Below are 106,849 nucleotides of genomic sequence, written 5' to 3'. Positions count from 1 at the left end.
AAAAAAACACTGAATAATGATGTAATTTCTATACCCAGTGGACATTCCGCAGAGTATAAGTTAAAGGCTTCCTGAAAACAACTCAAAGTTTATCTGAGGCAGATTTCCACCAGTATACAGAGAGATAGACCTCGACACGGAATGCAATGCATCGTCCAATAGATTGGGTCAAGAAAATATTCTATACCGTCATTGCTGTCTTTGGTGTTCCTGGTAAATCACACATCCATTGAAATTGTGTGAATCTATGTGTGAGTCTGTGCCTGTTTTTAATCTGTTCAATGTGCCATATGCTGTTTAATGTGTTATACGCTGATCTGATGCTGACCATTGTGCAGATATCTGTGATATTTTCCCAATCGCTTGCATGATTTAATTCTGGTTCCTGCCCGGAAAATCAATCTGTGGCCACAATTCCGATGAATTATAAAGCGATTATTTCTTGAGTCCCACAGTGGGACTGTTGAACTCGATATCAGACCACGGAAAGTTTCTGAGGGAAAGTTATAATACAGGTATCTGTGATTGTGTGTTAGATTGGCACTAACTGGAGGGGACACTGACCATGCAAAATTTGGGCTCTGAGTCACCGGGAAATTGTGCTGATTGTGACTATCAGAGCATGTGAGAATGGAACAGGAGTAGTGCATTCATACCTTCCCCACTATTCAATAAGATCACGAGTGACATGACTTTTTCTCAATTCGAATTTCCTCCCGTCTGGCACTAACACTTTAGTCGTTCATTTATCAAATAAATCTACTGAAATCAGCATTCAATATATTGAATGTCACAACAGCTACGGCTTTCTGAGGACAAGAGTTGACAGACAACTCACTTTCTGTGATTGATAGAAATAATCTCTAAACATCCCAAAACTAAGAGAGAACTCTTCTTTTGACTTGGGACCTCCATTTGTAGTCTCCATTACAAGAGGAGACTCCCACTTGGTATCCATCCTTTCAAGAGCCCTCAAGATCACAAAAACATTAAAGTAAAATACCGCTGATGCTGAAAAACAGGGATTGAAACAGCAAATGTGGAAACATCTCAACCAGTCTGGCAGCGATGGCACATTATCACATTGTTTGTGGGAGTGTAATGAGATGAGTTTGCTCAGCACAACAGGAGACCTACCGGGGAGTAGAGAAAAGCAGATTCAAGAATGTGGTTTTCCACGACTTGTGGAGAGTGAGGAATGGAAGCGGGAATAAGAGCCATGCGAGGATCTATCAGGGACAATATTGATCCAGACCCTGGTTCAGGGCCACTCGCTTACCTGGAAAGAGCAGGAAGAGGAATCCAGGGAAGTTTTGGGGAGTTTGAAATTGAAACAATTCCTGTCATCGCAGGAAAGTTCGAAGTTAAATGGTTGGTGATGGAGTTTACTTATAGATGGGGCCAGAACAGATGGCGAGACTTCCGTGTCATTTAAAGTTTTATTAATCCGACTGAAACTAATTACAATAGGTAAGTCAATTCTTCATCTTTCTAACATTATCAATGCAAGAAGTCAGGCTATTTATTTGGCAATATGTTTCAATGTTGATAAGGTTTATTAATATTTTCAGAGTGTATCAATATTTGTAAGAGTTGTGGTTTATTAATGATGGTATGGTTTGTTGAATCAGTTGCTTTTATTAAAGTAGAAAAAAAAAAAAAACACTCTTTGCATTGAAAATTGTATATTGCGCAATTATGTTTACTATCAGCAGTGTCCAAGTGATCAGCTGCAATGAACAGTGAACAGCAGAAGCAGCATCTCTGGAATGGGCCATCATCATCTCAGAGATAATTCGGCCACAGTCAATGTTTATTCCCAGCAAAGGGAGAGGCAGAGAGAACAATTACAGAGCTCACTGTATACTGAAAAAGACAGGGATTAAGTTCAGTAAGGAAACGTAAAAACAGATCGAGGATGTTAACATGACGAAGGACCAGATTAACTGTAGAAAGGGAAGAGAACTTACAAACAACTCAAATAAGAGAAGCAAAGAGAGAGCAGGATAAAATAATGGCTTCCTGCTGTAAGAGAATATCACAGTTTTAGTTTGAATAACAGATAGTAAGAGGACGATTGGGACGAATGGTGGGGGGGGGGGTTGGATGATTTATGATTGGCGATATACGTCATAGTTACCATCAAATGAAGAGTTAACATTCACTTTTAAGAGGGGAGACTGCAAGTCTCAAGTACCCAATACCAACCAAGCAATCCACCTATGGGACTCATGCATCCTCAGTTTGAATTCTTATCTGTAACTCTTCCCCTCCTCCATCACCCACCTCACTGTCAGTTCAAGAAGGCCGATCACCTTCTCAAAGGCAACATGGGCTTTCACAAGAAGTGTTGGTCTGATCAGAGGCGGGCCTCCGCCATGAAATAATATGTTAATAAGAGTTGCTGTGTCATTTCCATGTTCTGTTCCCTTCTCTGTCTACAGTTAATTTAGTGGCGATTCTGGTCCTGCTCCGGGGGAATTGTGGCCTCTCCAGCTGCACCACTCGCTACCTGCTGGCCATGGCAGCCGGGGATCTGATGGTTATTATCATTGAGATCATACTGCGGCGGTTCCGTTTCTATTATTACCCACGGTGTTTCCTGGACTTGACCCCCGTGTGCAGCGTTGTCAATGTCCTTCGCCGTGCAGCAATAGACTGTTCTGTCTGGTTCACCGTCATGTTCACCTTTGATCGATTTATCGCCATTGGTTCCCAGAAGCTGAAAGCTAAATATTGCACCGAAAAAACTGCGGCTGCGGTTCTTGCAACAACAACCATTCTACTCTGTCTAAAAAATGTGCCTCATTACTTAAGATTTGAACCCAGTAAAGTAATCAACAATGTATCGTGGTACTGTAAAAATAAGAGAATCTATTTCACTGATCCTAGGTGGCAGGGGTTCGCTAACTTTTCAACAGCATTAACTCCAATGATCCCATTCGCAGTAATTCTGATCCTTAACGCTCTGATTTTCCGACGCATTTTAATGGCCAGCCGAGCTCGCAAGTCACTGAAGGGTCAGAGCGCGGGAGACAAACACAGTGACCCAGAGATGGAGAGTAGAAAGAAGTCTATTATTTTACTCTTTGCCATATCCAGCAACTTCATAATTCTGTGGTTATTCTATGTTTTATATATGCTTGATGTGCCAGAACTCTTTTTAGATGGCAGTGGTTATGATATCTTTGAGGCAGTCGCCTATATGCTGCAGATTTTAAGCTGCTGCACAAACACCTTTATTTATGTGGCCGCTCAGCCCAAATTCAGAACAGAGTTAAAGAAAATGCTGAAATATCCGTTTGTATCGATTGCTCAGTACATTGATTGAAACAACAGTTTAAAAAAATCCATAGGGACAGGAACATGGTGGCCTGTGAGCAGAGATATGACAGATATCCAGCTCAAGAAGAGCAAGATGTGACATGGGGGGAGGAGGTGAAGGGAATTGTCTGCAGGAATGAACTGCATTGGAGGGATGTGCGCGGCGCAGGGAGAGAGAGAGAGCAGAAGAACCAGAGCTTGACTTCTACAAGGAGGTCAGACAGGGCGAGGGGAAGGCTGCGAAGGACAAGAGCTGAACTTGACCTAACCCAGCATAAAGATATCAGAAACAAAGTATCGCCTGAATGTATTGATTTAAACAGTTCCTAAACTTGAAAACAGCGGATAGGGAGGTTATTAATTTAACATTTCGGGGTATCTATTGGACCGAGGAGGGTTGTTTGCTGTCAGCATGTTGCCGTTTCTGGGATGTTGCTGTGTGAAGAGGACAAGTGTGTGGCTTTCTACATGACAGCAATATTGCAGAAACAGATGGAGGGAGAGCGGGAAAGACAGAGAAAAATAATCAGGGAGAGAGATAAAAGCGGCTGGATGTAGTGTGTTAGAGGCAGAGGGAGAGATACAAGCTGCTATTGAGGTGCGGGGGGCCTAAATGGGGGACAGGGTCTCCATTTAATTCTGAGGCTAACTGGATGTGGATTTCACTGCCCCAGCCTCACTCTGCCTCACTCTGTACCTCTGTATACAAATTCCCCACATTTCAAACGCACTCCACACTTTTGAGTGCATCTTGTGCGATCTTGCTCAGCAAGATCAGGGGCTTCCTTTTTTAAAAAAACATCATGCTTTTCATGAGGGACGCTTCCCCTTTCAGGGACAGAAGGGATATATTCACACTTCAGAAAATGCCCACTGACACAGGGGTGTGTGTGTGTGTGTGTGCGCGCGCGCATGTGTGTATGTTTGTGTGTGTATGTTTGTGTGTGCGTGTGTATGTTTATGCGTCTGTGTTTGTCTGGCCGCGTGTCTTGGTGTGTTTTTATGTATGTGTGTGTGAGAGTGTTTGTGTGCCTGTGTGTGTGCACATGTCGATGTTTGTGCGTGCTGCACGTTGCTGTGTGTTTGCCCCAGTGTCAGTGTATGCATCTGTGTGCGTTTGTGCTTGTGTGCGTGTGTGCCCGCCTGCGTGTATGTCCCAGTATCTGTGTGTGTTCCTCAGTGTTGTGTGTCCATGTGTGTTTGTGTGTGCCTCAGTGCGTGTGTCTGAGTGTTTGTGTTTGTCTGTGTGCGTGTGTCTGTATGTGTCTGTCTCTATGAGTGTATCTCTGTGCGTGTGCCTGGGTGTGTGTGTTTTTCTCGGTGTGTGTTTGTGTCTGTGTTTATGTGATTGTGTGTGTGCATGCGTGTGTGTCTCTGTCTCAGTTTGTGCTTGTGTGTGCAGCTCTGTGTGTCCCGTGTGTGTTTGTGTCTATGTGTCTTCTTGTGTGTGCCAATATATGTGTTTGTATGTGTGTGAGCGTGAGTGTATGTGTGTTTGTTTGTCTCAGTGCGTTTGTGTGTGCATGCATGTGTGCATGTGGGTGTGACGGGAGACGGAGTGAGGGAAGACTGTGAGGGGCGACTTTGACGAATCGCACAGTGCGGGAATAATGCGAAGGGAAAAAGAGTGAGGGGGGAGAGAGTGAGATGGAGAGAGCAAGGCGGAATAGCGCAAGAGGAGGATAGAGCGACAGATAAAGAGTGTAACGGGAAGAGAGTTGGGGAGAATGTGAGGGAACAGAAAGTGAGGGGGAGAGTGAGTGAGTGGGAGAAGGGTTTTAGGGTGCGAAGGAATAGTGTGATAGGACAGAGTAAGAGGGGGAAGAAATAAAGGAGTTGAGGGAGTGAGATACTGGGTAAGGGACGAGCAGATGGGGTGAGAGAGAGAGATTGATGAGGTGAGAGGGGAGCTAACAGAAAGCAGAATATACTGGCCAGTTTGAATTTAATCTCAATTCATGAATTCTAACTTTCTATCTGAAGGAATTCACATCTGAGGATTCCAGTTAAAAATCCCAGCGACTCTCCCACTGTGATGTTGCTGAAGATGCTGTATTTAGTAAGTGGAAATATTATATCTCACAATGAGAAAATAAAATTTAATGCAGATTTCTAGAGCAAGCAAATCCTAATTGAGTTAAGAAGAACAAAACTGTACACAATGCTCCCGGTCTGGTCTGGCCAAGGTTCTGTGCAATTGCAGCAAGACATCTTTACTGCTTTACACAAATCCCCTTGCGATGAAGGCCAACGGACCATTAACCTTGCTAAATGATTGCAGTCCCTGCATGCTCGCTTTTAGAGTGCCATGAACAAGGACACCCAGAACTTTCTGGACATCATCTATTTCCAATTTTGCACCATTGCATAATTACCTTGTTTCTCTGTATTTTCTACCAAAATTGGAGAACTAGACACTTATTCCCGTTATATTCCATCTGCCCTGTCCTTGCCCATTTCCACAGCCTGTCCAAATCCCGCTGAAGAGCCATCACAAGTGTGTGTGCGCGTGGATGGGTGGGTGTGTGTTTGTGTGGCTTCAAGGTGACTTAAACAAGTTGATTAAGTGGGCAAATACATAGGGAATGCAATGAAACGTAGATAAAATAGTATAATGTAATTAAATGTGAATTTATCCATTTTGCACGGAGAAACGGAATGGTATAGTATTCTTTAAATGGTGACATAATAAATTTTAGAAAATTCAGAAATCAAATTCACAACAAAGTGTTGGATTGGACATGTTCAATTATAAACCCAGGATTAAAGTTCAAACATACAATATGTTCTCACTCCTCATTAGTGTCCTCACAGTTACTTCCCTGCCTTCCTTAATATCATTAGCAAATTTATAAATGATAGATTTCGTTCCTTCATCCAACTTACAGATATAGGAACAGCAGCACAGATCATCGGTACGTATACCGTTAAAAAGTGGACAGAGAAAATCACAAGGAGCACCAATCAGAGCGAGAACAGGATAATAAAAGTACTGAATAACATAAAGTGCGTATTCGATCCGTGTATTCATCCATCTGGCTGTAGTGGCAATGTGAAGCCACACTGATAAACCCCTTTCCAATGTTGTAACATTCGAATCTATTGTTCTGAGATCCTGATCCCTTGCTGTATCATCCCAAACTATTATTCTCAGATTCTCATCCATTGCTGAACCGTTCCTAATTATTGCTGTCAGAACTGGATCAATTGTTGTCATCTTTCAAACTACAGTTCCAATCCCTCCCATAACTCTCACTTGAGCCACCGTTTCCTGTTGCTGCTGTTACCAGTTCATAACTTACCGAGGTGACTCCCTTATTAATGAAACAATGACGCCCTCCCGTGAGGCATAATTGTCACGAATCCATGGAGAATGAAATTAATTTCTGTCACTAAACAAACAGGATACGTTAACCCGTTTTGATTTTTGGATTCTGGGGCTTCCAAAACAACAATGATCAGTTGACTGGCCCGTGACTAGTTTAACAATATTTAATATAGTTATTGATAACAAACAGTTTGGCTGCAGCAAATTATCTGCATTGCCGAGACAAATCGACAGTTGACAGCTGATCACTGATCCGAGAGCAGCACCGAGAGAGTGGCAAGGAATGCACACTTTTTTTCCTGCATTCTCCAGGCACATCATGTGTCACCATTTTGATATTTGACATCAAAACGGTATATTCCCTGAGACAGATTGGACAGGCAACCGCATTCGGGATCAGCATATTTGAATCATCGACTCCACCCACCATCAAGTGCCCCCCACCCCCCAACGTCCCCTCCCACTCCCCCCCCCGTCCCCCCCCCCCTCCCCCCCCCCCCCCCCCCCCGCCACCCACCCCCCTCCCCCCCCCCCAAGAAAAATTACCATTCACTTTCCCCTTGCCCTATCGTATGTCGCCACTCAGGCTGAATCTCTAAGCCTGGTTTGTCGCAAACCTCAATCCAGACATCCATTCACCAAGGTCACCTAAAAATGGGGTGTGGGGTTTCTTTTGGAGGGGGGTCCGAGTGTTAGTGAGTTGAGAGAGTGGAAGTAAGATGACAGAGACTGAAAGTGCATGGGCATTAACACAAACTAGCGGAAATGTTCGACGTGGAGGAATATGAGAGGGGCGATTAATTCTGGGGCCGAATGGCAAAACGTTGGAGCGTCAATTTGAGGTGAATTGAGACCAATTGAGACCAGGATCCTGAAGCAAGATAACTGATGAGAGTTCAAATAATTAACAAAAAAACAGAGTCAATTGCTTCGAGATACATTGAAGTGAAATTCAATGATATTCAATCCCACCAAGGCCCTATCCCTGTAACCCCATATGTTTACCCTGCTAGTCCCTCTGATATTAAGTGGCAATTGAGCATGGCCAATCATCCTAACTCGCACATCTTTGGCATGTGGGAGGAAACCGGAGCACCCGGAGGTAACCCACGCAGACATGGGGAGAATGTACAGACTCCATACAGACAGTCACCCGAAGCCGATATTGAACACGGGTCCCTGGCGCTGTGAGGCCGCAGTGTTATCCACTGTGCCACCGTGCCGCCCCTGTGAGGCTGCAAATCCCAAACTTAACCGGGTGAATGGCTTCCCAAAAGGAAAACCAAATGTGAAACTTCGATTCTGCAAGGACAGAAATAATTTTTTGCAATGTATGATCTGGTACATGTAAGGAACTTAGGGGATCGTTCCGATGAGTCCATGGCATTGTTATGAAAGAAAAAAACATGACCAGATTCTTACAAGGTAAATTTCAGGCAAAAGCGCTAAACAGAGAAATATCGAAACCAAAAGGAGGAGTTCGCCATTCGGCCCCTTGAGCCTGCTCCGCCATTCATTTCGATCATGGCTGATCATCAAATTCAATATCATGATCCCCCCCTCCCCATCTCCCTCCTCCCTACTCCCCCCCTCCCTCCTCCCCCCCTCCCCACCTACCACCCCCCGCCCCATCAACATACCTTGTCCCCTTCAGCCGCAAGAGCTGCATCTCATTTCTTCTTGAAATCAGACAAAGTTTTGGTCTCAATTACAATCGGTTGTACTGAACTCCACATGCTCACCACCTTCTGGGTGAAGAAATGTCTCCTCACCTTAGCTCTGAAAGGTTTAACCCGTACCACAAACTATGACCCTAGTTCTGGACTCCCCCCGCCATTACAGAGATTCTTTCGGAATCAACCCTGTCTAACGCTATTTGAATTTTATAAATTTCTCTGAGATCCCCTCTCACTCTTTTAAATTCAAGGGAATCTAATCCTCACCGGCTTATTCTCTCGTCATATGGCACACCTGTCATAGAGCCATAGAGGTTTACAGAATCGAGACAGGCCCTTGGGCCCAATTTGTCCATGCCGCCATTTCTTAAACCCCGAAGCGAGTCCCAGTTGCCCACATTTGGCCCATATCCCTCTGTACCCATCTTAGCCATGTAACTTCCTAAACGCTTTTTAAAAGACAAAGTTGTACCTGCCTCTACTACTAACTCAGGCAGCTTATTCCAGACACTCACCACCCTCTGTGTCAAAAAAATGTCCATCCGGGCCCTTTTGCATCTCTCTCCTCTCACCTTAAACCAATGCCCTCTAGTTTTAGACTCCCCTACCTTTGGGGAAAGATATCGACTATCCAGCTGATCGATGCCCCTCATTATGTTATAGACTTCTATTAGATCTCCTCTCAGCCTCCTACGCTCCAGAGAGAGAAGTCCCAGTCTATCCAGCCTTTTCTTATAACTGGAAACATCAAGTCCCGTCGCATCCTAGTGAGGCTTTTCTGCACTCTTTCCAGTTTAATAATATACTTTCCAGATTTGGGTGACCAGACCTGTACACAGTGTTCCAAGTGTGGCCTCACCAATGTCTTGTCCAACTTCAACAATTAGCCCCAACTCCTGTATTCAGTGTTCTGACTAATGCATACTCTGTGACTCCGCTGCCACACACACACTCACTCCCTCATTCCCACACAATGTAACACTCACACACGCACTACAGTATAAACATACACTCTCCAACCGCCCGCCCCCACCAAATACAAACTTACCCGTTCACGCACTCTCTCCCTCACTCCCACACACAGCAACACTCACACCCTCACTACAGTATAAATTTACACTCTCCAACTCCCCCTCAAAATGCACACTCATCCGCTCACACATTCGCTCCCTCACTCCCACACACAGCAACACTCACACTCTCACTACAGTATAAATTTACACTCTCCAACTCCCCCATCAAATTCACACTCACCCGCTCACAAACCCAGTCGCTCTCTTACCCCACACGTAATCACTCACTGTCTGACTCAGACAGATGCACACGAACAATCTAGAGACTCACTCTCTCTTCCAGTTACAGTCACACTCAAGCTTTCTCTGCAACACACTCACTCCCTCAATGCAACACAACCACAAACCGAATCTCTCATTCCCACACACAAATATAGACTAACCACCTCACTCACTTACATAGATACACTCAAACAAGCACAGACAAAACACCAAGTCTATATCCCTCTCACACTCATGCATGCACTCCCAATTTCACATGCAAGCCAAGATTCACAAACACACACAAACACTCTCTTTGTCTTTTCCCACGCTCACAGACACACACACATTTCTCTCTTGCACACCTTTCTCTCACACGTACAATCACACTCATTTTCACATCCCCACAATCTCTCACCCACACTCGCACATGTCCTGTCTCTGGTCTTTCTGACACAACACATACACACACACGCACATGCACGCACACGGCAGAGTTTATTTTCTTTTGTTCAGGTGCAATATTCCCAGGCAACAGTGAATGGAGCAGTAACGCTGAACATTAAAATAACTTTTTAAATAAAGTGTTTACTTTGTTCTATGTCCATTGTCTATGTGACTGTGTATTTCACTTTCTTGCAACTAACCTATTTATTGGTTTGATACTAACACGTGGAACATGTGGTCTCTCCAAATGTGTCACCTGCTAGCTAGTGGCCATGGCAACAGCAGAACTATTTGTCATTATTTTTGACGTGAAAATGAAGCAGATTCCGCATGTTTACCTTTTACATTTTTTTATTATTTGCTGCACTCTCTCAAAGTGTGCAATATCCAATGTACAATTGTTCACACAGCCACGGACTGTTCTGTCTGGTTCACTGTGACTGTCACCTTTGATAGATTTGTGGCCAGATGTTGCGGAAAGCTGAGAAGTAAACACTGCACCGTGAAATCCGCAGCGGTGACTCTGGGAACAGTAACTGGGTTGGGCTGTTTAAAAAACATGTTCTGGTGTTTTACGTTCACAGGTTCATATGCATTTATAAAAAGACTATGGCTTTGTAGACTTACAGGCGGCTTGATAAGCTCCCCTATATGGGCATCAATCGAATTGCTGCAATATATTTTAACACCTTGTATTCCATTTATCCTGATTATAATGCTCAATACCTTCACCGTCAGAGACTCCGTGCTCAGAGCATTGAGAAGACTCACCTCGACCCAAAAATGGAGAATAGGAGGAAATCCATCATTTTACTGTTTGCTACATCAGCGAATTGTATTCTGTTATGGGCATTGTTGGTGTTTTCTTCGATGCAGACACGCATGACATTTCACCAGATTACGGATATTGCTGTGGGCTATTTTATCGTAAAATTGGGCACCATGCTTCAACTTCTTAGTTGCTGCACAAACACTTGCATCTATGCAATAACACAGACAAAGTTCAGGCAGCAGGTGAAAACTATGCTAATATATCCCTTCAGTAGAATTGTGAAATCTATCCAATGATTCAAATAGATGAATAATTGAAATTTCCCATGAAGTCAAGATCTGATTTTACTTGTAAATGGACCAATTCTTTTAAGTTATAGACAGCGTGTGGTTGGTTCATGTCACTGTCCATGTGCACCAACTGTCCCTGAACTAATAGAACATGTGGTGCATCTTAATCTATGATAGGAAAGGTTGGGGCGGGGGGGGGGGGGGGAATGGTAGGGGAATTACAGAGTGGGGGGTGGGGGGGGATTGGGGTGCAGAGCCTGTCATTATGGTAACAGAACTGGCTGAAGAATATCTCTATTGCAATAGAGATGGAATGCAGGCAAAATGATGGTAGCAGAGCAGGGCGGAGGATTGCCGTTAATCAAACAAAGCATGGAAGGTGCCAGCACTGTGCTGGCAGAGCATGGGTCAGAGCGCTATGTGTTTTCAGAGAGTAGGGCTGGGACCTGTCACTATGGTAACATCTTGATGAGTATCTATATTGGGGCACGTTTGGACTGATGTTAATCTGGGGATATCTCTTTAGTTGCAGCGATGTGGTGTGGCAGTTTTCAGCTAGAATTGGAGGATCTGTTTATGTTAGGATGCGTTAACAATATTTCAGTGTCTATGTTAGATTTTGTGCCTATTAGATTCAGGGCCCCCATTAGTTTCAGGGTCTTTGTCAGTATAAAGGTATCTTTCAGTTGCAGCAACATTAATTGCAGTCTCACCGAAGCAACCCCATTCCAGACCCCTCCCCCTTCAATCACTGCAAATCACAAACACTTTTAGAACAGTACAATTGCATCTAATGGGAACTCTCTGTTTGGACATTGTCATGTGAGTGTACATTAAAGCAATGTAAATGCCATGCAGCTTACAGCTTGAGCGATGTCATTGGGGGGCTGCAGCTAAGCTGTGGCAGTCAGGTGATAGGGTTTGTTTCCTTTGGGCTTTCAGCTACGTTTTTTGGAAGCACTTTACCTGCAAGCTAAGAAGCAGACTGATTTTCTCGATGTTTTTTTTTTTCTCTTTGTTTGGTTCTGCCTTAAAGGATCTGTGTTTTGGGAAAATAGATCCGACTACAACCTCTTCTGAGTTTCTTCACAAGGAAAACGTGGCAAATAGGAACAGGAGGAGACCATTCAGCCCATCGAGCCTGCACCGACAACAGTCCCATCATATCCCGTAACACCTCACACTTACCCTGCTAATCCCCCCAAAATTAGGGTCAATTTGTCATGGCCAATTCACCTAACCCTCACATCTTTTGACTTTGGGAGGGAACCGGAGCACCCAGAGGAAAGCATGATCAGCCATGATCACAGTGGATGGCACAATGGATCACAATGGATCACAGGATTTGAAATGAGGCCGAGTCACATAGGCCTTCAATTGAGGTCTAGTAACACACAACTTGAATTGAAGCCGAGTCATACAGGCCTTAAACTGAGCCTTGTCTGCACGTTTTGTATTGAGGTCTAGTCACACAGAACTTGAATTGAGGCCGAGTCACACTGACCTTGAATTGAGGCCTCGTCACACAGAACTTGAATTGAAGGCTTGTCACACAGGCCTTGAATTGAGTTCTAGTCACAGAGGCCTTGAATTGAGGCCTAGTCTTACAGGCTTCGAATTGAGGCCTACCTCAGGTACAAAGAACAAGTCCCTCTCCCACCGCATCCCCTCCCCCACCCCTAGTGAAACTGAACAACCCTTTCCATCCACAAATCCCACCACCCTGTCTAAAAACACATGTAGGACTCTAGGATGGAGAACACGCCTTTCCCCAGGCTCAGGAATGTGAATTTCAGCTCCCTCTCCCTCCCGAGTGCTTCGCAGTGAGAGAGGGAGACTGAGAATGTTACAAACAGAAACTCAGTAAAAGTAGATTGAAGCGCTGCCCTGAGCTCTCACACAGCACCGTGACATTACTGAGAGTAAAACACAGGCACTGTCCAACTGGCCAATTAAACCAGGTCCCAATCGCAGCCTTTTTCATTCCAAGAACCTGTGAGAACTCGATCGAACATCCTCTCTGCAGCTCTGCCTTACCCTGTTCCTCTCGATATCACACCCTCCTTTCACTCAATCTTTTATATTTAAAATGTGGACACTGTTGGAGTGTGAGGAATATGGGGCAGGGAGGAGGCACAGAGCATGAGTGAACAGCAAGATCCCACACACACACAGAGTCTGAACATGGCCAGGTACAATGTGATATTTAAGGGAGATTGGGGTAAAGTGAGTGGGCAATGAGGGAACCACAGCTCTCCCTCTCTCCCCCTCCCCGCCTCTTCCTTCCACCCCTCCCCAGTTTAAAAAAAGGGACATCATTCCAGGTTTGGTGCTGTTTGTACATTTGATATGAACAGGGAACCTTCCACTTCCAGCACAGTCACTCCTCTCTGTTTCTCTCTCTCTAATTCCCCCTCTCTCTTACCCCCACCACTTCTGCCCCTATCCACCCCCCTCCACTCTCTCTCTACTGCACTTGATGATCTATCTCTGTTCTCTCTCTCTCTGCCGGTTTATCTCCCCCTATCTCTGTACGTACCCATCGCCCTCCTCTCTCTCTCTCGCCTGCTCTGGATAATCTCTCTCTCTCTGACGATGAATCTGGATTGAAATGCTCTCTGAAAGGTTTCTGTCTGACCATTTTAAATCATGTCACCCTGTGACCACTGTTTGTGTTGATCACTGATTCACATTGAGAAATGAGGCTGGGGGCAGTGGTGGGAGATGGAAGCAATCACAGTCAGTTGTCAGTACACTGAATTTGGGGAGCGGAACCACGGTCTCCCAGCAGGATAGGCTGCAGGGAAAATACACACAGCAAGATCCCACAAGCAAACTGCTCTGTTACCCTCCCGTTCCCCCCATCCCCCCACCCCCTCACTGTTACCCTCCAGTTCCCCCCTCCCTCACTGTTACCCTCCAGTTCCCCCCTCTCTCACTGTTACCCTCCATTTCCCATTTCTCTCACTGATAACTCACAAGCAAAGGAGAACGATGGGAGAGAGAGAGAGAGAGAGAGAGCAGGAACACCCACAATCACATCCTGAATTAAATGAATTATTTTGTTTTTAACCATCGAGTTCTCCCACTTCAGCACTGACACTGTTCGGGAATGAACCAAATACAAAAGGACATTCTGAGGGCCCTCTGAGATTAGGCCTTGAATTGAGGCCTAGTCACAGAGGCTGCATTAAACCTCGGGAAGAAGTCTCACAACACCAGGTTAAAGTCCAACAGGTTTATTTGGTAGCAAATACCATAAGCTTTCGGAGCGCTGCCCCTGAAGGGGCATCTCCACATCATAAACCTCGGGGACAGAGAACAGTCTTCTTCCCCCCTCCCCCAGTGAACCAGAACTCTCCAGCCCCACAACTGTCCCAGACACGACTGGAAGGAGTGAGGGGGTAAAGGGAGCCAGTGATCCCCAGACCCTGCCCCTTCCACCCTCCCCCCACCATCAAAACAACAAATCACATTGGGATTTTCTCTGACATTTATACAAGATGCAACATCGAAGCAAATGGAGCAGCGGGGAAGGACTGCAGGAAAGTGCGTGGAAAAGTGACCCACAGCTTTCCTTCCCCCTCACCCTCTCTTCATCGTGCTCACTCCCCTCCTCTCTTTCTCCCTCTCTCTCCCCCCTCCCTCCTCCTCCACCTCATTGTCTCCCCTTCACTCCCTCTCTCCCCTTCAATCTCTCTCCCTTATCCTCTGTCCCCTTACCCTCTTCCACGCACCCTCTCTCCCCTTCTCACCCCCTCCCACTTCACCCTTTCTCTCTTCTCCCCCTCACTCACTCTCCCCTCACTCACTCTCCCCTCACTCACTCTTCACTTACTTCCCCCTCACTCACTCTCCCCTCTCTCTCCCCGTCACTCTTTCCCTGACAATCTCTCCCCTCACTCCCCCTCACTCATCTTCACCGGCTCCCCCCTCACTCTCTCCCCCTTCACTCTCTCCCCCCTCACTCTCTCTCCCCTTCACTCTCTCCCACCTCATGCTCTCTCCCCCTCACTCACTCTCCTCTCTTCCTCTCACTCTCTCCCCCTTACTCGCTCTGCACCTATTCTCCCCCTCGTACTCTCTCACCCTTCACCCTCCCTAACCTCACTCTCTCCCCTCAGACTCACTCCCCCTCACACTATCTCTCCTTCACAATATCATCCGTTCAATCTCAACTCCTTATTCTATCTCCCCCATCACCTCACACTCTCCCCTTCACCATTCCAATCACTCTATCCCCCTCAATCACTTCCCCACTCTTCCCCTTTCACTCTCCCACTCACTCTCTCTCCCCTCAACCTCTCTCCCTCCCACTTACCCTCTCTCCTCCTCACTCCCTCCCCCTCACTTTCTTCCGCTTCATGCCCCCGCACACAGGCTCTCCCTCAGTCTCCTCCCCACTTAATTCCCCCTCACCCTCTCTCTAACCCTCACTCACTGCCCTTCATTCTCTCCCCCTCAATCCCTTCCCCTTCACTCTTCCCCCTCAGTCTCTGCACTCACACTCCCCCCTTTACTTTCCATCTTAGTCTCTCTCCCCTCACACTTTCCCCTTATTCTCTCCCCCTCACTGTCTTGCCACTCAGTCTTTCCCATCACACTATCCCGCCTCAGACACTCTCCTTTACTTTCCATCCCCTCAGCCTCTCCCACTCACTCCCCTCACTCTCTCGCCATCTCCCTCTCTCTTCTCTTCAATCTATCTCCCTGTCACTGTCTCCCCTCACCCTTTCCCCCTCACTCGCCCTCCGCTGTCCCCTCACTCACTCTGCCCATCTCTCTCCCCTCACTCCATCTCCCTTTGCTCACTACCCTCACTCACTCTCTCCCCTTCACTCGCTCTTCACTTAATCTCCGCCTCTCTCTAGCTCCTCTCACTCTCTCCCTGTCAGTCCCTCTCCCCTTACTCTCTCCCCGTCACTTTCACTCCTCTGACTCTCTCTCCCTCATTCACTCCTCACATTCTCTCCCTGTTAGTCCCTCTCCCCTTACTTCCCTCACTCGAACTCCCATCGTGGTCTCCCCTCACTCTCTCCCCTCCCTATCTCCCCCCTCACTCACTCTTCACCTACTTTCCCCCTCACGACCTCTACCCTCACTCTATCTACCCTCACTTTCTCCCCACTCACAATCACTCCCCCCTCACCCTCTCTACCGGTCAATCTCTTCCACCGCACTCTATTCCCCTAAATCTTTCCCCTCACTCTCTCACTGAACCTGCCTCACTCTGTTCAACCTCACTCTCTCTCCCCCACCCTCTCTCCCCCTCATTCTCTTCTCCCTCAGCCTCTCGTCTCCTCACTCCCTCCCCTTTCTCCCTCACTTTCCTCCCCCTCATTTTTTCCACACTCCCTCCTCCTCACTCTTTCCCCTATCTCCTCCTTACTTTCTTCCTCCTCACTCTCTCCCCTTCAATCTCCCCTCATTCTCTCCCTTCAGCTTCTCTCCACATCACTTTCGTCCCCCTCATTCTCCCCCTTAATTTCTTGCTCCTCATTCTCTCAATCCCTTCTCCTTCACTCTCTCCCCCTCAGTCTCTGCCCTCAAACTCTTCCCATTACTGTTTCTCCCTTAGTCTCTCTCTCTCCCCCCATTATCTCCCCCTCACTTTCTCCCCGTCACTTTCTTCGCCTTCACTCACTCCCCCGATTCTCTCCCCCTCACCGTCTTTCCCCTCAGTCTGCTATCACACTATCCCACCTCACTCTCTTTTACTATCCCCTCAGCCTCTCTCCTGCTCACGCTGTCTCCCTTCACTGTTCCCCTCACTTACTCTCCTCACTCTCTCCCCCTTCCTCTCAATCTCACTCCCTCAATCTCTCTCGTCACTCTCTCGCTTCCCCTCACTCTCTCTCTGCCCGTCACTCTCTCTCCTCTTATTCTCCCCCCTCACTCTATCTCCTGTCACCCTCTCTCCGTCAGACTCTCTCCCCTTACACTCTCCCTGTCACTCTCCCTCCTCTGACGCTCTCTCCCTCATTCATTCCTCACCTTCTCCCCTCACTCCCCCTTCCCCCCTCTCTTCAATCTATCGATTTCCCATCGCGCTGTCCCCTCACTCACTCTTCACCTACTCTAGCTCACTCTATCTGCCCTCACTTTCTCCCCCTCACAATCACGCCTCCTTACCCTCTTTACCCCTCACAATATCTCCCGTTCAATCTCTGCATCTCACTCTATTCCCCAAAATCTCTTCCCTCTCACTGCCTCCCCCTCACTCTTTCTCCCTCACCCTCTCTCCCTCTCAGTCTACCTCTCATTCTCTTCTCCCTCAGCCTCTCATCCCCTCACTCCCTCCCCATCACTTTATTCCGAACTTTCTTCCCCCTCATTCTCTCTCCCCCTCACTCTCACTCCAGCTCACTCTCTCCCCGTCACGCTCTCCCCCTCACATCCTGTTCCCTTACTCTCTCTCCTCTCACTCTCCCCATCACTCTCTCTCCGTCTCTCTCCCTCACTCGGTCTTCACCTATTCCCCTCTCACTCCCTCTCCCGTCACGCTATCTGCCATCATGCTCTGCCCTCACACTCCCCCCCCCCCCCCGCCCCACCACCCCCCCCCCCTCACCCTCACTCTGGCCTCACTCGCTCTTCACCTACCCTCCCCTGCACTCTCTCCCCTGCACCCTCGCGCTGTCTCCCCCCCACTGACTTCACCCTCACCTTTTTCTCCCTCACCCTCTACCTCTCATTCTCTTCTCCCTCAGCCTCTCATCCCCTCACTCACTCCCCATCAGGTGCTCCATCACTTTCTTCCCACTCACTCTCCCCCTCAATTTCTTCCCCGTCACTCCCTCCTCCTCAATTTCCCCCTCACTCCCTACACCTCATTCTCTTCCCCCTCACTCTCACTCCAGGTCGCTCTCGCCCCGTCACACCCTCCCCTTACTTTCTGTCCTCTCACCCTCCACATCATTATCTCTCCTCTCACTATCTCTCTCCCTCACTCGCTCTTCACCTATTCTCCCCTCACACTATCTCCCATCGTGCTCCCCCATTACACACTCTTCCCCCTCTCTCCTCCCTCACTCGCTCTTCACCTACCCTCCCCCTCGCTCTCTCTCTCTCTCATTCAGTGCATTTAAGACAGAGGTAGTCACTTTCTTGATTGGTCAGGGGATCAAATGTTATGGGGGAAAGGCGGGAGAATGGGTTTGGAAACTTATCAGCTGTGATTAAATGGTGGAGTAGACTCGATGAGCAGAATAGCTGAATTCTGCTCCTGTATCTTATGGTCTTTTCCGTTTCACGCTCACTGTTAGCTACAATCTTTGCACTAGTCCCCCGCTCTTTATTAGCTTGTGTACGTATTAGTTTCAGCATTCCAATGATTCACAATTAGCATTTAACTAAATAACCAGTATGTATTTAATTGTAAATAACTACAGCTATACAGATGATAAAATTAGGAATATCCATTACAACTACAGAGCAGCAACATCTGTCATGGTAAAATAAACAGTTTGATAAATAATGGTAATATCTGACATCATGCATCTGTCCTGAGATCTTTGGGGTAATCCAAAATAAATCATACATTCAGAAATTAAATAAAGCTGAGGTGAGTGTGCGGGGACAGAGTGAAATTGTGAATTCTCGCTTTCGATGCTCTCGCTCTGCATCTGCTCAGTGAGATGGAAGGAACAAGGAAAGAGCAAACTGCATTTCCGAGGCTCCGATCCTGTGCAATGCTGCGCCAGTGTTCCTGTGTTGCTTTCATTCTAGGGATGTCGGTTTCAGAGGAAATGTTATCACTGTCGTCCAACTTCAATTTCATTTGGTGATGGGGTGCTGAGAATTCATTAACCGCTGTAATGCATGGGTTTGTGATGTGTTTCTGTGGGTGTATGGCTGCGTGTTGTGTGTATTTAACAGAGATTCTGTGTTTTTCTCTCTAAGTCTCTCTGTGTGTCAGTATGTGGATTTATATGTGAGTGTTCGAGAGGGTGTGTTTTTCTGTTCCTGTGAGCATATGTATAAGTTTGTCAGTGTGTGAATGAGTGCGTGGGTGTCAGTGTGTGCATCTGGAGGGATGTGTGTAGGATGTGCAGATGTGTGTATGTGTATGTCCGTGTGAGACAGTTTCCATGATTGTGTCTCTGTGCGAGTGTCTGTGTGAGATTATGCTTGTGATTGTGTGTTTTTACGTGGGGATGTCAGTGCCTCTGAGAGATTGAGATTATAAAACAGAAACGCATTCCATCTTTGGAACGGAATCACGTTAATCAACCTGTGCATTTGAGATGTGAACAGTTCCAGAAATAATTGAAGCAACATTTACCGTGTGAATGTGTTGTGGGTTAAGGAATGGTCACCCTGCTTCAACACTGAAACTGTCCCAGATAAATATGTGGGAACTTTTGTTGAGGTTGATAATTGGCAGGGTAAACGGGAGGGGGGCGAGAGTGGAATGAGAGCATTTGGATTCCAACTGAGCTGCTCTCTGTCTCACCGAAACCTGTGGAATTGGAAAGCAAGAGCTGCAAAAGGGGAATAGTTTGTTTGGAAATTATTTTCTTTTCGAACACGGACAAAATGTGATTAAAGGTTGTAATTGTGTCTCAAAATGTTTGTATTTCCAATTTTCAAAGAATCAGTCTGTGAGATTGAGAGAATTATCTTGGAAACATTAAAAAAAAACTGATCCACTGTGTAAGATTAAAACTGACAATGTCTGACAGAGGAGTTACAGAGTGCAGCAGAGTTTACCCACTCCCATTCTGAATGGGATTAGTGTCTGATAACTGCACCAAATGTACACATTACAGTCTGAGATCATCCCCAACTACAACCTCCAGACAATATCTCCCATAGGGAATGAGGGAACAGGGTTCATGTACAGTGTCTGGTGATAAAAGGGTTAATTCACCAGCCGGGGTTCCTGCTGCAAACTCCAATCCCTGTCAATATTGTTCAATATTCACGCTGCAGAAACCGGGTCCCAGATGCAGACATGGGACTGACTGAACTTGTCTGAGGCTCACGAAGAACAGCCCCTGCGGTAGCTGGGTGCCACCAGCAGATGGCGGCATTGTGTCACTTTAATCACCAGATAGTGAAAGAGATTTTGAGGAGAGGCTGGTGGAGTCTTTAATTCATTCACAGAGACAGAGAGGAAACTCTGACAAGATTGACCAATCTGCCCTCTGCTGGGTACTGTCAGAATCACACACACACTGTTCTCTCTCTGGAGAATGATCTCTGCTGCTCCATTTTGAAAGGAGGTTGAATACTCTGTTGCTGAGAACACTGACAACACATTGCTGCTTAAACAATGGTTTGCAGCAATCTTTCCTTCAATGTGGAGACTAAAACTACAACAGTTTTCCAGCTGGGAAACCAGGTAAGCAGGGAAATCACTGCCAGGCTGGAGGGGCTGATGGAATAGGGAGGGAGAGGGGCAGGAATGAAGGGTTTGGAAGGAGCTGTCGAAGATCTTCACAATTCAGGATTTCACTGTAACCGGTGGAGCAGCAATGTTTATAGATTGAAATGTCCACACTGTCACTCTCAGTCCCCGTCTGGATTCCCGCAGCGACTCCAGCTGTCTCTCTCCATTTGGACTGAACTGATTACCAAACAGCCTGAAACAGATTAAAGATGAAACAGGAAATAAACAGATTGAACAACAGAGTAAATAACAGGAGACTGGAGTTAATGGGACAAATCTTCTGGTCTCTGGATCGCCAGAGACCAGACACACATCCGAAGATGAGCATCGGGACCCTGTGGATGTCCTGACGCACTGATCTACCTGGGAATTGTCCCAGAGGTATTAACTACTACTGGGGAACTCCCCTGCTGCAGTTAGAGTCAGATACTTGGGACAGATCCACAAAGTTTACCTGGATAGTTACTCAGGTAATGTTAGATAGCTCACCACCTGGGCTAATACCTGAATAGCACGAGCGAGTCCCCCAATCACTTCCACTGATCCCCATACTCCACCTCCCACAATCTGACTAGACCCACTCATAGAGTCACAGAGGTTTACAGCATGGAAACAGGCCCAACTTGTCCATGCCACCCGTTTTTAAAAAAACCCTGAAACTATTCCCAATTACCCGCATTTGGCCCATATCCCTCTGGACCCATAGTGCCCATGTAACTGTCTAAATGCTTTTTGAAAGATAAAATTGTGCCCGCCTCTACTACTGCCTCTGGCAGCTTGTTCCAGACACTCACCACCCTGTGTGTGAAAGAATTGTCCCTCTGGACACTTTTGTATCTCTCCCCTCTCAACTTAAACCTATGCCCTCTAGTTTTAGACTCCCCCACCTTTGGGAAAAGATATCAACCAACTAGCTGATCTAAGCCCCTCATTATTTTATAGACCTGAAAAGGTCACCCCTCAGCCTCCTACGCTCCAAGGAAAAAACTCCCAATCTATTAGCCTCTCCTTGTAACTCAACCCATCAAGTCCCAATAGCATCCTAGTAAATCTTTTCTGCACTCTTTCTAGTTTAATAATATCCTTTCTATAATAGGGTGACCAGAATTGCACACACAGTATTCCAAGTGCACCATTTTGTATCTCTCCCCTCTCATTTCATACATTAACAGTCACAGTCAGAGCATCTAATCAGTGTCCATGGACACATCAACTGCACTGCCCTCATCTACCTTCTTGGTTACCCCTTCAAAAAACTCAATCAGATTTGTGAACATGATTTTCCACTCACAAAGCCACGCTGACAGTCCCGAATCAGTTCTTGCATCTCTAAATGCCTGTAGATCCTGTCCCTCAAAATGCCTTCCAACAATTTACCCACCACAGATGTGAGGCTCACTGGCCTTTAGTTTCGAGGCTTTTCCCTGCAGCCCTTTTTAAACAAAGGCACAACATTTGCCACTCTCCAATCTTCAGGCAGTTCAACCGTGACTATCGATGATTTAAATATCTCGGCTAGGGGACCCGCAATTTCCTCCCTAGCCTCCCACAACGTCCTGGGATACACCTCATCAGGTCTCGGGGATTTATCGACTTTGATGCGCTTTGAAACTTCCAGCACCACCTCCTCTGTAATATGTACACTCCTCAAGACATCAATATTTATTTCCCTAAGTTCCCTAACATCCATGCTTTTCTCAACAGTAAATACTGATGAGAAATATTCATTTAGGATCTCACCCATCTCTTGTGGATCCACACATAGATTGCCTTGTTGATCCTAAAGAGCCCCTACTCTCTCCCTTGTTACTCTTTTGCCCTTTATGTATTTGTAGAAGCTGTTTGGATTCTCCTTTGCCTTATCTGCCAAAACAATCTTGTGTCCCCTTTTTGCCCTCCTGATTTCTCTCTGAACTCTACTCCTACACCCCCTATACTCTTCAAGAGATTCACTTGATCCCAGCTGCCTATGCACGTCATGTGCCTCTTTATTCCTCTTGAGCAGGGCCTCAATATCCCGAGTCATCCAGGGTTCCCGACTTCTGCCAGCCTTGCCCTTCACTCTAAGAGGAATGTGTTTACCCTGAACCCTGGTTAACACACTTTTGAAAGCGTGCCACTTACCAGACGTCCCTCTTCCTTCCCACAGACACCCCCAGTTAGCTTTTGAAAGTTCCTGCCTGATACCATCAAAATTGCCCTTGCCCCAATTTAGAATATTAACTTTTGGGACAGACCTATCATTCTCCATAGCTATCTTAAAACTAATAGAATTATGGTCACTGGTCCCAAAGTGATCCCTCACTCACACTTCTGTCACCTGCCCTTCCTTATTTCCCAAGAGGAGGTCAAGTTTTGCCCCCTCTCTAGTCGGGCCATCCACATATTGAATGAGAAATTCCTCCTGAAGACACTCAACTAATTTCTCTCCATCCAACCCTCTAATACTATGGCTGTCCCAGTCAATGTTGGGAAAATTAAAATCTCCGACTATTACAACCCTATTTTTCTTGGAGCTATCTGCAAACTCCTTACAAATTTGCTCCTCAATTTCCCGCTGACTATTTGGGGGCCTATAGTACAATCCTATCAAAGTGATTTCCCCCTTCTTATTTCTCAGTTCTACCCATATAGACTCAGTGGCCGAACCCTTGGATATTTCCCTTCTCAGTACGGCCGTGATGCTTTCCCTCATCAAAAGTGCAACTCTCTCTCCTCTGTTACCTCCTGTTCTATCTTTCCTATAGCATCTGTACCCTGGAACATTGAGCTGCCAGTCCTGTCCCTCCCTTAGCCATGTTTCAGTAATTGCTATAATATCCCAGTCCCACGTACCCATCAATGCACTGAGTTCATCTGCCTTACCCATCAGGCCTCTTGCATTGAAATAAATGCAGTTTAATCTGGACTTCCCTTGCTGTCTGCTTTGCTTCTGTCTGATGTGTCTGGTACTAGGATTACTGACACTGCCTTTACTAATTTACGTGCTCTCTTTAACTTCCGTGCTGTCCTCAAACTTCTCTTCTGTCTCCCTCCTGCTTTGGATCCCACCCCTCTGCCAAACTAGTTTAAACGCTCCCGAGCTGCTCGAGCAAATCTCCTCGCCAGGATGTTAGTCCCCCTCCAGTTCAAATGTAACCCATCCCTCTTGAACAGATCAGCCCTTCCCCAGAAAAGATCCCAATGATCCAAAAATCTAAATCCCTCCCCCCTGCACCAGCTCTCAAGCCAGTCATTCATCTGCCTAATCCTCCTATTCCTACTCTCACTAGCACATGGTACCGATAGTAGTCCTGAAATTACTACCTTCGAGGTCCTACACGTTAGCCTTCTGCCTAACTCTCTATATTCACATTTCAGGATCTCATCCCTTTTCCTATTTATGTCGCTTGCTCTTTGCCCGACCCTGTCCCACAGCAGAACCAGCTGTGGTGTCACAGGCCTGGCTACTGCTGGTATCTCCCCCTGACAGGCTATCACTCCCGTAAATCATCTCTACCTCCGCTCCAGCACTTGAACAACTCTGACTAAACCTCCCAACTTGGCCTCATCCGTCCCACCCTCCCCTGACCTGACATAGAAACATGGAAGATAGGAGCAGGAGGAGGCCATTTGGCCCTTTAAGCCTACTCCACCATCCATCACAATCATGGCTGATCGTCCAACTCAAAAGCTGAATCCTGCTTTCTCCCCATAATCTCTGATCCTGTTCGCCCCAAGTGCTATATGCAGCCGCCTCTTGAATACATTCTTGACTATATCTCTGACTTAAACTGATTACTCAAGAAGCAACCCCAACCCACTACTCTCCAAAGCTATAAACCAATCCCAACCCCCGACCACGCAACCAAATCTAACTAGGCACCCAACAACATTACCAACTCCCAGCCACCATCCAAACTGCTGATTAACCCTCCAACCCAACACAATACAACTCGACCACCCTCCCGACACCCAGAACTAATCCTTGAACCTCTCCTCAGCTCCCTGATGAACCATTCATCCAGCGACACACCAACCCATTCACTCCCACAATCAACTAACACTTAAGGAGCTCCCCAGGGTCACTGTGCTGTAAATAGGGTGTGCTCGCTCTACCGTGACTCCACTCTGCTCTGATGGAGCTCCCCGGGGTCACTGTGCTGTAAATAAGGTGTGCTCGCTCTACCGTGACTCCACTCTGCTCTGACGGAGATCGCCGGGGTCACTGCTGTAAATAGGGTGTGTGCTCTCTCTTCCCCGACTCTGCTCTGCTGTGATGGAGCTCCCCGGGGTCACTGTGCTGTAAATAGGGTTTGTGCTCTCTCTTCCCTGACTCTGCTCTGATGGAGCTCCCCGGGGTCACTGTGCTGTAAATAGGGTTTGTGCTCTCTCTTCCCTGACTCTGCTCTGATGGAGCTCCCTGGGGTCGCAGTGCTGAAGATTCTGGGAGAAATATGCAGCAGTTTCAGGTTGGGAGGATTTTCACACATAGCGCCAATCTGCTTACCACTGCCGCTGCTTGGAAGATTCAGGCCCATTTATATTTTAAATCCATTTATATTTTAATTGTTACACTAAAAATGAACAAAAACACTCACGAGATCCACTCCAGACTCCTGCAGGTCAGTATGAGGCGGCGGAGAGCAGGGACAGATTGATCTGTGAAGGAGTTTGATTCCAGGTTCAGAATCCTCAGTGTCTGGTTTGTACTGAGAGCGGAGGCGAGATCCTCAGCACAAGAATCTGTGAGAGTGTTCTTATGCAGACTGGAGACCAGAGAGAGGAATAACAGGAATCAGGCTCAATCCCCAGTGTTTTAAATAATACTGTTAATAACAATAATAATGTATTGTATCAGACATTCCAAAAACACAACTTGCATTTCTGTAGAATGAGGAAATACTCAATGCTGAAAATGAAATATAAATAAACTGGAAATGCTCAGCAGGTTAGCTAAGTATTTGTGAAGAGAGAAACAGGGGTAAAGTTTGAGCTTCCATTGGAACTGGGAACGGGCAGTGAATTGACAGGTTTGAAGTGACAGCGGTGGGTGGCTGGGGAAGAAACAAAGAAAGGACAAACTGGAATTACAGGAGTGATTAAATGATAAAAATGATGATGGGACAGGACCATAAATCACAGGATCCCCATGTCCTTACTCGGAGTGGCTCAGGAGGGACATGGGATGGTCAGTGGTTTGGGAATGCAGTTTGTGGTGAGGTTGAAGATAATGGCTGTGATTTTACCAGAAGCTCTGAAGTCCCAGCATGGGGATTGGAAATGGGTGGTGTGTCCGTGTGGGCAGGATAGGCAGAGTTATGAAGGTGATATTGTCAGAGGCGGACAATTAACGGCTGGCAGGCAGGGGGAGCTGCCCACTGAGACAGCCTGGGCAGGGGGCAGTCCCGGTTCAGGCAATGCTGGCACCATCTCCAAAGGCAGCCAACAGGACGTTCAAACACTGCAGCTCTGGAGGGAGCAGCGAGGGAGCTCTGCTTATTGAATGAGGGGCTGAAATGTCAGAAAGCAGAACAAGGCTTGCCCCCCGACCCCTTCCCCTCCCTGGAGGGGCTCCACCCGGCTGCTCAGGCTCAGAGGGAGGTCCTGTTCCCTCAGGATGGGAGGAGATTATCCCATCGGTACAAGCCAGTCTGGATGGAGATTGCTGGGAGGTGAGCAGGTTTCAGACCCGTGGTTAGAGAGTGGAAAAGGATCAATGTCCTGATGTGTTCTGTCACGGTGAGTGCAGCACAGCCTGATATGTGAATAAGGATGAGGGGGAAATTGTGGAAAGAACATCTCCACGCAGACACTGGCAATGCAAAGGACTTGCAGAATCTCACTGGCCGTGCTGTCTGGAGACAATACACATCTCTGTAACCTGTGCTTAATGCTGCCTTCTCTCACATTATCTGTCTCTTGAAGACCTGGTTGGCTGTAGGGATTCGCATTCTAATCAGTATTCTGTAACTTGATTTTGTGTCTCTGTGTCCTGTTTGAGAGCAGATTTCCACTCCATCTGACGAAGGACCAGCGCTCCGAAAGCTAATGGTATTTGCTACCAAATAAACCTGTTGGACTTTAACCTGGTGTTAAAACTCTTACAATGCAAAGGCAGCAGCATTGACTGTCAGAGACATGTCCGTTAGGCTGGCACCAGCATAGGCTAGAGCAGGGCTGACCAACATATTCACTGGGCAAACACATGGCAATGTTTTTCTCACTCAAGCGGCCGGTGAGTAAATTTCAGAATGATACAGTTTGGCACAGCAGAAATTTCAATGAAAAACTGAACTGAGAAATGAAAAGAAAAACTTGCTGAGCACAATAATGAGTAATAATTAAAGATGATTATTAGTGTTTAATCCTCATCAATCACTAATTGTTTCTCTCCCACATTTGCTGCAGATTGGCTCGAAAACCTATCAGCAGCAAACATGGGAAAGAAACGGGATGTGATTGGAGGAGCAGATCCATGCAGATTCTTCCATTCAAACTGAACTGTGTGACTGAGATTCTGGAAACTCGCTCCGGGGGCCGCATTGAGGGGCTTCGAGGGTCACATTCGCCCCTTGGTCCACACGTTGGACAACCCTGGGCTACTGCATGTGTTTGATGAGTAACAATTTCTGTGTTTGGAAAGAGAGCAAACATCATCAGGGAATGAGTGAAGAAGAGTGGAGACATCCAGGTCTTGCCATCCTTACGCCAATGGAAGATGAAGTGCTGGATCAGGAAGGCCTGGGGGGCAGACTGGGTAATTACTGCTGGTGAGATGGGTTGAGTGGGTGGCCTAATGAATGGGCACAGGAGAGCGTCTGGTGAGGACAAAGCATAGAGCTTGTTTATCCTTCACTGGTCACAGAGAGCAGTCTGAAGGACGTATTGGGATAAGAACAAAATACCTCGGAGCAGCAGAAGGTCATTCAGCCCCTCGAGCATACTCCATCACAGCTGATCTAATTATAGTCTCAACTCTTTTCCCCGTAACCCTTGATTCGCTTCTCAATCCAAAATCATTCTTAACTCAGCCTTGAATATATTCAATGATTCTGCCGCCACTAGTCTCCAGGGAAGAGAATTCCACTCACCAGCCACCATCTAAAAAATAAATTTCTCCTCATCTCAGTCTTAAGGGACTGACAATTACATTTTAAAAGCTGTCCCCTTGCTCTGGTCTCTCTTACAAGAAGAAACAGCCTCTCAGCAACCACCCTGTCTCATCCCCTCAATGCGATCACCTTTTAATCTTCTGAACTTTCATAGATATTGCTCCAATCTGCTCAAATTTCCCTCGTAAAATAAACCTCTCCATCCCAGGAATCAGCCGAGTGAACTTTCTCTGAACTGGTTCCAATACAATTCTATCCTTTTTTAAGTAAAGAGCTCAACACTGTACACATTACTCCAGTTGTGGAGCCTCCCTGAGCCTCTCCACATCCCCTTGAAACATCTTTGCATCCTCCTCACAATTCAGATTTTCACCTAGTTTTCCATTATTCGCAAATTTGGAAATATTATATTTGATCCCCACATCCATGTCATTCATGTAGATTCTGAATAGCTGAGACCCAAACACTGATCCCTGCCGTACTCCACTAGTTAGAGGCTGTCAACCCAAAAATAACCCATTTATTCCAACTCCCTGTTTCTGTCCACTAACCCGTTCTGAATCCATGCTGGTATATTCCTCCCAATCTCATGTGCTCCAATTTTCTTTCATAACCTCTTGTTTGTGAATCATGCAACTATAGAATCCCTAGTATAGGAATCGTCATTCGGCCCATCGAGACACACTGACAGAGTAACTTACCAAGGTCCGCTCCCCATAACCTCACAAATTTACTCGGGCTAATCCACCTAAGCTACACATGTTGGGACACTAAGGGCCATTTTACCATGGCCACTCCATCTACTATGCATATCTTTGGGAGTGTGGGAGGAAACCGGAGCACCCAGAGGAAACACACGCAGACACGGGGAGAATGTAGAAACTCCACACAGTCACCCAAGGCTGGAATTGAACCCGGGCCCCTGGCTGGGATGCAACAATGTTAACCACTGTGTCACCGTGCCAGCCTTTCATGAATCCATGTTAGCCCTGTCTAATCCTGCCATTAATTTCTAAGTGTTCTGTTATCTCTTCCTTCATTACAGATTACTATAGGATTTCCATACCATTAATGTCAGACTAATAGATCTGCAGTTGCCCGGTTTCCCGTAACCCACATATTTACGCCGCTAATCCACCTAAACTACACATCTTGGACACTAACGGGCAATTTAGCATGGCCAATCCACCTAACCTACACAGTTTTTTTGGACTATGGGAGGAAACAGGCGCAGCCGAAGGAAACCCACACAGACACTGGGAGAACGTGAAAACTCCACAGTCGCCCAAACCTGGAATGAATCCGGGAATCTGACGCTGTGAGGCAGCAGTGCCAACCCCGGTGCCACGTCTTCGCTTAATCTAATACAGTCCTTGAATTAGCAACGGCTGGAACACTTCTGCTCCTCTTCTCCAAATAAAAGGAATCTATTTTTGTTGGAAACGCCACACATTTGCACATCACCATGTCTAAAACAGCTTGTTGTGTGATTGGCACTGGAACATGCTTCTCCAAGGAATTGCTTGAATAGATTCTGTGAACGAATCTTCTATTCAACTTTTGACAATCTGAGCGATTTATACAGTAAATGGAAGAATCCACAGGAGCACTGACCTCCAGAGGGATCTGTGTGTACAAGTCTACAGATCCCTGAAAGTAGCAACACAGGTGGATGAGGTGGTCAAGAAGGCAGACAGCATGCTTGTCTTCATCGACCGGGGCATCGAGTATAAAAGTTGTCAAGTTATGTTACAGCTGTATGAAACTTCAGTTGGCCACATTTGAATATTGCTTGCAGTTCTGTTCGCGACACTCCCAGAATGATGTGGATGCTTTGGAGAGGGTGCAAGGAAGGTTTACCAGAATGTTGCCTGGTCAAGGACGTTAGGTTATGAGGAGATGTTGTATAAACACAGATTCTTTCACTACAAAAAGGGAGGCTGAGGGGTGACCGGATGGAGGTGTCCACAATTATGAGAAGCATCAATATGGTGGATAGTCAGAGACTTTTCTCCAGGGTGGAATGGTCAACTACAAGAGGGCACAGGTTGAAGGTGAGAGGAGCAAAGTTTCGAGGGTGGTGTGTGGGGTAAGTTTTCACCCAGAGGGTGGTGGGTGCCTGGAAGGCACTGCCAATGGAGGTGGCAGAAGCAGGCACGTTTCCAATGTCCAAGGTGCATCTTGGTAGACACATGAACAAGAGACAAACAGAGGAATAGAAACCGCAAATTGGCAGTAGGTTCTGGGTCTGAATAAGCGTTAGGAGGCGCCACAGGCTTGGTGAGCTGAAGGGCCTGTTACTGTGCTGTGCGGTTCTTTGTTCTTCTTTGTATATGTAGATTAAAGTCACCCGTGGTTATTGCAATATGTTTTTACAAGGCCCCATTATTTTTCCTGTGTATTGTGTTGGAGATTGTGACTGTTGTTCGGAGCCGATAAATGATTCCCAAACTTTGTTAAATCTTATCTCTATCCAAACTGATTCTGCATCTTGAACTAAGTTCACTTCTCGCTGCTGTACTGACATCTGTTACTAACAGTGAGACTCCACCGCCATGTCTTGTCCTCCATTTACTGTCATCCACTCACTCTCCCCCTTTTCACACTTCAATGGATGCTGTGTCCCGGGAGAGCTGTGCACATCTGAGGAGGAGGAGAGAACCTCAGAGGGTGAAACATAACATTATTCCCCCACTCCCTCAACACAAGGGTTTGTGGGACTGACATCCCATTGTTCAGGGATCAGAGAGAGAAGCAACAGGAGTCAGAGGAAAAGCAGTTTTCCTTACTCATAACTGACGCCAATAGTAATGGGCAGTGTTTTTTATACAAATACCAGTGGTGAAATTATATTATTGAATATTCAGTTATTATAAACACAATCTCACAGTCTGCTACTTACCACAGTTCCTGTATTTTACATTCCGAATTCCTCAGAGCCACAGACAGCAGTTTCACTCCTGAATCTCCCAGTTTATTGAAACCCAGATTCAGATCTATCAGTGAGCGGTTTGTACTGAGAGCAGAGGCCAGGTCCTCGGCACAAGAATCTGAGAGATCATTATCATGGAGACTGGAGATCAGAGAGAGAAAAATAACAGGAATCAGGGCAAAAATCCATAGTGTTTTTAAGAATAAGATCATTAACAATAATAATGTACAGCGCGGGACATTCAAGAAACACAACTTCAGTTGATACAGAAGGCAAAATTATATTGATGCTGTAAATCTGAAATATGAATAAAATATGTGGAAAATCTCAGCAGGACAGGCAGCATCTGTGAAGAGAGAAACATATTTAGTTTCAGTTCAATTAGCTAAAATTAAAACTTATGAGTAGCAGTGAATTAAATTGTTTTAAGTGACAGGGAGCTGGGGATGGGCGGGTGACAAGGAAATAACAAAATGGAAGGGCCGGAGTGATTAAATGAGAAAAAGGATGATGGTGAAAGGGAAGAGCACAGGATTCCCATGTCCTTACCCTGAGTCACAGGGAGGGACATGGGATGGTCAGTGGCTCAGGAATGGAGTGTGTGGTGGGGTTGAAGATGAAGAGAGAGAAACCTTTTTCACGATGCCAGTGGTCCGGGTCTGGAATGTACAGTCTGGAAGTGTGGTGGGGGCAGGCTGATTCGAGGCATCACAGAGGGCAGTCGATGAACAATCGAATGAAACAATGTGCAAAGATACGAGGAGAAGGCAGTCGAATGATACAAATTCCTAATCCTAGTTTGGTGAGCCGGTGCAGACACATTTCGCCTCGTGGTGTTCCGCAATAATTCTGTGAAGATAATGGTTGGAAATGTATGGAGATTTTAACTGGAAGCTGGTGATGTTGCAGTGTCAACAGGGTTCGGTAATTTAGCCAGTGTCCACAAAGGGCCATTGGTATCTCTCTCAGGTAGAATCAGAGAATTGTTACAGAGCAGAAGGAGACCATTCGGTCCATGCTGTCCGCACTGAATCTCTGAATGAGCAATTTACTAAGTGTCATTCCCCCAAATATTCCCAGTAACTCTGCACATCCTTCCTTTTCAGATAATAATCCAATTCCCTTTGGAAATGTTCAACTGAACGTGTCTCCACCACACTCCCAGACAGTGAACTCCAGCCCTTAACCACTCGCTGCAGGGGAAGTCCCGGTTCAGGCAATGCTGGCACGGGCAGCACTTTGATAGGCAGCAGCTCTGGAGAGACCAGTGAGGAAGACCTGCTTACTGAAAACAGGGCTGCAATGGGAGGAGAAAGGTTAAACTCAATTCAATGATGCACTTGGCAACACTTGGTACTCTTCCCCAAGGCTACCTGAGTTTGGAGCAAATTTCTGTTCTGTCAGGACTGGACAGTATCTGCCACATCAATCCAAGTATATCGGGATGGAGATTGCTGGAGACCTGAGCAGGCGTGGGTTATATGGTTGCAGTGAGGCAAAAGGATGAATAACTTCCCAAGTTCTGACAAGGTGGTGAAGCATTTGATCGCATATAACCTGAGGCATATGGGGTCGAATGAGAATGAAAGTGAAATGGTCGAAAGGTAATTCCCACACAGACACAGGCAATGCCCAGAGAGCAGCATCAACATGTCAGAGACATGTGAGCCTCTCTCTGCAAGGTTCTGGTTTTAACAACACCAGGCCAATGTCCAACACGTTTATTTGGTAGCAAATGCCATTAGCTTTCGGAGTGCTGCTCCTTTGTCAGATGGAGTGGATATCTGCTCCCAAACAGGTTCTGGTCAGTCAGATAATTCCAGCACTGTGAGAATGGGATGGTCACAGGCAAGAGGCTTTCCCTATGTAGACATGATGGTCAGTCAGGTTCTCACCAGCATAGGCTTGTGTCTTTGATGGGAGAGTAACAATGGAACTTTATGTGCCTGTAGAAGAGAGCACGAAACGTCAGGAAATGAACTAAAAATCGTGATAGCGTCCAGATTTTGTAATCCTCACACCTAGAATTAGCAGCTCTGCAGTTGGGAGAACAGCAGATAGTGTGGGAAATCGCTGATTGTGACATTGGTTGTGGAGCTGAGAGTGTGCGGTTGAATGGATGGACACAGGAGACTCTCTGGCAACACAGAGTTTGGTGCCCATCACCGGTCACATGGAACCGGCTGAAGGACGTGTTGGAATGTACATTTTGTTACAAACTATGCCTTGAAGAAATATACTGAACATTGAAGGATATTGAATTCGATGATCAGCCATGAACAAAATGAATGGTGGATCAGGCTCGAAGGGCCGAATGGCCAACTCCTGCTTCTAGTTTCTATTTTAATCATGTTTCTATGCAGGTTATGTTGTCGGCACTGTGCTATCTGTAGCCGGTTTCCTTTATTGTTACTGAAGCAGTATAATTGACATCATGTTGATTTTAATCTGAACTAATGCAGTGTTCTGTTGTTTCAGTGTTTCCCCCTGGGATGGCAGAGTAGAGCTTGATTGCGGGTGATTGACAGGTTATGTCATGTGACTGAGGGACAGCTATTTTTCACAGAACATTCTAGTTTCAATTCTTCTTTCAGAAGCTGCTTGAACTTAAGACAAACAGCACTGCTGTTTCCCACTCTGAAGTTGGAGTATTTGCTGTTTAAGTGTTGCTGTGTTGAAAGCTGTCAGAGACTGGGGTTACCTCTCTGTGGTTGGGCTGTTCGGAGGCGACATCCTTCTCTGAAAACAATTGTTTGTTGGCTGCCCGGAAGTGTTAAAAAGCTGGAAATCGGCATCACGTGAGCATAATTGTTTTTGTGCTAACTAATGTTGGAGAAGGGTGTATGTCTGTGGGTATTGCTTTGTATTGGAACAACAGAGATAGCTAGCTGTTAAGAGTTATAGTGTGTCATGTCTAAGTCTTGTAATTGGTAAAGGTTATGCTAATTCTTGTTCTTATATTCTAACTGCATTCTTAAATAAACTGTGTTTGATAAAAGCATCCTAGTGGGTCACTTGATTCATACCTGGAGTGAAACACCTCATGCTCATCAATGCCAAAATCAAATGTAAAACCAAGGGTCCAGGCTAACTTCACAAAACACCTTGGAGTTTCTGGTCTGCATCTTAACAATTGTATAGAACATAGAACAGTACAGCACCGAACAGGCCCTTCGGCCCACGATGTTGTGCCGAGCTTTATCTGAAACCAAGATCACGCTATCCCACTCCCTATCATCCTGGTGTACTCCATGTGCCTATCCAATAACCGCTTAAATGTTCCTAAAGTGTCTGACTCCACTATCACTGCAGGCAGTCCATTCCACACCCCAACCACTCTCTGCGTAAAGAACCTACCTCTGATATCCTTCCTGTATCTCCCACCATGAACCCTATAGTTATGCCCCCTTGTAATAGCTCCATCCACCCGAATGCATCCATTCACTCTTTCCTCTTCCTCACAAATCAAGGGCTGTGTGACTGGGTGACGTGTGTCCCCCTGTCAGCATGTGAAAGGGTCCTCAGAGTCACCGTCACATTATTCCCCTACACCCAGGGCACAAAAATCAATGTGATTGACATTCCACTGCATTGGGATCAGAGAGAGAGAAATCACAGGAATCAGTGAAAATTCAGGTTCTGGTTCATAACTTCCAACCCCTGGGCCTTTATAGAGTTTTTCAGCACAGAAAGAGGCCCTTCGGCCCATCGTGTGTGTCAGCCATCAAGCAGCAATCTATTTAATCCATTTCCAGCACTTGCTCCATAGCCTTGTCTGCTGCGGCATTTCAAGTGCTTGTCTGAATGCTTCTTAAATGTTGCGAGTGTTCCTGACTCCACCACCCTTTCAGACAGTGAGATCCAGATTCCCACCACCCTCTGGGTGAAAAAGCGTTTCCATGGAATCCCGACCTGGACATTTACCATGGCAAATCCAACGACACTACACATTTTGGGACACTAAGTGACAATTTAGCATTATCGATCCACCTAACCTACACATTTTTGGGCTGTGGGAGGAAACCAGATTACCTGACAGAAACCCGCACACACGGGGGGAACATGCAAACTCCACAGGCAGTCACCCGAGGCTGGAATTGAACAAAGGTCCCGAACGTTGTGAGGCAGCAATGCTAACCACTGTGCCATCATCAATTCTCCTCTGAAACTCCTGCCTATCGCTTTAAATATGCCCCTGGCTATTGACCCCTAAAATGAAGGAGAAAGGTTCCTTTCTATGAACCGATGTATGTCCCTCTTAATTTGATACAACTCCACGAGGTTAGTGGTGAATGTCCAGACAGCAGCATCAATCTTCAGGAACATGTCAGTCTCTCTGTGAAGGGTTCCGGTCAGTCAGAGATGACTGCTGCACTGCCAACACTGAGTGGCCATCCTCGTGGTCATCCGGTATTATGATCCTGCATCAGTGATGGAAAAGCAATATATTCCAAGTCAGAATGGTGAGTGGTTTGGAAAGAAATCTGAAGCTGGTTGGTGTCCCATCCTTCTCATATCCTTGGCCATCTCGGTGATGGATAGTGCCTGTTTGGATGATGCTGGCTCAGGAACCTTGGTGAGCTGCTACATTCCACCTTGTATGTGGTAAAATACTGCCACTGTGCGTCAGTGGTAGAGACAGCCAATGTTTAGTTTGGTGAATGGCCAGCTGATCCAGTGGGCTCCTTTTCCATGGATGAGCTTCTTCGGTGTTTTTGAAGCTGCAGACAATCCAGCAAAATGAGCGGATTCCATCACACTGCTGACTTGTGCCTTGGAGATGGTGGGAAAAATTTGGGAGACAGGAGGCGAGTTCCTCATCTCCGAATTCCCAGACTGTTATCTACCCTTGGAGCCATAGTGTTTACAGTTCAGTGTCTGTTCAATGGTCCCAGTGCGCCCCCACCACTCAGGATGTTGATGGTCGAGGATTCAGCGATGGTGCTGCCATTCAATGTAAAGGGAATATGGTTAGATTCCCGTCTGTTGGAGATGGTCCTTGCCTGGCATTTGTGCAGTGAAACATTACTTGCCATTTATCAGGTTAAGCCTGAACGTTCTTCAGACCTTCAGACGCTAGCTCTGTCGAAGAGTCATCCAGATTCGAAGGGTGAGCTGTTTCTCTCCACAGAAGCTGTCAGACATGCTGAGCTTTTCCAGCATTTTCTGTTTTGTTCAGGTCTTGCTGTTTATGGGCATGGACTGCTTCAGTCTCTGAGGAATTGTGAACAGTACTGAGCATTGTGCAATCATTAGTGAACATCCTCATTTCTGACATTATAATGGAAGGCAGGACATTGATAAAGCAATTGAAGGTGGTTGGGCTTTGGACATCACCCTCAGGAACTCCTGCAGTGATGTTCATGAGGCACTGGAAGGATGACACTTTTCTGACCATCAAGAGCAGACTGATGGAGCAGCAATTCATCAGATTGGATTTGCCCTGTTTTATTCCACATTGTCCGGTAGATCCAGTGTTGTAGCTGTACTGGAACAGCTTGGCTTGGGGAATGGTTAGTTATGGAGCACAATTCTTCAGTACCATTGCTGGGGTACAGCCAGGCTGACAGAGTTTGCAGTACACAGTGCCTTCAGTCATTTCTTTACCTCACATGCAGTGAATCAAATGGTCATCTGTAATGTTGGGGACCTCAGGAGGAGGCCGAGATTAATCATTCTACTCAGCACTTCTGGCTGAAGATGGCACTGATGCTCTGGGTTCCCTCATCAGTAATGATGGAATTCTTGTGGCATGTTTATAGAATCATAGAATTCCCACAGTGTAGAAGGAGGCCCTTTGGCCCATCGAGTCTTCACCAATTCTTTGAAAGAATATCATATCCAGGCCCTATCTCTGTAACTCCACATATATGGCCCACTAATCCCCGTAACCTACACACCCTGAGACACCTAGGGACAACTTCGCATAGCCAATCAACCGAACCTGCACATCTTTGGACTGTGGGAGAAAATTGGAGTACCCAGAGGAAACCCACACAGACACTGGGAGAACGTGCAAACTCTACACATAAAGTCACCCAAGGCCGGAATTGAACCCTGGTCCCTGGCGCTGTGAGGCAGCAGTGCTAACCACTGTGCCACCTTGTCGCCTAATGTAACCGGCATGTCCAACATTTTGTGGCATGTCTAACACTATTTATGACTGGATATGGCAAGACAGCAGATCTCTGATCTGATCCATTGGTTTTGGTGTGATTGAGCTCGGTCTATCATATGCTGCGTCCACTCTGTGGTCTGGTGGTCGTGTGCTGGAGCTTCACATCTCATCTTTAGATAAACCCAAGTCTCATTTGGTCGTACATATAAAGAAAATTAGTCGTAGTAACACAGTACTGGTTGCTGGGGAAAGCCACTGTCAGCTTCCTATAAATGAAAAGGGACAGTTCACCTCTCCTGCCTGTTTCCTGTCACTCAGATAACTTCATAACCAGGCTGCCTTTGCCTCTTTTATTTCATGGTCTTCATCTTTGCCCACAAGCTTATTTTGTGTCTACTAATAGCGGACAGTGTTTTTAATAACAAATACTGACAGCAATGGTATATTTAGTATCATTATTTGTGTTCTTAAAAACAATGTCCATTATTAATAGGGACATCATTCAGACTATTCTGCACTGTGATTATTGCCATTGCCAGCTGAGCTGTGCCTTGAACTGCTGGGCTGCGAGCTCTGGAATTCTCTTCATAACCCTCCCCACCTCCATCTCTGCATTCTCTTTTCAGATGCTCCTTAAGCTCCGTTTAACATAAATTTGAGAGTGGATCCCTCGGGATAAAACTCATCAGAATCCAATGTAGTTTGTAATCTGCCTTACCAATATACAGCAGTTTTCTATGTTTAATCAAACTGAGAAGCCGACAGACATAAACATCTATAATCTGAATGACAAAATAAACTAAATTGAACATGTGACCAGCCATATCTGGGAATTCTATAAACATTTAATTGTTTTGTCCATCTTTTTTATTCTCATGAATGGATTTGAGAATAATCATAAATGATTAGTTAAATCTTTCACTCCTGAATCTCGCAGTTTATTGTAACTCAGGTTCAGACACATCACTGACTGGTTTGTACTGAGAGCAGAGGTGAGAATATCTGAGGCTGTTACTCTCCAAACTGGAGATCATAGAGAGAAAGATTTCAGGAATCAGAGCGAATCCGTGGTGTTTAACACGAAGACTGACAGGAATGATTATTAATGACACTATTACTGACACTGATAATAATTTACAGTGTCAGACATCCACTGATTATTAACACAATCTCACACAGTCTGATACTTACTCCAGTTTCTGTATTTTACATTCTGGATTCCTCAGAGCCGCAGACAATAGTTTCACTCCTGAATCTCCCACTTCATTGTCACCCAGACTAAATGGAGGAAGTGAGAAACACATTAAATTCAGATTAATGTTCAGCAGGAAAAATAGCTGGATCTGTTTTTGTGTCAGAAACTTAGCACCAGTGGTGAACTGATTCAAGTTACGATATTATATCTCATCCAAGTTGATCTTTCTCTACACCCTGTGACTGTAACACTGCATTCTGGACTCTTTCCTTTCCTTCCCTATGTACGGTATGCTTTGGCACTAATAAATGTGACAATATTAAATCAGATATCAAACCCTTTCTGTTGAATGGAAAAGGCAATCGTCAGCATTGGAAAATGATGAACAATTCACTCTCACTGGTTTGCCTACTGGGGGAAATCACTTTTACACCTCTCAAAATGTATATTTTGTTTAATTGTTCTTGGGATATGGGTGTCGCTGGCTCGACCAGCATTTATTTCTCACTGCTAATGGTCCCTAGAGGAGATGATGCCCACATCCTGTGAACAAGCAAGTAATTTTTAAACATGTCCCACATTCTGGTCTCATGTCCTGATCATCAGAATTACCCTCCTAAATCTCACTGACCCTGCTACGTTTCCGGAAATTCAAATCATTTCTGCTGTTACATAAATCCAGGATTTTATGAGAATTGTACATTTTACTGAGGGTTAAATGATAAAGCTGTGAGAGTGGATCCCTCGGAATTCCCTGTGCTTCTTAACTATTGACATTGTATCATCTGTATAGTATCTCAGGGCGAGTTAAAGTGTGAAACTGTGCTAACTGTTGCTTTAAGATCCATCCCCTAGATTTGACACAACCAGGAAAGATTATTCTCCCATTAGAAAGTTGAAATATTTCTGTTTGACTAGTTTATAGGGGAGGGGTGTCTCCCGCTACATTCCACAGTAAACAGGCTCTACATTTTCTGCAGGTATGGCTAGTGTTCTATCTCCGGGAATTGCCGGGAGTTCCCTCTTCCCGGTAGATCCTCACATAGGAAAAGGATTATCCAAAAACCCTGTTTCATATCACTGACGGTTTGACTGGAGATTTTCCAGCAGCAGGTTTCCTCATTCAGGAAATTCTGGTTTCCTCGGCTCAGATGTAAGTTCTGCAGTCCTGCCACATTTAGCTGTGAATGATAGTGGACGATGAAACAACAGAAGGAGGAGGCTCCACAAATATCCCATCCTCATGATGGAGGAGACTAGCACATCAGTGCAAAAGGTATGGCTCAAATATTAGTAACTAACTTCAGTGGCTGAACCATCCAGAGGGCCCCAACATCACAGATATCAGCTCATTCCATTCACTCCACATGATGTCAAGAAATAGTTAAAGATAATGGATACGGCAAAGACCACAGATCTTGACAATATTCCAGTAACTGTACTGAAGATTACTGCTCCAGAAGTTGCTCTGTTCCTCGCCAAGCTGTTCCAGTGAAGCGACAACACTGATGTTTACCCAAAATAGTGGGAAATTGTCCAGATATGACCGTAAACAAAAAGGAGAGAACAAATCCAATCTGTCCATTTCCCACCCCATCAGTCTACTCTCGATCATCAGCAGAGTAATGGAAGGCTAACGAGACTAACAAGTGACACTTAATTAGCAATGACCTGCTATCTGACTTGAAGCTTGTGTTTACTCAGGGACACTCAGCCCCCTACCTCATTACAGCCTTGATGCAAACACGGACAGCAGAGCTGAACTCAGGATGAGAGGGGAGAGTGTCTGCCCTTGACATCAAGGCAGCATATGGCTACATGTAGCAAAAAGGAGCCAGAGAAAAACTGAAGTCAATGGAAATGAGAAATGGGCAGCACGGTAGCACAGTGGTTAGCACCGCTGCTTAACAGCTCCAAGGACCTGGGTTCGATTCCCGGCTCGGGTCACTGTCTCTGTGTAATTTGCACATTCTCCTCGTGTCTGCGTGGGTTTCCTCCGGGTACTCCGGTTTCCTCCCACAGTCCAAAGATGTGCGGGTTCGTTTGATTGGCTATGCTAAAAAAATTGCCCCTTAGTGTCTCAAGATGCGTAGATTAGAGGGATTAGTGGGTAAAATATGTAGGGATATGGAGGTAGGGTCTGGGTGGGATTGTGGTCAGTGCAGACTCGATGGGCCGAGTGGCCTCTTTCTGCACTGTAGGGTTCCTATGATTTCTTTCCATGAAAACTATCTGCCGATTGGAGTAATACCAGCACAAACAAAGTTAGTTATGGTTGTTGGACCATCTACAAGATGCAGTGCAACAACTCACCATGGCTCGTTACACAGCACTGTCCAGTCTTGTGATTTCTATCCCTGGAAGGACAAGGGCAGCAGATGAATGGAAACATCACCACCTGGAAGTTCCCTTCCAAGATACACACCATCCTGACTTGGAAATATATCATCGTTCCTTCACAGTGACTGGGTCAAAATCCTGGAACTCTCTTTCTCACAGCTCTGTGGGTGCACCTACACCACAGGAGTCCCGAAATGTAATGGTAGTGATATAATAGTGAGCATAGTTGCTTTCCAAGCAGTTGATACAGGTTTAATTCCCAGCTATCTCAGTTTGTTGGAGTGGATGAAGAGAGGGCCAGGAGGCAGTAACCACAACCGAAAAGAGTGGGTCAATCCAATTGAGTCAAGTCTGCGGCTCCAGCCTGGAGCAGTAGTGTTAAACTTAGCTGAGGGTTGGAGGGTCAGTTGATCATTCAGCTACTCTGAGCCAGCCCACGCTGAGTTCAAAAGGGAAATGGTGAATCTAATAGTGACACGGAGGAAACTAAATTCATTGGTTGGTAAAAAAATGCCATTTTCGACTGGCTTTATATTGCTGTGATTTGGAGGAAGCAACAGAAAGGGTCAGTGATGGTTCTGCTGTTGATGTGGTGTACATGGATATTCAAAAATCATCTGATGCAGTGACACAACAGACTTGTGGCATAAGCTCATAAAATAAATGGGAAAGTAGCAACGTGGATACAAAATTGGATGAACAAAGAGTAATGGATATTTTTAAGGCTGGAGGATGTCGGTAATGGAGAACCCTAGCAGTTGGTATTGGGATCCTTGCTTTTCCCTGATATATATGAATGATCTAGGTGTTTGGGCGGCACGGTAGCACAGTGGTTAGCACTGCTGCTTCACAGCTCCAGGGGCCTGGGTTCGACTCCCGGCTTGGGTCACTGTGTGGAGTTTGCACATTCTCCTCATGTCTGTGTGGGTTTCCTCCGGGTGCTCCGGTTTCCTCCCAGCCTAAAGATGTGTGGGTTAGGTTGATTGGCCATGCTAAAATTGCTCCTTAGTGTCTTGAGATGTGTAGGTTTGAGGGATTAGAGGGTAAAATATGTAGGGATATGGGGGTAGGGCCTGGGGTGAGGATTGTGGTCGGTGCAGACTCGATGGGCCGAATGGCCTCTTCCTGCACTGTAGGGTTTCTATGGTTTGCTGTCTCGAGGGAAATTTCAAAGTTTGAGGCATTGTAAACTGTGAGAAGAGCTTGGGACTGAAAAACAGACCATGGGGGAGTGTACAGACAGGTGACAGCTTAAGTTAAATGCAGAGGCGGGTGAGGTGATACTTTCAGGAAACATGCACATGAGGAAGCAATATAAAATAATCGGTCGAATTGTTAACGGATTGCAGGATCAGAGGGACTGAACACATATGTGCATCGATCATTGCTGTTAGCAGGACAAGTGTAGGTAGCAATTAATAAAGAAAACAGCATCTTGGGCTTCACTGTTATGTAATAACTTGTGTTTGTGGGCATTACACAGTAATTCATGAGTTTAAATTTAATTTGTGTTTCTGTGCTTGTGAGCTCAGAAAGGGCCAAAACTTTAATTTCACTTCATGTTAAACAAAGCTGCCTGCCTGCGGGTTTTTGGTTTCAATTTAAACTGTCCCTACATTTTAATTTAAGGTTTACGACGTTGTAAGAGTTATGAAGGTTTAAAGAAATGGTTGCTTCTACTCAGAGGCCCACAATGAATGATAGAAGCACTGAGTTTCAGTTACAACCAGTTAATCCAGGAAGCAAGACGGAGTTCACAGAGGCTGCCAGTAGAGGCAGCGCAATGCAGGGATTCAGAAAGCAACCCGAACTGATGATGTCACCAGTGATCACGTGACTTATAAAGGGACATTGTCCCAATATAACACACACCGACTGTAATACATAACACAGGTAGAGCGCAGTAAAATAATCCTGATCATAATTAAACACAAACTGTAAGCTGCACCGAACAAGACAAACTAATTTCTGTATAGCATCGTACAGAATCAGATGGTTTCTGTTGGGAGAGGGAATGATCCTTTTTCAGATTTTGGAGGGAGGCCTTTACAGCAATAATCATTTAAAATTCATCCCAATAATGTTTTTATTCATTCAAGGAACGTGGGCATCGCTGGTTATGCCAACATTTATTATCCACGCCTATTCCACGAGAATCTGCCTTCTTGAAATGATGTAGTTTTATCAGAGAATCTAGATTTATTACAGGTTCAGAAGGAGGCCAATCGGCCCATCATATCTGCATCTGCTCTCAAATGAGCATTATTACTTTGTGCCATTCTCCCACACTTTGTGACCATTGGACATTGTTTCTCTCTTGACGTCCTCGAATGAACATGCCTCTGTTTTATTAGAACAAAAGAAATGGCTTCTCAACAATGAAAATATCCACTATGAGACCAAACAGTTACCTCAACTCCAGACATTTGTGCAGAACGGGTCCCAGCCGCCGGAACCCTTCACACTGAATGTAGCATTCCTCTAGATCGAGGTGTTTTATTGTATCACAGAGTCCAATGACATGAGACAGGACCGCACAGTCAATCGGGGTCAGTCGCAGTTCACTAAATGAAAGTGTTTCCACAGATCCCACTGTGTTCCGAGCCAGTGTTTTATTCTGAGACTCAAACAGGTAGTGGAATGTGTTCAGGAGCTTCCTCTTCCCAGTTTCAGTCTCTGTGTCTCCAATCTGCCCTTCAACCTTCTCCTTCACCCAGTCAATCACTCGGCAGGTTGTTTGATGAAGAAACGAACCCAGAAACTTCACCAGGGGCCAAGCTGACTGTGGGGAGGACAGACCAGCAACAAAACGGAGAAATATCTCAAATCGCCCATCTTTCTCGCTGTGGGTCTCACTGAGGAGTTTCCCGATCTCCCCGGGATCTGGAGTCAGGAATTGTGTGAGTGCAGCTACAAACTCTTGGATGGTGAGGTGTGGGAATGTGTAAACCACACTCTGGGCAGAATCATTTTTCTCCAAAAGTTCCATCAGGAACCCAGACAGGAACTGGGAAGGTTGTAGATTGTACTTGATCAAATCTTCATTTCTAAAGACAATCTTCTTCTCGAAGACTCCTGTGAAGGCCATCTCACCAAGCTTCAGTAACACATCACGGGGGTTTTCAATCTCTCGGCCATGGTTTTTCAGAATGTTGTAAATATAGTAGGAATATAGTTGGGTGATGGTCTTGGGAACTTGCTGCTGTTTCCTGTCTCTTTGTGTAAAGAAGGGACCCAGTGACAGACCGAGGATCCAGCAGTAGGAAGGGTTGTAACACATGGTGTACAGGATCTCGTTCTCCTCCACGTGTTTGAAAACAGCTGCTGCCACCGTCTGATCTTCAAAAAACTTGTTGAAATATTCCTTCCGTTCATCACCAACAAATCCCAGGATTTCAGCCCAGACACTGATCTCAGCCTTTTCCAATAAATGTAATGCAGTGGGGCGGCTGGTCACTAGCACTGAACATCCTGGGAGCAGCTTGTGCTGTATTAAACTGTACACAATGTCAGACACTTCACACCGGAATTCAGGATCTGTGCACATGGACTGAGGTTCTGTATTTCTCTGATTGTCGGCAAAATCAGTACTGTCCTTGAATTCATCCAAACCATCGAATATAAACAGCAATCCCTCTGGGTTCTTCCAGAGCTCTCCCAGAATATTCCCAAAGTAAGGATAGAAAAACAGTATCAAATTCCTCAGGTTTATTCTACAGTTAATAGTGTTCAAATCCCGGAACTTAAAACTGAAAACAAATTGAAAGTGTGGGTATATTTTCTCAGTGGCCCAGTCATAAACAATCTTTTGTACCATTGTTGTTTTTCCAATTCCCGGCACTCCGCTCACTGCTGCTGAATTCCCAGATTTGGATTTTCTCTGGGAAAAGCTGCTCTGGAACAATTGATCAGTTCGGATTTTTTCCAGTTCTTTCCGGAGATGTTTCTCTCTCCATTCTTCATGGTCTCGGCCTCTTGCCAGCAGTTCATGTTCGACAAGTGTCCGATCTCGAACAGTAGAAATAACCGTTAGCTCAGCGTATCGATCAACCAGCTGGAAAATCTTAACCTTCTCCTTTATGAGGATAGTGTTCACTCTCAGTGTTTCAGTTTGTACCCGGAGTGTCTCCTTGTGTTTCTGTTGAAGATCTTCAATGAGAACAGAGAGAAATGTTAGTTGCATGAAAACACCATCTTTGCTGAATTGTTAGACTTACTTTACAGTGTCCGTCCAGGTTTGTGCAGGAATTAAAATTAAGTTATTGGAAACTTCGTTTGACAATCAACAATTTCCATTTAAAGTCTCAGATCGTGACTTAACTTTAATATTTCCATAACTTGTTGATTTTATAAAGGTGATGTTTTCTCTCTGATGGTTAATGCTTTCCAACCTGCCCTTAATACAGACACCTCACTGGGAGTCTGCAAGGATCATGGTTACATGACAGGCGATTTTCGGGTCCATCAGTCTGTGAACTAGTCGGTGTTCCCAATCTGCTGCAGAAATGGTAAATGGGATATTGGATATGAATGGGAGATGGAGAGATTGTAATTGTTCAGGAGTCTCACTGTGACTGTATCCCACCTTCAACAGGTTCCCTTTCATACTGTGTGAGCATTGGAATACCAACAGTTTTGAACATGGAAAGTTCTCCTATTCTATCAGGCTGTTGCCTGGTCACCCATGTTACTGGGGAGCCGGTTGGCTCAGTTGGTCAGATTGTGGGCCATATTGTGTCAGCAGCATGGGGTCCGATCCCCGTTGTATCTGGGGCAAAATCGGAACCTCACTCCTTGCCTTACCCGTGCCGGAGATCATTCAGCCGTGGTTCAAACCTGCCTTCGGACAGAGAATTCAAAGAATACCCATCCCTTTGTTGTAGTGTATTTCAGTAATCAATAACTATGTTTCAGCAGTTGTACGTGTAGATTCATTAACTGTGTTTTGATAACAGTTCTGCCATGATGGCAACAGGAAACAGAACAAGAATCTACTTTGCTAAGTGTAATATGAAACCAGTAAACATTCACAGTTCATTTGAACTGTTTAACAATAATTATAATGCATGGTTAATTATGTTTGTTGTTTCCTATAACCTAGTTTTGGGAAATTGAAAATATATTTATCTTAGTTCTTACATTGGGTTAAAAGGACACCCCTGATTTAACGGATTATCCTTTCAGTGATAGGGTATGAGATAGCAAATTTAAGACAGAGTTGAGGAGAAACTACTCCCAAAGGGTTGTGAATCTGTGGAATTTGCTGCCCCAAAGTGTGGTGGATGCTGGGACAGGAGTAAATTTGAGGAGTTAGATAGATTTTTAATTGTTCATGCGTTGAAGGGTTATGGGGGAAGGCAGGAAAATGGGGATGAGGAGCATATCAGCCATGACTGAATGGCGGAGCAGACTCAATGAGCCGAATGGCCGATCTCTGCTCCTATATCTTATGAACTTATGCAAAATGTTAACGGGGGTTGTAGATAGACCCACAAACTGTAGTGATGAGGCTGGGGATGGCATTAAACAGGAAATTAGTGACGCATGTGATGAAGGAACATCAGTAATTGTGGGAGATTTTAACCTGCATATAGACTGGCCAAGTGAAATCAGACACACTAACGTAGAGTAGAAATTCCTGGAGTGTATACGGAATAGTTTTCTGGAACATTCTATTGGTCGTGGGGAAAATGCTATAGTTCATTAACAGCAGAGCATTTGAAAACAGTGGCAGGATTGGACAGTCAGCATGGATATATGAAGCGGAATTCTTGCTTGACAAATCTACTTGAATTTTTTCCAGGAAGCAACTAGCAGAGGTGACGAAGGTGACAATGGTTGTGATTTATTTGGACTTTCAGAAGGCTTTTGACACGGTCCCAGGTAAGAGATGAGCATGTAAAATTCAATACATTGATTTGGGAGCAGTGTATTGAGATGGACAGGAAATAAGCTGGCAGGGAGGAAACAGAGTAGCAATAACTGGGTCTTTTTTCCAAATAGCAGACTGTGACTAGTGGGATACTGCACGGTGTTGGGAGACCACTGAAAGGGTTAATGTCACATAAGCTGCTATGAAAAAAAAGTTCTTATCGAAGTTTTCAAAGAGAAGCACTAAGACCAGTAGCTTAAGGTGACTGTGATTGGTTTTAATATCTGAATGATGCAAGTTTAATCAATAACTGAGTGGATTGAGGTAACTCCTAAAATGTGATTGGTATATGCTAATTACCTGTGACTGAATTTGAAACTATAATTGTTTATATATGTAGGAATTCTGTATTCTGATTCATTACAGACTGTGACCTGTGACTTTCCAGAGTCCTCACTATACAGATGATTAAAACAGCTGTTAAGAGAATTCCGTGACTTGGTCCAATTACTTGAAAGATAAAGTTGTGATCAATTAAAAGGCTGATATCAATTACCACAAGACCACTTATTCATGATATATATTAATGATTTAGACGGATGAATTAAATCTAATCTCTCCAAACGTGCAGACTACACAAAAGTAGGTGGGAGGGTGAGCTGTGTGGAGGAAGTGGGCAAATGGCCTACCCCTGCAACCATTTTCTCTGTTACTGTGTTTCTATAAGGTTCATGCTGAGATTTACAGGGTAGTGGGATTCTGCAAGGTGTACACAAGACTTCCAAAATAATAGCAATCAGCAATTTAATTAAGAGAAAAAAATGCAATGATTACAAGAGAAATCCTGTGTACTGGAATGAATCTCTGTATAGTTGAGGAACAGTGACAAACCCCAATCATGTTCAGCCCAGTTACCCCAGCCTTTAACTTTCCAATTCCCAGATTTTCACAACCTCTTAAACAAAGGTTGTAATCAATCATTCAGATTCTCAGAAGTTAAATAGTTTATAATCTCCATTTCATCTCTTACCTTTCAGGCGACTGGGCAATTCAGATAAACCTTGTGCAATGTTCATGTCATCGAATGCATCAGAACCTGTTTAAATAAATTCATGAAATCAAATCAGTGATATCGACAGTGTTTAAATGGGAAATTGAATTCACTGTGATTTTACCATACCACGCTCCTGTATTTCTTTCAGTATTTTATCCAGTTTTGGGACTCCGTGACGCATTTTCACAAAGGATTCCCACATCACCCTTCGAGCCCGAGATCCTTTTTCCATCACCAGATTGAGCAGAAGTTTGGAACTGTCTACCCGGTTTCCCTTATCCACGAGCTCAGTGACTTTCTATGAAGAATAGTAATGAAGAATAATGAGACGCAGAGTGAAAGATAAACACTGAGAATGGGATGGAAAGGACCTGCTCAGTGATGGGATTTCCCAGTTGCTTTCAGCTCAGAAATCAGTCACTGGGCCGGGTCCTGATCCATAACGAACACGGACTGAAAATTATCTTCACATCTCATTGCAGTCATTAACGATAAACAAATGTGAATCAACTGAACTAGAATCAAAAATATATTTGCAGAGAGTGAGGGATCACTGAGAATCTGCAGCATTTTAATGTAATTGTTTGCTTGTCTCTCAGTGTCTGCCATGATATCAGGTTCATGATGAATAATTTGACCCACTTTTCTCTGAAACCTCAATCCTGCTGCCTCACTGTGTGATTTACTCAGAAATCCGGAGGTGATGAGGAAAAGTCTATTTTCTCTGAGATGGTCAAGAGTCTTTGGAACCCTCTTCCTGAAAAAAATGGTGGAAGCAGAGTCTTTGAATGTTTCTAAGAGAGAGGTAGATGGACTTTTGATATCAAGGGGCTGATATGTTATAGGGAATAGGGGGGGGAATGCAGATTTGAGGGTACTATTAAATAAGCCGCAATGTTATTTAACAGCGGGACAGTATCGAGGAACTAAATGGTCTATCCCTGTTCCCCATGTGTATGCAAATAAAACAGCGGCAAATCAGAACTCAGATGGCAGAAAAATGATTATTCTGATCATCAAGTTATTTAAGTAGCAGGAATTTTAAAATGAAATTTGACTGATAAAGTACCATTGAGTAATCCAAATACCGACTGATGCTTTATGTCAGGGAAATGAGCTAATAATAATGGCGAAAAATCTAATCACTTAATCATTTCTGCACAGTAATTCAAATGCCAGAGACAGAACTTTAAAAAAAAATACTAGTACGTATGAAAGCTCAGTAAGGACGATTGAGGAGTTAGATAATTTTTGACAGATAATATTTAGCTACTATTGCGGGGTGTGAAGGAGAGCCTGCCGCAGAATGTCAGAGTCAGAGCAATGGAGAATTTCAGACTGGAGTTTACAAGAAAGGAAAGGTTCAAATTCATTGACTCAGGTCAAATAGAAGAATGGACATTTTAAAGCAAAGGCATCTGAGGACTGGGGGCCATTACAGGTTTATGAGCACACAGTGTTATCTGGAGTCTAGTGGGAGCACAGTAAAGGCAGCAGAATCTGAGTAGCTGAAGATAAGACGCAATGTAGCAGAACATTGGAACAGCTGAATCTGGGGTGAACAAAGACATGGAACAGGATTCAGCAGGCGCTGTGTTGAGGTAGGGGTACAGACTTGCAGTGTTACGTGCAGACAATAAGGATATTTCTGCACTGGCAATTGTGCAGGAAATGGAGTTCTGCTTGATACTGAATGCTGAAATCACAGATAGTCTGGCTAGGTCTCAGTCAGAGGCTGGGAGAGGAATACAATCAAGTGGTTTGGAGATGGAGTCTGTGAGGGAAACAGACAATGATGTGGGCATCGCTGGCTAGACCAGCTTTTGTTACAGCAATACTGAACAGTTCACTCCTTTTCCGCTACATCCTGACTTTTTCCTCTGGTCTCTCCAGTCCCACTCAAACTCTTGCCTTTTTTCTGCCAGTCCACATGAGAGTTAAACCTGAACTGTTCCCCTGTTCTTTGTACAGATACCGACAGATCTATTGTCACCTTTCCATATTGTTTCAGATTCACAATATTCGCAGTGTTATCCACATTGTGTCCTTTTTTCCAGCTTCTATTCTATAAAATTCTGAAATTAAATGATTATTAATGCCATTCTCTGTGTTACTTTGGGAGTAAACTTAATGTTGCGATGTATTAAAAGGGTAACATTGAACCAAGAAACTGAGATACTCCTGTGCCTTCCTAAAAACATTGGTGTGATCACATTCAGAATATTACATTCAGTTGTGTTTCCCTCAGTACAACAAGCTTATTGTAGCTTCAGATGGGAACAACTCGAACCTGTGAGACAATGGTGGGGGTGAGTGGGAGCCAGTGTGTAAAGTGAACATGTCCTCACTGGAAAATAAAAGTTTGAGGGGTGATATGATTGCTGTTTTCCACTGAGTCCAATTTTTCCAAAACTCTTTGATGCTACACAATTTAAAACGCTGTCTTGATGTGAACGATCGGCACTATCACCTCTCCTCTGTAATTCTTTTAGCCATGTCTGAACCAAAGGAGCTCTGGAGCAGAGTGCAAACTCAGTATCTGCGAGCAGGTAATTGCTGAGCAAATACCACTTCAAAACACTGTCGATATACCTTCCATTGTTTTGATAACTGTAAGTAGATGAATAAAATGGTAATAACTCGATTGCATTTGCTCTTTTTACCATGGACTTTCCTGGGATTTTTTTCCATATTGGTGGGTAAATGCCAATGCTTTAGCTGGGGTGAACAGCTTGGCTCACAGTGTGACTAGTCCTGGAGCACGAACCTACAGCATTACAGCCAGGATGCTGTCGGTGTCTCTGCACATCATGCCCTCAGTCATTCCTTTATATCATGTGGAGGGAATTCATTTGGCTGAAGACCAGTTTCTGTGATGATGGGGATCTCAGGAGGAGGCTGAGATGAATTATCAGTGAACACTTATGGCTGTTGGTGGTTGTGGATGCTTCAGTCTTGTCAGCCACGAGCTGGGATCTGCTGTTTCTGATGTTAATGTTTGTAGAATCCCCCCTACACATTTGTTGTCTAATTATCTAACATCATATGACTGACATGGCAGGACTGCAAAGCTTTATGCTGTTAGTTGAGGCTCAAGTTGCTTCTCTCTCTATACCATTGTGGCTAGTTGTAGATTCACCAGGTTGCCACATCATTTTTATATATTCCTGATGCTGTTCCTGCAATGCTCTCCAACGCAACTCATTGAACCAGGACCGAGCCTCTGGTTTGATTGTAATGGTGGTGTGTGAGTGTGCCATGCTATTATCTAATAGATTGTGGGGAAATACAATACTGTGACTGATGGCCAACTGTCAGTTTAGAAACAGTCGATCTATTCAATATCTATTACATTTAGCACGGGGATAACATCGCAAACAACAGAACCACTTGTCAGTTTGAAGACAGTACTTCATCTCCACCAAGGACTGTGCGGTAAGTCTTACTGATACTGTCATGGATTGGTGCATTTGCGACTGTCAGATGGATGAGAACAAAACTAGGATTTTCCACGTTCACTTGCCAAGAGCCACAAGCTCATTCTGGCTGATCTGACTTTCAAAACTTGGGAAGTTCAGTCAGTAATCGTGCTACTGAGACAGGCTTGACTGGAGAAATTAAGCCCCCTCTCCACCGCCGTGCCCTGCCAGCCCCATGAGTAAATTTTGTGCCTGTTCTTTTTTTAATCACATTGACATGGAAAAGTCCATTTTCATCAACTGAAGGAAGGCAGTGATCAGGAGGAGGTTTTCTTGTCTATATTTGACCTCAGTACATAAGATTTTGTGGGGTCCAAAGATAATATTGAGGACTCTCCACGTTTATACAATACCACTGGGCTGTAATTTCTGGCAGATCCATCTGGTGGGAACATACAGATCCAGGAACAGTAGGGGAGGAGTCTGGGACCTTGTTTGATCATCATAGTTACAGGATCATATTGATGGCAGGTTATAGCTTCACATATCTGCGGAATGGGTTCTGCAAAATGTGCTGAAAGTCCATAAATGTTAGTGAGGACTTTGCAGGGTCGACTGGGCCATGTTAGCGAATCCAGTCCAGCGTGGTGCACCCAGTTTAGTTTATTATACCTGACTGTAGTTAGTTTGCCTTGTTTTCTAGACCTTTTCAGAGGTCAGTGAAGAGTCAACTGTGTTACTGTGTGTCTGGAGCCACATACAGGCCAGGCTGAGTAAGGGCAGCATGTCTCCTTCCCTTAGTGAAGCAGATTGGTTTTGTAGACAGTCTAATCTTATTTAATTAGCTTAGTTCATTCTGGAGTAAGGGGAAATATGAAGCCATCAGGCAGGAGATTAGAGGCGTAAATTGGAAGGAGGCATTCTCAAGGAAGTAAGGTGGCAGATTTTCAAGGAATGTTTGTCTGGAGTTCTGCATGACAACGTTCCGATGAGACAGGGAGGTGTTGGTAGGTTACGGGAACCGTGGTGCACAAAAGCTGCGCTGAACCCAGTGAGAAAGAAAAGGTAAGTATACAAAAGGATCAGAGAGCTAGGCGATGATGGGGATCTAGATGAGTAGACGGCTTGTAGGAAGGGACTTAAGAAAGAAATTAGGAGAGCCAGAAGGGGTCAGGAGAAGGATTGGCAGGTAAGATTAAGGAGAACCCTCAGGTGTTCTATAAATATGTGAAGAGTAAAAGGATGAGATGTGAAGGAATAGTACCTATAAAAGGTGAAGGTGAGAAAGTCTGTACAGAACCGGAAGAAATAGCAGAGGTGCTTAATGAATACTTTTCCTCAGCATTCACGGTGGAAAAAGACCTGGGTCGTTGTACCACAGGATTGAGGCAGACTGAAAAGATTGAGTATGTGGACATTAAGAAAGAGGATGTGTTGGAAATTTTGAATAGCATCAAGATAGATAAGTCGCCGGGACCGGATGGGATGTACCCCAGGTTACTGTGGGAGGCGCGGGAAGAGATTGTAGAGCCTCTGGTGATGATCTTTGTGTCGTCGATGGAGACGGGAGAGGTTCCGGAGGATTGGAGGATTGCGGATGTGGTTCCTATATTCAAGAAAGGGAATAGTGATAGCCCAGGAAATTACCGACCGGTGAGTCTAACCTCAGTGGTTGGTAAGTTGTTGGAGACGATCCTGAGGGACAGGATTTATGAACATTTAGAGAAGTTTAGTATGCTCAAAAGTAGCTTGCACGGCTTTGTCAAAGGCAAATCGTGCCTTACGAGCCTGGTGGAGTTCTTTGAAAATGTGACTAAACACTTTGACGAAGGAAAAGCGGTAGATGTGGTCTACATGAACTTCAGCAAGGCGTTCGATAAGGTCCCCCATGCAAGACTTCACGAGAAAGTGAGAGGGCATGGGATCCAAGAGGCTGTTGCCTTGTGGATTCACAACTGGCTTGCCTGCAGAAGGCAGAGAGTGGTTTTAGACGGGTCTTTTTCAGAATGGAGGTGGGTCACCACTAGAGTGCCCCAGGGATCTGTTCTGGGACCCTTGCTGTTTGTCATTTTCATAAATGACCTGGATGAGGAAATGGGGGGGTGGGTTGGTAAGTTTGCCGACGACACGAAGGTTGGTGGTGTTGTGGATAGGTTGGGGGGATGTCAGAAGCTGCAGCGTGACATAGATAGGATGCAAAACTGGGCGGAGAAGTGGCAGATGGAGTTCAACCTGGATAAATCTGTAGTGGTCAATTTTGGCAGGTCAAATGGGATGAAAGTGTATAATATCAAGGGTAAGACTCTTAGCAGTGTAGAGGATCAGAGGAACCTTGGGGTCCGGGTCCATAGGACTCTTAAATCGGCCTCGCAGGTAGAGGAGGTGGTTAAGAAGGCGTATGGTGTGCTGGCCTTCATCAATCGAGGATTTAGTTTCGGAGTCGGGAGATAATGATGCAGCTTTATAAGACGCTCGTCAGACCCCACTTGGAGTACTGTGCTCAGTTCTGGTCGCCTCATGACAGGAGGGATGTGGAAAAGATTGAAAGGGTGCAGAGAAGATTTACAAGGATGTTGCCTGGATTGGTTGGTATGCCTTATGAGGATAGGCTGAGGGAGCTCGGTCTTTTCTCCTTGGAGAGACGAAGGATGAGAGGTGACCTGACAGAGGTGTACAAGATGTTGAGAGGTATAGATCGGGTGGATTCTCGGAGGCTTTTTCCCAGGGCTGAAATGGCTGCTACGAGAGGACACAGATTTAAGGTGCTGGGGAGTAGGTACAGAGGAGATGTCAGGGGTAAGTTTTTCACTCAGAGGGTGGTGGGTGAGTGGAATCGGCTGCCGTCAGTGGTGGTGGAGGCAAACTCGATAGGGTATTTTAAGAGACTTCTGGATGAGTACATGGGACTTAATAGGATTGAGGGTCATAGGTAAGCCTATATATAAGCCTAGGTAGGTAGGGACATGACCGGCGCAACTTGTGGGCCGAAGGGCCTGTTTGTGCTGTATTATTTTTTCTACGTTCTATGTTCTAAATTCTCAAACAATGAGATTGAACTTTGCGTCTCTGGATTAGGAGTTAAGATCTCAGTTTGTTCATCCAGTAACATAGCCACTCTGCTGTTGTACCCGTGTGGGGTAAGTTGTGCATGCTGAGAAGAAACTGGTGGCTTTAGGTTCCCAAAGCTGTCCACCCTTGAGGCCATCCTCATCTCATGCCTGAGTCTGGTGCAGACTAATAACAGGATTTGTACTGGTCAATAACTTCATTATCAGTGCAGCATCTGATTCCTTGTCTGCTAGAAGATGATGTAGACAGAACCAGCTCTTTCGTCATCATTTGTTAATACATCCTGAACTCATCCCTCCCACTTACCCGATGTTCTTGTCCAGTGAAAATCCTCTCGTATGTTAACGATAAGCTGACCCCATCCACTCCTCCTTCAATCGCCTGCTCCAGCCTATCCCGGTAGAATTTTGTCAGCTGGAACAGTTGGTAATCATCACACTTTGTCAGGAACTGAGTGATTGCGGAGTTCGGATCTGTAAACACAAATGGAGAAAAATAAACACATTTCTGTCAATGAAACTTCCCTTGACAGGAAGCAACTGAAGGCTCGTGAGCCACAGTATCAAACACCTGTGGGAATACAGAAACATTCAGCAATAACATATTTGACCTGACTCCCAATAACCACCTTTGCCCCAGACCCATTAGTACCCATGGTTCACAAGAGACTACCAATTTCAAAAATAAATTCAATATTTTAAAAAATCAGTCACTGGATGTGAGGGTTCCTGGCAAGGGCAGTTTGTTGTGAATCCTTAATTGCCATTGGAAAGCTGGTGAGACACTTTCTTGAACCGCTGCAATGTTCCTGGTGTCTGTACACTCAGTGCTGCTCGAAAGGTATTGACAGGCTCTCTATCCAGTGACAGTGAAGGTCTTCTTCGAAGTGAGGGTGTTGTGTGGATTGGAGGGAGTCTGTAATTAGTGAGAGTGATCTTCCCATCTTTCTGCTGTCATTGTCTTTCTGGTTGGGCAGAAATCGCAGGATTGGAAATTGTTGTTAAAGGCGATTTGGTGAGTTGCTGCAGTCCATCCTGTAAATGATGCATATTGCTATCTTTGTGCATTGGTGGCAAAGGCACTTCTGTGGTGGATGGGCTGCTGATCAGGTGGGCTACATTCTCCTAAGTGGTGTAGAACTTCTTGTGTGCTTGTGAAGTCACAGTTATCAGGCAAGTTGCAAGTTTTCCATTACACCTTACTTGGGCAACACAGTGGAGAGCACTCCTGCATCACAGTGCCAGGGACCCAGGTTCGATTCCCAGCTTGGGTGATTGTGCGGAGTCTGCACGTTCGGAGTCTGCACGTTCTCCCCGTGTCTGTGTGCGTTTCTTCTGGGTGCTTCGATTTCCTCCCACAGTCTGAAAGACGTGCTGGTTAGGTGCATTGTCCATGCTACATTGTCCCTCAGTGTACCTGAACAGATGCCAGACTGTGGCGAGCAGGGAATTTTCACAGTAACTTCATTGCAGTGTTAATGTAAGCTGACTTATGACACAAAGAAAAACTTTTTTAAAACATTGTACTTTGTGGATTGTTGACTCGAAGGAGACAGAAGCTGACTAACTTTCCGCAGAATGCGCAGCCTCCAACCTGCTCTTGTTGCTACAGCATTTATATAGCTGATCAGTTTCTGGTCAAGGTGACCAACTATGAGGTAAGGAAATAGCTTTGGTATCAGAATGAGGGTGGAGGAGGTGGGGAGAGGGTGCTTCCAAATCTCTCGTGCTGGGGCAGGTGTAGGGGGATGGGGAGGTCACTCCCAGACGTGTCAGAGCTACCTGCCAGAAGGGCTGCACCTCGGCTAACACACACAATGCATGTGCTGAATTTGAAACACAAGTTACAGGACAACAAGCTTCCGAGCAAGAGACAGCCCAGAGACACAGGGTTCATACATAAGACGGTCCCAAAAATCTGGGATGGTTGGTCACCCTGGTGAAAAACAATCCCCAAAATATCAATAATGGCCAATGATGGTAATGCTGAATTGGCTGCCAAGTGGAGGTGGCATGTAACATTTGTGCCACACAAGTGCCAAGGAATTATGATGTCTAACAAGAGAGAATCGAAGCACATGCATTCCCTCCTCAACCAAAGCAACATGTGGCATCCACAAGATGTGTTGCAGCAACTCACCAATGATCCATCGAACCATAGAACCCCAACAGCACAGAAGGAGCTTATTCAACCCATTGAGTCTGCACTAACTCTTCACAAGAGCATACTCCCTTGGACGACTGCCCTGCCCTATCCCTGTCATCTCACACATCTAATCCATCTAACCTAAATATCTTTGGATACTGAGGTGCAATTTAACATGACAAATCTACCCAACCAGCACATCTTTGGAGTGTGGGATGAAACCAGAACATCCAGAGGAAACCCACACATACACGGGGACAACATGCAACCTCCGCACAGTCACCCAAGGCTGTAATCGAACTTGGGTCTGTGGCGCTGTGTTAGCAATGCTAATCACTGTTCCATATCTTTAGATAGCATTTTCCAAAACCACGACCTTGATCACCTGGTATGGCAGCGGAGGCCTGGGAACACACCACCTGAAGGTCCCCTCCAAGCTATATATCCTGACTTGGAATTATAGCCTGCCTCACTCCCTGTTACTTGGTCAAAATCCTGGAACTCCTGTGGCACAGTGGTACAGCGGCAAGCACTGCTGCCTCACAGCGCCAGGGTCCCGGGTTCAAATCCTGGCTTGGGTCACTGCCTGTGTGGAGTTTGCACATTCCCCCCCTGTCTGCGTGGGTTTTCTCCAGGTGCTCCGATTTCCTCCGACACTCCAGAAATGTGCGGATTCGGTGGATTGGCGATTCCTGACAAACATGTCTGCAGAAAGTGTAAGCAGCTGGAGGAAATCCGGATCAGGATTATTGATCTGGAAGCCGAACTGCAGGCAACGTGCACCATCAGGCAGAGAAATAAATAGCTGGACACTTTGTTCCAGGAGAATATAGCGAGGGGATTGACACATTGTTCCAGGAGATTATAGTGAGGGGGATTGACACTTTGTTCCAGGAGAATATATTCAGGGGGATTGACACTTTGTTCCAGGAGATTATAGTGAGGGGGATTGACACTTTGTTCCAGGAGAATATAGTGAGGGGGATTGACACTTTGTTCCAGGAGAATATAGTCAGGGGGATTGACACTTTGTTCCAGGAGATTATAGTGAGGGGGATTGACACTTTGTTCCAGGAGAATATAGTCAGGGGGATTGACACTTTGTTCCAGGAGATTATAGTGAGGGGGATTGACACTTTGTTCCAGGAGATTATAGTGAGGGGGATTGACACTTTGTTCCAGGAGAATATAGTGAGGGGGATTGACACTTTGTTCCAGGAGATTATAGTGAGGGGGATTGACACATTGTTCCAGGAGAATATAGCGAGGGGGATTGACACTTTGTTCCTGGAGATTATAGTGAGGGCGATTGACACTTTGTTCCAGGAGAATATAGCGAGGGCGATTGACACTTTGTTCCAGGAGAATATAGTGAGGGCGATTGACACTTTGTTCCAGGAGAATATAGTGAGGGGGATTGACACTTTGTTCCAGGAGAATACCGTGAGGGGGATTGACACTTTGTTCCAGGAGAATACAGTGAGGGGGATTGACACTTTGTTCCAGGAGAATACCGTGAGGGGGATTGACACTTTGTTCCAGGAGAATATAGTGAGGGGGATTGACACTGTTCACTGATGCAAAGAGCAAGAGTGCAAAAGAACGTTTCCTGCCCAGTGCCAGTTTCAGGGAAAACAGTGGGTCTGAGACTTTTATTCTAAACTTAAACAGATAGCAGATTAAAGACAGTGAAAACAGTCAGCAAGAGTTTTTATAATTATTTAAGTAAGAAAAGAGCAGGTACTGTGGGTGCTGGTCCTGTGTAAAGTGAGAATTGGGAGATAATAGAAGATAATAATGAAATAGCAGATGAAGTGAACAAATATTTTGCTGTTTTCTTCACTCTGGAGGGTATGAAAACCATTCAGTAACAGCTTTAAATCAAGAGGTTGAACAGAGAGCGGAACTTGATGAAGTTACAGTCACTAGGAGGATTGGTACTGAGCAAACTGCAGGAACTATGGACTGACAACTTTCCAGGTCCTGATGGATTTCATTCCAGGATCTTAAAGAGGAGGCTAATGAGGTAGTAGATGTGCTGCTGTTAATTTCCTACAATTCCCTAGCTTCTGGAAAGTTTCCATCAGGGTGAAGGACCAGTAAATTTAACCTGTGTATTCAATAAAAGATGGAGGCAGAAAACAGGAAACGATAGGCCAGCTAGTTTGACGCCTGTTGTGGGTAAGGTGTACAAATGGATCATTAAGAAGATTGTAGCCGGGTACTTGAAAAATTCAAGGAAATTTTGTGGTTTTGTGCAAAGGAAGTTGTGTTGAGCTGATTCATTGGAATTCTATGAAGGAGTAATGTGCTCTTTAGATAAAGCAGAGCCTGCAGACACGCTGCACTTGGATTTCCAGAGGCCATTTGCGAAGGTGTCATGTCAATGCTTCGCAGAAAATAAAAGCTCACAGTTTAGGGGGTAACATATTAGTATTGACAGAAGATTGGCTGGCAGAAAACATAGAATATTTATGAATGGGTGTTTTTCTGATTGGCAGGATGAGACAAGTGGAGTCCCGCAGGGGTCTGTTCTGGGGCCTCAACTTGATACAATTCAGATCATGCAATAAATGAAGTGAAGGCATCACGGCTAAATTTACAGAAGAGACAAAGATTGGTGGGAAAGTATGTTGTGAAGGATTTTCCTGCCATGCTCGCCCCAATGCCGGAAAATCCCGCCTGAGTTCAATGGACCTTTGCATGATCCATGTCCTGCCTGCTCCGATTCCTGTGGCAGGCAGCACGGGAAAATTCCACCAAAGGAGGTTGCGTATAATTGAGTGAGTGGGGAACATCTGGCAGGTGGAGTATTATGTGGGAAAATGCGGAGTTGTTTGTTTTGGCAGGAAGAATAAGAAAGCAGAGTATTATTAAACAGGAGAACGGTTGCAAAATTCAGAGCTGCAGACATGAGTTACAAGAAGTTAATATGCACGTGCAGCAAATAATGAAGGCTAATGGAATGTTCTCCTTCATTACGAAGGGAATTTAACTCCAAAAGGATATTATGCCTTAGTCATACAGGGCATTGGTAAGACCACATCTCGAAAATTGCATGCGGTTTTTGGGCTCCTTATTTAAGGAAAGGATGTAAATGCATTCGAGGCGATTCAGAAGAGGTGATTCCCAGAATGAGCAGGTTGTGTTATGAAGAAACGTTGCATAAACTGGGATTGTTTCCACCAGAGTTCAGAAAAGTGAGCAGTGACTTAACTGAAGTATTTAAGATGCTGAACAATATTCACAACAAGGACATGAAAAGGATTTTGAATCTTGTGGGGAAGTCCAGAACTCGGGGGCACTGTTTTATCATTAGGATCTGCCTTTTTAGGTCAAAGATTAAGAGATTTTTTCACTCAGAGCTGATGTGGCCCTCTGGAACTCTCTGCCTCAGAAGAGGTTGGAGGTGGCGGGTAATTAAATACTTTAAATCGGAGGTGGATGAATTTTTGTGATGCAAGTGAGCCAAGTGTTATTGAGGATAGATGGGAATGTGGATTTCTAAACACGAATAGCTCAGTGAGTTTATCCACCCGGCCCCGCCGCGCCTGCCCAACACCAGCCTTCAGCACACTGTTCACTGCTCCACCAATCATAGATTGTTTCTCTCCTTCGTTAGCTGCTGATGCTCTCACTAGTCGGCCTATCAGCAGCAAATGGAGTAGAGAAACAAGCTCTGAATTTGAATTGGAACTCAGTTGTTTGACAATAATTTGAAAATGTTCTCTGGGACCATGTAGAGGAGCTTCACGGGTCACACCCGGCCCCCGGGCCAAACCTTGGTTAAACCTGCTCCAGATGGTCACTCACTCCAACTTTCTACTCAGTCCCTGTCCCGTTCCCTCTTCCGGTGTGAGCTGCAGGCAGGATAGGAATGATATTTGTATTTTTTTGTGATCCTACCTGTGTCCATGCCAATTCTTGTTGAAGACATTGGATATTCTCCCTTGTTTGAACCTTCAGCCATGATATTGACAGATGTTTCCGGATTCTGAGACTCTGTAATGAGGATAATATCAATGTCAGGGTCAGATGTTAATACAAAATCAGAAGCAGAGGGCTGAGATCTTTACTGGTGTGTAAGATATATTTCAGAATATTACAATCTCACATGTTACCGCAATATTAGTAGTAGTCTTAGCGGCGCAGTGGTTAGCACTGCTGCCTCACAGCACCAGGGACCCGGGTTCAATTCCTGGCTTGGGTCACTGCACCGTCTGCACTCCAAAGATGCGCAGGATAGATTTATTGAGAACCTGTAAATCGGTACAATTTACGGCTGCCTGGACGGCACGGTGGCACAGTGCTCACAGCGCCAGGGACCCGGGTTCAGTTCCGGCCTCGGGTGACAGTGTGGAGTTTACACATTCTCCCCGTGTCTGTGTGGGTTTCCTCCGGGTGCTCCAGTTTCCTCACACAGTCCGAAAGATGTCCGGGTTAGGCAGATTGCCATGCTAAATTGCCCCATAGTGTCAGGAGGATTAGCAGGGGAAATATGTGAGGCTATGGGGATAGGGCCAGGGTGGGATTATTGTCGATGGGCCGAATGGCCTCCTTTCTACACTATTGGGATTCTATGTTCTCCCAGCATCTGCAAGGGTTTCCTCCAGATGCTCCGGTTTCCTTACACATTCAGAAAGATTTGTGCTGACTAGGGGACTTTCACAGTAACTTCATTACAATGTAACGTAAGCCTACTTGAGACAATAATAAATAAACTTTGAAAACTCTGAGATTTGACAGCAGTTTCACAAAATACCAGTCGTTCTCATCAGATTCCTTGAAAACTCCACCCTTCACCCTGACAAGCCACTGTCCCATCTCCAGTTTCCACTTCCCTCTTCAAACTCATTGAACATGTTGTTACCTCCCAAATCCATGGCCATTTTTGCAATAGCACCACGCAGTCATGTTTATACCCTGTCACAATGCCACCACTCCTCTTAAAATCACAAATACTATCCTATCCGACTCTGACAAAAGTCAATGAAGTATCTTCATTCACCCGTCTGCAGCCCTTAACATGCTTGGCCATGTCAACCTTCTCCAACTCCTGCCTCTTGTCGTCCAGCTGAGTAGAAATGCATCAAAGGCTCTTGGTTCAATTCTTACCTGTTACTTTCCATCCAGTGAATCAGTAACACTGGTCTCTCCCGCACCATTATCTTTATCATTGGCCCTCTTCTATTTCTCATCAACCTGGAAGCAGGTTCCACATGTAAGCTGCTGATATCGAGCTCTACAGTCTCACTGCTCTGAAACTCTGCTTCCTGAATCCTAACTCGCACTAAGTCTCATTCCCTTCACCTTTATACACCACTGACACCGATTGACAGCCTGACAACATTTCAATTTTAAATGCTCAAATCTCTCCATGGCCCATCCATTCCTATTCACGCCATATCAACAGAAAATGCTGGAAAATCTCAGCAGGTCTGACAGCATCTGTGGAGAGAGAATAGAGCCAACGTTTCGAGTTTGGGTAACACTTCAGAGCTTTATTCAGGAATAGTTAACACTATAGGGTGTAATGTTGCACTGCCCAGTTACCTATGCAAACGACAGACAGGATCATCCCAATGACGTCATGCAATCCCTCACTTAAAGTGCCCTTGTTCAGCTGCAAGGCTGCTGATAAGGAACAACTAAAATACTATCAATATACAACAGTAAGCTTCATCAGCCCTGCAAGCCAGCGACATCTCTGCCCTCCAACTTCCCCAATCTGACATGTTGAGGATAATTTGTCAACAACTGAGACCAAATCCTGAGCTCTGGAATTCACTCCCTAAAACTCTCGGCCGCTTTTCCTTTCCCTCCTCCTCCCAGGTTTGCCTTAAAAAGATGAACAAAATGACCAAAATTGGTCACCTGCCCAGCTGCTCCTTTAATTGTCCCGGGGCCGTTGCTTCCCATTGAATTTTCTCTTGGAAACTGACTTGGAACATTTTACTACTCTGATGTCTAAAGAGAGTGGGGATTGTGATCGGCAGAGTGGAGTTCACTCATTTCAACAACTCACACAGTTATCAACATCCAATAATAAATATGAACATTTATTGAAAGGAATTCAGATACTCAGCAAAACAGAAAAGAAAGGAAATAAACACCGAGCTCGTCTTTGACCCGAACTTTACCCACAATGGCCGGAGTTTTACTGCCTCGCCCGCCCCGGAATCGGAATCTCGCCCGAGCCAGGTTGTAAAATACTGCGAAATATACCCTTATTTAAACTTGGACAGCTTATCAATTCCCAGGGAAAGACTCAACACCGTGTAAAAGATGGACAATCAGATTACCAGAGCGGATTCTCATACAGATCAAAGTTTAACCCAAATGAGGGTTTTCACATAGTCCAAGGTCAACAACAAAACACATTCCGCTCACAGCAAATTCTTCACTCTCCCAGGCACCATCCTCACATTCACTCAGTCTCCTGCCTCTTTAGCAAGATAGAAGTTTAACAACACCAGGTTAAAGTCCAACAGGTTTATTTGGGGAATATATAAGCTGGACTATAATAGCCTGGACTATATAAGCAGAGCACTGAGTCTTGCTAAAGACGTGGAGATGCCGGCGTTGGACTGGGGTAAACACAGTAAGAAGTTTAACAACACCAGGTTAAAGTCCAACAGGGGGAATTCAATTCTATGGGGTTTGTTGGAGCACCCAGGCTATTGAGTGGGTGGCAAGAGTTCCATCTGGTGGAAGCGAAGGCCAGGTCGCGCCTGCTCCAACAAACCCCATAGAATTGAATTCCCCCTGTTGGACTTTAACCTGGTGTTGTTAAACTTCTTACTGTGTTTACCCCAGTCCAACGCCGGCATCTCCACATCTTTAGCAAGACTCAGTGCTCTGCATATATAGTCCAGCAAGGCAACACAGCTAATCCTCATTGCACTGATTCCTGATAGGGATGCTCCTTCAGTCTGCCATGTGGTTTCCAGGTTGACTGCAGTGGGCATCTTGGCAGTGGACCCAGTCAATACACTGCAGAATATTATGGGAAAGTACTGCCCTTCTACACACAGCCACTGGTGACATAACATTTACGGTAAAGGTGCTATACAAATGCAAATTGTTGCATTTTCTCTATTTGTGTCACTGTCTTGCCCTATAGTCGTAACCCATTCAAACTCAGTCTCTGTCCTCTCCTTACACTGTTGTGGAAATGTAAAAGTGAGTCAGCTCATCGACCCGGCCCCACACACCAGCCCCGCCCTCCGCCGACCCGGCCTCACACCCTGACTCAGCCTCGCCCCCCGCCGACCTGGTCCCGCCCCCTGCCGACCCAGCCCTGCCCCCTGCCAAAGCGGCCCCGCCCCCTGCAGTCCCAGCCCGGCCCCCTGCAGTCCTAGCCCCGCCCCCTGCCAACACAACCCCGCCCCCTGCCGCCCCCTGCTCACCCAGCCCCGCTCCCTGCTCACCCAGCCCCGCCCCCTGCTGACCCAGCCCCGCTCCCCCGCTGACCCAGCCCCGCCCCCCGCTGACCCAGCCCCGCCCCCCGCTGACCCAGCCCCGCCCCCCGCTGACCCAGCCCCGCCCCCCGCTGACCCAGCCCCGCCCCCTGCTGACCCTGCCCCCCGCTGACCCAGCCCCACCCCCTGCTGACCCAGCCCAGCCCCCTCTGCTGACCCAGGCCCACCCCCTGCTGACCCAGCCCCGCCCCCTCTGCTGACCCAGCCCCGCCCCCTGCTGACCCAGCCCCGCCCCCTGCTGACCCAGCCCCGCCCCCTCTGCTGACCCAGCCCCTCCCCCCCGCTGACCCAGCCCTCCCCCCCGCTGACCCAGCCCTCCCCCCCGCTGACCCAGCCCTCCCCCCCGCTGACCCAGCCCTCCCCCCCGCTGACCCAGCCCTCCCCCCCGCTGACCCAGCCCCGCCCCCTGCTGACCCAGCCCCGCCCCCTGCTGACCCAGTCCCGCCCCCTGCTGACCCAGCCCCGCCCCCCCGCTGACCCAGCCCTCCCCCCCCCCGCTGACCCAGTCCCGCCCCCCCGCTGACCCAGCCCTCCCCCCCCCCCCCGCTGACCCAGCCCTCCCCCCCCCCCCCGCTGACCCAGTCCCGCCCCCTGCTGACCCAGCCCCGCCCCCCCCCGCTGACCCAGCCCCACAATCTCAGGTGGCAGCGTACATGGACAACACAGGAACTTAGGGACATGAGCTCTTTGCGAACCTGGAAAAGATCCAAGGGCAAGTTTTGGAGCTTTTGGAATGCATGAAAAGGGACAAATGTGTCTTCCAAACAACCGTGCTGTCCCACCCAGGCTATTGAGTGGGTGGCAAGAGTGTCCATTTGGTGGAAGCGAAGGCCAGGTCGCGACTGCTCCAGCAAACCCCATAGAATTGAATTCCATCCTGGGGTTAGTAAATTATTACAGGAGGTTTATTCCTAATTGAACTTCCCTGTTGGGCCCTGAATGTCCGACCATATCAAAGGTGGTCTGGGGGCTGGGGTGGGGTGGGGTGGGGGTGGGGGGGTGGGGGGTTGCGGCGATGCAGCTGGAGGTTAAACAGTAACTTTTGTCCTCTAATTCATTTTGACTCCAAATAGGACCTTACTTTGACATGCGATGGTTTCCCTTAACCTCAATGCCTTTGCCGGGACCCAGGACTGGACACAAAAAGACCCAGTCCCCTGAGAATTCAAAGCATAATCCTCTGTGGGCGATTCAGTGGGCAGCCCTGAGACGATATGATACACTACTGGGAGAAGGAAAGACAAACTCAGTGTTGAGGATGGCATCATCCTGTGGGTTCCACATAGTTGTCCCTCACCCAGAATGATATCGGATCCTTATGGAATTACACCACAGCACGCCGAGATTTAGCAGCACGCCGGATATCGCTGCACCCCACGATTTTGCAGGACCCTGAGATTTCGCAGCCCTCCGAGATATCGCAGCCCCCCGAGATTTCAAAGATGGAAACGCTCGCCTGGAGCTACGTATGGTGGCCTGGGCTTGACACGGGTATTATTGACTTGGTTCAACACTGCGAGTTGGACCAGGAGAATCAAAAACTGCCCCTCAGCCTCCCTACATCCATGGGAGTGGTCTGTTAGGCCCTGGGTGCGGTCCAGTTAGACTTCGCTGGGCCTTTTTTGGGCTCTCTGTTTCTGATCCTGGTCGAAGCACATTCCAAATGGTTGGAAATACATCAGATGAACTCCACCACTTCCCAGGCTACCACTGGGAACCTACGACAAAGTTTCAGCACGCACAGGATACCTGAAATCCTGCTCTCTGACAATGGCAATTGCACTGCCTTCACAAGCATCGACTCTCACACCTTCATACTTTCCAATGGCATCAAACACATTAGGACAGTCCCCTATCACCCATTATCAAATGGTGCAGACTTTTAATCTGGGCATTAAGAAGCAACCTGCGGTGTCCATAGAGACCAAACTGGTGCGATTTCTATTCAACTACAGGCCAACCTCTCATACAACAACTGGAATTGCCGCAGTGGAATTATTAATGGGACGGAGGCTTCAAACAAGACAAAGTTTACTTTTCCCAAACCTGGCAGGGAGGGTGGAGTCCCAACTGAAGACCCAGAAGAAGAACCAGGATCCTGTGCAAACAGAAAGAGCATTTAAGACCTGTGGCCCAGTCCATGTGAGGAACTTCAAGGACGACATCCATTGGGTCCTCAAGATTGTAATGGAAAAGACCGGGCCCATGTTGTACAAAGTCCAAGTGCAGGTCAAGATAATCAGGAAACAGATGAACCATCACCGGAATAGGGAACCTGTGTCAGTACAGGCGTCAGTACCAGTCACAGGCATGGCCACTGCCAGCGACGAGCCACAGATGGAGATCAGCGGGCACGGTGGGGGTTTGAAAATCAGTTGGCTCCACTCAGGCCAGCAGTTGTAGACTCAGGGCCTATTTACACTCTACAGCAGTCGAATGGCACTCAACTGCCACTGTAAATAAATGGGTGTTTGGTGATGGAAAACCTGCCTTGGTAAGATTACTACACCTTGATATTATTTATTTTCATGGATATTAAAATAGTTTTAAATTCAATTTTCGGACTGGAGGCAGGTTGCTAGTGGAGTGCCACAGGGATCAGTGCTTGGTCCTCTGCTCTTTGTGATTTTTATTAATGACTTCGAGGAAGGGGCTGAAGGGTGGATCAGTAAATTTGCTGATGACACCAAGATTAGTGGAGTAGTGGATGAGGTGGAGGGCTGTTGTAGGCTGCAAAGAGACATAGATAGGATGCAAAGCTGCGCTGAAAAATGGCAAATGGAGTTTAACCCTGATAAATGTGAGGTGATTCATTTTGGTAGGACTAATTTAAATGTGGATTACAGGGCCAAAGGTAGGGTTCTGAAGACTGTGGAGGAACAGAGAGATCTTGGGGTCCATATCCACAGATCTCTAAAGGTTGCCACTCAAGTGGATAGAGCTGTGAAGAAGGCCTATAGTGTGTTAGCTTTTATTAACAGGGGATTGGAGTTTAAGAGCCCTGGGGTTATGCTGCAACTGTACAGGACCTTGGTGAGACCACATTTGGAATATTGTGTGCAGTTCTGGTCACCTCACTATAAGAAGGATGTGGAAGCGCTGGAAAGAGTGCAGAGGAGATTTACCAGGATGCTGCATGGTTTGGAGGGTAGGTCTTATGAGGAAAGGTTGAGGAAGCTAGGGCTGTTCTCTCTGGAGCGGAGGAGGCTGAGGGGAGACTTAATAGAGGTTTATAAAATGATGAAGGGGATAGATAGAGTGAACGTTCAAAGACTATTTCCTGGGGTGGATGGAGCTATTACAAGGGGGCATAACTATAGGGTTCATGGTGGGAGATATAGGAAGGATATCAGAGGTAGGTTCTTTACGCAGAGAGTGGTTGGGGTGTGGAATGGACTGCCTGCAGTGATAGTGGAGTCAGACACTTTAGGAACATTTAAGCGGTTATTGGATAAGCACATGGAGCACACCAGGATGATAGGGAGTGGGATAGCTTGATCTTGGTTTCAGATAAAGCTCGGCACAACATAGTGGGCTGAAGGGCCTGTTCTGTGCTGTACTGTTCTATGTTCTATGTTAATGAGCAGGCTCCGATGTCTGCACTGGCTTTTTGTGAGAACAAGGTTAAAGTTTTCTTACTCTGCGTATTCTTCCTTCAATCATTTATCTAATTCCATTGAAGGATGTCGGGTTCTGTTCTGAACCGCTCCCCAAACCATCCCCTCCCAGTTTAACGCACTGTTTGATCTCACAATTCAATCCTGATGGTACCACAAGTAACCCGTTGTGTGTTACTGAATGGGTATTTGTTTACTAACCACACAATCCTTCAGAACATGAACAGTGCTTTCTTTCCTTTAACAGGATTTATTATCATTTTAATGAATGGAATTGACAGGATCTTATAGAGAAGGAATTATCAGTTGAGGTAATTCAACAAATGGGGGCAGCATATTAAATTATACCCAATGCTGATTTAGTCTCAGAAATATAACCAGTTGAACTCGTCTATCAGTAGCTCAGTCCCTGTATCTCAGGTATTAACCAAACAATACAGCTCAGCTCCATCTGGAGCCATTGTGGCTGTAATTCAAAGCGGAACACACTGAGCTCCTACTAACCTCATTATAGCGACCTGTAAAAACTTATTCAAACTGAATCCAACATTTACTGATTTCTGTATCAAGAATCAGTCTCAGCATGACCATCTGTCATTAATGTCCGACTCGATTCAAATCTGTCGCTTTTAAATCCAAAGTGTATTATCTCACATTGTGCCCCAAGAAGGTCCTCCCACAATCTCGTCATTCTGTCTGTGGAGATCCTGTGCACCCTGTCCCTGGTTAATCGCATCACCTCTGATTCAAAATGAGAGGGATGGTGGGGAATAGAAAGAAGTTGAGCTGTGAGGGTCCCACTGTTGAATAAACTGTTTCTCAGTTACTGCCTGAGCTCACAGTGAGATAACAGCGACAGCCACAAAGGATGGATTCACTGCGGGAGCTCACAGTTAGATAATAGCTATAACTGCAAAGGATGGATTCACTGCGGGAGCTCACAGTTAGATAATAGCTATTGCCACAAAGGATGGATTCACTGTGGGGAGCTGAGGAGCATAATCTCCCTGGGAGGAAACATATTTAAATGTGAGGAAGAAAGGGATACTTCACAAGCAGTTCAGAAACTACATTGCCACTCTACCTCAATCACACCGGGTTTGCTGTCACTGTGCAGGTCCTGCCTTTGTCAGTTCACTGCAGCCAATTCCTGGTTATCTCAGTAGAAATGACACCGACCATCTGAGCTGAGCCTGTTTATAAAACGTGTGTCTCAGTTTCACCCTCTGGTAAAAGCTGTTATGAGATTATTTAGAGATTCCATTTATAGGAGAGAGAAACCAATTGAACCAGTTTGACAAGTCTGCACTCAATTCAGCTGGAAGCAATGTTTAAGGCTGGTTAGAAAGGTTATCATTTCCAATTCAGTCAGTGCAGTGAATTTCTATCTGTAACATTACAAAATGTCAGTGTTCATCTGATATTTTGACTGTTAGCCAAACACTTGAGCGTGCTGTCATTACAAAAGTAATTGGTTGGAGCAGGGAGATGCAGACTGTGCAGCTAAACTCATGTATGTTGAGGGCACCAGAACTCCTAAAATTAATTACCTGTAAATTCAAAAATGAAACCTTCCCCAAAAGATACAGCAAATGTTCTGGTAAAACCCATATCGAGGAAGGTCCAGGGCCCAGCCCGGTCTGAACTGGGATGTGGGAATGCTCTGATTCACCTCATTCCATCCCTCTTGAAAATGAAAAGTAATGGTGTGGAACAGGAGTGATCTGATTCTGGGAGCCTCACTGTTAAACAGATCATCTTCATCACTGCTCCAGCTCAGTCACTGTACAAAACCACAAGGAAAGGGAATGGCTACAGCAGCCCGTGTGACATAGTCTGACTGAGAAAATGGTTTAAAATAAAGAAATACATAAAGTACAGGAGCAGACAAATCTTACCTTGACCTGCAGATTCTTTCCTTCCGTGTGGAGTCTGCTAGTTTTCTCTTTGTAAACTCATTGCTACCAAACGGGATGTTGTTCCTGGTTTTCTTTCAGCAAATCACAGTTCAGTAATTGGATCTGATGTCTGTAATTTGAGATTTGTATTACATCTCGATGGGTTGAATGGTTCCTGCTGTGCTGAAACGACTCTGATTCTGTCTCCGTCCTCCGACTGGAAGGTGCGATTTAGAAAACACATCATTGAGCCAGTTTAAAAACTCTTTGAACTATGAACAAAATTAGTTACAAACAATTTGTAATTAATTGCTGTCACACAGTCAGTTCAATAGGAATCATGCCTCTGGAATGAATCACTGTGTGTCTCCCTGAAACTGTTTAAAAACTCCATCGATTTTCTCATGGTTGGACTTTGAAACTAAGAGCCGTTGTCAGATCATAGAATCATAGAAACCCTACAGTGCAGAAAGAGGCCATTTGGTCCATCGAGTCTGCATCGACCACAATCCCACCCCCATATCCCTACATATTTACCCGCTAACCCAAGGATCTCAGGATAATAAGGGGCAATTTTAGCATGGCCAATCAACCTAACCGGCACATATTTGGAGTGTGGGAGGAAACTGGAGCACCCGGAAAAAACCTACGCAGACACGAGAAGAATGTGCAAACTCCACACAGACAGTGACCCAATCCAGGAATCGAACCCAGGTCCCTGGAGCTGTGAAGTAGCAGTGCTAACCACTGTGCTACGGTGCCGCTCATAATGTTTCATTGCAGGATCTGATAACTGAAAAGGTGAACACATTAACTGTTTAACTGCTGAATGAAAGTGTGGTTGCACAGAGAGAAATTTATTTCCCCATGCTCACTCATATTATGAAACTGGATCTTATTCACTCCAGGCTGCCTGTCGACCCTGCATCCTGTGCTCACTGACCGACATTGGGATTCAGTCCAGAAATGCCTTGATTTTAAAGTTCTCATTCTCATCTTCAATTTTCTGAATGATCTCACCCCTTCCGATATCTTTAACATTCTCCAACGCTGGAACCATCCAAAGTTTCAGCGTTCTTTCAATTCTGCGTCCCTCATTTCTTTCATCCCTCCATTGTCAGCCGTGTCTTCATCTGCCTGGGTCCAGAGCTCCAGAATTTACTCCCATCTATCCCTTAGAAATCTTTTACAAATCTGCCTCTTTTATCAAGCTTTTACTCTCCTGCCCAGTAAGGACAGTAAGACAATCAAATTGCCTGATTTTGCTCCAGTGAAGGACTTTGGAATATTTTATAGCATTAAAGGAGCTATAAGAATGCAAAGTGCTTTTGTTGAAATAAAAGCAAAATACTGTGGATGCTGGAATCTGAACCAAAGGGTGGGATGGGTGGCCCAGTGGTTAGCACTGGTGACTCTCAGTGCTAGAGACCCGGGTTCGATTTCCAGCTTGGATCACTGTGTGTGGACTTTGCACTTTCAACTCGTGTTTACCTGGGTTTCCTCCGTTGCTCCGGTTTCCTCCCACAGTCCGAAAGACGTGCTGCTTCGGTGCATTGGCCACGCTAAATTCTCCCTCAGTGTAACCCGAACAGGCGCCGGAGTGTGGCGACTTGGGGATTTTCACAGTAACTTCATTGCAGTGTTAATGTAAGCCTACTTGTGACACTAATAAATAAACATAAACAGAAAACACTGGAAAATCTCAGCAGGTCTGACAGCATCTGTGGAGAGTGAATAGAGCCAAACGGCCCTCGGCAGAGCTGACCATGGTCCTTGCGAGCATTCCCCTCAGTGAAATGGAGCTCGTGGCGACAGGCTCTGAACTTTTGCACAAGACAAACACATCGCTGCTCTCTCCTTGATTTGGATATCGAGCCCTAACCACCAAAAATAACTTATTTAATAACTCAGCTTTCCTATGGAAACTTGACTTACGATATTTTATGGTATGTCTGGCTGACTGTGAGAAATGGAATCTCAGTATGAGACCCCAAAATCATTGTTCGTGACCGATTATCCATTAATTCAGTAAATTTCCTTCCACATCGGTGTTGGCCTGATTCTGAAAATGATTCCTGGAGCTTCCTTTTGTTTGTGTGCAGAGTTCATTCCTGCTCTGTTCAAGGTCTTGGTGCAAAAGCTATCGGCTTCTCTTTCCCATCGGGCATTATGTGAGAAACTGCTGCCTCCATCCCATAAGATGATGCGTTACGTGCCATTGCAAAGATAAATTTGGATTAAAGTGTGTCAGGACTTCTGACTTTACTAGTACCTCTTTAGCTCGTACGAAGGCTTTCTCACACACATCCACCCATTTCCATTTCCTGTTATGACACAAAAAGTTGTGTAAATGTTTAAGAATAGTCGCTAGATTAGTGACAAACCTTTCATGAATAATACTTTAATGAGCCCAAAGGAGAACTAAGATGATTGATGTTGAGGTGCAGGTGCCTCAGAAATGGCTTTGACTTTTGAAGGCAATTTGTGCAGTCTCTTTGCATCTATAGAAGATTGGAAATCTTCCGTATTTATCTTTCCGTACTCTTAATCCATGATCTTCTAGTCTCTGGAGTGTGACATCCAGGTTGTGGAGATGTTCTTCCTCATTCTGTCCAGTAACTTAGATATCACCTATGAAACACTGGACTCTTTCTAATCCGCTTAGAATTTGATCCATGGCACATTGGAACCAGTAAGAAGTTTAACAACACCAGGTTAAAGTCCAACAGGTTTATTTGGTAGCAAAAGCCACACAAGCTTTCGAGGCTCTGAGCCCCTTCTTCAGGTGAGTGGGAATTCTGTTCACAAACAGAACTTATAAGACACAGACTCAATTTACATGAATAATGGTTGGAATGCGAATACTTACAACTAATCCAGTCTTTAAGAAACAAAACAATGGGAGTGGAGAGAGCATCAAGACAGGCTAAAAAGATGTGTATTGTCTCCAGACAAGACAGCCAGTGAAACTCTGCAGGTCCACGCAACTGTGGGAGTTACAAATAGTGTGACATAAATTCTGATTCTAGGATCGCATGATAAAGACTCAGGAGGAAAAAAGCAGAAATATTTATGTGAAATAGTGTGACATAAACCCAATATCCCGGTTGAGGCCGTCCTTGTGTGTGCGGAACCTGGCTATCAGTTTCTGCTCCGCGACTCTGCGCTGTCGTGTGTCGCGAAGGCCGCCTTGGAGAACGCTTACCCGAATATCAGAGGCCGAATGCCCGTGACCGCTGAAGTGCTCCCCAACAGGAAGAGAACAGTCTTGCCTGGTGATTGTCGAGCGGTGTTCATTCATCCGTTGTCGCAGCGTCTGCATAGTTTCCCCAATGTACCATGCCTCGGGACATCCTTTCTTGCAGCGTATCAGGTAGACAACGTTGGCCGAGTTGCAAGAGTATGTACCGTGTACCTGGTGGATGGTGTTCTCACGTGAGATGATGGCATCTGTGTCGATGATCCGGCACGTCTTGCAGAGGTTGCTGTGGCAGGGTTGTGTGGTGTCTTGGTCACTGTTCTCCTGAAGGATGTGCACGATGCTCCACCATAACTGGGGGTGGAATTTAGACTATTGCAAATGTGCCAAATTAAACCAAATTAAAGGGGTCGGAATAAATGACAATTTCGTGTTATCAATCGGTTGGTATGCACCTTTTTGGACATGTGGGAGGAAACCGGAGTACCCGGAGAAAACCCACGCAATCACGGGGAGAACGTGCTAACTCCCACAGTTTGTCATCAAACCAGCAGACAAAGGAGGGGCCATCGTCATACTGAACAGAACGGATTACTGCAAAGAAGTGTACCGACAACTCAACAACGAGGAACACTACAGACAGTTACCTGCAGATCCGACCAAAGAACACACCCGTCAACTCAACACTCTGATCAAGACCTTTGATCCGGACCTTCAGAACACCCTCCGTGCTCTCATCCCACGTACTCCCCGCGTTGGAGATCTCTACTGCCTCCCGAAGATACACAAGGCAAACACACCCGGCCGTCCCATCGTATCGGGCAATGGGACCCTGTGCGAGAACCTCTCCGGCTATGTCGAGGGCATCCTGAAACCCATTGTACAAAGAACCCCCAGCTTTTGTCGCGACACGACGGACTTCCTACAGAAACTCGGCACACATGGAGCAGTTGAACCAGGAGCGCTCCTCGTCACAATGGATGTCTCAGCACTCTACACCAGCATCCCCCATGACGATGGCATTGCTGCAACGGCCTCAGTGCTCAGCGCCAACAACTGCCAGTTTCCAGATGCAATTTTACATCTCATCCGCTTCATCCTGGACCACAATATCTTCACCTTCAACAACCAGTTCTTCATCCAGACACACGGAACAGCCATGGGGACCAGATTTGCACCTCAATATGCCAACATCTTCATGCACAGGTTCGAACAAGACTTCTTCACCGCACGGGACCTTCAACCGGTGCTATACACTAGATACATCGATGACATTTTCTTCCTTTGGACTCATGGTGAACAATCACTGAAACAACTCTATGATGACATCAACAAGTTCCATCCCACCATCAGGCTCACCATAGACTACTCTCCGGAATCGGTTGCATTCTTGGACACGCGCATCTCCATTAAGGACGGTCACCTCAGCACCTCACTGTACCGCAAGCCCACGGATAACCTCACGATGCTCCACTTCTCCAGCTTCCACCCTAAACACGTTAAAGAAGCCATCCCCTACGGACAAGCCCTCCGTATACACAGGATCTGCTCGGATGAGGAGGATCGCAACAGACACCTCCAGACGCTGAAAGATGCCCTCATAAGAACAGGATATGGCGCTAGACTCATTGATCAACAGTTCCAACGCGCCACAGCGAAAAACCGCACCGACCTCCTCAGAAGACAAACACGGGACACAGTGGACAGAGTACCCTTCGTTGTCCAGTACTTCCCCGGAGCGGAGAAGCTACGGCATCTCCTCCGGAGCCTTCAACATGTCATTGATGAAGACGAACATCTCGCCAAGGCCATCCCCACACCCCCACTTCTTGCCTTCAAACAACCGCACAACCTCAAACAGACCATTGTCCGCAGCAAACTACCCAGCCTTCAGGAGAACAGTGACCAAGACACCACACAACCCTGCCACAGCAACCTCTGCAAGACGTGCCGGATCATCGACACAGATGCCATCATCTCACGTGAGAACACCATCCACCAGGTACACGGTACATACTCTTGCAACTCGGCCAACGTTGTCTACCTGATACGCTGCAAGAAAGGATGTCCCGAGGCATGGTACATTGGGGAAACTATGCAGACGCTGCGACAACGGATGAATGAACACCGCTCGACAATCACCAGGCAAGACTGTTCTCTTCCTGTTGGGGAGCACTTCAGCGGTCACGGGCATTCGGCCTCTGATATTCGGGTAAGCGTTCTCCAAGGCGGCCTTCGCGACACACGACAGCGCAGAGTCGCGGAGCAGAAACTGATAGCCAGGTTCCGCACACACAAGGACGGCCTCAACCGGGATATTGGGTTTATGTCACACTATTTCACATAAATATTTCTGCTTTTTTCCTCCTGAGTCTTTATCATGCGATCCTAGAATCAGAATTTATGTCACACTATTTGTAACTCCCACAGTTGCGTGGACCTGCAGAGTTTCACTGGCTGTCTTGTCTGGAGACAATACACATCTTTTTAGCCTGTCTTGATGCTCTCTCCACTCCCATTGTTTTGTTTCTTAAAGACTGGATTAGTTGTAAGTATTCGCATTCCAACCATTATTCATGTAAATTGAGTCTGTGTCTTATAAGTTCTGTTTGTGAACAGAATTCCCACTCACCTGAAGAAGGGGCTCAGAGCCTCGAAAGCTTGTGTGGCTTTTGCTACCAAATAAACCTGTTGGACTTTAACCTGGTGTTGTTAAACTTCTTACTGTGTTTACCCCAGTCCAACGCCGGCATCTCCACATCATGACATTGGAACCACACAGGTGCAGACGTGATGCCAAATGGAAGTCGTGTATATCTGAATAGCCCTTGGTATGTCACAATAGTCAAATATTGTTGTGAATCTGGATCCACATTCATCTGGAGATAAGAACGATTAAGATCAATTTGACTGAAGTGTTGCCTTTAGCCGAACCAGTGAATAAATCCACCTCTCCATCATACAACATCTGTTAGCTCTGGGATCAGGCATTTCCCAAGAGTTATCATTAACTCTCCACAGCCGGTATGACACAGACAGCTGCCCAGTGAAATCCAGAGAGTCCCACTGGTCTCCACAACCTGGTTCCAGGTGGGATCCTGTTCACTGAGATTCCACACTGGGTAATCCCATTGGTCAAAGATTTACTCCCAGTGCAGGATGAAACCAGATTAATTGCCATGGCAGAGAATATTATCAAGGGAAATGTGGAGTTTGGTGATCAATGGTGAATTAAATAATCCTTCACTTGGTTTCTAACAGTCTGGCAGGGTTGTACTATGTTAACATTTATGTTTGATGTGTTTGATTTGATGGAGTTTTGATATTAAGCTCTGGTAATGTATGAATTATATATCTCTGCACTTATACATTATAAGTGGATATGATTTCTCTGGACAGTGACACTCTCCATGAGATGAGTGCCTGGTTGAAGCTCTAATTTGAATATAGTTACCAAATTTCTCATTGTGTTAGCAGTTGACCAATGAACACTGTAGGAGGTGAAAGTAGTTACCACTCTTCTACTAATATTAACATCAATGTATAATATTTTCATTCGTAAAGGTATCATCAAATGAGGTCATATGGATTGAACTGAAGAAGAAGAAAGGGACACTGACAGTTCTGGGAGTATAACATCGACCCCAGACAGTCAAAAGGAAGTCAAAGAGCAAATATGTAGTGAAATTGCTGAGAAGAATGTATTCAAGAGGCGGCTGGATATTGCATTTGGGGCAAATGGGATCAAAGGTTATGGGGAGAAAGCAGGATGAGGCGATTGAGTTGGACGATCAGCCATGATCGTAGTGAATGGCGGAGCAGCTCAAAGGGCTAAATGGCCTCCTCCTGCTCCTATCTTCTATGTTTCTATCCATAGAACACAGCACAGGAAACGGCCCTTCAGCCCACGATTTTGTGCTGAACATGACGCCAAATTAAACTAATCCCTTCTGCCTGCCCCTGGTCCGTATAACTCTCTTCTTTGCATATTCATGTGCTTCTCTAAAAGCCTATTAAATTCCCCTATCGTATTACCCCTGGCAACGCGTTACAGACACCAACCACCACCACTCCCGGCAACGTGATCCAGACACCTACCACCACCACCCCTGGCAACGTGATCCAGACACCTACCACCACCACCCCTGGCAACGTGATCCAGACACCTACCACCACCACCCCTGGCAACGTGACCCAGACACCTACCACCACCACCCCTGGCAACGTGACCCAGACACCTACCACCACCACCCCTGGCAACGTGACCCAGACACCTACCACCACCACCCCTGGCAATGCGTTCCAGACACCTACCACCACCACTCCTGGCAACGCATTCCAGACACCTACCACCGCCACTCCTGGCACCGCGGTCCAGACACCTACACTGACACCCCTGCCAACACGTTCCAGACACCTCCCACTCTGAGTAAAAAATATGCCTCTCACATCTCTGTTGAACATTCCCCCTCTCACGTTAAGTGCATGCCTCTTAGTAGTAACTCTCGGTAGAAAATCTTCTTGTAAATGATCATTTTAGAGATTCCTTTCAGGTCTCCCCTCAGCCTCTGCTACTGCAGAGAAAAGAACCCCAGTTTGTCCATCCTCTCCTGATAGCTCATATCCCCGAATCTAGGCAGCATTCTGGTAAACCTCTTCTGCACCCTCCCCAAAGCCTCCACACCCCTCCTGCAACGTGGCAACCAGGATTGAATACAATACCCGAAGTGCAGCCGAACCAAAGTTTTATAAAGCTGCAACATGACATCCTAACTCTTAAACTCAATGCCCCGACCAATAAAGGCAAGCATGCCGTACACTTTCTTTCCCACCATATCTACTTGTGTAGCCACTTTCAGGGAGCTATGGACTTGAACCCCAAGATCCCTCTGTCCATCAATGCTATCCAGGGTCCTGCCATTGACTGTATACTTACCCTTAACATTTGACCTTCCAAAGTGCAACACTTCACACTTGCCCGGATTAAACTCCATCTGCTACCTCTCTGCAAATATCTGCAACTGATTTATATCCCGCTGTATCCTTTGACAACTTTCTATACTGTCCACAACTCCACATATCTAGAGTTGTCTGCAAATTTACTGACCCATCCATGTTATCATCCAAGTCATTTATATATATCCCAAAGCAATAGGTCCCAGTGCGGATCCCTGTGGAACATAACTAGTCACGGACCTCCAGCCTGAAAAACACCCTTCTACCACAACTCTCTGACTTCTTTGGGCAAGTCAATTCGGAATCCAAGTGGCCAAGTCACCGTGGATCCCATGCTTGTAAATCTTTTGGATGAGCCTAACATGAGGGGCCTTGTCGAAAGCCTTACTAAAGTCCATGTAGACTACATCCACTACTCTACCCTCATCGATCACCTTCATCACCCCTCAAAAAAAACAATCAAGTTAGTAAGACATAACCTGCCCCACACAGGCACATGCTGACTTTCCCGAATAGGCCTGGCCTTTCCAAGTGCAGAAACAAAATGGCAGCGATCAAAGTGGATTTCAACTGTCCCAAAATTAACTGACATGAATTGAGGTTAGGGGGCAAAGAACCATCAAAATGCATTTGTCCAACAATATACTCTACACGTGAAGGTTACAAAAGTATATTACAAGACTACTCAAAGCTGACAGCACACAAAGTGCAAAACAAATAAGTTTCTCCCAATTCTGTATGTTATTCACTCCATTCACAATCACAGTTAACATTTAGCGTGAACATATGTCAAACATGTAGCCTGAGGGTTTATTTTGAGTTTTCATTCTCTCGCTGAGGGGTCTCACTTTGTGGGAGCTGCCCCAGATTTTACTGTGGCCCCAGTACGTTATCCTGAACCTGGGAATGTGTCAGTCTGCGATTACAGAGCTGGAATTAAAAAGGAACTTGGAAACGCAAAGAGAGGGCAGGAAACAATAAGGGGGCAGTAAAAAAGGTAAGACAAAATATATTTTATAAAGACAAAAAATGCAAACAGATAATTCAGACAAGAATACCAAGGATTAAAAAACAAAATGGTAACTTGTGGATGGAGAGAGACGAAATGCACATGGTTCTTAATGATCTGTGTGTCTGTTTTCACAAAACAGGGGAGCGAAGCAGACCTCTCAGTTAAAGATGGGGGTTGTGAAATATTGAATGTGTTAAACTTAGTGAGGGATGAAGTGTTGAGATATTTACCATCTTTGAAAGACTTGGATGAAATGTATCCCAGGCTGCCAAGATGAGGAAGGGAATAAAAAGAAGCTTTAACCATCACTTTCCAGTGCTCTTTGGCTACAGCGTGATGTTGTCAGATTGGAGAACTGCTAATGTTGTACAGTTATTTAAAAAGCAGCAAGGGGTAATTACAGGTCAGTCAGTTTGATCTTGGTGGACAAATTATTCAAAGACCTTCCGACAGTTATTATAAATGATCCTTTGGAAAGGCATCAATTGGTAAAAGACAGGTGATGTCTGACTAACCTCACTGAATTTTTTTCAGATGAGAGAGACACTTGTTTGATGCAGTCTACGTGGGTTTTAGTGAGGTTTTTCTGACGACTGGTCAGAAAAGTAAAAGCCATTGGATCCAAGGGAAAGAAAGTGGTCATTTGGATCCAAAACTGGCTCAGTGGCTAGAATCAAACTGGCTCAGTGGCTAGAATCAAATTGATCCACTGGAGCAAGCTGAGAGGGGTGATTGAAAAGCAGCAGTGCTGGTAAGAGATTAATTGGATTAATTGAATTGTTTATTTATTTAATTAGTCAGCTAGTGTGTGTATTTTTTTGGCCTTTACTTTAACAGCAGTTTTTCAAGTTTAAAGTGAAAACTAGAAGTGGGCAGCAAAGGAGTCTGGGAAGGGTTTTTATTTTAACTTTAAAAGTCAGTTACCTGGGTGGTTCCCCCTCATTGATCCACTGGAGCAAGCTGAGAGGGGTGATTGAAAAGCAGCAGTGCTGGTAAGAGATTAATTGGATTAATTGAATTGTTTATTTATTTAATTAGTCAGCTAGTGTGTGTATTTTTTTGGCCTTTACTTTAACAGCAGTTTTTCAAGTTTAAAGTGAAAACTAGAAGTGGGCAGCAAAGGAGTCTGGGAAGGGTTTTTATTTTAACTTTAAAAGTCAGTTACCTGGGTGGTTCCCCCTCATTGATCCACTGGAGCAAGCTGAGAGGGGTGATTGAAAAGCAGCAGTGCTGGTAAGAGATTAATTGGATTAATTGAATTGTTTATTTATTTAATTAGTCAGCTAGTGTGTGTATTTTTTTGGCCTTTACTTTAACAGCAGTTTTTCAAGTTTAAAGTGAAAACTAGAAGTGGGCAGCAAAGGAGTCTGGGAAGGGTTTTTATTTTAACTTTAAAAGTCAGTTACCTGGGTGGTTCCCCCTCATTGATCCACTGGAGCAAGCTGAGAGGGGTGATTGAAAAGCAGCAGTGCTGGTAAGAGATTAATTGGATTAATTGAATTGTTTATTTATTTAATTAGTCAGCTAGTGTGTGTATTTTTTTGGCCTTTACTTTAACAGCAGTTTTTCAAGTTTAAAGTGAAAACTAGAAGTGGGCAGCAAAGGAGTCTGGGAAGGGTTTTTATTTTAACTTTAAAAGTCAGTTACCTGGGTGGTTCCCCCTCATTGATCCACTGGAGCAAGCTGAGAGGGGTGATTGAAAAGCAGCAGTGCTGGTAAGAGATTAATTGGATTAATTGGATTGTTTATTTATTTAATTAGTCAGCTAGTGTGTGTATTTTTTTGGCCTTTACTTTAACAGCAGTTTTTCAAGTTTAAAGTGAAAACTAGAAGTGGGCAGCAAAGGAGTCTGGGAAGGGTTTTTATTTTAACTTTAAAAGTCAGTTACCTGGGTGGTTCCCCCTCATTGATCCACTGGAGCAAGCTGAGAGGGGTGATTGAAAAGCAGCAGTGCTGGTAAGAGATTAATTGGATTAATTGAATTGTTTATTTATTTAATTAGTCAGCTAGTGTGTGTATTTTTTTGGCCTTTACTTTAACAGCAGTTTTTCAAGTTTAAAGTGAAAACTAGAAGTGGGCAGCAAAGGAGTCTGGGAAGGGTTTTTATTTTAACTTTAAAAGTCAGTTACCTGGGTGGTTCCCCCTCATTGATCCACTGGAGCAAGCTGAGAGGGGTGATTGAAAAGCAGCAGTGCTGGTAAGAGATTAATTGGATTAATTGAATTGTTTATTTATTTAATTAGTCAGCTAGTGTGTGTATTTTTTTGGCCTTTACTTTAACAGCAGTTTTTCAAGTTTAAAGTGAAAACTAGAAGTGGGCAGCAAAGGAGTCTGGGAAGGGTTTTTATTTTAACTTTAAAAGTCAGTTACCTGGGTGGTTCCCCCTCATTGATCCACTGGAGCAAGCTGAGAGGGGTGATTGAAAAGCAGCAGTGCTGGTAAGAGATTAATTGGATTAATTGAATTGTTTATTTATTTAATTAGTCAGCTAGTGTGTGTATTTTTTTGGCCTTTACTTTAACAGCAGTTTTTCAAGTTTAAAGTGAAAACTAGAAGTGGGCAGCAAAGGAGTCTGGGAAGGGTTTTTATTTTAACTTTAAAAGTCAGTTACCTGGGTGGTTCCCCCTCATTGATCCACTGGAGCAAGCTGAGAGGGGTGATTGAAAAGCAGCAGTGCTGGTAAGAGATTAATTGGATTAATTGAATTGTTTATTTATTTAATTAGTCAGCTAGTGTGTGTATTTTTTTGGCCTTTACTTTAACAGCAGTTTTTCAAGTTTAAAGTGAAAACTAGAAGTGGGCAGCAAAGGAGTCTGGGAAGGGTTTTTATTTTAACTTTAAAAGTCAGTTACCTGGGTGGTTCCCCCTCATTGATCCACTGGAGCAAGCTGAGAGGGGTGATTGAAAAGCAGCAGTGCTGGTAAGAGATTAATTGGATTAATTGAATTGTTTATTTATTTAATTAGTCAGCTAGTGTGTGTATTTTTTTGGCCTTTACTTTAACAGCAGTTTTTCAAGTTTAAAGTGAAAACTAGAAGTGGGCAGCAAAGGAGTCTGGGAAGGGTTTTTATTTTAACTTTAAAAGTCAGTTACCTGGGTGGTTCCCCCTCATTGATCCACTGGAGCAAGCTGAGAGGGGTGATTGAAAAGCAGCAGTGCTGGTAAGAGATTAATTGGATTAATTGAATTGTTTATTTATTTAATTAGTCAGCTAGTGTGTGTATTTTTTTGGCCTTTACTTTAACAGCAGTTTTTCAAGTTTAAAGTGAAAACTAGAAGTGGGCAGCAAAGGAGTCTGGGAAGGGTTTTTATTTTAACTTTAAAAGTCAGTTACCTGGGTGGTTCCCCCTCATTGATCCACTGGAGCAAGCTGAGAGGGGTGATTGAAAAGCAGCAGTGCTGGTAAGAGATTAATTGGATTAATTGAATTGTTTATTTATTTAATTAGTCAGCTAGTGTGTGTATTTTTTTGGCCTTTACTTTAACAGCAGTTTTTCAAGTTTAAAGTGAAAACTAGAAGTGGGCAGCAAAGGAGTCTGGGAAGGGTTTTTATTTTAACTTTAAAAGTCAGTTACCTGGGTGGTTCCCCCTCATTGATCCACTGGAGCAAGCTGAGAGGGGTGATTGAAAAGCAGCAGTGCTGGTAAGAGATTAATTGGATTAATTGGATTGTTTATTTATTTAATTAGTCAGCTAGTGTGTGTATTTTTTTGGCCTTTACTTTAACAGCAGTTTTTCAAGTTTAAAGTGAAAACTAGAAGTGGGCAGCAAAGGAGTCTGGGAAGGGTTTTTATTTTAACTTTAAAAGTCAGTTACCTGGGTGGTTCCCCCTCATTGATCCACTGGAGCAAGCTGAGAGGGGTGATTGAAAAGCAGCAGTGCTGGTAAGAGATTAATTGGATTAATTGAATTGTTTATTTATTTAATTAGTCAGCTAGTGTGTGTATTTTTTTGGCCTTTACTTTAACAGCAGTTTTTCAAGTTTAAAGTGAAAACTAGAAGTGGGCAGCAAAGGAGTCTGGGAAGGGTTTTTATTTTAACTTTAAAAGTCAGTTACCTGGGTGGTTCCCCCTCATTGATCCACTGGAGCAAGCTGAGAGGGGTGATTGAAAAGCAGCAGTGCTGGTAAGAGATTAATTGGATTAATTGAATTGTTTATTTATTTAATTAGTCAGCTAGTGTGTGTATTTTTTTGGCCTTTACTTTAACAGCAGTTTTTCAAGTTTAAAGTGAAAACTAGAAGTGGGCAGCAAAGGAGTCTGGGAAGGGTTTTTATTTTAACTTTAAAAGTCAGTTACCTGGGTGGTTCCCCCTCATTGATCCACTGGAGCAAGCTGAGAGGGGTGATTGAAAAGCAGCAGTGCTGGTAAGAGATTAATTGGATTAATTGAATTGTTTATTTATTTAATTAGTCAGCTAGTGTGTGTATTTTTTTGGCCTTTACTTTAACAGCAGTTTTTCAAGTTTAAAGTGAAAACTAGAAGTGGGCAGCAAAGGAGTCTGGGAAGGGTTTTTATTTTAACTTTAAAAGTCAGTTACCTGGGTGGTTCCCCCTCAGTAGTAGTTTTTTTTTTTCTCTCGGGCCCCTCGCCCTATAAATTGGTGCAGAGGAGATACCCGATCCTCTACACTGGTAGAGGATCCCACCCTTCCATCCTCCTCTAACCTAATTATAAGTGTGGGGAAGTTTTTTGTTTTCTTTTTTTTTTCTTGCTGGTAATGGCTTCAGGGATGGCAGTTCAGGCAGTATGCTGCATCTCCTGTGGGATGTATGTGGTGAGGAAATCCAGTAGTGTTTCACGAGATTTTAGTTGTAAGAAGTGCATTAGATTGCAGCTTCTGGAGGAGCGTGTAAAGGAGCTGGAGGGGGAGGTAGAGGAACTCCGCATAATTCGGGAGGCGGAGGTGGAAGTTGATAGGAGTTATAGAGAAATAGTAACTCCTAGAAATGAGGCTTGGGTCAATGCCAGGAGGAGGGGTAAGAAGCAATCGGGAAGACAATCCCCTGGGGCGGTTCCCCTCCATAATAGGTTTTCGGTGCTGGAGGCTACAGTTGAGGAGGAATCAACTGAGCATAGAGAGCAGATCTCTGGGGGTGAGCCGAGTGAGAAAGCTCAGGTGGTTAGGGGCTGTAAAAGACTGGGCCTTGTGATTGGGGACTCCACAATTAAGGGGACAGATAGGAGGGTCGGAAATAAAGGTAGGGACTCAGGGTTGGTGTGTTGCCTACCAGGGGCTGGGGTCCGGGATGTGTCTGACAGGGTATTCAGGACTCTTAGGGGGGAGGGAGATAAACCACAAGTTATTGTACATGTGGGGACACACGACATAGGGAGGATAGGGGAAGGGGATATTAGGCAGGGATTTATGGAGTTGGGGTGGAAACTAAAGGCCAAGACTGACAGAGTGGTTATCTCTGGACTCTTGCCTGTACCACGGGATAGTTTAGAGAGGAATAGGGAGAGGGAAGGTTTGAATTCATGGCTGAGGGGATGGTGCAGGAGGGAGGGGTTCAGGTACTTAAGCAATTGGGGCTCGTACTGGGGAAGGTGTGACCTCTATGAGAAGGATGGTCTACACCTTAATCAGAAGGGGACCAATATCCTGGGGGGTAAATTTGCTAAGGCCATGCAGGGAGGTTTAAACTGATTCGGGGGGGGGGGGAGGGATCCTGAGTAGTGGGGCTGAAAGTGAGGGATGCATGGATGGGGACTGCAATGCACGGCATTGCAGAGGTGGGGTGGAGCAGGGTTTGAAATGTGTATACTTCAATGCCAGGAGTATTCGCAATAAAGTGGGTGAACTTGCAGCGTGGATCAGTACCTGGGACTTCGATGTTGTGGCTATTTCAGAGACATGGATAGAGCAGGGGCAGGAATGGATGCTGCAGGTCCCGGGGTTCAAATGTTTTAGTCGAAGTAGGGAAGGAGGTAGAAGAGGGGGAGGGGTAGCATTATTGGTCAGAGATTGTATCACAGTGTCAGAGAGGAGGTTTGATGAGGACTTATCTGTTGAGGTAGTATGGGCGGAGATTAGAAATAGGAGAGGAGAGGTCACCCTGTTGGGAGTCTTTTATAGACCTCCTAAAAGTTCTAGAGAGGTTGAGGAAAGGATTGCGGAGTCAATCCTGCTTAGGAGTGAAAGTAATAGGGCAATTGTTATGGGGGATTTTAACTTGACTAATATTGACTGGAATTGTTATAGCTCTAGCTCGTTAGAGGGGTCAGTTTTTGTTCAAAGCGTGCAGGAAGGTTTTTTGACTCAGTATGTAGACAGGCCAACTAGAGGTGAGGCTATATTGGATCTGGTGCTGGGAAATGAGCCAGACCAGGTGCTAGACTTGGAAGTTGGTGTGCATTTTGGTGATAGTGACCACAATTCGGTTACGTTCACCTTAGTGATGGAAAGGGATAGGCATGAACCTCGGGCCAGTGGTTTTAGCTGGGGGAAGGGTAATTATGAGGCTATTAGGAGAGATTTAGGAAACATAGGTTGGACTAGGAGATTACAGGGACTGGGAACGTCCGACATGTGGAGTTTTTTCAAGGAGCAGCTACTGCGAGTCTGTGATAGGTATGTCCCTGTCAGGCAAGGAGGAATTGGTCGGGCTAGGGAACCGTGGTGCACCAAAAAAGTTTCTTTGTTGGTTAAAAAGAAAAAGGAGGCTTATGTTCGGATGAGACGTGAGCACTCGGGTAGTGCACTAGAAAGCTTTAGATTGGCTAAGAGGGAGTTGAAGAGCGAGCTTAGAAGGGCTAAAAGGGGACATGAGAAGACTTTGGCGGATAGGGTTAAAGAGAATCCTAAGGCGTTCTATAGGTATGTCAAGAACAGAAGGTTGGTTAGGGCAAGTTTAGGGCCAGTTATAGATGGCAGAGGGAAGTTATGTGTGGAACCGGAGGAGATTGGTGAAGCATTGAACCAATATTTCTCTTCGGTGTTCACGCAAGGGGACATGAATATAGCTGAGGAGGACACTGGGTTGCAAGGGAGTAGAATAGACAGTATTACAGTTGATAAGGAGGATGTGCAGGATATTCTGGAGGGTCTGAAAATAGATAAATCCCCTGGTCCGGATGGGATTTATCCAAGGATTCTCTGGGAGGCAAGAGAAGTGATTGCAGAGCCTCTGGCTCTGATCTTCAGGTCGTCGTTGGCCTCTGGTATAGTACCAGAAGATTGGAGGTTAGCGAATGTTGTCCCATTGTTTAAGAAGGGGAACAGAGACTTCCCCGGGAATTATAGACCGGTGAGTCTCACTTCTGTTGTCGGCAAGATGTTGGAAAAAATTATAAGGGATAGGATTTATAGTTATTTGGAGAGTAATGAATTGATAGGTGATAGTCAGCATGGTTTTGTGGCAGGTAGGTCGTGCCTTACTAACCTTATTGAGTTTTTTGAGAAAGTGACCAAGGAGGTGGATGGGGGCAAGGCAGTGGACGTGGTATATATGGATTTTAGTAAGGCGTTTGATAAGGTTCACCATGGTAGGCTTCTGCAGAAAATGCAGATGTATGGGATTGGGGGTGATCTAGGAAATTGGATCAGGAATTGGCTAGCGGATAGGAAACAGAGGGTGGTGGTTGATAGTAAATATTCATCATGGAGTGCGGTTACAAGTGGTGTACCTCAGGGATCTGTTTTGGGGCCACTGCTGTTTGTAATATTTATTAATGATCTGGATGAGGGTATAGTTGGGTGGATTAGCAAATTTGCTGATGACACCAAAGTCGGTGGTGTGGTAGACAGTGAGGAAGGGTGTCGTAGTTTGCAGGAAGACTTAGACAGGTTGCAAAGTTGGGCCGAGAGGTGGCGGATGGAGTTTAATGCGGAGAAGTGTGAGGTAATTCACTTTGGTAGGAATAACAGATGTGTTGAGTATAGGGCTAACGGGAGGACTTTGAATAGTGTGGAGGAGCAGAGGGATCTAGGTGTATGTGTGCATAGATCCCTGAAAGTTGGGAATCAAGTAGATAAGGTTGTTAAGAAGGCATATGGTGTCTTGGCGTTTATTGGTAGGGGGATTGAATTTAGGAGTCGTAGCGTTATGTTGCAACTGTACACAACTCTGGTGCGGCCGCACTTGGAGTACTGTGTGCAGTTCTGGTCCCCACATTACAGGAAGGATGTGGAGGCTTTGGAGAGGGTGCAGAGGAGGTTTACCAGGATGTTGCCTGGTATGGAGGGGAGATCCTATGAGGAGAGGCTGAGGGATTTGGGATTGTTTTCGCTGGAAAGGCGGCGGCTAAGAGGGGATCTTATTGAAACATATAAGATGATTAGAGGTTTAGATAGGGTGGATAGTGATAGCCTTTTTCCTCTGATGGAGAAATCCAGCACGAGGGGGCATGGCTTTAAATTGAGGGGGGGTAGTTATAGAACCGATGTCAGGGGTAGGTTCTTTACCCAGAGGGTGGTGAGGGATTGGAATGCCCTGCCAGCATCAGTAGTAAATGCGCCTAGTTTGGGGGCGTTTAAGAGATCCGTAGATAGGTTCATGGACGAAAAGAAATTGGTTTAGGTTGGAGGGTCACAGTTTTTTTTTTTAACTGGTCGGTGCAACATCGTGGGCCGAAGGGCCTGTTCTGCGCTGTAATGTTCTATGTTCTATGTTCTATGTTCTAATGGTGGATGGATATTTTTTGTAATTGAATGACTATCCAGTGAGGACTCCGTACTCGGCGCCTTGCTGTTTGTGGTAAATATCAATCATTCAGTCTTAAATATAGCAGTGATTGGCACAAGGAAGGTCCTCTGCTTATTTCTCCACTCTTCACAGTTCTGAACATTCCTCTGTAGTTCTTCGTCAGAGCCTCCCATTTCCAAATTCAACGAGCAATAATCCGAGCGAAAGGCGTGGAGAAGTTTCCTGACTTCCTGTAAACTAAACACAAGTCCTCTTCCTGAAGAGTGCTCCACCCATAAGCAGCCATTGTACCTCGGGGTTCCAGCCCTTCCAATATTGCGATCAAACATTTACTGGTTCCATCACCATTGGCCAGGCCTCATAAACCCCACATGGGAGACTTAATTGGGGCTGGAGTGAATTGCAGAAGAAAAACCTTCCTGAGGTTGCAAATGATCCTGCTACAGTGACTTAAATATAAGAGTCATGATTAAGAAGTTTGCAAGTTATATGAAAATTGGTTGAGTCGTTAACAGTGAGACAGAAAGCTTTAGAATGAAGGAAGATGTCTGTGGACTGAACAGCTGGGCAGAAAAGTGTCAAATAAAATTAATCCAGAGTAGTGTGAGGTAACGCATTTAGAAAAGGCGAATAAGCCGATGAAATACACAATAAATGGATGGATTCGGAAAAGAGAGACCAAAGAAACAGAGATATGTTGGAATCCAGGACAAGCTGCATGTACAGAATACTGGTCAAGGCATTAAATGTAAGAAGTTACATTAATCTTATCTTCTGTCTGCACAAAATCCCTGTCTCTTCATTTCTGTGTAGTCTGTGTAATTTCTATCCCTGATCCTCTGCATCAATGAGATAGAAATTTCTTGCAACTTGCTGAAATGAAACAAATTGGAAATGTGATTGTCTCCCTTTTCAGTGAGGCTCACAGCTTTACCCTCTGTGTGAAAGCTGCTGCCCATCCTCAGCATGGAATTCAATTTAAACATTCCCCACTTACTGCAGAGAAGGGAGCGGCCCTATTCCAGGCATCAAATTCAACCAGTTTGACAACCTGCGGCTAATTCAACTGTCAACAAGTTTCATTTGAAATTTTACTTTAACTCTTCTTGTTCCAGAGATGTTCAGTAAATCAGTCAAATGATAAGAAACAAATTCCAACTGGGACTTCGGAATTTTGAGCAAACATTGATTTCCTGATATTTGTGGTTTCACCCCAGAACCCAGGAGCCAGTTCCTGGTCAATGAGCTGAGAGAAGGGCTGTTTCTCTACATGGAGATTAACCATTTAACTTCCAAACTGAATGATCTCTGAGCAACAATGGCTGCAGCTGCTGGGCAGTGAGCACTAACACTCCAGTTACATTTATTATTGTAAACCAGCAACTGAGACACCAAACACGGTGGATTCTGACCCAATGGAGTTATTCAAGAAGATGCTCAGAATTTCATTAACTCAGGATGACAAGTGAAGTGAATCAATGGCAGGTCATCGTCAACTGTCCTTATCGAGGATGACATCTACTCAGGGTAAATGGAGTTAAGATGCAGATTAGGCAACATTTAATTAAATAGAGGAATAGGCTCAAGGGGCAGAATAATTTCATCCTGTTACTGTATTTAAATGTTGGTTGAATAATGAAGTGTGAAACTTCTGGAGGATTTGCACCTCCCTTTTAATCAGTTGAACTCGGATTGTTTATTTCAGATGGTGCAACATTTTTATTCCGAGAATGATTGGATAATCAGTTTCAAAGGGCAACCTTTAGAAACCATAGTTTAGCAAAAACACTTTTTCAATGTTTGCTAAAAGAAGACATGAGGTTGCTTTGGCAGACAGAGTGAAGGAAAATCCAAAGAGCTTCTATAGGTATGTTAGGAGCAAAAGGATAGTGAGGGATAAAATTGGTCCTCTTGAAGACCAGAGTGGTGGACTGGAACCAAAAGAGATGGGGGAGATACTAAATGATTTTTTTGCATCCGTATTTACTGAGGAAACGGGCATGGAGTCTACGGAAATAGGGCAAACTGGTAGGGAGGCCATGGAACCTTTACAGATTAAAGGGGAGGAGGTGCTCGCTGTCTTGAGGCAAATCAGAGTGGATAAATCCCCAGGACCGGACAGGGTATTCCCACGGACCTTGAGGGAAGCTAGTGTTGAACTTGCAGGGGCCCTGGCAAACATATTTAAAATGGGGGAGCTGCCGGATGATTGGAGGGTGGCTCATGTTGTTCCGTTGTTTAAAAAAGGTTCCAAAAGAAATCCGGGAAATTATAGGCCAGTAAGTTTGACGTCGGTGGTGGGCAAGTTATTGGAAGGTGTGATAAGGGATAGGATCTACAAATATTTGGATAGACAGGGACCTATTAGGGAGAGTCAACATGGCTTTGTGCGTGGTAGGTCATGTTTGACCAATCTATTAGAGTTTTTCGAGGAGGTTACCAGGAAAGTGGATGAAGGGAGGGCAGTGGATGTTGTCTACCTGGATTTCAGCAAGGCCTTTGACAAGGTCCCTCATGGGAGGTTAGTTAGGAAGGTTCAGTCGCTAGGTATACATGGGGAGGTAGTAAATTGGATTAGACACTGGCTCAATGGAAGAAGCCAGAGAGTGGTTGTGGAGGATTGCTTCTCTGAGTGGAGGCCTGTGACTAGTGGTGTGCCGCAGGGATCGGTGTTGGGTCCATTGTTGTTTGTCATCTATATCAATGATCTGGATGATAATGTGGTAAATTGGATCAGCAAGTTTGCTGATGATACAAAGATTGGAGGTGTAGTGGACAGTGAGGAAGGTTTTCAAAGCTTGCAGAGGGATTTGGACCAACTAGAAAAATAGGCTGAAAAATGGCAAATGGAATTTAACGCAGACAAGTGTGAGATCTTGCACTTTGGAAGGACAAACCAAAGAAGAACGTACAGGGTAAATGGTAGGGCTCTGAAGAGTGCAGTTGAACAGAGGGATCTGGGAATACAGGTACAGAATTCCCTAAAAGTGATGTCACAGGTGAATAGGGTCGTAAAGAGTGCCTTTGGTACATTGGCCGGAGTATCGAGTATAAAAGTTGGAGTGTTATGGTAAGGTTATATAAGGCATTGGTGAGGCCAAATTTGGAGTATTGTGTACAGTTTTGGTCACCTAGTTACAGGAAGGATGTAAATAAGATTGAAAGAGTGCAGAGAAGGTTCACAAGGATGTTGCCGGGACTTGAGAAGCTGAGTTACAGAGAGAGATTGAATAGGTTGGGACTTTATTCCCTGGAGCGTAGAAGATTGAGGGGAGATTTGATAGAGGTGTATAAGATTTTGATGAATATAGATAGAGTGAATGCAAGCAGGCTTTTTCGGCTGAGGCTAGGGGAGAAAAAAACCAGAGGGCATGGGTTAAGGGTGAAAGGAGAAAAGTTTAAAGGGAATATTAGGGGGGGCTTCTTCACGCAGAGTGGTGGGAGTGTGGAATGAGCTGCCGGATAAAGTGGTTAATGCGGGGTCATTTTTAATATTTAAGAAAAACTTGGACGGTTTCATGGATGAGAGAGGTGTGGAGGGATATGGTCCAAGTGCAGGTCAGTGGGACTAGGCATAAAATGGTTCGGCACAGACAAGAAGGGCCAAAAGGCTTGTTTCTGAGCTGTAATTTTCTATGGTTCTATGGTTCGATGTTCCATCCTGTGCCAGTTATAGAATCAGGCCCCTAAACTTACTGATAGTTTTATTCTGGGTTCAACCAAAATCGCTGAACAAAAGATTTGCTATCGAGTGATTTTAAATACACAGATTTGGAAATTACTGATTTATAACCTGATCCAATATGCTGAGGATTCTGGATCGGATCCACGAGGTTAAATATCAAATTTAATGTCAGATTGATAACAGTAAGACAGGTGAGAGCAGTGTGCACTCTAATATTGCTTCCAACTCTCCATCTCTGTTGGGCGAGTCCCACTGGTTCTCCTGCAGGACAAGACAACAACTCAGGTTGTTGTTTTACTGTGTGTAAATTACAGACAGTGTGGGCCTCCAAATGAAAAGAGAATCGAGCCAAAGTTTTGAGTCAGGATGACCCTTCATCTGAACTTGTATTTTAGCTCATACTTTAAGTTTCCTGACCTACTAGCTGTAATTGAATCAGAATTTGACCCTATTTAATTCCTAGAAATCAGGAACACAGAGACTCAGTGAGTTGGTAAAGCTACAACATTAAAAAAAACTGGAAATCTATGAATAAGCAGTGTGAGGCCATCCACTTCAGTTCTGAGTATTTTCTCTGTGGGACGTTATGAGGGAAGTTGGATGAAAAAGTGATTACCATCTCCAGGTAAAAGAGATAAAAGCAAAGAGTTCAGGGAAGGAATTTCAGAGCTGCAGATCAAAGGGAGTGGAGATACACAGGAGGCCAAACGTGGAGGAATGCTGAGATCTCAGAGGGGAAAAACCATGGACCTATGTGAACAGGAGGTTGAAAATTCTAGGTCTGGAAGAAGACACAGAGCTAAAGAGAAATGAGGCCTCAAAGGGATATGAAATGCTGGATGAGATAGTTCTCCTGGATGACAAACCAAATAATTTTGGCTTATACTCTGAGTTGAGAGGAATAAGCGGTGATTGCACTGAAACATACAAGTATCTGAAAGGGCTGGGCAATGTAGACACTAAGTAATTATTTTCCACTCGTTCGGAAATCGGAAACAGCAGTGCAAAATCTCAGGATAAGCCGTGGATTGTTTAGAATTGGGGTGAGGAGAAATGTTTTCACTCAGAGGGTTGTGAATCTTTGGAATTCTCTGCCCCAGAGAAGGTGGATGATCCAGCACTGAAAATATTCAGGACTGAGATTTCTGATCTCTTATCGAGTGAAGGGACATGAGGAGCAGCTGGGAAAGTGGAGTTGGGGCAGAAGAGCAGCCACGATTATATTCAATGCAGAGCAGGGGCAAGGGGCCATGCAGTCTACAACTGACACTATTTCTGATGTGTTTAAATTAAAAGCCAGACATTTGCCAACTGGGGACCAAGGCAGTAATATACAAATTAACACTTTCAGTTCACTGCCTGGCAGACAGGAAAAGAAGATATTAATGTCCATGGAGAAGTAGTCAGGGTCAAAGCGGCAGTCAAGTTCACACATTTAGCCAATTAAGAATGGCTGGAACAGAAAAGAGAAAGATCTTACAATGGAGCGTGGACAGTCTTAACAACCATCACCTTGTCTGAATCCGCAATCACCAGCTTCCCCTTTCCCAAAATACAAATGAAGAATCTATCCACCCGCTGCTCTCCATTTTTTCAATTGCAGCTCCCAGCTTCACTTCCAACTGAAATCCTTCATGATAATTTGTGCTGCAATTTGAAAGGGAGCCCAAAAACAGAGAGACTTGGGAAAATGGGCAGAGATTTTAAAAGACAACACTGTTTAAAAAGCTGGGAAAAATTCCAAGTGCCGAATTCGCGTAAAAACTGGAGGAATTCCCGCTGGGGTTTATTTTGGTGGGATTTTCAAATCTCCCACACTCTGCGCACAATGCACTCGCGTGAATCTCCTTCAAAACCCAGGGCGGAGCCTATTCCAGCCGGAGAGGCCGGTGGCAGAGCACTGAGCGGGTCACTGTGCAGACGCTGCTTTGTCAGAGCAGAGACTGGGGCTGGCGCAGTAATCCACACTGCCAGCCTCCCGATTGCTGTCCAGCCCCGCGACCCCACACACATTACTGACCGTGCGACCCCCCACCCCTCCCCCACACGCCCTGATCACTGGTCTCGCAGACATGTCTGGGCCAGCCATGACCTCTCTACCCCCCACTGGCCTGGAGGGGGACTGGGGGGAGATGCTTCCGGCCCCAAAGACTTCAGTCCCAGGCCCGCTATGCAAATGGTCATCAGTATAATTTATACAGCTCCACACCGATTTCTGGCACAAAGCTGACTGCGCCAAAAATCTGGCCAGTGACACACGGAGGCCGTGGCACCCAGCGGGAAGCCCGCTACACGGTCTTCGCTTGCGTCTCTCAGCTCACTGCGCTGCTAGTGGACTGGGGGAATCACCCCCATAAACTACAAAAGGCGAGAGAAGGTTATGTTTATCATTCACCAGTTCAGCCTCAGCTACAGCACTGCGTCCAATTTGAAGTCTCTGGAAAGAATGTAAAGCAGCATTTCCGGCTCAGGTCCAAGAATCAGGATCTTTACCAAATGACTGCAAAGGTTCATGAAGGTGGCTCATCGCCACCTTCTTATCGACAATTAGGGATCAGCAACAAATGTCAGTGACGTCCTGATTCCATTGACAGAGAAGAAAAACTTCGGTTTTTTAGACCATGGAGAAACTGACACTATTCTCCGAGAGCAAAGAATAAAGAGCGTCTGAACAGGGGAGTTCAAAATGAGGAGGCTTTGATAATGAGAAGTGTTTCCACTGACAAAAGGGTCAGAAGCAGATAAGGACAAGTATTCCGCTTTGGATACGGTTGAGGGGGATGACATACCAGTGGTGAGCCGCAGTGAGAGGATCTCCAGCACTGTGTCCGTCTCTGTGGCTCGGGAGGGTAAGGGGCAGAGCGGGAGGGCAATAGTTATTGGGGACCCGTTAGTTAGAGGGATAGATAGGAGTTTCTGTGGCAGCAAAAGAGACTCACGGATGGTATGTTGCCTACCGGATGCCAAGGTCCGTGACGTCTCAGACCGTGTTTTCCGGATTCTGAAGGGGGAGGGGAAACAGTCACAAGTCGTGGTACACATTGGAACCAATGACATAGGTAAGAGAAGGGACGGGGATTTAAAGCAGGAATTTCTGGAGCTGGGCTGGAAGCTGAGAGCCAAGACAAAACATGTGGTCATCTCTGGTACGTTGCCGGTGCCACATGATAGCGAGTTGAGGAACAGGGAGAGAGTGCAGTTAAACATGTGGTTGCAGGGATGGTGTAGGAGGGAGGGTTTCAGATACGTGGATAATTGGAACACATTCTGGGGAAGGTGGGACCTGTACAAACAGGACGGGGTACACCTGAACCAGAGGGGCACCAATATCCTAGGAGGGAAATTTGTTACGGCTCTTCAGGGGGTTTAAACTAATTTGTCAGGGGAGTGGGAAAAGGAGTTGTAGTCCAGAAGTCAGTGCGGGTGGTGAGGTATTAGGGAAGGTATCAGGGTCAAGGGTGGGTACCGGTAGACAGGAAGGTGGGTTGAAGTGTGTCTTTTTCAATGCAAGGAGCATCTGGAACAAGGTAGATGAACTTGGGGCGTGGATTGGTACTTGGGACTACGATGTTGTGGCCATTTCGGAGACGTGGGTAGAACAAGGACAGGAATGGTTGTTGGACGTTCCGGGGTATAGATGTTTCACTAAGTGTAGGGAAGCTGGTAAAAGAGGTGGAGGAGTGGCATTGTTAATCAGGGATAGTTTAACGGCTGCGGAAAGGCACTTCGTGGGGGATCTGCACACTGAGGTAATATGGGCTGAAGTTAGAAATAGGAAAGGAGCGGTCACGTTGCTAGGAGTTTACTATAGGCCCCCAAATAGTAATAGAGATGTGGAGGAAGAAATTGCTAAGCAGATTATGGATATGTGTGGGGGTCACAGGGTAGTTGTCATGGGGGACTTTAACTTTCCAAATATTGATTGGAACCTTTGTAGGTCAAATAGTTTGGATGGGGCAGTTTTTGTGCAGTGTGTGCGGGAGGGCTTCCTGACACAATATGTGGATGGGCCGACTAGAGGTGAGGCCACATTGGATTTGGTACTGGGAAATGAACCGGGCCAAGTGTTAGATTTGGTTGTGGGAGAGCAATTTGGAGATAGTGACCACAATTCGGTGTCTTTTGTTATTGCAATGGAGAGGGATAGGGCCGTACGGCAGGGCAAGGTTTACAATTGGGGGAGGGGTAATTATGATGCGATTAGGCAAGAATTAGGGGGCATAAGTTGGGAACAGAAACTGTCAGAGAAAGGAACTAATGAAAAGTGGAACTTTTTCAAGGAACAAATACTGGATGTCCTTGATAAGTATGTTCCTGTCAGGCAGGGAGGAAATGGCCGAGTGAGGGAACCATGGTTCACAAAAGAGGTGGAATGTCTTGTGAAAAGGAAGAGGGAAGCTTATGGAGGGATGAGGAAACAAGGTTCAGATGGCTCGATTGAGGGTTACAAGTTAGCAAGGAATGAGCTGAAAAAGGGGCTTCGGAGAGCTAGGAGGGGACACAAGAAGTCCTTGGCGGGTCGGATCAAGGAAAACCCCAAGGCTTTTTACTCTTATGTGAGGAATAAAAGAATGACCAGGGTGAGGTTAGGGCCGGTCAAGGACAGTAGTGGGAACTTGTGTATGGAGTCAGTAGAGATAGGCGAGGTGATGAATGAATACTTTTCATCAGTGTTCACCAAGGAGAGGGGCCATGTTTTTCAGGAAGAGAAGGTGTTACAGGCTAATAGGCTGGATGAAATAGATGTTCGGAGGGAGGATGTCCTGGCAGTTTTGAATAAACTGAAGGTCGATAAGTCCCCTGGGCCTGATGAAATGTATCCTAGGATTCTTTGGGAGGCAAGGGATGAGATTGTAGAGCCTTTGGCTTTGATCTTTGGGTCCTTGCTGTCCACGGGGATGGTGCCAGAGGACTGGAGAATGGCGAATGTTGTTTCTCTGTTTAAGAAAGGGAATAGAAATGACCCTGGTAATTATAGACCGGTTAGTCTTACTTCGGTGGTTGGTAAATTGATGGAAAAGGTCCTTAGAGATGGAATTTACGACCATTTAGAAAGATGCGGATTAATCCGGGATAGTCAGCACGGATTCATGAAGGGCAAGTCGTGCCTCACAAATTTGATAGAATTTTTTGAGGAGGTAACTAAGTGTGTTGATGAAGGTAGGGCAGTTGATGTCATATACATGGATTTTAGTAAGGCGTTTGATAAGGTCCCCCATGGTCGGCTTATGATGAAAGTGAGGAGGTGTGGGATAGAGGGAAAGTTGGCCGATTGGATAGGTAACTGGCTGTCTGATCAAAGACAGAGGGTGGTGGTGGATGGAAAATTTTCGGATTGGAGGCAGGTTGCTAGCAGAGTGCCGCAGGGATCAGTGCTTGGTCCTCTGCTCTTTGTGATTTTTATTAATGACTTAGAGGAGGGGGCTGAAGGGTGGATCAGTAAATTTGCTGATGACACCAAGATTGGTGGAGTAGTGGATGAGGTGGAGGGCTGTTGTAGGCTGCAAAGAGACATAGATAGGTTGCAATGCTGGGCTGAAAAATGGCAAATGGAGTTTAACCCTGATAAATGTGAGGTGATTCATTTTGGTAGGACTAATTTTAATGTGGATTACAGGGTCAAAGGTAGGGTTCTGAAGACTGTGGAGGAACAGAGAGATCTTGGAGTTCATATCCACAGATCTCTAAAGGTTGCCACTCAAGTGGATAGAGCTGTGAAGAAGGCCTATAGTGTGTTAGCTTTTATTAACAGGGGGTTGGAGTTTAAGAACCGTGGGGTTATGCTGCAACTGTACAGGACCTTGGTGAGACCACATTTGGAATATTGTGTGCAGTTCTGGTTAGCTCACTATAAGAAGGATGTGGAAGCGCTGGAAAGAGTGCAGAGGAGATTTACCAGGATGCTGCCTGGTTTGGAGGGTAGGTCTTATGAGGAAAGGTTGAGGGAGCTAGGGCTGTTCTCTCTGAAGCGGAGGAGGCTGAGGGGAGACTTAATAGAAGTTTATAAAATGATGAAGGGGATAGATAGAGTGAATGTTCAAAGACTATTTCCTCGGGTGGATGGAGCTATTACAAGGGGGCATAACTATAGGGTTCGTGGTCGGAGATACAGGAAGGATATCAGAGGTAGGTTCTTTACGCAGAGAATGGTTGGGGTGTGGAATGGACTGCCTGCAGTGATAGTGGAGTCAGACACTTTAGGAACATTTAAGCGGTTATTGGATAGGCACATGGAGCACACCAGGATGATAGGGAGTGGGACAGCTTGATCTTGGTTTCAGATAAAGCTCGGCGCAACATCGTGGGCCGAAGGGCCTGTTCTGTGCTGTACTGTTCTATTTTCTATGTTCTAGGACAGATTTATGGTGTTCTGTAATTGGTAAAGGAGCCAGAAGGGAGATGAGTTATGTTTTAAACAGCAAGTTCTGATCTGGAAAGAACTATCTGAAAGAGTGAGGCCGCAAATAACCTCCCCCTCCTGTTTCCCCTCCAACGGTCTGCTCTGAGGATTTTAGGGTTTTGAATGGAATTATCAGTTGATAGAAATTTTGCTCACTGATGTGAGACCTCAGGACAAGGGGACAAATATCTTATGATCAGAGCCAGGATATTCAGGGGATAAATTTAGGAAACACTTGCTCACACAAAGGGTGGGGGAAGTGTGGAACTCTCTCCCACATATAGCTGCAGATATTAGCTGTTGAATATTTTCCCAGTGTCTGCGTGGGTTTCCTCCGGGTGCTCTGGTTTCCTTCAACAGTCCAAAGATGTGCGGGTTAGGTGGATTGGCCACGCTAACCTGACCCTCGAGTCAGGGGTTAGCAGGGTAAATATGTGGGTGTTATTGGGATAGGGCCTGGGTGGGATTGTGGTCGGTGCAGACTTGCTGGGTTGAATGTGCTCCTTCTGCACTGTGGGGATTCTGTGAACAATTTTCACTCTGAGATGGGGATATTTCTGCTGCCAGAAGGTGTGGATCTGAAGCCCAGGCGGCTGGATGGAGTTTGTCTCCCTGATCAATGGGCAGCTCAGGCTGCAGGGACTGAATGTCTGGCTCCTCCTCTTGCTGCTGCCGGAGCTCAGAGCTTGTGCAGCTCCTGGAGCTGGGGGAGGCCATTCGGCCGCTTCAATATGGGACAGCCCACCTTTCAGACAGTTTATCCCTTGTCTGATGTCGGTGAGCTTTGTGTTATTTTTATTGAAGGGTCATTAACATTGTGCAGATTCACACAGACTCTCTCCATGTTACTGGGTCACCAATGTTGCTGATCTTTCCTCTGAGCGGGGACACTCACAATAAGGAAACAGCCTCCTCACCCAGGCCCGGCCCGTTGCTAAGGGAACCTGGCTCAGTCACTGCGCAGGCCCGGCCTGTTGCTAAGGGAACGCGGCTCAGTCACTGCGCAGGCCCGGCCCGTTGCTAAGGGAATGCGGCTCAATCACTGCGCAGGCCCGGCCCGTTGCTAAGGGAATGCGGTTCAATCACTGCGCAGGCGCAGCCTGTTGCTAAGGGAATGTGGCTCAGACACTGCGCAGGCTCGAGCCCGCTGAAGTCAGCTCGGCAGGTCACGTGAGGAGCTGTCAATGAATTGCCTATTCAGCATCTTTGTTCAATCATTGACTGAATAAATTCTGTTAACCTGTTGTATCAAACTCACTGTCTGGTGTCTTTTCATCTTGTTCCAGGAACTTAGTTCATCTCAGTGAGTCTCACACAAGCAGCTGGAGGCACTTTGTGCTCTCATGGTTATCCTGTCCACCCAAATAGTCTGAAGATTTCAAAGGTTTGTGTGAGATTCTTGAATTTAACAATGTATGGGAATAACAATAAACATATGGAATTTTAACCATATCTCACCATTGACTTCAATCATGCACACGTACAAACGCATGTACGCACACACAGAGATGGCCCGGAACTTGCACATGTTCACGTGTGATTTCAAGAAGAAATTAGATATAACTTTTGGGGCTAAAGGGATCGCGGGATTAGGGAGGGGAAGGGGAGATCAGGATATTGAATTTGATGATTAGCCATGAGGAAGAGTTCATAGAGTGTATCTGCGATACCTTCCTTGAACAGTATGTAATGGAACCTACAAGGGAGCAAGCTATCCTAGATCTGGACCTGTGTAATGTGACGGGAATAATTAGTGATCTTACAGTTAGGGATCCTCTTGGAAGAAGCGATCACAGTATGGTTGAATTTAAAATACAGATGGAGCGTGAGAAGGTAAAATCCAATACCAATGTCTTCTGCTTAACCAAAGAGACTACAAAGGGATGAGGGAGGAGTTGGCTCAGGGAAACTGGGAGCAAAAACTTTATGGTGGAACAATTGAGGAAAGTGGAGGACTTTCAAAGCGATCTTTCACAGTGCTCAGCAAAAGTATATACCAGTGATAAGGAAGGACTGTAGAAAAAGAGATAATCAGCCATGGATAGCTGAGGAAATAAAGGAGGGTATCAAATTGAAAGAAAATGCATACAAAGTGGCAAAGATTAGTGGGAACCTGGAGGATTGGGAAATCTTTAAAGGTCAGCAGAAAGCCACAAAAAAAGCTATAAAGGAAAATAAGATGGATTATGAGAGTAAACTCGCTCAGAATAAAAAAAACAGACAGCAAAAGTTTCTACAAATATATAAAATGAAAAAGAATGACTAAAGTAAACATTGGTCCTTTAGAGGATGAGAAGGGGGATGTAAGAACTGGATATGAGAAAATGGCTGAGGCATTGAACAGGTATTTTGCGTCAGTCTTCACAGTGGAAGACACAAATAACATGCCAAGAATTGATGAGTGGAAGGCTATGGCAGGTGAGGACCTCAAAACTATCATTATCATGAAAGAGGTAGTGTTGGGCAAGTTAATGAGGCTAAAGGTAGACAAGTCTCCTGGCCCTGATGAAATGCATCCCAGGGAACTAAAAGAGATGGTGGGGGAAATGCACTGGTGATAATTTACCAAAATTCGCTGGACTCTGGCATGGTTCTCGCAGATTGGAAAACAGCAAATGTGAAGCCACTGTTTAAAAAAGGAGGTAGACAAAAGGCAGGTAACTATAGGCCAGTTAGCTTAACTTCTGGAGTAGAGAAAATGCTTGAAGCTATCATCAAGGAAGAAATAGCGAGACATCTGGATATAAATTGTCCCATTGGTAAGATGCAGCATGGGTTCATGAAGGGAAGGTCATGTTTGACTAATTTGGTGGAATTCTTTGAGAACATTACTTGTGCAGTGGACAATGGGGAACCTGTGGATGTGGTGTATCTGGATTTCCAAAAACCATTTGGCAAGGTGCCGCACCAAAGACTGCTACATAAGATAAAGGTGCACGGTGTTATGGGTAATGTATTGCATGGATAGAGGATTGGTTAACTAACAGAAAGCAAAGAGTGGGGTAAATGGGTGTTTTTCTGGTTGCCGATCACTGACTAGTGGTATGCCTCAGAGATCAGTGTTGGGACTGCAATTGTTTACGATTCACATTGATGATTTGGAGCTGGGGACCAAGTGTAGTGTGCCAAAATTCGCAGATGATACTAAGATGGGTGGCAGAGCAAAGTGTGCAGAGGACGCTGAAAGTCTGCAAAGGGATATAGATAGTTTGTGAGTGGATGAGAGTCTGGCAGATGGAGTACAATGTTGGTAAATATGAGAGCATTCATTTTGGTTGGAATAACAGCAAAATGGACTATTATTTAAATAGTAAAAAATTGCAGCATGCTGCTGTGCAGAGGGACCTGGGTGTTTTTGTGCAGGAATCTCAAGGAGTTGGTTTGCAGGTGCAGCAGGTACTTAAGAAGGTAAATGGAATTTTGTCCTTCATTGCTAGAGGGATGGAGTTTAAAAACAGCGAGGCTATGTTGCAGTTGTATCAGGTGCTGGTGAGGCCACACCTGGAGTACTGTGCACAGTTTTGGTCTCCTTACTTGAGAAAGGATATACTGGCACTGGAGGGGGTGCAGAGGAGATTCAAAAGTTGTTTCCGGAGTTGAGAGGGTTGGCTTATGAGCAGAGACTGAGTAGACTGGGGCTATACTCATTGGAATTCAGAAGAATGAGGGGAGATCTTATAGAAACATATAAGATTATGAAGGGAATAGATAAGATAGAAGCAGGGAAATTATTTCCACTGGCAGCAAAACTAAAACTAGGGGGCATAGCCTCAAAATAAGGGGGAGCAGATTTAGGACTGAGTTGAGGAGGAACTTCTTCACACAAAGGGTTGTGAATCTGTGGAATTCCCTGCCCAGTGAAGCAGTTGAGGCTACCTCGTTGAATGTTTTAAGGCAAGGATAGATACATTTTTGAACAGTAAAGGAATTAAGGGTTATGGTGAGCGGTCGGGTAAGTGGAGCTGAGTCCACGAAAAGATCAGCCTTGATCTTATTGAATGGCAGAGCAGGCTCAAGGGGCCAGATGGACTACTCCTGCTTCTAGTTCTTATGACCAAAATGAATGGTGGAGCAGGCTCGAAGGGCCGAATGGCCTCCTCCTGCTTCTCGTTTCTATGTTTCACACATAACCCCCATGCAGGCAAACACTTACACACTCACACACTCAATTTCTCTCACAAACACAGACACACACACTCGCACACAGGCACACACCCCTCCCATGCACATATACACACACGCACACATACATGCAGAATACACACACACGTATACACACAACCAAATACGCCTATGCAGACCACCTCACACCCTGATACACACACACACATACTGATACATACACCAATATACGCACGCAGACACACACACACACACAGACACGCACACAAACAAATACAATCTCCCATTTCATTGTTTCATCAAACAAGGACAGGACAGTTCAGAAAATGCAGTTAGATACAGATGAAAACTCCCTTCATATCAGCCTCTCTTTCCCACTCTCCATCCAGCTGGAGTGGGCAAGAGAGAAACAGGGATAGAGATAGAGAGAGAGTAACAGAGAGAGGGGAGAAAAGGAATGGAGTGAGAGTCACAGAGAGGGAGAGGAAGTGATTGAGATAGAGTGTGTTCGGCAGAGTTCCTGCAATGCTGAGTACAATGGCCTTTGAAGGTACCACGCAGAACACAACAAATAGGAGCAGAAGTGGGCCATTCTGCCCCTTGAGGCTGCTCCTCCCATTGATAAGATCATGGCTGATCTGACTGTGGCCTGAACTCTACTTTGCTGCCTGTCTCCCCATAATGCTCAACTCACTCTCTGGGGAAAGTGGTTAGCACTGCTGCTTCACAGCGCCAAGGACCTGGATTTGATTCCCAGCTTGGGTCACTGTCTGTGTGGAGTTTGCATGTTCTCCTCGTGTCTGCATGGGTTTCCTCCGGGTGCTCCGGTTTCCTCCCATATTCTGGTTCGGTGCATTGATCCGAACAGGCGCCAACTAGAGGAATTTCACAGTAACTTCATTGCAGTGTTAATGTAAGACTGACTTGTGACCAATAAATGAATTTTAACTTTGAATTCTAAATACTAACCACCCCCTGAGAGAACAAATTATTCCTCCTCATCTCCATCTTTAATGGGCGCTGTATGAATTTTAAACTGTGCCCTCCCTGATACTAGATTCCCCCATGTTGGCCCTGTTCTGTGATAATACAGATGTTTAAAGATTATTCAGTAGTTCTTTAAGGGTAGCAGACACAGGGAAAAAAGAAGTGACTCTGTACACAACAGATATATTTCAAGGGTATATATATGAGTGGGCAGTAATCTTCTCTCAGAATCAGACAGATTGTGGGTTCAGCTCAGAGCCTCAAATACTAGGCCCTTAGCATCGATCAGAGACTCCGAACACAGCATGATGGGAGAGGGGACAAAGGAAACTGGTGTTGAATTTGTGAGCCTTGCTTTGTGGGAAGCTTTAGTGCTTGGGGAGAATGTCAACTTTTGAATGGACCTACCATATATTAAGCTGATCTTTCACTACACACTATCAGTAACTGCAACACTATATTCTGCACCCTTTCCTCTCCTTCTCCCCTGTGTACTCTATGAACGGTATGTTTTGTCTGTATAGCGCACAAGAAACAATACTTTTCACTGCATCCCAATACAAATCAATCAAATCAAATCAAATTAACACGGTGAAGTTTGGGCCCTGTGGGGTGACAGTTGTCTGAATACAGATTCTATCTTATTGTAACATTCAGGTACCACGTGTACTGAGCTCACCAGCGTTCTGTCTGTATTGTGTGAATCCAGTCTTGAAATATCCAGAGGGATAGAGAGAGAGAGGAAGAGATACAGAGTAACAGAGAGGTCGGGAGAATGAGAGAGAGCAATGCAGAGAGTAACAGTTGTCTGAATACAGATTCTATCTTATTGTAACATTAAGCTACCACATGTACTGAGCTCACCAGCATTTGCAGAAGCCATTATATAAATACTGTTCTGTCTGTATTGTGTGAATACAATCTTGAAATTTGCACTCATGTTGCTAATTGTGCCAAGACAGAAACAGAAAGAGTGTTTGAATTCTCCGTGATTAGACTCCTTAACGGTAAACAACATGGTGGATGAGAGGGATAGAGAGGGAGAGGAAGAGAGAGAGATGGAGCGATGCAGAGTAACAGAGAGATAGGGAGAGGGAGCAATGCAGAGAGTAACAGTTAGACAGTGAGGAATAGAGATTAATTCAGATGGATAGTGAGTGACAGGGGAGTCCGAGACGCTACATAAACAAGGTAAAGATTTGAAAATGGAGGAGTGTTTCTTACCCACTTTTAAAAGATAATCCACACTCACACCACTCACATTTCACACTCTCTGCTCAGTCCTGTGTTGGGGGGTGTTGAGTGTGGGATCAGTGTTTGCTTTTCTCAAACCGCACTGATATTCCCAACAAGGGCAAGAGGTTTCAGTGTTTAAAACTGTAAACATTTAAAAACAAAACTAGACTGGATTTGGTTAAATCTCATGGGATCCAGGATGAGGTGGCCAAATGGATACAAAATTGGTTGATGACAGAAGACAGAAGGTGGTTGTAGAGGGTTGTTCTATTTTCAAACTGGAGGCCTGTGACCAGCGGGGTGCCTCAGGGATCGGTGCTGGGTCCCCTGCTATTTGTAATTTATATTAATAATTTAGATGAGAATTTAGGAGGCATAGTTAGTAATTTTGCAGATGACACCAGGATTTGTGGCATAGTGGACAGTGAAGAAAGTTATCCAGGATTGCAACGGGATCTTGATCAATTGATCGAGTGGGCTGATGAATGGTGGATGGAGTTTAATTTAGATAAACGCAAGGCAATGCACTTTGGTAGATTGAACCAGCGCACTACTTAGTAAGTGGTAGGGCATTGGTGAGAGTTATAGAACAGAGATCTAGGGGTACAGATTCATAGCTCCTTGAAAGTGGAGTCACAGTGGATAGAGTGGTGAAGAAGGCATTCCACATGCTTGGTTTCATTGGTCAGAATACTGAATGGGATTTGGGACATCATGTTGAAGTTGTACAAGACATTGGTAAGGCCACACTTGGAATACTGTGTACTGTTCTGGTCACCCTATTATACCAAGGATCTTATTAAACTAGGAAGTGTGCAGAAAAGAACAACTGGGATACTGCAGGGTCTTGATGGTTTGAGTTATAAGCAGAGGCTGCAAAGACTGGGACATTTTCTCCTGGAGCATAGGAGGCTTAGGGGTGGTCGAACAGTGGCCTCGCTGGATTCACTCTGTCCTTTCAGATTCAGTCTCACAGGCCTGGCTGTGTTCACTGTGTCCTTTGAGATTCAGTGTCACAAGCCTGGCTGGGATCACTCTATCCTTAGAGATTCAGTGTCACAGGCATTGCTGGGTTCTGTCTGTCGCTTGAGATACAGTCCCACAGGGCTGGCTGGATTCACTCTGTCCTTTAGGATTCAGTGTCACAGGCCTGGCTGGGTTCAGTGCCAGGTTCACAGGAGTGTCCGTGTCAATTAGTAGTTCCCTCTAGCTTGATTTGAAGTCCCAACTATCTCAATTTGGAGTGCCCCCTATCTCGATTGCGAGTGACCCTCTAACGATTAGGAGTGTCCCATCTTGATTTGGAGTGTCCCTATCTGCAATAAGAGCCTTCTATCTCGATTAGGAATGCCCCCCTGTTTAGATTTGGACCAGTGACTATTTCAGTGAGGAGTGCCCCCCCGTCATTTCTGAGTGTCCCCGGTCAATTAGGAACGCTACCTACCTCGATTAGGTCTGTCCCTCCCTCGATTAGGAGTGTCCCATATCTCGAATAATGGAGCCTTCTATATCAGTTCGGGGTGCCCCCTATTTAGATTTGGAGCAGCGACTAATTCAATTAGCAGTGCCCCCCTCCATCGCCGTTAGCAGTGACCTCCCCCCCATCGCCGTTGGCAGTCATCCCCCCCCCACCACCCCCCCCCCCCCCCCCCCGCCACCGTCGCCGTTCGCAGTGCCCCCCTGTCTCGATTGGGAGCACGCCGTATCTCGAATAAGAGAGACTTCTATCCTGATTAGGTGTGCTCCCATTTAGATTTAGAGCAGTGACAGTTTCAATTCTGAGTGCCCGCATATCAGCTCGCAGTGCTCCTGTCAATGAGGAGTGCCCAGGTGAATTACAAGTGCCCCCAATTTCGGTTTGGAGTGCCCCCATCTTGATTACATGCGCCCTTATCTCGATTAGAGGGCCATGGACCAAATCCTGAGTGGAATGACAGGAGTCCAGACTTACCTGGATGATATCTTGCTCATGGATTCGACTATTTTCCCAGTACTTGGAGAATACCTTAGAGGTTGCAGGAGCACGGCCTGCAAATCAAGAGAGAAATATGAGTTCTTCAAGGACTCCATTGAATGCCTGGGTCATGAAATGGATTGCACAAAGCCTAAGATGGAGGTCATCATGAAGGCCCCAAGACCAGACAATGTGTCCCAATTCAGGTTGTTTTTGGGTCAAATCAATTACTATGACAACAAGCTCAATCCGGATCGGGCGGCAGCATTGAAACTGATGCTCCAGCTGCTGGTGAAAGGAGAGCCGTGGAAGTGAACAAAAGGAGGCCTCCCTGGCGGTAAAGCAGGCTTTGAAGAGATTGGAAATGCGAGTTCAATTTAACCCAAAGTTACCGCTGCAGCTTACATGCGAAGCCTCGCCCAATGGGATTGAGGTTGTCCTGTCTAACGTTATGTCAAACGGAGAGGAAGATCCATAGTATTCGCTTCTAGATCATTGACGAAAGCGGAGGAAAAGTTTGCTCGGGTGGAAAAAGAAGGCTTAGGCATCTTCTTTGCATCAAGAAACTAAAAGCTCTGCCATGATGATGTTGTGACTGAGCTCGAAGGGCTGAATTACTGACTCCCATTCATAATTCCGATATTTTATCTTCCATCCTTGGACCATTCACTGGGATACCGTCCATGGCAGCAGTTTGATTGCAGAGGTGGGTGTTGGTGCTGTCAGTCAGAAACACAGCAATGCGGATGCTCTGTCAAGGCTGCCTTTGCCTGGAGATAAAGATGTTCCCGCTGGAATGTGCAGATAATGCATTTCACACAAGAAGATAAAGTTCCGGAAACCGCTAACCAGTTACGGAAAGCCACCCGGAATGATCCGGTTATGAGGCAGGGAGTGGAACTTGTCCAGAGAGGGAGGATGAGTAGAAAGCACCTGGAGTTACAGCGGTAAGTGTGCGGAAGCTGGGAGTTGGCGGTGTTGCTGGATGTTTATTCTGGGCTATGAGAGCCTCATTCCCCCATCATTAAGAGGAAAGGTGCTGGAACGGGAGCACCAAGAGCACCCGGGGGTGCTGCCAATGGAAGAAACAACAAGAAGCTGTATGTGGTGCTGGGGATGAAAGTGGGATGTTGTGAATGCTGCGCTTGGGGACGGAAGGTGCCGCCCTTGCTGCCTCTTGCTGGCTGGGATTGTCCCCAATGGCAGCGAATCCACAGCGAGTCGCTGCTTCATCACAATCTGCCCGACTCCACCCACACTGGCTGTCAATCATTCTGCTGGAGCGGCTTCCTATTGGCTGTGTTCAGCTGATGGACAGCAGAATGCACCAATGGAGAATGAGGGTGCAGTGATGGATTGTGCAATGAATCAATGAGGCTTTTGACAAGGTACCACATGGCAGGTTGTTGCACAACCTACATCATGGGACCCAGGGTGAGGTAGTTAAATGGATACAAAATTGCCTTGATGACAGAAGCCAGTGGATGGTTGTCGAGGGTTGTTTTTCAAACTGGAGGCCTGTGACCAGCGGTGTCCTCTGGGATCAGTGCTGGGTCCACTGTTATTTGTCATTTATATTAATGATTTGGATGAGAATATAGGAGGCATGGTTGGTAAGTTTGCAGATGACACCAAGATTGGTCGCATAGTGGACAGTGAATAAGGATATCTCGGATTGCAATGGGATCTTGATCAATTGGGCCAGTGGGCTGACGAATGGCAGATGGAGTTTAATTTGGACAAATGCGAGGTGATGCATTTTGGTAGATTGGTCCAGGGCAGGACTTACTCAGTTAATGGTAGGGTGTTGGGGAGAGTTACAGAACAAAGAGATCTCGGGTACAGGTTCATGGCTCCTTGAAAGTGGAGTCACAGGTGGTCAGAGTGGTGAAGAAAGCATTCGGCATGCCTG

The 106,849-nt window shown here is 45.5% G+C and overlaps 1 protein-coding gene across 2 annotated transcripts; it reads right to left on the bottom strand.

The window, feature by feature from the left end:
- Positions 1-18,554: 18,554 nt before the first annotated feature.
- LOC144486735 (NACHT, LRR and PYD domains-containing protein 3-like) lies at positions 18,555-105,629 on the bottom strand. Of its 2 annotated transcripts, XM_078204764.1 has the most exons (13): positions 105,343-105,629; positions 104,935-105,011; positions 97,897-98,007; positions 68,740-68,956; positions 59,650-59,745; positions 53,905-54,071; positions 47,237-47,408; positions 47,087-47,152; positions 42,596-44,333; positions 37,841-37,927; positions 30,502-30,672; positions 25,086-25,253; positions 18,555-20,698 (listed from the first exon to the last, which is right to left on the bottom strand). In XM_078204764.1, exons 5-13 carry the CDS (start codon positions 59,711-59,713, stop codon positions 20,560-20,562), a joined length of 2,772 nt encoding a protein of 923 aa, XP_078060890.1. In that variant the 5' UTR covers positions 59,714-59,745; positions 68,740-68,956; positions 97,897-98,007; positions 104,935-105,011; positions 105,343-105,629; the 3' UTR covers positions 18,555-20,559. The 2 variants fall into 2 exon arrangements, with proteins under 2 accessions (XP_078060890.1, XP_078060889.1); XM_078204763.1 differs by lacking the exon at positions 97,897-98,007 and having other exon boundaries at positions 104,935-105,629.
- Between the last annotated feature and the right edge of the window lie 1,220 nt (positions 105,630-106,849).

The sequence above is a fragment of the Mustelus asterias genome, unplaced genomic scaffold, assembly GCF_964213995.1.
Source record: "Mustelus asterias unplaced genomic scaffold, sMusAst1.hap1.1 HAP1_SCAFFOLD_435, whole genome shotgun sequence".
Lineage (NCBI taxonomy): Eukaryota > Metazoa > Chordata > Chondrichthyes > Carcharhiniformes > Triakidae > Mustelus > Mustelus asterias.
The sequence above is the reverse complement of the archived record's forward strand: the minus strand, read 5'-3'. Positions and strand labels throughout refer to the sequence as shown.

Coding starts and splice junctions, on each gene's coding strand:
- LOC144486735 (XM_078204763.1), bottom strand. CDS start 59,713: ATGGCTGAAGGTTCAAACAAGGGAGAATATCCAATGTCTTCAACAAGA. Junction 47,153..47,236: donor GAAAGAAATACAGGAGCGTG/GTATGGTAAAAT, acceptor TTATTTAAACAG/GTTCTGATGCATTCGATGAC. Junction 30,673..37,840: donor TGTAAAATACAGAAACTGGA/GTAAGTATCAGA, acceptor TCTGATCTCCAG/TCTCCATGATAATGATCTCT.